Source organism: Malania oleifera, chromosome 3 (assembly GCF_029873635.1).
Source record: "Malania oleifera isolate guangnan ecotype guangnan chromosome 3, ASM2987363v1, whole genome shotgun sequence".
In the NCBI taxonomy this organism is placed as follows: domain Eukaryota; kingdom Viridiplantae; phylum Streptophyta; class Magnoliopsida; order Santalales; family Ximeniaceae; genus Malania; species Malania oleifera.
Window position 1 is genome coordinate 716,848 of NC_080419.1, and position 131,510 is coordinate 848,357.

The 131,510-nt window shown below is 37.2% G+C and overlaps 2 protein-coding genes and 1 non-coding gene across 17 annotated transcripts; 1 reads left to right on the forward strand and 2 right to left on the reverse strand.

Annotated features, from left to right (window-relative positions):
• Window positions 1-6,992: 6,992 nt before the first annotated feature.
• LOC131151658 (protein N-terminal asparagine amidohydrolase) lies at window positions 6,993-57,054 on the reverse strand. 5 transcript variants are annotated; one of them, XM_058102959.1, is made up of 9 exons: window positions 56,665-56,993; window positions 41,109-41,294; window positions 27,842-27,906; window positions 27,018-27,117; window positions 26,869-26,907; window positions 26,570-26,761; window positions 25,384-25,562; window positions 24,734-24,853; window positions 6,993-7,470 (listed from the first exon to the last, which is right to left on the reverse strand). In XM_058102959.1, the coding sequence occupies exons 1-9, from the start codon at window positions 56,713-56,715 to the stop codon at window positions 7,302-7,304; spliced, it is 1,101 nt and encodes a 366-aa protein (XP_057958942.1). In that variant the 5' UTR covers window positions 56,716-56,993; the 3' UTR covers window positions 6,993-7,301. The 5 variants fall into 5 exon arrangements, with proteins under 5 accessions (XP_057958942.1, XP_057958943.1, XP_057958944.1 ...); XM_058102960.1 differs by having other exon boundaries at window positions 41,109-41,229; window positions 56,665-56,991; XM_058102961.1 differs by lacking the exon at window positions 24,734-24,853 and having other exon boundaries at window positions 56,665-57,054.
• An 858-nt stretch (window positions 57,055-57,912) lies between these two features.
• On the reverse strand, window positions 57,913-85,512 carry LOC131151659 (uncharacterized). 11 transcript variants are annotated; one of them, XM_058102973.1, is made up of 8 exons: window positions 85,133-85,510; window positions 84,846-84,942; window positions 59,864-60,003; window positions 59,637-59,778; window positions 59,416-59,525; window positions 59,149-59,211; window positions 58,807-59,023; window positions 57,913-58,161 (listed from the first exon to the last, which is right to left on the reverse strand). In XM_058102973.1, coding segments are annotated over exons 1-8 (885 nt in total). In that variant the 5' UTR covers window positions 85,247-85,510; the 3' UTR covers window positions 57,913-58,159. The 11 variants fall into 11 exon arrangements, with proteins under 11 accessions (XP_057958956.1, XP_057958953.1, XP_057958952.1 ...); XM_058102970.1 differs by having other exon boundaries at window positions 58,831-59,023; window positions 59,111-59,211; window positions 85,133-85,477; XM_058102969.1 differs by having other exon boundaries at window positions 58,831-59,023; window positions 59,111-59,211; window positions 59,416-59,528; window positions 85,133-85,477.
• Window positions 74,697-74,794, forward strand: LOC131152518 (small nucleolar RNA snoR109). Its single transcript, XR_009136013.1, has one exon. It is a non-coding gene; the product is annotated as a small nucleolar RNA snoR109 (small nucleolar RNA).
• Window positions 85,513-131,510: the final 45,998 nt, after the last annotated feature.

The window sequence follows — 131,510 nt, forward strand, 5'->3', positions numbered from 1 at the left end:
GTACTACATACATATTCACAAGCCACACCATAATTAATACATAATTTTCATAAATAACTACACTGTATAATATTTAGAAATTTCCTAACATAGCATATTTCCCTTACCTTAACTTTGAAAAGCCCCTAGGGAATACAAGCCTAACACCCACAGGGCTTTTTACAAAACACCCTGAAACCAACATATGTCAGAACATAACATCAATATTTTTCCTCCTATAACATTTCCTATAACTGCCAGGAAGTCAAAAACTGGATAAAAGATCTTACCTTGAATTTGGGATGAATTCCAACTCTGTTTTTCCGACGATCCACTCTGGTAGATGCGTAGAGAACTCTGTCAGGAGCGTCTTGGTAGCTTCGAATAGTCGATCCGGCGACTGGTGGGGCTGGAAACGAAGAGAGAAGGGAGAGAGAGTCGTAGGTGAGAGAGAGAAGAGAGAAAGCGGCGAGAGAAATGTGATAAAATCCCGGGTTTCCACTATTTATAGGGTCGGGTTTGTCGACGAGACCCTGTGTTCGTCGACGAGCCTTTCACAAAATTCGTCGACGAGGCCCTGTGTTCGTCGACGAAATTCAGAGCAACCCGAACCGTCTCTCGGTATTTTCTCGTCGACGAAGCCCTATGTTCATCAACGAAATTCTGAAGACCTTCGTCGATGAAACCCTGTGTTCATCGACGAAGCTTGGCAATTTTCTGCAATTATGATTATTCCTTCTGTTTCTGTTTCTATTTTCTCTCCCTCTTTAATATTTAAAATGTTGTTATTTTTCGGGTCACTACACTTGGAATTACAATTTATTTTAAATTATGCCCAAAAAATAATGGTGGTTATTATAAGTTATAAATTCAAAGCATTTAAAGACCTAATCATAACATGGGATTGTTTCTAAGCATTAACTGTAACGACCCAAAGAATAATAGTATTTAAATAATAAAGAGGGAGAGAAATGGAAACAGTAAGAGAAGTAGGCAGTTGACTTGGTCGACGACATTGCATTTTGGAGGTAAAATTTCCAAGAAAATTTTCCAAGCCTCGTCAACGAACACAGGGATTTCGTCAACGAGGGTACTTCAGGATCTCGTCAACGAGGTCTCGTCTCGTCGACAAAAAGATACTGAGAAGGATTTTTGAGAAGTCTGAAATTCATCAACGAACTTCTTACAAGACTCGTCGACGAGGTGACGTGGCTCGTCAACAAATCCCGCAGTATAAATAGTGCTTAAACTCAGTTTTTACGCAGAATTTCAGCGCCGACTCTCTCTCTCTCTCTTCTCTCCTATGGCCTCTCCCTCTTCTCTCTTTGATTCCGGCCCCGTCGTTCATCGAATCGATGATCTGAGACTACCACGACGCTCCTAGTGAAATTCTCTTCAAGTCTACCAGAGCGGATCGTTGGTGGAACGAAGTCGGAATTCATCCCAAATCTAGGGTAAGGTCTTTTATTTTGAATTTGGGTTTCCAACAGTTGTAAGAAATGTAATAGGCGTAGAAATAGTAATGTTTTGTTCTGTGATTTATGGTTTTCAGGGTGTTGAGTGGAGAACCCTGCGGGTGTAGGACCCGTTACAATAGGAGGGTTTTAGCAGATGTCAGGTAAGGAAAATATGCTATGCTAGGTTATTCGAGTATGATTTCAGTATAAAATTATATATATTCGACTAGAGTATTATTCACAGTAGAGATTTATACAGTTTATCAAGTATGATTAATATGTTTTAAAATTACTATGTGGCTTGAGAATATAGATATAGTATAGAAACATGTTTTACAGCATTTTTCATATATGTGTTTTACAGAATATACAGATAGTGAATGTCTTTTACAGAAATACCATGATTATATAGTTTTACAGTACCATGACATATAGATTTATAGTTAATTACAAAAACACAGTTGATATAGATATAGTTTTCTACAGCGTCATGGTTTATACAATTATTACAGAATCATGGTAAATCGGATAGTTGTATATAGAGATGTATTATATAGTAGCAAACCATATTGGACCATACAGTTACAGAGCACGATACCGTAGCTACATACAGTATATAAAGTGCAACTACCTACTTTAGATAATACGTGGTATAAAGGTCGATCGCATAGAGCCCACAAGTGGACAGGCTCCCCATCAAATATGGGTAAAGGAGGGCTGATCAGACCTATGGAGTATAGTGATCTATTCTTGGTTGGCCAGCCAGGGTGGATCGCGCCTACGAGCCGCACAACCCTATCATGAGGGGTTAAATCATGACACACACTTATCCACAAGGAAGATTTCAGTTATTACTATGTTTATACAGATTTACAGAGACAGAAAATATATATATATATATATATATATATTTATTAAAAGTATTTTGAGTAGAAGCCTAAAGTATAGAAATGTTAAGTAACAGATAAAAGATGATGAATTATATTACTGGTATTATACTTTACATATTCAGTGATACATGATTATATAGTAATAGATTTTCACAGTATTATAACTCATTTGTCACACACTAGTAATAGCATATTTCGTCTTACTGAACGTTGGGTTACCCCAATTAATTTAACATTTTTCAAGTGATCCAGGTAGGCGAGCAGATCAAGCTCGCAGGTAGAGGGGCTTCAGTACTGTCTTATCAGTAGAGAGGGAGTAATTGTTTTGGAGTATTTTCGTATAGCCGTAGCCAGTCATGGGTATTTTGGGGAACAATCATATATGTATATATTGGGAAACATTTTAGCACTCTAGTATTGTATATAATTACATATGGTTATGTTTATTTGATTTCTGCTTCTCACTGCTTACGTTGATGATTGGGTTTAATCTAGTGTGGTATCAGAGCATTTTAAATGTTATAGTATATATATAAATAAATAAAAACTCAGTTAAATAGCAGGTCGTGACATTAACAGTCCAATATTATAGTTGACTCTCAAGCGTAATGATTGCTTACCCTGTTGTTGATAACTAGGCAACCTCCCTCGTCTGAGTTGAAAATCAAGCATTCACCTCGCATATGGTGAGTGGACAACTTCTAAACAAATAGGTGATCTTCCTTATAATTCATTAGATGCTTTGGCAATGAATGGTTCTCTTGATCACGCGGGCGATTGCGATATGTCCAAACAACATTTGTCATATGCATTTCCTAGGTGACCTATCATTGTAATTCTTATAGCAATGTTAAGGTAACTAATTTTCCTTTGTTTACCACATGCATAGGTGGTTGTCATAACTTGGTGACCATTACCATATCCAAGAAGGTGCACAAATATGGCACAAACATGCCCCTACAGATGCTCCATTTTGTTACTTATAACGCTTATAAATGAACTATTGTAAATCACAACCTCAGCTTTCAATCACAAATTGTTATTATATATCCTTCTTTTCTTTGGGAATCCTTACTTAGAATATTCTTGGTCTTTTCCCTATGTCATCTATCGTGAGGAAAGTGTCATGTGTTCAAGAGGTACATTAATTGCATCAATAGCCTAAAAAGGTTATATTTGTGCCTTACTTTGGGTGACCTTCTGCTTAGTTGCTTGAACAACTACGCAATTTATCAAGGTAGTCTTTGTCACCAATCGCTAACCCAACCACTATCACTTGGTCTTCATTCCTTCCCTCTGTGACTACTATCTAGTCTGATCACACAATGGATTCTTTGTGATACGAATGTTAATTTCCTAGTATTTTCTATTTAGCCATACTTAATTTAAGTCTCTATCTTCTTTTATCTTGTCATAGCTTTAATCTCCCTTCTAATTCTATTCACAATCGCCTCCTACAAGCCGTAGAGTTTGTGGAAGCATTTTTTTCTTCCCTCCTCAAAGGGGAAGATGTTGCCTCTTCGCCATTAGCTAATTTTTCGAAGGTGACACTAGTGTAGGCAATCTAGAGATTACCCTCATCACTCTCCAATGGGGTTTTGATTTTGTTTGATGAAGTTAAAATAGACTACATCCTCACCAAGGCTCTAGCGGTTGAAGCGATGCCCACCAAATTTTCTTTGATTAGTAAGTGGATTGCAAAACTAAAAGTGTTCCTCCAAGAGGTTACTAAGCATAATGCTTGTCATGAGATCTTGATTAGAGAAGAGAGATATCTCATCGAAAATACATCTCTAAGATGCAATATGGAATACCTTAAATACTAAAACTGTTAGGATGATGATCAAAAAATCAGGGATGTTCAAGAGTTCACAAGGCTAAGGTTAATGTCATTCGCACTAAGTTTCAAAGTTCATTTGTACTCATCGCCAATACAAAGGTCAAGACAATGAAGCAATTGGTTGTCTAAAATCACATTGACGATGCGCATTGAAATACTTTTGGGGCAAAGATGATTTTTTTTTTTTTTTTTGGTAAAAGAGGACGGCACCTGCTATCTTTATTAGAAAACCTCTCACTTATGGCGGAGGAATACCGTGATTCCAACTGACTTAAACAATTTATTCAAAACCAATAAATCAATTACCAACAACCAAACAAATAAATAAGAATTAGACAACTACAAGTGGAAAACTAAAAAAACTCCAGAAGGTCTCGAGAAATAAACCATCCACTACAACCTTCACAAACACCAGCACAAAGCATCATGAACGCAAAGAAGGAAATCCCAACAAATCCAATCGAATCATTCCCCTGACTTGCTATGGAAGATCATCCTGGAAACTATATGATCGAGATATACCAGATTCACCCTACTTGGCAAAGAAATCCACACTTTGATTCACCTCCCTGTACACATGTTCCACTTTGTAATGTATGTCTCTCAATGTTAACACAAGCTCTTCCCACAATTTCCATAAGTTCTAAGCCAAACACTTCCCAGAATTAATCCACTAAACCAACAAAGCAGAGTCACAGGCGATCTCCACTTGATCAAACCCGAGATCTTTGCATAGATTAATCCCTATAATAATCACTTTCAATTCAGCCATACTATTGGTTTCATAATCCTGAGGGAAAAGCTACTATAAATAATCCTTTTTCATCTCTTATCACGCCTCCACCACCATAATTACTTGGGTTACCTCTACAGCTTCAATCCACATTCAACTTAACCCAACCTATCTCAGGTTTACACCATCTAACTACATAAGGAATATGAACCCTCACATTTTTTACTTGAATTAATATCCAAAGCACGAAGGACTGCAATATTCATGCAAGAAGTAGGTGTACATTTAGATAATTTGTCCGAAATGGATCTCATCCAATATTTCATATCAAGCCACACAATTCTCATTGAATCATGAATTGATTCCATCTTGGCTCTACATCGACGAGTCCAAAGTCTCCAAATGATGAGACTAGGTATGAGACCTACCAAAATGCCTAACTGTGAGGCTCGTTTTGCACTAGACTAGAAATTGGACATTGGACAATCATGAGGACGCTGTTCCATGGCTATAGAATCTACTTACCTTTGCCAAGCTACTAGGAGAATTATATTAGGATTCTTTTTCTTTTATGTTGTAATGCTCTAGCTTAGTCCCAATCTGAATTCGAATAGACCTTAGTAAAACTGAGTCTTATTATAATTACCTCCATAACCTTTTTCTGGCTAACTAAGTCCATCACCATTGTTAAACGATTACTAGCCTCGAATTGTTCTCCATCTTATCGTAGGTGATGTTGTCAAGCCCTTAGCTTTGGCGACCTTTTTACAAATAATTCGCCTTACCTTAAAATAATATCTCATGCTGGATGAGATTAGCTTAGATGATGCTCGTCATGCTCTTTGCTCGTCATTGTCATGCAAGCCTCCAAGCAAATACTCTATACTTGTATGGATTCGAGCTTCCTAATCTCCTACAATTATTATTTCCTTGCTTTTTAAATCCTAATGATGCCTTATATTGTTTACTAACCATAGCTAATTTTTTTAATTAAAAATACGAGTTTCCTACTCTCCTATAGTGTTATTATTTCCTTACTTTTTAAATCCTAATGATGCATTATCTTGTTTATTAACTGCAGTGAATTTTTTTTTTCATTTATTTTTAATTAAAAGTAAAACTTGTAGGAAAAATCTATTTGTTTTTATTTATTAAAATAATTAAATGTGTGTTATAATTTGTTGGATCACAATAGGCATGCCATGATTTGAATTAGGACTATGTACATTATAAGAAAAATCTTCTTCATTGAAGGAAACTTTATAAGATTTTTCAAAGAACTTTATGAGTCTTACTCAGTCCAATTTTGCGAAGTATATTAATCACTTAGCTCTAATACCAAAAAATTATGGCATCATTTTTTTTAGTATGTAAAGAAACTAAATATATATATATATACCTAAAATAAATATAAAAAACATAACAAAATAATAATAAAAAGATGGAAAGACGAAGAACAGATGTATATTTTCATATTCGGGCGTGTATCGCGTCAAGCCCTTACCCCCGAGTGCCTTCTTTCGCATACCGCACGGCAATGGCTCGAAGTACAAACCAATACCTTCAACAGTCATCACTCTCCCATGCTGGTACATACAAATCGCTTTATTTTTTTCTTTTTAAATCTCTCATTCTCCCAATCTTCCATCATTCTTTTTAATCTCTCATTCTCCCAATCTCCCAATCTTCCAACCATCGACATATTTAACGGTTTATTTGATTTCAAATTTATTTTATTCGCGCCACTTACCCCCCACTCTTCGAACACTCTAAGCCGCCCCATCTCTTAACTACTCTCGTATCTAATTAAATCTTGTATCACTTCCAGTTCAACACACATCCTCTTCATCAAGAACTCAAAAGGAGTCGCTGGTTTCGAAGCACTGTAACGCAAGCTTGTCATAATTTTGGTATTTCTAGATAGGAGCACTACCAAGGGAATAGACTCAATCCCCCTTCAGCCTACTCCAAAATAAATATACCAACATCAAGTTTCACTACAAAGAGATTCTCCTACTCCCTCTTTAGTTGATTAATTTTCTCATTTAAGACGGGATGGAGGAGGAAAATAAAGCACACAAGGGGGGCAATCATTCATTAATTTCCTATGCTTCTTAAATCAAAGCTGAGAAGATAGCCGATATTATATCAATTACTCCATCTGAAGAATCATTAACTCCGATTGTATATCAATCATTCCATTTCAAGAATCATCAGCCCATATTTTATTTTGTACTGGTGGTACAACGAAGAGGAGAGAGGCAAAGGTGTACAGATTCAACACCATCATCATCATTCAAGTAGATCAAGTGGTAGAGGGGGCGGTTTCACTGTAGAAATTGAATTTAATTCAACTAGCTAGGTGAGCGCGGAGGAACATTCCATTGCTTTGCCAATCAATATTAGTCTGCGGCACCTTCAGTTTTTGTCCTGCTCCAAGTCCAGCCTCTGCCTCTGCCTCTGCCTCTACCTCCCCCAGCAGCAGCAATTCTCCTCCTCTTAAATACACGAGCCTCCCTCCCTGGAAAGCTCTCCAACCATGCCGGGTGTTTAATCACGTACTCAATCTGCCTGCAATAGTGCCAAATAAATAAATAAATAAAAATTGGGGATCAATCACTGGAATTTAAACATCTACAGCTGTTCTTTCACAAAGAACCCCATCTTGGGGAAAAAAAACACTCCTGCAAGTTTTCAGCATCATAGGCAAAATGACTTCTAACACATTCAATTCGAAGTTGGATACCAGTTTATTAAATCTTCTAGCAGAGTCCCAACTCAATCATTAGTCATTACCCATGCAACTTGATAGTAAATCACTGCATCACCATGATAAATTAATTATCCTATCATTCAATAGGTTAAAAGACAGTATTAAACTTTTTTATTCTGTTGACATTCCTCTTTATGAGGTGATGCTTGGCCCAATAGTAAAAGAATATATTACACCGTCAATAGGTTCAGGCTGTGGAAACCTCCTCTTGAGATGAAGGTTAGACTATGGTCGTGCCTTCCTCAGACTCCCAATGTGGTACAAGGTCTTCTCTACACTCGGTGGTCTGTTTATGCATAAAATAACAACCGCACTAGGGTTGAAACGCACTGACCCGCCACGTGGGGCCCGGAGTGCTACTTTAGTGACGTCTGTGTACCTAATACCATATTCATTATATAAATGCAGCGGAAATAAATTATAAATTCTCCAAAATACATTACCAGAGTTCTAAACAACCTTTATAACCAAATGTCTCCAAATATCCATATTACAGACCATAATACAATACAAAAACCAACTCAGTCCATACAACCATCATACACATCCAGGAACTTCAAACATAACTTAATTACATTAGAATTCTTACAGACACTCACAAAAACTGACACTAGCTATCACCCTACCCCGGAGCTTGCTAAGCTCTATCTCGAGATGGTCTTGAAAAATGATTTGTATATTGGGGTGAGACATTTCTCAGTAAGACGGATTAAATTAATATCAGTGTGTGGCCACCATGAATTTTATTGTATACAAAATATCATCAGTTGTTAATTAACCACAGTTATAAAATCATTCCCCAAACCATACTCTCACACACACAATTATTTATAGGCGAAAATTCCCGAAAATAAAGAAGATTACGCGTCCATACATGTAACTCCCCCCTGCTCTAACACGTTATGTAACTTGGTATGACTACAACCGATTCTTATCAGGGTACTCGTCTTTCTCAGCAAGCCCTCGGGCGGAGAGTTTACTTTGTCATAAATGTTTTTACAATTGAAAATTATGTATTTGCTTCCTCAGTATAAATCAGTTCAATAAATAATAACACCATTTACATAAATTAACAGATATGCGTAAAAGACACTCCCTATGACTAACACACCATTTACTTCCCCCATGGTACGGGTTGTGCGGCCCGAAGACTGGACTTATGCCCTAGGGGATCAATCCAAACACAGTCATAGTAACCATCTAGTGTGTCTGCAAGCATCCACAACTTAGTTACAGGTCCGCTAGCCTTACCACTTACTGGTCCAGTCCCCAGGAAAGGTACTTCATCCTTACAGAGACTAAACGGCGGAGATCACCCTACACCTCTCAGTACAATGTAGGCGCACACGGTCTAATATAATTCCCTAACAACGGTACCGTGCTCACAATACAACTGGTCCTCAAGGTTTTTAAACCATATCATGCAATTTAAATAGTAAACACTGTAGTATAAATCTCATTTCATATAGAACCTATCATTTAATAAAACCCGCCCCTCGGCCATTAAATAAAACCCAGCCCCGAGCCGTCATATCAAATCCCAATATTTTGCAAAGGTAGTTCCAGTATGTTTCACAAACAGTTCAGTATTTTCACAACCATACCCCAAATCCGGTTACACAATAACTATACCAATTATTCACCTGCCATTTAATTAAACCCGGCCCCTAGCCATTAAATAAAACTCGACCCCTGGCCATTAAATAAAACCTAGCCCCCGACCGTCATATCAAATCCCAATATTTTGCAAAGGCAGTTCCAGTATGTTTCACAAACAGTTCAGTATTTTCACAACCATACCCCAAATCCGGTTACACAATAACTATACCAATTATTCACCTGCCACACGGTTTTAGTATTTAAACATAATTCATAAATAACCAACCAGTACCTCATAGTATATTTAGTTTATAAGCAAGTTTTCCATCGTTCATTTTATTCAAAATACTGTATCATATATCCTATATTTGAAAAATTCATTTTTGAACGGTTGGTTTTCAAAACAACCTCTAAAATCATAGTATACTTATTTAGAAAGCAGTTTAATCGATTCAAACTTATTAAAAACCTGACCTAACTTAATCCCCTTACATGTTCCTAAAAAAGAAACTGATTCCATTCAAAAAACAGAAAACTCTAGCTTTTCAATCCGCCACCGAAAACGAACCGGCAAGCCGAGAAAGAGGAGAGTGATAGGAGACCGAGCACAGGCTCCAATTGAGCTAACAAAAGAGAAAGAGCCACGAGAGTGTGAGTAGAGAGAGAGAGAGAGTCCAAAAACCCTGAGAGAGAGAGAGAGAGAGAGAATTTTTAAGTTATGAAAAATAATGTGTTGCTTAGCCCTTAAGTAAGCCAACTTGCAGGAAAACCGTTGACGGTTTTTCCTCCCCTCAAAAAATCGGCGACAATTTGGCAGTTGACTCTCTCAGTTGACTAAAACCGGCAACAGTTTTCCCAAGCTCAAAGAAAACCGTCGATGGTTTGGGTCCTGCCAAACCAATTTCCTTCTTTTCCTTTTGTTTTTCTTTATTTCTCTCTTTTATATTTATTTCCTTTTATTTTAGGGGTTTGGGTTTCTACAATCTCCCCTCCTTACAAAAATTTCGTCCTCGAAATTTGCTAACTGTTACCGATCACATCCTCTAGAGTTTTTCTTAAATATCGATCTGTCTCCACAGAAGAGTCGGTAGCTACCCACATAGCGGCCTCGTCCCAAGTTTATTAATTACCCTCACTTATGGCAGAAGAATACCATAATTACACACAATGTCTCGGGAGATTACAATATCATACAAAACTCTCCCAAAGACCATATACGAAAATCGTAAACAACTAATAATACTAAACAAACCTACCTTACAAAACCTACACACAAAACCAAACACCTGCATGCTTAGTACTAAACCTCTCTGAAAAGCTGAGGGTACTTCTGACGTATTTCCATTTCTAATTTTCAAGAAGTCTCCTCAACTGCATGATTACGCCACAACACCTTCACTAACGGTATGTCCTTAGTACGCAGTTCCTATATTTTCCAATCCAAAATTTGAACTGGTACCTCCTCGTATGCCAAAGCATCCCCGATCTCCAAAAGCTCATAACTTATCACGTGCAAAGGATCTAGCACGTACTTCCTCGGCACTGATACGTGGAAAACATTATGAACTCTAGACAACACTGAGGGTAACGCCACTCGATAGGCAACTGGACCAATCCTTTCAAAGATCTCGAATGGCCCAATGTACCTAAAACTCAACTTCCCTTTCTTCCCAATCCTGATCACTCCTTTCATCGGAGCAATCCTCAAAAATATCATATCACCCATCTTAAACTCCAGCTCCCATCGGTGAGTATCCACGTAACTCTTCTGCCGACTCTGTGCTGCTTTAATCTTTTCCCTAATGAGCTCGACCTTTGCAGAGGTCTACTAAACTAGTTCCGGCTGCAAAATATGTCACTCGCCTACCTCATCCTAGTACAACAGAGATCAACATTGGCGACCATACAAAGCCTCATATGGTGTCATCTCGATACTGGCCTGATAACTATTATTATATGCAAACTCAACGAGCAATAGATAGCGAATCCAACTATCCCCAAAATCCAGCACACACGCCTGCAGCATATCCTTTAGAATTTGAATGGTCCTCTCGGACTGCCCATCTGTTTGCGGGTGAAACGCGGTACTAAAAGTGAGTTGAGATCCCAAAGCGTCCTACAAACCCTTCCAGAACTGAGAGGAGAACCATGGATCTCGATCTGAAACAATGGAAACCGGAACGCCATGAAGTCGTACAATCTCCTACACATAAAGCTCTGCCAATCTATTCATAGAATAACTGACTCTGATTGGAACGAAGTGCGCAGTCTTTATCAGCCGATCCACTATTACTCAAATGGCATTCTTTCTATGCACCACTAAAGGCAACCTTGACACAAAGTCCATCGAGATATGCTCCCACATCCACTTAGGGATATCAAGTGGCTGAAGTGGTCCCGCTGGTCTGTGGTACTCTGCTTTTACCTGTTGACATGTCGAACACTGTTTCACGAATCTGGAAATCTCCCTCTTCATGTTACTCCACCAGAACGATTCTCGCAGATCTCTATACATCTTCGTGCTTCCCGGATGAACAGTATGAAGAGAACGACGAGCCTCCTCCAGAATCGTCTTTTTAATCCCCGCGTCGTTAGGCACACACAACTTGGTATGAAATCTGAGAACTCCATCCTCAAGAGACATTGAAGTCCATCAGTTGCTCACTCCGTGCTTTCTCCATAATTTCCATCAACTCTGCATCTTTCGTCTGAGCGACTTTAATTTTCTCCTGCAAGGTTGGTTAAATTATCAAACTAGCCACGATCACCTGTGAATTCCCTTTCACTAACTCTACACCCAACCTTTCCAAGTCAACCTGGTCTAATGTTGTACAACAACCACTGAAACTGACGCACCCACTAGCTTGCAACTCAAAGCATCAACTACCACATTAGCCTTTCATAGGTGGTAACTAATAGTACAGTCGTAGTCCTTTATCAATTCAAGTCATTTTCGCTGCCTCATGTTCAACTCCTTCTGGGTGAAAAAGTATTTAAGATTTTTATGATCAGTAAAGATCTCGCACTTTTCACCGTATAGGTAGTGCCTCCAGATCTTTAATGCAAAAACTACAGCTGTCAGCTCCAAGTCGTGTGTAGGATAGTTCTTCTCATACTTCTTGAGTTGGCGAGAAGCGTACGCAATAATCTTTCCTTACTGCATCAAGACACACCCGAGTCCTTTCTGAGATGCGTCACTGTAGACCACAAATCCACTCTCTCCTAACGGAACGGTCAACACTAAGGCAGTGACTAGTCGTTGCTTCAACTCCTGGAAACTCTGCTCGCATTCACTAGTCCACTCAAATTTCCTGTTCTTCCTCGTAAGCTGCGTTAGAGGATCTGATAGCCTCAAAAACCCCTCAACGAACCGGCGATAGTATCCTACCAAACCCAAGAAACTTCTAACCTCGTGCACGTTCTTTGGTCTAGCCCAATCCACTACTGCCTCTACTTTTCCTAGGTTCACTAAAATTCCCTCCCTAAACACTATATGTCCCAGAAATGCAACTTGTTTCAGCCAGAACTCGCATTTCTTAAATTTAGCATACAGTTTTCTTTCTCTCAGCACCAGAAGCACTATCCTCAAATGTTCCTCGCGTTCCTCTGGGCTCTTTGAATACACCAATATATCGTCAATAAATACTACCACGATCTGGTGCAAATACCGGTGGAAACCCTGTTCATCAGATCCATAAACACTATAGGAGCATTTGTCAATCCAAACACCATAACTAGGATTTCATAATGGCCATACCGAGTCTTGAATCCTGGCCTCAACTGCCATAACCTTATCCACCAGCTCAGAAAAACTCTAAGTCAACAACGCCACCACCTGTGCGCGTATTCCCTGCCTCAAACCCTTCTCAAACCTTCAAACCTTCTTCTGCTCGTCCAGGATCATGTATAGAGCGAAGCAGGATAGCTCCTTAAACTTGGTCGCGTACTGCTATACGGTAAAGTGCCCCTAAGTCAGATTCAAGAACTCCTCTGCCTTAGCCTCCCTAGTAGCAGTAAGGAAGTACCTGTCGAAGAACACCTCCTTGAAATGGCTCCAAGTTATAACCACAGGTCCTGACCGCAATTCCTCCACCAATTTTGCCGATCTCCACCACCTCTTCACTTCCCCCACTAATTTAAAAGTGGCATACCGCACCTTCTGCTCCTCCGTGCACTCCAGCACACCAAACAGTTAATCAATCTCCTGAACCTAATCTTCAGCTGCGATCAGGTTCGCTCCTCCTGCAAATGCCAGTGGATTTGCCCGGGTAAACTGCTGAAAAGTGCAGCCCCGACCAACCGGTGGCTGATCCTACTCTCTAGAGTCTCTTCGGTTCTCCTTCCTCGCTTGTCCCACCATACTTCGCAGCATTGCCGAAGCATCCATATCATCCTCACTAGAAGTATCCACATGATTATCCCCTCCAGCTACGATGTCCTTTCCCCTGAAATATATCCAGAAAATAAGATAGAAACTGACTTAGAAATTCCACATTTATCATGGTTGATGCAAGTATGGAATGAAGAAATAATATAACATATGAATTCATAGCTAAAAATAATGATTTAGACACTTCTATCACAAAATCGTCGACGGATTTTCTAGGAGGTCCCAAAACCGTCGGCGAAAAACTTGTTTTACAGAGAGCTCTTTTGAAGAAAACCGGCGATGGTTTTATATTCCTCTGGTAAAACCGTCGACGGTTTGCCTCTTGCAAACCATAATACTCTCTGTTGCTCGTATAAACTTAGTCAAACTAACGTATCGGTCTCTAATCACAACTCCGAGGCAAACACATACTCACCCGACCTAACTTTCCAACTTAAGTTCCCAAGTTTTAATCTCTCAACCCAAAAACGAAACCATCGATGGATTTACCATGGTTTTCCTAAAATCATCATTTCAGGAAAAACACAGAAGACCGTCAAAGGATCACCGTCTCTAAGTTTCCAGAAAAAGACTCGTCTAATCTACCCATTCCTATCCTTATCTTATCTCAACCTATACTCTGGTAATTATTAACCATCGAAGTCTGAAAAATCTAGCAAACCTAGGCTCTGATACCACCTATAACGCCCCGACCCACCACATGGGGCCCGGAGCGCTACTTTAGTGACGTTTGTGTACCTGATACTATATTCATTATATAAATGCAGCGAAAATAAATGATACATTCTCCAAAATACATTACCAGAGTTCTAAACTACCTTTGTAACAAAATGTCTCCAAATATCCATATTACAGACCATAATACAATGCAAAAACCAACTCAGTCCATACAACCATCATACACGTCCAGGAACTTCCAACATAACTTAATTACATTAGAGTTCTTACAGACACTCACAAAAACTGAAACTAGCTACCACCCTACCCCAGAGCTTGCTAAGCTCTACCTCGAAATGGCCCTGAAAAATAATTTGTATATGGGGCTAAGACACTTCTCAGTAAGGCAAATTAAGTTAATATCAGTGTGTGGCCACCATGAATTTTAGTGTATACAAAATATCATTAGTTGTTAATTAACCACAGTTATAAAATCATTCCCCAAGCCATACTCACACACACACAATTACTATAGGCGAAAGTTCCCGAGGATAGGGGAGATTACACGCCCATACATGTAACTCCTCTCTGCTCTAAAACGTTATGTAACCTGATATGACTACAACCGATACTTATCAGGGTACTCGCCTTTCTCAGCAAGCGCTCGGGCGGAGAGTTTACTTTGCCATAAACGTTTTTAAAGTTGAAAATTATGCATTTGCTTTCTCGATATAAACTAGTTTAATAAATAATAACACCATTTACATAAATTAACAGATATGCATCAAAGACACTCCCTGGAACTAACAGACCATTTACTTCCCCCATGGTACGGGTTGTGCGGCCCAAAGGCTAGACTTATGCCCTGGGGGATCAACCCAGACACGACCAAAGTAATCATCTGCAAGTGCGTCTGCAAGCATCCACAACTCAGTTGCAGGTCCGCTAGCCTTACCACTTCCTGGTTCGATCCTCAGGAAAAGTACTTCATCCTTACGCATGCTAAACAGCGGAGACCACCCTACACCTCTCAGTACAATGGCACACACGATCTCATAATAATTCCCTAGCAACGGTACCGTGCTCACAATACAACTGGTCCTCAGGGTTTTTAAACCATATCATGCAATTTAAATAGTAAACACTGTAGCATAAATCTCAGTTCATATAGAACGTGCCATTTAATAAAACTCGGCCCCCGGCCATCATATGATTCATATCAAATCCCAATATTTTGCAAAGGCAGTTCCAGTATATTTCACAAACAGTTCAATATTTTCACAACCATACCCCAAATCCAGTTACACAATAACTATATCAATTATTCACTTGCCACACGGTTTCAGTATTTAAACATAATCCATAAATAACCAACCAGTGCCTCATAGTATATTTAGTTTATAAGCAAGCTTTCCACCGTTCATTTTATTCAAAATACCGTATCATATATCCTATATTTGAAAAATCTATTTTTGAACGGTCGGTTTTCAAAACAACCTTTGAAATCATAGTATACTTATTTAGAAAGCAGTTTAATCAGTTAAAACTTATTAAAAACCTGACTTAACTTAATCCCCTTACATGTTCCTAAAAAAGAAGCCGATTCCGTTTAAAAAACGAAAAACCCTAGCTTTTTGATCTGTCGCCAAAAACGAACCGGCAAGCCGATAAAGAAGAGGAGAGTGATCGAAAACTAAGCACGGGCTCCGAGTGAGCTTACGGGAGAGAGAGAGAGAGAGCCACGAGAGTGTGAGAGTAGAGAGAGAAAGAGTCTAAAAACCCTAAGAGAGAGAGGGAGAGAGAATTTTTAAGCTATGAAAAAAAATGTGTTGCTTAGCCCTTAAGTAAGCCAACTCGTAGGAAAACCATCGACGGTTTTCCCTGCCCTCAGAAAACCGGCAACGGTTTGGCAGTTGACTCTCCCAGTTGACTAAAATCGGTGACAGTTTTCCCATGCTCTAAGAAAATGTCGACGGTTTGGGTCTTGCCTAACCAATTTCCTTCTTTTCCTTTTGTTTTCCTTTATTTCTCTCTTTTATATTTATTTCCTTTTATTTTCCGGGTTCGGGTTTCTACAAGGGTACTTCATAACACTCTCCTTCATGAATTTCACCAAAAATTTTTATTTCTCTCATAAGCTACATGTTAGAAACGTGGAGATCTCAAAGGCTAAAAGGAATCACCCTTGTCATGATCAGCCCAAAGTGTCAATAAATCAAGCCTGTGTGGCGACAAGACTACACTATGTCTAGCCTAGCCATACTATCCAAAAAAACACACTCAAGTGTCTAACTAAGTGGTCAAGTCTCATAGTACGAGCACCCTTGCACCAACTAAGGTCATTACTGTGAAATACACACGAATAGTAAGGGAGATACTCACATTCCACCCATACTGATGGTAACTCTCATCCCCATAGCAAAACCTCGTGTTAGTGTGTACCTATCACTTCCATCCACTAGTCGAGACTAGGGGAGGTAACATCATGCATAACTCAAGTTGGACTATTGAAGGGTGTTAACTAGGTCTATAATGACTCCACCTAATAGAATAGCCCACAACCAAGGAGGGGCGGACATCAAACCTCTAGGTAAAAAGTACCATGCAATCTCATTCCCAAATGGATCGTCCATGGAACTTCAAATCCCACACCAAAAACCCAAGACACCCGTTAAAAGATGCCAAGAGCCCACCCCTGAGCGCTCTTCAGGATGCTCACTTAGTACCCAATAGGATACAGGGGGAGGTCGGCCCCTTACCTAGTATTCTCCAAAATGTCAAGTATCTGAAGTATTCCCATTTATGTATGAGTAACCACCAGGGATCTAATGATCATACATCTTAGATTTGAAAACATCACCATCAATACTATCCAGACTAGCCACAATGTCACAATGACATACCAAAATTATCCTCGTGACAATCGCATAGCCGCACCGGATTAACCAAACTTCCTTTCAAGGTAGAATCATATACCAAAACCATTTGTCAGGGTCACATAACTCTGAAGACCCTAACACTAGGCAATACATTATTTGATCAAAAAACATCCAAAAATCATAATCACTTCATAACTATAGTAAATAACATTCTCCAACAAATATTCTATATTATTGAAGATTTTCTATAACTGATTCCATTTGACAGCAGAACTTACAGCCTGATTGTCGTTGTTTTATTGTATTACATATATCTATACTGCACTCTAAAAGCTTCCCCCAAGGATTTTGATATATTTTGTTATGCTTACGATAACTCTATTTAAACAAAGCAGGTGATGTCACAAAGATATAAGAATCATAATGGCAAGAGGCCCATGTAGATTTAAAAGGATACTAGATGAAATGTTCACAATAAAAATTCCTACTCCCTTCCCGCCCTTTTCCCCCACTAAAAAATAAAACAATACACGATTAAATCTTCCGATTTTCTTAGGGTGGGCGCTAGAAGGAGAGTTGCCCAGTTATTTTGCCAAAAGGATACAATATAGGGCAAGTCTTTTCTTCCTTTTTTTTTCCAATCAACAAATAACTCTTAAAAAAAGTAAACCTAGGGAAAAATAAAATCATAATTCACTAAAGATTTAAATGCAAGTAGTTGCTAAGTCTCATATGTTATTAATCATTCCAATAGTCGATGGACACCATATTTAGCAGTATGTTGGCATCAACCCTACAAATTCAACAATCCAATAATTCTTGGAACCCATCAATATTAGCAATTAAGGTTTTTAAAGTATTAGATAAAATGAAAGGTCTAATCAGAAAAGTTGGTCTCTTCCTCTATTATACTATACATCCTTACTAATTCATGCTTACTAACATAACACTAGCAACAACAAACAACAACAACAAAAAAACCAAGCCTTAAGTCCCACTAGGTGGCATCGGCTATATGAATCCTTTTTTGCCAATTTATGCGATCATGGATCATTACTTTTGAAAATTTCAGGACTATTAATCCTTACTCACTATTTCATTCTAAGTTATTTTAAGTTTACTCCTACCCCTTCTACTGTTCTTCACAGTAACTAACTCACTCTTCCTCACTAACGCATTATGTGAATTGTGACCTACATTGCAACTGCCCAAAATAACACTAGCACATACTTATAATGCTAAATGACCAAAATAACTATCAACACTCTCCCTCAAGCTAGAGCATAAATATCATATGCTCCTAGCTTGTTACAATTTAACCTCAGCACTCCCCCAAGGCTTTAGTGAATATATCAGCAAACAACAAATCAAACTTCATATAAGTGGTTGTTATGAGCTTCTACACAAGTTTCTCCCAAATAAAGTGACAATCAACTTCAATGTATTTTGTCCGCTAGTGGAGAACAGGGTTGGAGGCAACAAGAATAGCAACTTGATTATCACAAGAAGTTATAGACCAAGATGTGAAAATCCAATTCTTCCAACATTTTCTTGAACCAAACAAGTTCACAAGTAGTGTGAATTGGGACTACATACTCTGACTTAACACTTGACCTCGCAACCACATTTTGTTTCTTACTCTTTAAGGAAACCAAATTACTTCCAAACAAACATATAGCAGCCAGTTAAGGATCCTATGTCAAAAGGTGACTCGCCCCAATCTACATCCATATATCTCTACAATATAAGTGTGACCCCAATCTTGATATAAGAGACCTCTCCTAAGTGCACCTTTTAGATATCTTAAATTAGAATTACCACATCTAGTGACTAGTTCTCGAAAATCAAAAAACTGAATTACAATGTTCTCGAAAATTAAAAAACTGAATTACAACTCTACTTGCGAAAAATATATACGATCGAGTGACTATCAATTTATCAGATAATTCAACTTTCCAACAAGTTCCCGATACCATCATGAGTTGGGCAAAAAAACACCTACATCGGGATCCATAGGCGTATCAACAAGTTTGAATCCCAAAAACATAGTATCGTCTAAACGATCAAGAACAAACTTCCTCGAAAGGATCACACACAAGGTCAAGATACTTCCATCCCTAGAAGTACTTCAATGGTTCCAAATATTTGCTTTGGAAGTTAGTCTATAAAAAATGTTTTAGGCCCTAGATAACTTGATCACCATCATCGATAATCACAATATCATCCACACACACAACAAGCAAAATCCTGCATGACGGAGTATGACACGTAAAATACAATCTCATCTGCTACACACCATTTAAGGTCAAACTTACTACAACATTTATTCAACCAAACCATGCTTGGGAGACTATTTTAAACCATATAATGAGCTCTAGAGCCAACACACTAAGCCTCACTCCCCTTGAGCAACAAACCTAGGTGGTTACTCTAGGGATTGAAAAGGGGTTTTCTCGGTTAATTGTACTATTCTTTTTTTTTTTTTTTTTTTTTTTTTTTTTTTGGCGGACTTCTTGTCCTCTTAGGTTGTAACTTCTCTTTCTCAATCTAATATACCTTTTTTTTATAATAAAAAAAAATAAGTAGAACAAAAGGCACAAAAAATATAAAATAACTCATAAAAATATTTACTAAATCAAGCCAAGTCATCCTTGAATAACTATCAACAAAAGTTATAAAACATAGGAAACTTAACTTGGACACAACCTGACTAAGACCCCAAACATCAAATATGAACTAACATGAAAGGGTTTGCTTCCCATTTACTGATTTGAGAAGTAAATAGAACACAACGATGCTTTCCCCCAAGATTCACACTTAAGATGTAATAACCTGGAAAAAAAAAATTTAATTAATTAAAAAAAATTAAATTAAGAGTAATTATTGATTAGTTAATTAATTGAACATTATTAAATTAATTAATTAATTAAATAAACAAATAAAAAAATAGTATGAAAAAAAAATTAATTAAGAGTAATTAGTAATTAATTAATTAAATATTATTAAATGAATTAATTAAGTTAAGTAAAATGGTGATTATATATATATATATATATATGAATATATAAGGATAAGATATATATATATATATAAAATATTATATTTATTATATGATAAGTAAGTAAGTAAAAAAATAATAATAATAAGTTGATAACAAGAAGAAGTTTCCTAAAACCTGAATCTCTGTACGCCTCTCTCCTTCTTTCAGTCTGTCTCCCAGCTTCTCTCAGTCGCTCGCCGTCTCCGTCTCCACTCATTTCTCGACGAATATTCAACCGATCGGGAAATGGAAGATGTTGTTGGATTCCTAACTCCGCCACCGATATTTCCACTAGAGCGGATTTGTCGTGGGAGTGGCGTAGGCACCATTCCTGGGGTAAGGTAACTTTCCCCTAATTTCTCAATTTCTCGTTAAATCTGATGTCAAATCGACGATCAGGTACCACCACAGGATCCTAGTCATCGTCGTCGTCATTTTGACTTAGGTAATTTTTTAATTGGGATTTTCTAAGCCCCACTCCGAAGCGAGAGTGGGATTTGAAAATTTTGGTAATTTAGCTATATTTAAGGGTATAATTATTTATTGGGTATTTAAGGGCCTAGGAAGTATTAAAATAATATTTTATTTAAGATTAATTTAATGCAATTAGGATTTTTGATTTAGGATCGGGGTGAGCGCCGCAGGTATTTTTCGAGATCCCTGTTGACGTAGTTCAAGAAACCAGGTAAGAGGAAAATATATATTAAACCATAATTTTTATGAATTTAATGAAAAAATAAATTGTGTTATATATACGTGTATATGTTTCGGTATGGGTAAAATGTCAACTGTTTAAATTATATTTTTTTGAGTTTAGAGTTGCTTAATAGATATGTATATACGAAAATGAACTGATGAAAGTGAAAAAATATTTTCAGGATAATTAAGTAAGAAATGAAAGGTATTTTTAGTATATAAACGTTAAATGTTGGTTGACTTATTTTACAGGTAATGTATGAATTTTATTACAAAACTGTGTGGCATGAGATTTTGTGCAAATATATGTTAAATATATGAGATGTAGGTTAAGTAAGTAATGCATTGTGAATAAAACATGATATGAACTATGCTGCTTGTGTGTGTTAATGCAACCATGTAAACAGCTGAAAAATGTGGAGTAAACAACTGAAAAATGTTGGGTAAAACAGCTGAAATATGCTGACTAAAACAGCTGAAAGATGCTAGGTATGAAATGAAATGAAATGAAAATGGAAATGAATGAAATAGAAATGAAATGTGAAATGTGAACAATGTAAAATGGGAAAGAGCTACGTAAAGTGAAATGAAATGAAAAGTAAAAAATGAAAACATAAAATAGTTGAGAGAAGCAGAATAATGGCAAACAAAATGATGTATTATGATATTAGAAGTACTTATGTACATAAAATGTGCTACGATTTTGGCGGGGCGTACTCTTCGCCTGAGGGCATGCTAAGAAAGGCGAGTGCACTAGTAGTTTCAAATGTGGCAGTAGCTACATAACGTACTAGGGCATGGGGAACCTACTTGTATGGGCGGATAGATTTCCCTATCCTTAGGGCCTTTGCCGGTAAGCTAGTACTGAACGGTGTGAGTACGAGACCAATCTAACACTTGAGGGCTTACTGAGTAAGGTGAGTGCCCTGGTATGCTTTATTAGTAACCTTAGGGTTGCCTAAATATCATAGCAGAAGGGTGCTACTTGTATGGACGGGTAATCACCCCTATCCTCGGGTAATCTCGTGGGTTAAATATTTTGCCAGTGTTTGATTAGGATCAGAGAATGATTTCAGAAATTGTGTTAACAATTTTCAAATGTTAAATATTATGTTGTTATATAAACTCATGTTTCCTTTTTTAATATATCGTTTATTCCCTTACTGAGATGTGTCTCACCCGAATATAAATGCATTTTTTTTCAAGACCTCCTTGAGATTGAGCTTAGAGAGCTCGAGGTTTTATAGCATTATTGAGAAATAGAAAAATGGAAAGGGTATATTTCTATGTTAATTATGGGGAATGTAAATATTTATGTTTTATGTCTTTATGTTTTAAGGCTATTGAGTAAGGAATGATTGTGAAAATACTGAAATATTTTGGGAGTTATGTAGATTTATGGAAATGCAGGTGATGGGTGATTTATTATGGATTATAGTTAGAATTAGTAAACTCTGGTATTATGTTATATGGAGATTATGTTTATATTTTCCGCTACGTATATATTGACTTATGGATTATCAAGGATTTTATTAGGTATAACGCACCGGACCCGGGATTAAGGGTTCGGGGCGTTACATAAGACTAGACAAAGAACTCAAACGAAGGACTGGTTGTTTTAACTTTTTCAATAAAGAATCGCCAAGGTGACAATGGTTATGGAGTAGTGCAGCAACAATGCAGGCAATAGAAGGAGATAGCAACTCAAAGCGGTAAAATTCACTAGCTTCACATCCTCCACCAATCGTCTTCCTTGTCTTCAAATCCTAAATAACCATGGAATAGGGAACAATATTATTGAACAATTCATGGATTTTCTAATTTTTCTAACATAAATAGAAAGGAAACTTGGGAATATACAAAATAGAAGAAAAGAAACAAAGGAAGTGGGATTTATTGTCTCAAGGGTAACACAAGTTCAACTTTCAAAATATTGGAGAGTTGTAAAAGATTAGATATCTGTCATATGAACAGTAATGATTAAATCTATAACCCAACGACTAGGGCAAGAAATATTGAACAATAGGCAAGTTGTAGAGTTACTTTTCTAAAGGATGCTTGATACTATTGAAATTTGGAATAATCTTCACTAATATAGATACAGTATGATGCTCCCCTTCAACCCAAAAGTGTGGAATCCATGACGGTAGCATTGGCAAGGCGAGACAATTTACCGTGAAGATGCCAACATTGCTCAATCATATGACTTCCTTATCCAATAATGAATGCACTTACGAGGATGGCTTCTAGCCCGCCATCTCTTCCACCATAAACACTTGAACCGCCCTGAAAACTTTTGTGATTGCTCAGCTGAAAGCTAGAATCATCTTGTATAACAAAAGCAATCCTCTCAAAGCCAAGGGTTAAAACTCTGGATGTGGGGGCAATGGAATGCGTGCTAGAGGAAGCACAAAGACAAAGAGAACAAACATAAGCAAAGGATGGAAACTCCATACTACCTCAAACTTGGGTTTCAAACTTGCTAAAACATAAAGAACTGTCTTCTGATCCCTCTACTTTTTGCATCTCAAGAACATCAACATTCATGGTTGCACGATGTTAAGTTCTTCATAAATACGTTCATCTGTGCAAAACTCAGTGACACTCCAATCTTCTAACTGAAAGTACTCCAAAGATAGTTTGTACATATGTGTAATGTTACAAGAATACATGAGCTTGACATAATCTCAAATCTCCTTGCATCCATCTAGATGCATGCTTATCCATACAATCTAGGTTCCATCAAGTTCCACAAAAAGGGAGGCACATCCACACTTGTTTACATCTACATTAGATGGCCCGAAGTGGAAAAAGTGTTCAGATTTACTGAAGCACACCAAATAGATCTTGGCAACCTTAGACCACTAAACATCATTCTTTCCGTCCAACAATTGTTATCTATTGCAATAATGAGAGGAACATACTTTTGGGATTCATGGCCTCCACCACAATACTAATAAAACCAATGACAAACAAGGTGAACAATTGAAACAACCACAAACAAGTCACCAACAAACTGGCATAACACCATCACAGCCCCAAAAAAACTAACACACAAACACAATCACTAGGCCAACTACCGTAAGGGACCGATTGATGACCTTTATAGTGTTGAACCATCAAAAAACATTAGATCTTTTAACAAAATACATGACCAATGACTTGATATTATGGTCTATAAAAGTATTTAAGTCATTGGAAATCGGAGCAAATATAGGCTAGGAGGATGTCACACGCATCAGCACATGGGATTGAAGTAGTTGGCTGGCACACAGAGTCTCCTCCATCAATGAGATTCACACAGATTAGAGGGTTTTTAACTGTATGGGTTGGTTTTGCAAAAATATGGAAGGTTTCTTGAGATTATGAAAAGAGCAGCGACATCTAGGAAGTTTCCAACGGCTAATGTGTTGCTAACCACTACATGTGCATTTGATCCTCTTATAATGGAAGATTTGCATAGAGCCATCTAGCTTAGGGTTTGGTTTGGCAATAGAGTTTAGGTTGAATCTTACTCTAATCCATGTTGAAGCATTGCAAAAAACAGAAGACCTAATCAAAATTAAATCTCTCCCTCTATTCTAATATATGTCAAGTACACCAATGACCATAATAGCATTACCCTCACTAATTCACTCTTACTAACAAAACGCAAATGCTAATAACAATAAATGACCAAAATAACCATTAGCAAAGGCATTGATTATTCAATACCTTATTAAGTTGCATCTTAGCATGCATATAAATAAATAGCATTTTTAATAGCTGCAAACTTAGGCAATCTTCTCAAATGTGTGTACCTTCTTAAATTATCCACAAAATCTGGTCCCTCAGCTGAGGGAGAAGTAGAGCACATATTGAGGATTTCTAAATCAGAAAGATCTTGCAATCTTAAAGCAATGTAAAATTGGCGCGAGGACCTGAACAATAGTTTTTTTAAAAAAAAAGGAACATATAAGTGTACAAATTATTGGAAACTAAAAGAAATAGAGCAAATGACACTGACCTCTTGTGAGGTTTGGAAAAAAGACAATGACCTCCCCTAAGTTTTCAAAAACTTCAAGGGTCTCCCCTGAGGTTTCAAGAATTCCAGGGATCTCCCCTGAGGCTTGCCAAAAAGACACAAACCTCCCCTTTTATTTTGCAAAAAGACAAATTTTTTTAGGGGAGGTCCGTGTCTTTTTGGCAAACTTCATGGGAGGTTTGCGGCATTTTTGAAACCTCAAGAGAGGTATGTGGCATTTTTAAAACCTCAAAGGAAGTCACTATCTTTTTATCAAACCTTAAGGAAGATAAGTGTTGGCCCAAAGAAACATGCTAAAACAGTTCCTTTAAGAACAAAGGGACAAATAATTTGTGCAAGGCTTGCATGCTTAGAGCTGGGCTTTGTTTATTTTACTTTTTCACATGTACACCAATAAAAAGTAAATGCATGGACCAACACTTTTACCAAGAGCATGGGGCAATTTTAAATTGATCATTCTGGGTGTCATATGTCTCCAGTAACCTCCCTTCCCAGCTGGGGTCCTCAAAAGATGCTGACACTCTAATCCTCCTGACAATCTCATCTGGACATCTTGAAGTTTTGTCAAAGCAAGCCGGGATAACTGATCCTGTGGAGGTTTCCACCTGAAGGTATGCAAAAAGAAAAAGGATCTGCATTAAAAACAGAACAAAAAATTAAAAAAAAAAATTTGAAGCATTTTATCTGCAAATAATAAAAATCAGATATTCGTATTTATATTGACAGACTAATTGGTAAGTGAGTATCGTCCATTAAGGAGAATTTTCGGCTGATTGAAGCAGATCCATTCTTACGGAATTTATGTTGCCAATCCAATGCTCATAGAAAAGCAAGGATTGTAATGAAACACATACTATTCTGGCTTTGACAGCTCCACAATAAGCTGAATCTGTTTTGTTTGTAAAACCTGTTGAGTGTTGACTACCAACACTCAAATATATGTACTTGACAGTGGGAAATTATTTTATTGATCTTTGTCTCTATAATGACACAGTTCTTTTCTTGCTGAGACATCACAATGAGTGAAAAAACCATTATTGCTAGAGACTAGCTAACAGTCCACAAATAGCTGATGAGTGCTTTAATGCAAAAGTCACCTAGCTGGGAGCCTCATACATCACCATGTTCAAATTTTCAATTTAAATCTTGGAAGCTTCACTTCTGGAATTGATTGTAAAGGCACCTTGACCCAATGGTAACAGTGGTACACCCAAACTTGAACTCAGCATTTCGAGTCACAGAAACAGCCCCTCAGCATGTGGAGGCAAGCAAGCTTACCTCATGCCCTCTCAAAACCCACAAAAATAGTAGGGGTGGCCTTCTACAGTGGTTGTTGAATTCACCCCCAGGAACTGAGAATAAAATTAAACTAAAGCAGTAAATTATGGAAATAACATACCAAAGACAGGTTGTTCAGAATTCTGTATAGCAGGTCATCTAGAGCATGATATTAACATTTGTTGATTTGAGGTTCCATGTTTTTCAAATTGGAGGAAGGGTTCTTTACCTTCAATTGGATGACAATGAAAAGAAAAATTCTTATAAACTAAATAAACACATCACATGATCACATAGATTAATAAGGAAAAGGAATTCTGAAGTTGAAACAGACCACGAATCCACTAAATATGGGACATGCATTTCCCTTGGAATCTCTTCTGGTGTTATGTCGAAGAACAAAGAGAGTTTGAATGTGGAACTTCAACTGACTCCTTTCCAAGGTTTCAACTATTTTCGTACACAAAGGAAAGGAATAACCATCCAATTTTGTGTGGCTTCCTGCTATAGTACCATTATTTTCATGCTGCATACAAAGTTCAATATGTTGAATTATTATTATCATCCAATTATGTTAATAGGTAACTACATCTTAACAAAATCAAAGCCAAATTACAGGAACCCGAGCCATACATTGGGTGAGGCATCCTCAAATCCACCAATTAAATGCACCTGCATTTCAAATTCTTGCAGAGGTTTAAATCCACATTTAAATGTTTTAAAGGTAATCAAAAGATATAAAAATTAGGGGAACAAAATTTTAACAAAATGAAGAATAATACATCCAGCTCAACATCAGAATTATTATTAACGATTAGTGGTAACATCTGTTCAAGGCCAGTATTGACAACATTTGGAGAATCCATGTGGGCAACAGAGGTCCTGCAAGCAACATACTCAGTTATAGAATCAGAATGTAGGCATGTGATATAACTTTATAATTAATACTCCAATTTCCAATGTTTTAAAAGGCGAAGGCGTAAGGTGAGGCTTTTTAACCCTCAAAAGGAGAGGCATAAGCCTTAAGGCATTGCAGCATAAGCCTTTTGAGAATTTATTTTTTAAAATAAAAATTTGTTAAATAAATGAAATATATTTAAAATAAAATAAAAATTAAGAAAATCACAAATTTAATATAAAAAATAAAAATTAGATGCACTTCACAAAATACCGTTGGCCATTCAAAAATTGCTAACTTAAATACATGACATAAATCATGACGAGATAGTTGTACCATTACAAAGGTCAAACTATTTTCATGATGCAAGAGACAACTCTCGGTTATTTTGGAAAGGTTGAGGTTTAAGAGTTTTAGAAATAAACTTATATTATGACATTTCTTTTATACAAACATGTAGTTAAAATTTTCTTACCAATTCTAACTTGAGAATCACACACCCAAAATGCGTTAGCCTCAACTAAAAAGGCGCAAAAAACGAGCTTTTTTGTAAAAATGCGTAAGCCTCAACATGTAATGCATTAGGCTTTTTGGTATTTGGTATTTTAGATTGAGCCTGAAGGCGTTTTGCCTTGAGGCGAGCCTCGATTGAGCCTTTTAAAACACTGCTAATTTCTGATAATTTTGTATCTCCAAGGCAACTCTTACATTCCATTTTCGCGGTTTCGAATGACAAGTCCCACACAAGTTGTCGCTTCATCTGTTCCAACTAGCTTTTCAAAGAGAGTGAGAAAACACATGCATGGATATTCAGTAAAAGAAGTAGATAAATTAACAAGATCATACTTAATTCATAGCTGAGAAAGTCATTTGGCACCACTTAAAGCAATTCATCGCAAAAGAAGAATATTCCACATTAATAATGTTAGGTTAGCAGGTTAGTAAGGCCATAAAAGTCATTGATAGTACACACTACACAGAATTTATTATAAATAGAAAAAAGACCTACCATTCAGTAGGTCTCCAGCTATTGCAATATTTCAAAATGGTATCTAAGTAAAGACCTAAGACCCTAAACCCTACATGGCCATCAACACCACTGCCACCACCTGTGTTGCGAGCAAGGTCTTAAATTTCAATTTCAACTAAAATTTGGAAGCTCCAAAAGCATAAAATTTCAACAGAAAATTTGATTTCAAATGTCAATTTCAATTCCAATTTGAAAATATGACGGAATTTAGTATTGAAGCATGGAATTCTTTGATAAAACTTAGAAATGGTTAATATACATAATAATGTTAGTTTTAGGATGAATATATTACAAATTGAATAAATCTATGTTGGGTATGAGGTGCAATAGTTGTAATACAATATCTAATAAGCATACTCTAATATAATGTGTATTAAACATATTCGGCCAACATAAATGAAAATCATAAAACAATTAAATGTTATTTGTTAATTATTACATAAGTAAAGAAAATTTAGACATGAATGCTTAATAAAATGTTGTAGTATGTTTAATTTTTCATTTAATTTAATAACCTTTTCATTTCAATATACAACAACAAAACCAAGCCTTAGTCCCACTAAGTGGGGTCGGCTATATGAATCATTTTCCGCCAATTTATGCGATCATGGACCATTTCTTTTGATAGATTCAAAGATATTAAATCCTTACTCACTATCTCCTCCCAAGTTATTTTAGGTCTACCCCTACCCCTTCTACTGCCCCCCCACAGTAACTAAGTCACTCTTCCTCACAGGTGCACTATAAGGCCTACGTTGCAAGTGTCCATACCATCTGAGTCATCCTTCCCTTATCTTATCTTCTATAGGAGCTACACCTAACTTACCACGAATATGTTCATTCCTTAATTTATCTTTCAATGTTATACCACTCATCCATCTAAGATAAATTAAGAGAGAAATTTCACTTCGCACCTAAATCTCATATTTGAATTTTTGAGGAAATTTCATTTTCTAGTCAAAATTTCGACAAATTTCACTAAAATTTTGAGATTTCGATAAATTTTGTTGATTCATTGAAATTTCGACAAAAATTATACAATAAAAAACAAGCCTTAAGTACCACTAGGTGGGGTCGGCTACATGAATCCTTTTCCGCCAATTCACCTGATCGAGAGTATTTTTCTATATCAAATTAAGAGCTATTATATCCTTCCTCACTACCTCATTTCAAGTTATTTTAGACCTACCCCTACAAACCGATTTCATGCTAGAAACAATAACTCACTCCTCACAAGTGCTCTACAAGGCATGCATTTCAAATGCTCAAACCATCAAAGCCATTTTGATTATGCAAGATGGAAATCAATTTTAATTCAACTTCGAGGGTGATGGAAAGCAGAAATTCTGACAATTTCATGAATATTTGATACCATGGTTGCGAGCTCTCACCTTTGTGCCTTACCATAAGCCCTGAACATTGTTTTGAAATAGGCAGCATCACTGGAGAGCGTGTTGACTTCATTGGACACCACTGCAGGTTTCATGCAGCCACATCCATGTCCCTCTTGCAAAACCAACAGCATAACCCACAGATACTGCCAATCTGACCTGAAACCTGGTCACCGGTGAGCCACTCAAGCACCCACACAAACGGTTCACAGGCATGTAGCTCTGAAGCCTCTGATGCATGTACCAGGGGAGAGGCTACGTTGGAGCTCAGTTTTGCAGTTTTGCTCATACTTGCTTCCCAATACTGCAATTCACTTCATAAACCATTCCAACAGGTTGTTTTGCAAGTCTTTGTGCCTGATTTATGATGATCAAGTTGAACCTTAATGGTTTTGTCATGACATTCTGCCAAGCGCACAACTAGTGCACTTTGCTGTATAACTGTTCTTGGCACATGTTCACGTAGGTTGTTGATGCATGTCATAGGTTCTTTCACTTCTTTGTTTATGATGGAGGAGCAGTTGGTATGTTGTTAGTTTTTCCATTGCTGTTTGTTTGGTCTCTCTCCTTGGGTGGAGTTCATGAATCCTCAGACTCTAGTTCTCACATCATTGCCATAAATCATCACAGATAAGTTAAATGAAAGTAGTTACACATAGTGTTGCAATACCATCAAATTTAATTGACAATCTTAGGCAAGTTCAATCATCTCTTCCATTCTGCCCCTGATGATGACAAAAGGAAGGGGGTATGATTCAGGAAGATGTGCCGATTGTCTCGATATTGTGGAATTCGATGGAATCTCAAACTGCACAGATGTGTATGAACTTTGATATGTATAAGGAGATCTGGTAACTCACATGTAGGATATCTCCTTACAGCATGGTTTTTTGGGTTACCGATACCATTACACACTGCGAAATCAGTGGGAATAAAAATCACGGTCGTAGCGGCCGTTACAGACCGCGACCGTTACGTAAAGGCCGCTACAGCTGTTACGTAACCGCTACAGGAATGCTACACCAAAAAATTATTTTATTTTTTACTTTTTCTTCTCACTTTTTCCCTCTCTTTCATATATCATTCTCAATATACCAAGTGGCAAAAGGGGGAAAAGATTATAAAGAGGATGACAATGATATAAAATTTACTATTTCTTTAAATACTCACAATAGATGCATTAATTAACAATTTGAAAATACTAACTTGTTAGGAAAAATTTTATTTTGATAATATTAGTAATGTGATATTTATGTTCTATATTTTTCAACTTCAACCTTCTTTCTTTTCTAACTATTTTATATTTGTATTATTCGTATGTCTTATGTGTCTAATAGATTAATGGAGTGTATAATGTATTTTGTTTTATTAATCAATTTAGCACTCATAAGAATTTATCACAGATAAGAATAATGAGAAGTATAAATACACGCACACAGGTAATTTTTCTATCAATGGTGGTTTAAACCAAATGTAAACTTATTGCCCTTACTAAATAACTTAGTTGCTCGAACTAAACAATCCAAAATACACTAAAACTCTTTCTAAGAAGGGCTAAAAGCTTAAAACATGCAAGTACGCTAATATGCACAAGGTTGTGCGTGCTTCAAAAAAGTTCACAGCCGTTACACCCACTTCCCGTTATGTAACATCCACTACTCCCGCTTCCCATTACACCCGTTATCGTTACATTACGCTACGCAATTTAAAACCATGCCTTACAGTACTTTCAACTACAACAGGAGGACTGGAGTGGTTACTGAGTAATTTGCAGAGATGGAACACATTCATGAGGAATTCAAATAGTGCAACACCTCACAGCTAATGTTTGTAAGATATAAAGAGAATTTTTTCACTTCCTAGCAGTTTGAAACCCAAGAGTAAGCCAATCCAGTCCCAGCAGAGCAAAGTTACCTTCCCTTGCTAACCCCTATTCCCATGTGCTTCGTTCCTCATTCCTCCCAATTTGGACACAAAACTCTGGTAGTGAGATATCTGCCTTCGCCATTCAAGAGTGTTTCAGATAATCAGCTTGGTGATAATAGGGTCTCTGGTGTGGTTAAGGAAGAGATGGACGCAATAGAGTTATACCATGTCAGTACACTAATTGTGGACATGGTGATCATACAAATGACTAATGTTGGGATCTGCATGGCCAGCCTCCTCCCATTGCCACATTTTCTACACTGGCTTGTTCAGCTAAGTGCAGCACAAAGTGACTATGTCAGAAGAAGAGTATTCCAAGTTCCTTCCACATCAAGCATTAAGTGAGCATATCTTCCTTTTGCATCTCTTGCCCATTACCTGCTTGTCATCTAGTATTTCTTCTTCTAGACCTTCGATCATGATCAGTATACCTAGTCAGCTAGTCTTGTATCAAAACTCCACCATTCTGACAAACATACCCCATGTTACCCTTGCAAAGTGCTGTAATACCAAAGTCAATGGGGTGGGGGCCGTGAATCCTACTAATTTTGGTTTGCTCTGATCTATTTTGTACATTGCTAAATTTCCTTTTAACCTTGCAAAATCTTAAAACTATTCAATCAACTTGTCCCCTAATTCTATTGTTTTTGAGGATTTGAAGAGGAGGAGGACGATTGGCATAGGACTTGAAGCTGAGGGACCTTAGTACTTGATTTGCTATCCTCATTTACTACCTGCAGTGCTGAAGTCACACCTCTCCATATTCATTATCACCTAGTTCAACCCTCACTGATTCCTAGTTTGATTCCTCTATCTAGGTTTTTTTTTTAGATAGCAAAACAATACCATTAAAGATTTTAAAAGTCCAAGACATGGAGGACAAGGCAACCTCTGAAAAGAACAAAAATAATTACAACAACACAGCCTTCCAATCCCTTTGAAGATCGGAGCAACAGCTCCCCCCAAAAAACCAAAGGAATGTACCTTAAAAAAAAAGGCAAAAAAATTAACTTTCTCCTAAAGCAAAATTGGGGAAGTCTTCTGATTTTTGAAAATTTTTGCTCTTCTCTTGAGCCATAGAATCCAAATAATGGCACACACTGCACAAGTCAGTGAAGTCCTCCATCTACTCTTCCCAAAACCTCACCAACAAAAAATACACATTTGCAGGGCCACCCAATCCTCACCATAACAAGAAAGCAAAGTGTTGATGCGATACCTCGCCACCCAGAAATGAAGAAAAAGATGAACATTAGTCTCATTTGCTCACAGCACAGCAAACAAGCATCCGGGCTAAGAGCCTCATAGGATCACCTTATCCATAGCAAGTCATTCATATTAATCAAAACAAGAGTCCAACAAAGGCCTAAATTTTGAAACGAACTTCTGCTTGCCAAACAGCTTAATTCAAATGGAAAAGACTAGGATTTGAAGATTTTACAAGACGAGTAAAGAACAACTTTGAGAAAAGCCCCCGAAGAATCCCCAATCCAAGACCTAGCATCCCTACTCGAAATAGGAATAAAAGAATCCAGCACACCCGATGATGAAATAAGCTCATCAACCTCTTCTTCATTGAGACTCTTGAAAATATAGAAATCCATGAAAGACAGCCTCTCTGAAAAGGAAAAAAAAAATGACATTGGTGCATTATTCTAAACAAATGTGGCACCAACAGTCAATAACCACTTTCCAATTAGGGATTTTTTTTTTTTTAAATTGTATAAAAGAAGACAACATTAGTGAAACTGACAAACAGAGTAAATGATTTAGAGGACAGGAATTCCTCCCCAGAAAACTAGAAATGCAGAAAAGCCAAAACACACCAATGAAAAAAAAAAGAAAAAAACAATACAAGTAACCAACACATAAGCACTACTCTCCAGTCTCTTATGAGATTGGACAGCGATAATCCCCAAAAATATCCAAAGTGTGCACCCATATGGATGCAAGGAAAGTAGCTCTATCCCATAAAAGCCATGACCGGGTTGAGCAACCTTTAAAAATCCCCTCATTCCTCTCAATCCACAACATTGGTTCGAGCTCTTCTTTGGTGTTAAGGTAATAGCTATGAGTAGTCAACAACTCCCGTGGAGTACCCACAAGGGTTAAAGCAGAAAATGTAGAAGCCCCCTCTAATGGAAAAATCAAATTCAATGAGGATTTGGTTCATCCTACACATACACATCACAGATACCCTGCTTTTCTATGTTATACTTGTATATAACTATGGCGAAAACACCCACATCCCAAAGAGCTCCACCATTTTTATTCTTTCCAAAAACCCCTGAAATTTTCCAATAGCAACTCTCCCACCTTAACTGATTAGGGAGATGTTTTTAGAAACCACATTGCCAAGCACCAGTCAACCGACAGATTTGGTTCTCCTAACCACATTCCAACTTGTGGGGATCCCTCTAATCCTCCCCAAAGCAGGTCCAAAGCAATCTCTCATACTTTTCTTCAAGGTCCCAGCCACCTCCGGAATTCTAAAACGGGATAAAAAAGAAAAAATAAGTGGCAAGATTAGAAAGGAAAGCACTTACAGTGATCTTATATTCCTAGCTCCCCCCACCCCACCCAAAGAAGGCCTAAATGTGACAAGGACCAAGCCAAATAGTTGTAGCTAGAGACCCAAACCCTTTAATTCACTACTATTCAAATTAATACCCAACATCTCACTCTTTAGAAAATTCAACCCAAAATCTTCTCAAAAATTCTGAACAAAATAAGGAACTAGCAGAGTTTCTTAACATTATTCTCCATGAATAAAAGAGTAACATCCGCAGATTGAAGATGAGACCCCTCCACCTCCTCCCTCCCAATCAAAAGGCCCCTAATCACCCCAAGATCCTGAGAATGTAAAATCATCCTACTCAAACTATTAAACACCAAAGTAAACAAGCAAGAAGACAACAGATCCCTTTGTCCTTCATGTTTAGGATGTGAGTTTCGTCCACTGGTAAAGTATCAACATGTCACTCTTTTCGCAAGACAATACTTGGGCAATTAGTCCTTCTGTGTTTGTCACAGATGTGTCCTTTATAAATTGGGATTCAAATATTTCGTTACTTCTCTTGATGGTCATTCGAATAACTTTACTTCATTTAACAAAGGATCATAAGACTAAAACTCAATTTAATATGTGTATTCAATATATTGACAATGTAAAAGAGTACTTTAGCACCCATTTTACCAAGTATATGAATACCTCAAGAACAGTTCACCAATCCTCTCTTGCTCATGCCCCACAACAAAATGGGTTACAGAAAAAATAAAATATATTCTAAGTCAAACATACCCTGCTATTCCAAATGAATGTGCCCAAAATGTTTTGGAGCTATGCAATTCTTATAGAAAGCTCTCTCATTAATCGAATGCCATAATTTGTCTTCAAGGCAAGACACCATACTCTCTTCTATTTCCTAAATATACTTCGTGTCCTATAATTCTTTGTCACCTTCCTGTTACTATTTTGCTACCTCTTTGCCACCTAACTCTATTCCCAAGTATGCATTTGAAGCTTCATTCAACCAAGGGGTGGAGTGCAGCATGGATGAAGAGATTCACGCCTTAGGGCCAATGATACTTGGGAATTTGTGTCATTTCGGCTCGTAAGCCTATGGTTGGTTGCCTTTCGGTGTTTATTGTGAAATTCAATCCTAATGGTTGAGTTACTCATTCGAAGGCTAAACCAGTGACAGAAAAACCACTCACATGTACAGATAGGATTACTCAGACATGTTCTCCATAATCAAACTCTCTTTATCTCTTCAACCATAATGATACACTGGCCTATAAACCAATTGGTTGTCAAGAATGCCTCTCTATGAAAAGGTTGACATGGAACAACCTCCTTGGTTTGTTGCTCAATCAACTAAAGAAGCAGTTCAACTTTTTTCTTCCGAACAACTCCTTTTTTCTAGTTTTTCATTAATTTTGTACACCCCTAGTAAATATGTTCATTTTATTTTATTTTATTTTTACTAATCAGTATATCATTAAAAATTTTCTTTCTATCATTTTCAATTTTTTTTTTCAACATTCAAGATCAACTTTTTCTTTCTAAAAGCTCCTCTTTTTCATGGGGAGCCAAATAATATTTATAACCACATGAATAGACTCCTCTCCGTAGTTCCTTTCTAAAAGTTTCTTTCCATTAGTTCCTTTTCAACATCCACATGGAGGCCAAACAAAACCAAAATGGGCAACTCTCCTTTTCTACTTATAACAAATGCGATGTACATGCTAGCCTGTAAGCTCCCCCCCCCCCCCCCCAAGTTGAGCATATATATCATATGCTTCTAGCTTGTTAGTTGTTACATATATTATATTGCTATACTAATCTGTACAATTGATATTTAGAATTCACATATGCAGTTGTAATGATCTCTTACCAGCTTTTCCAGAACAAAATGACAATCAACCTTTATGATTTGTCCTCCCATCAAAACCAAATTGGAAGCAATATAAGCAACCACTGAGTATCACACATCAACTACATAGGCTGTGAAGGTTGGAACCCAAGTTCATCCAACCTATTCTTAATACAAATCAACACACAGGCAGTATGTACCATAGCTTTATACTAAGACTCTGCACTTGACCTTGCAACTACCATTTACTTATTACTTTTCCAAGATACCAAGCGCAACAGTTTCCAATAGTGGACATGCAATCAAAGGGTGACTAGCCCATTTTGCATCTATGTATCCCTAAACACGCTCAGTCAACTAAAGAACTGGTTCAACTTTTTCTTTCTGACAACTCACTTTATCAACATGAGTTTGTTGATCTATGCTGCATGGGAAGGCATTCTCAGATTTGTTTTTGGAAACATCTTAGGTTGGGAAATCTTGTTTTATCCACCACTTTTCCTCGTCTCTCCCTTTTGAGCTTAGGACAGAATAGTGTTCTTCCTTATTTTGTTGTTGATTTGGTAGTCCTTTTGGCTTCTTGGGATTTTCATTTTAGGAGATCTCTTAACGATAGGGAGTTGGATGAGTTATCCTCCTTGTTGATTTTGTTGAATAATTGTCATATTTCTTTCGATATGGATTCTCATTCTTGGTCCTTGGATCCTTTGAAAAATTAGAGGTGTATTCATGTAAATCATTTTGTGAGTCCTTGACCCGTTCTAATTCTTTTTTTCCGCTTTATCTATTATTTCAAAGGCTAAACTCCCTCCAAAAATTAATCCTTTTATCCGGTTGATCGTGCTTAACAGAATCAATGCGAATAACTTGTTGTAGATTAGGAGACCATTGAAGGCACTCCCTCCAGATGTTTGTGTGCCTTGCTATAATAATTCAGAAATAGCATCTAATCTCATATTGCATTGTGAGTGTGGAACAAGTTATTTGGTGTTTTGAGAGAGATGGTTTCTCAAAAATTGGTGAACCTTTTGGCTATTTTGTATGTGATTTTTGGAAGGAGAAAGGATAGGGATGTGTTATGGAGGAATGTGGTTTTTTTTTGCAGTATTTTCGGGGCTACGGTTGGAACTTTATACACGTATCTTTTCAGGGAATAAGTTGAATTGTCTGCTGGTCTGAGAAAAGATTACACAGCATGGTTGTGATGTGTTGGTTTTGGAAGTGAGCTTTTTTGGAGTTCAACAAGATTCACATAATATGAAGGCTTGATTATGGGAGACATAGTTTTTGTTTGTTTCATTTTTCTTTCTTTTGCTGTTTTTTTTTTCGGTATTTTCATTATGGTTTGTCCAGATTTTCTATAGGTGGATGTATTATCATCCTTTCGGTATATTTGTAATCTATTAATGAAATTTCTTCTTTTTCTATCCAAAAAAAAAAAAATCAAGAAGCATAATTAATCTGTAGATATTTTAGTAATACTTGCAACAACTGATGATATCCATGGAATATAATAATTTTTTAGAAGAAAAAAAAAAAAGGCTAGTTTGTAGCTTCTGAAAGCTGCAAATCTGTATTTCTGGAAGTTCCCTAGAAAGATAAAAAAATGGCTCCTTAAAATATAAAAATTTGTTTAACGAATGCAGTATCCATGTTTTACATTTTAAAAAGATGAAGCTCCTCCAAGAAAGGGGGGCCAAACTCACCCTTAGTGGTCATCCAGTTATTGCAGTATTCAAAAAATAAGAAAAGTGGATTAGAAAACATAAAATATATCATATATGGCATATTTGAATCCTGAAGCTAGTATTTGAATAATGAAGATGTTCATAACTATAGTCTCTCATATATTTGACATACAAGAAAGTTTACTTATGCTTTTGAGAAATTAAAATAAAAACAAGAATAAGGTTTTGCAATGTATAATGATGATGAAGCATATAAAAATATCTTCCATCTTAAGGCAACAAATTTCCCAGCCTAAATACCCTTGTGGTGAACCACAGCTGCTAATCTAGGCATATCAGTACACAAATCCTGGGGTAGCAACTGACGCTTAGGTTGAGTTCAGGAGAATGGACTTTGGTTGAATTTGAACTTGTATGAATTTGGACAATACCAAATACAACTTTAACTTGTGTTTTATCCAAATACACACAAATCAAAATTGTATTAAAATTAGTCCAAATCCATATAGTTCCAAATCTAAGGTCCGAAAAATCCATGCTCCTAAACAAAAGGTTAGGTTTTGTGTCTGCACTTAATTGCCTCTTAATAGCTGGGTTCCTTAATCTTGAAACAATTCAAGGGAACCAAAGCCATTTTGTTGTAAATCTTAATTAGGACCTGTTCAGTTGTAGAGAAAAGTTTTCATTATCCATTTTCAATTTTCCAAATAGTGGCAAAACTTTCACCTTCTTCTCCTATTTTCCAATCTTTGTATTTGAAAATTTGGGAAAAATTTTATTTTCCGACTTTCATATACAAATGTTGATAAACTAGAAATCATGGTGGCATTTTCATAATTATTTTTTAAAAAAAAATCTAGAAAAATCAAAATGAAAACAGTTTTCTACAACTGAACAGGCCCTTAAACTCTCTGAAAAGTTAAGACATCACGCTTTTACTTTATGTAACTAACTTGAAGAAATTTGAGAATCATCTAGTAAAATCACAAAGAATAATTCTTAGGAGAGATTAAAAAGGTGGTTTAAGTATAATGGAGGAGCCAATTGATGAAAAGGCTAGTACCAGCAAGTATGGTAAGAGATGGGGGGATGTTTCAGACGATGATAGTGCAGGCAGTAGAGACTTTGATTGTGATGTTTCAGGATCAGCATGGTTATTCTTCTGATTCTTCTACTAATGATGTCAGGGATTTTTATTTTATGTGTCACCTCCTCCTTTAGAAGGCTTAGATGGAATTAATATTTTTGAAGATGATGTTCCTAAAGAAGAACATCAGGTAAAGGATGGATTTCTGCCTACTCTGGGAAGGACCTTGAAACTCGAGTTTGTTGGATGACTTGGACCTCATGTTGCCTGATCAGGGAGGAAATTATATTAGACTTGATGGAGGCAAATATAAGGTGAAGAATGGTCAGAAGGAATTAGCTTATTGGGATATCCACTTTCATAGATCGTTAAACAATAGGGAGATGGTAGAGCTATCCTCTTTGCTAGTCTTGTTTAATAATTGTTCATTCTTTAGTGGACGATAGGCAATCTTGGTCTCTGGATCCTTCAGAGTTTACTTTTGTGATTTTTGAATAGGTCTAATTTATCTTTTCCTCTCTATAGTTCAATTTGGAAGGCCAAAGTCCCCCTAAAAAGTAAGGCTTTAATCTGGTTTGTTGCACTTCACATAACTAATACCAATAACTCGCTGCAGGTTAGGAGACTTTTGAAGGCTATATCGCCAGACATTTGTGTTCTCTGTTTAGTTGCTCAGAATCATTATTGCATTTGTTCATTCATTATGACTACACTTGGAGGGTTTGGAATAAGTTATTTGGTATTGTAGGCGAATGGTGGGTGGGTTCCAACACTGGAGAATTTTTTGGCAGTGTCTTTTGTTGGCTTTGGCAGGAAAAAGGAAAGGGCAGCGCTTTGGAAATGTGCTTTTTTTGCAATCTTTTGGGGGTTGTGGATGGAGCGTAATGTGCACACTTTTCTTCTAGGGAAGAAGTTGTTTCAGTTGCTAGCTTCGGAAAAGATACATTATTTGGCTTCTCTTTGGTGTGTGGGACAAGGGAATTTTAAGGGGGTGAGCTTTTCAGATATTCAGTGCGATTGGCATCATGCGATGGAGTGTTAGTTCGTGCTCGTTTTTCTCTCTTTTGTTTTAAAGTCTTTAGGTTGTTTCTTTGTGTTTTTTATCTCGATTTTCCAGATTTTGTTAAGGAGACATCTTATTCTCCAACCTGTATATTCTTATTCTATTAATGAAATTCTTCTTTTATTATAAAATATATATATATATGGTGTGCTCCAAGATTTTTTTTTTTTGGGTTGGATTAGTAAGATTTTGGTGTCATTAAACTATATGAGTAATCCATCCAACTAATGATAATTAGTTTGACTGGTTAGCACAATGGAATGAATAGATAAAAAAAAAAAAAGTAGAAGTGGCAGCAAATTCACAAAGGATGTACAAAAATTTCCAAAAAACCAAAAACCAGATCAAGACCAAATCATTAACATTTCAGTTTGATTTTTTTTTTTTTGATTCTCGATTTTAGTTTAAGTATTATTTTTAAAAACATTTTTAAGTTTCAGTTAGTTTTGGTTTTACATAAAAAACTAACCAGAAAACCAATTTACAAAAATATATATTTATATTTTCCATTTTTTAGATACTATTTATATGTTATTTTAATTTTCTAAATGACTACTGCAATTTTATAGTTTTTTATAGCTTTTAAGACTAAGGTTTCTGTGAGAGGACAGGTGAGGGTTTTATAGAGGAGAAGCTCCCCCCACCTTGTTGATTTTCGACGTGGGACAAGGGATGAAAACAAGGCTGTAGCTACTCGTCCTAGTGGGAACTGTCAAGTATTTGTCCCATATCTCCCATGAAGAAGAAGGATGAACCTTCAGACACTTGTAAAATCAAACTCCAACCCCTCACTTTCTCACCTGCAATAGGCTCCAGCCAAAAGTCCCTTGCATGGGTAAATCTCACATGTACTCCACTGGAGTATGCACTAAAATCTGCTTTTGCCTTAGGCCCAATCAAAAATGGGTTGGGCCTTCGATTGATTTTGACGTTTGGCCCAAATTGAAAATCTTAAGACATTAAATAAACCCAAAAAAAAAAAAAAACCAAACTGAACCAAACCAATTAAACCATTGACCAATTTGGATTAAATGGACAGTTTTCAGTTCAGTTTCAGTCTTAAGAACTATTATTTCAGTTCAATCATCGGTTTTGGGCAAAACCAAACTGAACCAAACCGATTACTGCCCTAATATTTACTGGGCCTCGACATAACATTAAATAAACTCAAAAAAAAAAAAAAACAAACAAACTGAACCCACTATCCAATTTTGATTAAGTGGACATTTTTCAGTTCAGTTTCAGTCTAAACTCTTAAGAGCTGATTATTTGAGTTCAGTCATCGGTTTTGGGCAAAACCAAACTAAATCAAACCAATTACAGCCCTAATATTTACTGTGCCTCGACATAGAATTAAATTCAATGATAGGGAATTTATAAAACTTTCACTGAAGGAATGAAGAAATAAGCATACATCCACAAGAGCAGGGTCAACAGTAGCATATTCTCTTTGAAACACATAAACATATCTAGTCTGCATCGATGACTCTGAACCAGACTCTTCAAGAGATGAAAATTTCTTCACTGGGATAGCTCTGAATGAACACGATGTAGTTACCAAAGTGAGATTTTTCATAAGCGCATCCACAATATCACTTCCCTGTTAAGCACCAATTTTTGAGTTTGCTAACAATTCGCCACACATATAAGCATACAGAATAATCCAAAAAACAGCTTATCAATGGAAAGAAATCCATGGAAGATGTTTTGTAAACAAGAATTATGCATCTGGAGTGATGAAGTTTGTTTAGAATAATAAATTTGCTTCATAATAAATCCAAAATCACCCACTCTCTTCTTGTTCTCTAAATCTCCATTTGGATATTGGCAAACATGAAGGAACAGAAATAAAAAATACAACTGAATCTACTTTTCTTCATTATGTTATTGAGGAAATTACGGAAGAAAACAATAACAAATAATTTTTTTTTTTTTTTACATGCCACTAACCTTTCATCTTTTATAATGTTCAATTATGTTTGGATAAATTCTCATTTTTTCGATTGTTCATGAACGAGAGAAAATGCAAGGGAAAGGGTGAAGATTTCGTTGGCAATGGGAATTCCATCAAGTTTTGGGAGGATATTTGGTGAGATTTCGTTGGAATTGTTGGTCCCTCCATTATATTGATTGTTAATGCTTCAGTAAATTCTTTTTATTTCTTTTGAGGGGGAGCTCACTTTCTTAGAATATTCATTTTTCTTGGAATCTCAACGAAAGATAAGGTGATGAATTCACTATTGCGATGAGAGAGTTGGAGAAATTTGTTCCTCATAGGAGGAATGATGCAACATTTTTCGGATTAGGGATTCTTCCAAATTCTGGATTAGGGATTCTTCTGCATTCTTTTACTACAAGATCCTTCCTTTCTCATTTGGGGAATCCTTCTGGATATCTTTCTTTTCTTTTGAAGAACGCTATCAGGAAAGCCAAGGTTCCCTTCAAAATTTGGGCTTTTATGTGGACTTCAGTTCTAAAACGGATTAATCTTAATTGCTTGCTACGGGTAAGCAGGCCTTATAACGCACTGTCCAAGTGGGGTGCAGGGGCTGGAATCAAGGGTAAATCAGTGACCTCAGCCTGGTGTAAGAAGGCCCTGATTCCGTCTCCATCTCAGCTTCTCAAGGTGTCACAAGCTGATGGGTGTTCCAGAAATTAGCTGCCAACCCCACAGCCTTGGCTGGACCTTCGTGGGAAATGAAGGACCTGAAAGCATTGGTATGGGCTGTGAAGAAGGTGAAAAGGCTGGGAGACCAAAGAGAAGATCCCCCTTGAACAAAATGCCAATACTGACCTTAAAGTCTCTCAAATTTGACAAAGGATGAAAAAAGCCGATGGCATGCACCCAGGAGGACCTCATAGACACCTTTATTGGAGAGAGCTCCAGAAAATTAAAAGCCGACAGGATGCACCTTGGGTTATCCAAGGAGAATTCAATATAGTGTTGTTTCCTCATGAAAGAAGCGGAGGCAGAGCAGAGAATAGTTGCATGAGAGATTTTTAGGACTTCATCAATGTAAATGACCTCATTGATCTTCCACTCATGGGGGGAACTTTCACTTGGTCCAACACTAGAAAGCCATCTTCTTTCTCAAGGGTTGACAGATTCCTTATTTTAGTGGATTGGAACATTAACTTCCCCAAAGCCACTTAAAGACTCCTTCCCAAGCCCACTTCAGATCACTCCCCCTATCTCATTGACGAGGAAGAAGTCAAATGGGAGCCAACCCCTCTATGCTAGAGGTGTTCATGGATCAGGTTGGACCTAAATTCTAGCCGATCCGACCCTGTTGGTTTGGCAAAAAGCCAATCCTAAGTTGAACCGTTGAGAATGCGGTTCAGGTCGGTTTGCGTTGGCTTGCATATTGGGTGGTTTGGTTCGGGTTGGCGGTTTAACTTAAAACAAGGTGAAGTAGGAAAAAAAACACACACACATGCACACACAAAGGAATACGTGTGAAAATTTTTGCCAAATATAACAATATACGCTACATTTAAAACAATACATAAACTAGTATCATTCAAGTTAAACATATTAAATTAATAGACTTCTTATTAAAAAAATAAAAAAACAATGGTATCAATGTAATAGGATGAGTAACACACTAAGGGGGCTTTTGTTTGCACTTAATAACCTCATTTAGAGGCTAACCCTTAATTGATTCACTAATAAGTGAATCACTGTTGTTTGTTTGGACTCTAAATGGGTTCTTAATGTCCACTGACCGAACCAGCACCTGCTTCATTGCTGATTCAGTCAGCACCAACCATTTAACACTCATTTTCCGCATCTACCCTTAATTCTACTGTTTCTTATCCCCTTCTCTCCACGATAAACGGTTCTTTGCGGCGCAAGGAGGCAAGCAGCAGTAATTTTACTGTTGATATACCAGAATTGCAGAGAGAAATACGGGGAATTGATTTTAAAGGAAGGGATGATGCCAGTGCTGCTTTTATTGAGCCATATCCTTCAGCTTCTGGGGCCTGTAGGCGACTTTGACCTTGTGAATAGCATGTTGAGGACGATCGAAGGAGGTGACACGAGAGTTGCTGTGCGGCTTCTAAGAAATTACTCAAAATATACAAAGAACGCGGCATTGAAGGGGAAGGTGAAATTCTTGGAACATGGAAGAAATTAATAGAACAGAGCTGAAGAAAGGAACGACCCTAATGATGGGGGAGGAGATGATTACAAAAACCTAACCTTGCAACTGAGGACTTGGTGTTTAAAATGTGAAAATTTTGTTACTTGTCATGGTCCTAATAAATCCCAATCAACATTGCAAAAAGAGAAGGAAATGGAGTTACTATTGGGGTTGGGGTTGGGGTTGTGTTTGTGTGGACGAGAAACTAAAATATAAAATATATATTTAATATTAACTAGGAGCTGGCATTGCAAAAAGAATAAAATGAGGTTAAAATATATATTTTTATAACAGTCATTAGTGGCTGATATTGCAAAAAAGAAAGGAAATGGAGTTAATGAGTTATAGGGGGAAAATATATATATATATATATATATATTTATAATATTGATTAGCAGCTTTTGTTATTCTATAATTGCTTATTCACAATTAAATAATATTTTAAATTTATATAATATTTTTAATAAAAGAAAATATTGTTATGTATTAAATTTGAGAGACATAGTTTTTGTATAATAAAAAAATTATTTTTTGAATTTTTAAAAAATATTTCTTATTTTTAGTAGGCGGTCTTTCTTTTGGTGCTTTATAGGGTTCAAATAATAAAAATACTATATTCAGACGATAGTTCCCAAACAAATAAAATAGTTCAGCATTCAGATTTAAAGACAAGTTCTAGTTATATTAAGAACCCAACTCACATATTCAGAATTGTATCTAGTACTTAGTACTTAATGCTTAATTTTATCAACCGCAACCTAAGTACTTTATAATTTTCAATTTTAAATTGATAACACAATATAAGAAGGTTCGAAACAAATCAAAAAAAATATTTTGTCTATTTTCTAACTCGCATACCATTAACAACATAAAACAAAATATGCAAAATATGTCTATTGTCATCCAATCCAATAGGGGCTAAAACATCATATCCATAAACATTACAACAGAAATAAAATTAAAAACATAAAAATTAAACATTCCAAAATGCATGTGTCCATTGATTGTCCATCCTATGCATTTTTGCCTAAGTCTTGAATAATAGTAGGCATATATATGTGCAAAGAAGCAGTTCAGATTGGGTCACGTAGATTTGACACTAAACCCATAAACCAAACCATATGATCGGGTTAAAAAACATGGGAAACCGATAACCGGCCCATAAACCATTCCAAACGGTTTTTTGGGTCAGTTCGATTGGGCTGGTCAGGTTGGGCAGATTGGTCGGGTCGGGCACTACTTTCCGCTTTGAGAACATGTTGTTAATGCATAATGGCTTTGGAGACCTCGTTAAGCACGGATGGCCCACGGTTTAGACAAAGGGGAAAGCTAGCTTTCTTCTCGCATCAAAACTAAAGGAGTTGAAAACTAAAGCGCTCAAGGTGTGGAAACAAAAACACTTTCAGAAATATTGAAACAAAAAAAGACCACTATTATAAATCGCATCAAGGATCTTGACCAGCATGAGATGGGACAAGGGCTCAGTATCAATGGAAGGGCAAAAAGGGTCTTTCTGAAGAAGGAATTGATTGAGATCATCAGCCTTGAAGAGATCACCTAGAGGCAGCAATCTAGAGCCTTTTGGCTCAAAAAAGGGGGATGGAAACACAAAATTTTTCCGTAGGACTGCAAACGTTCACCACAAACTGAACACCATTCCTAGCATTGAAAATTTGAAATCAGGGAGAACACCTTGGTAGAGGAAGAGGAAATCAAAAGGGTATCTATGAGTTCTACAAAGTCCTCTTCTCTAAAACTGAAAATTGGAGATCTGAAGTGGATGGTATCAATTTTAAATCTCCTAAAGCCCCTCTACTGCAAAGTGGCTAGATAGCCCTTTGAAGAAGCTGAAATCCTCCAAGCTATTAGAGATTGCAATGGAGACAAAGAACACAGCCTAGATGGTTTCTGCTTATCTTTTTTTCAGTCTAATTGGGACACTCTCAAGCAAGACATCATCAGCACATTTGATGATTTCTTTAGATAGGTAGATTTGAGTGCAGCATCAATGCCACTTCTCTTACTTTAATTCCTAAGAATTATGGGGCCATTAATTAAGGACTTTCCTTCAATCAGCCTAGTGGGAAGTATTTATAAGATCCTTGCTAAAGTTCCTTGCTAAGAAGATCCCAAAAGAACCATTCCAGAAGTTATCAGGCAACATCAACATGCCTTCGGGGTCAGAAGACAGATCATGAACAGCCCCCATCACTAACGAGATGGTGGATACCTACCACAGAGGAAGGCATAGTGATGTGGTACGTAAGCTTGAAATGGAGAAAGCTTTTGGTCTTGTCACCTAGTACTTTCTTCTTTATCTTACTAAAAAGATGGGTTTTGGAGAGCAATGGCACAATTGGAACGCCTATTGCATTGATACACCAAATTTCTCAGTGCTCATAAATGGGTTCCCAGCTGATTTCTTTAGAGCTCCTCCAAAGGACAAAGACAAGGGGATCATTTGTCCCCCTTCTTGTTCATTGTGGTGATGAAGGTGTTGAGCCACATGTTGAAAAAACATACCAAAATAAGACTCTTAAAGGCCTCAGAGTTGATAGAAATGGAAGGTCTTTGCTCACATCTCTTGTTCGCAAATGACACCATCATTTTTTGTGAGGATGACCCTCTCCACATCTGAATCTATGATGCATTTTGGCAGCGTTTGAGGCTGTCTGAAGCTTGAAAATAAATCTTGGAAAAAGTTAAATTATTCCGACTGGTGACAGTTTAGGAGGACCTTTTCTTGCAGGTCCTTTGGGATGCAATTAGGATCTTTCCCAATTTCCCCTATCAACCACCTTGGGTTACCTCTCGAAGCCAAATTCATAGATAAAGGAGCATGGGCCCCAATTATCGAGAAGTTCAAAAAAAGGTTAACAAGATGGAAAAGAAATTTTTCGTTAAAAGGATGTAGGCTCACTCTTATTATCTTGAAAAATCTTCTGATTTATTTCATGTCACTCCTCTCACTCCCAACTTCTATTGCCAAGAGACCGGAAGGAATTCAAAGGAGGATCCTAATGGGGAACTTGGGGGCAGAATTCAAGTTCCACCTGCTCAAATGGAGCATGGTGAAACAACCTATTTGTTCAGGACACTTGGGTTTAAAGTCCGTCCACATCTTCAATAAAGCCCTTATCGGGAAATGGTTATGGAGACTCATAAGTGAGATATGGGCTTGAGCATAATGAGTGGATCTCTCAGGTTGGCAGAGGACCACATGGTGTAGGGGTGTGGAAATACATCAATCGAATGACTTTGTTCCTTTATTAGATTCCAAGAGGGGAATGGGGACAACATTTATTTTCGGCATGATGTGTGATCAGGAGGCTTTTAGTGTCTTATTTCCAGCCATCTAAAACTTGGCCCGCGATATCTAAAAGGGTTCTATTCGACTCAAGTTGAGTCAAAACAATAAATACTCAAAACTTGAATTTGACTCAAAAATGTTAAGTTCAAAACTCGAATTGGAGTAGACCAATCTCAAAATTTTTACAGTTGAACTCGACTTGATTTAAATTAACATTTAAATGGAGGAAGAACCAATGGACCATCCTTCGCGACCCCACCACCCTTCACAACAACGAGAATGGCGAACAACTTTGAACATCCTTCTCCCTTATCTTCTGGCCAGAATCCCAGTTTCTCAACTAACCTTAACCTTGAATCAAACCAAATCGTAGACTCAACACCTTCAGAGGGTTCAAACCTTATATCCATCAGTGGGACCTGTCGTCTTCTCGTACAATCCCTGCGATGCATATGACACATCATCCTTGGCTTTAGGGTTTGCATAGTTCCATCAGCAATAGAGAGTGATCGTTCGATTTTATCATAGTCGATCAATTCTCTAGCTAGCTCATTTTCCTTCTACAAAGACCTATTGAGCCCCCATTTTCCTTTCTTTTTTCCATCCATTTTTCAGAAAACCCTTCTAACTCCCTTCAGAACATCCTAGCAAATCTTTGACTCCCTTTAAGGCAAATTATCCTTGGCTTTCAAAGAACATTCAACTTTCATTTTACGGCTCTCAAAGATTACCCAGTCGCGAGTCTTAGTCTCAGGTTCGGTGAGGGTGGTTTTCGGCTTCTTCACGACTCAGGTTGATTAGAGGTGGTATTGTAGAATGGGTGAGACCAGCTGCTTATCAAGTAAAAAGTTGTTTAGGTAGGGAGGACATTCCTCAGTCCGGGTCAATTGCAAAATATTATGTGCTAATCGTCTCAAGCCTTCAAACTTCAGAATTTAAGAGTTTGTAGGGAGAAAGTTCTGTCACATTTTACTAAGGAACTTCTTTGGATCACTAAGTTACTAGGGGTGATTTACAAAGGAAATCAAGGCATTGACAAGCTCTCTCGAGGAGGCTTATACTAACAAGGCGAAGGATCCTATGTCTCGATCAATTTGCAATCCAATGTTAAAGGAAGATTCCTACAAGTTGAAAAGGGAATTGCAGGAGTAAAAAAAAGCATTATTTGTGCTCCTAAGAGTAAGAACAGTGAAGGTTGGAGGGATTTCTTTGAAGCTCTTTTGCTGCTCTCATCTGAACAAGGCAAGGAGATTGTGTTTAGATGTTCAGACTGTGGTGTCTTGAACATAATTAACCACAAGATGTTACGAAGGAGCAGAGTGGGGGTTTGAGGCAGCTAGAGAGACGATCCCTCACAGAAGTCGCCAGCAATGTGCCAGCGAGGGGAAGGATTTGGAAAGAAAAGATGGAGAATCTCGTGATTTCAAGAAAAATTTTCCAACTTTCCTACACAAATAACAACAACAGCAAAACCAAGCCTTAAGTCTCACTAGGTGGTGTAACTTTCCTACCCAGACGCAATTTTAAATTTGCTTCCAAACATAATTCTGGGCTTGGAAGAAGAAAGTTTAGGCCTGTTAGTAAGGGGCCTCTTCTAGACACTAAATGGGTAATTAAAGGAAAAGAGAACTGCGGACCAAGTTTTATCCAAAAGGGTGTTGGGTCTATCTTAGAAGATAAGAGATCAGACGTTAGTACCCAACTTTGAAATAATTATGGAAAAACCAGCAAGGAAAATACTGAGACCGGAACTATGGAAGAATATACAGAAAATCTGCCCAGAGATGAAGGTTTCCAGTGAACATACTCAGGTTAAGTTATCCTTAAAGGATATGACTGATCTTCCCGAAGACCTGGATATGGAATCATGGGTGGAGAAGGCTGAATTGGCTGAAGAGAAAGTAGAGATCTCTGACAATGTAACTAGGCATCAGGCCTGTATAGAGGACCTCGTACAACAATCAAAGCAGCAGAAAGAGGGCAGGTTCCCTTACGAAACTGACCCAAGTTGCAGCAAATGGACGCATTCAGTTGTATATGAAGATACTAAAATTGACAACTTCAATGAAGATGAGAGGTGCTTAGAAGCAGATGATGACCTAAGTAGCTTTTGTGATTTTGAGTCCAACCTTTTAGTCAATCAGTGAGTTAGATAAGGGAGAAGAAGATAATTGGTAGAAACTTGTTGGAGATTTGGGTTTTGACGAAAAATCAAAAGAATTATTACGAAGTAAAAAGCAATCTAATATACCTCAACTTGCACAAGAAGGGAGTTATTTAATATTGGGCAAGGATTAGATAGTTCTATCAAGCACAAGTTCGATCAAAAGACAACTTTGATTGATGAATGATGAGGGGTATTTGTCCTCTGATTTTGAGCTTACTCCTATTAAGGTGGACGTTGATGCTAGTCCTTCAAATGTCAGGAGGGGCAATGATGAGGAGATAGCTGCTCCAATGGGCAATCCGAATTCTAATGATGAGGAATATTTGTCCTCTAATTCTGAGCTTACTCCTATTAAGGTGGACGTTGGTGTTAGTCCTTCAAATGTCAGGAGGGGCAATGATGAGGAGATAGCGGCTCCAATGGGCAATTTGAATTCTTCGGAACCTGGAAAAGGTATTCTTCCTACTCCTATTCAGTCCTTCTGCCATCAATTATGGCGGAGGGGAGGAGATAGGCAAAGGGGGTAAGCACGTTAGACTATGAAGATTATTAGTTGAAATGTTAGGGGTCTTACGGATATTAGGAAGAGAAGTCTGATTAGGGAGTTTCATAAGGAATTCCCACGATATTGCCTTAATCCAGGAGACTAAGCTTGAGTCAATAGATGGGGAGGTATTTAGAGGGATTTGGGAAGAGCGGTGCAAGGATTGGGTTTTTGTACCTTCTCGGGGTGCAGCGGGCAGCATTCTAGTGTTGTGTGACACTAGGTCTATTACTAGAGTGGACAGTTTAGTGGGTTTTTTCTCTCTTTCTGTCTTGCTTGATGTTAGAGATAGGGGTCAATGCCTGCTCTTAGGGGAAATTTTTGGGATGAGCTATATTTTGCTTCTGGCTTATGTAGGGGTGTACTCAGTTTTTTATGATTCGGCTATTGCCAAGATCGAAAACCAAACAAACTCCTCGGTTTTTAAAACTACTGAACTGAAACCGAACCGTACACCCTCGGTTTATAAAAGAACCAAACCACCGGTTTTCTGGTTCGGTTCAGTTATTTTCAGTTTTATCAAACTTTGAACTATTAAACAATTAAAAAAAATCTTCAAAGCCCAAGACTTTGGGCTAGGCTGCAACCACAGCCCATCTTATAATTTTGAAAAGGTAGATTATCCCCTTGTAACGAGTAAGCTTGAAAGTCTCTTAAAGGTAAGTTCATCAGATGCATTCTTTCTTGATCTTAAATTTACTTGAGAGCAAGATTTCCTTTCCTGTATTTTTGTTTTGAAAGGCTCTTTGATATTTCTTTGCATTTGTTTTGACAATAGCTTGGGCAGCAGTCGTGCCTGGTGGGTCTATTCCCATATAGTCAGACACAGCAAAGCTATATTCTGTGGACAAAGAAAGCAAATTGGGGTTCTGATACTGTGGAGTTATTTTGTAATTGTTTGTTTAATTGTAACATTTAGTGTAAATAATGTATTGTGCAATGTAATAATCTGTTATAAGTTTGAATTTATAACTGCAGCTTTGGTCCTTTCTTCTTCTTCCCCTTCCCCTTCAGTTTCTCTCTGTTCTGCTTCTAATTCTGCTCTGTTTCTGATCTGTCTATTCTGTCTTTTTAACTCCCTATTATGTCCAGCAATTACACTATTGTTCTTCCCCCTTCTTCTCCTTCTTATTTCTATCTCTCCCCCAACTCTCTCTCTGTCTATGTTTCTGATTTTCTATTCCTGTCCTACATCAGGGGGGTGTTGGAATAGCCTTATTCCAGTTTTTTCCCATTATCAATCTCATAACATATTGCTACACTAACATTATTACTCTGAAAATTCAAAAACAATAGTTGTCAATTTGGGATATTGTAAATTGAAATCTTAATTTTGTGAACCAATAAACCAAATTGAATCGTAAGGTTCAACATGAATTTTTTAAAAAAATCAGCTGTAATTCCCACGTAGACATTTTGAAGGTGAATTATTTTTATTTTAAAAAAAAAAAGTAAAAAATAACCCAAAGTCAAAACATTTAAACTTCAATCTTATACCCAAACACTTCTAGGTTCCAAAATAGACTATCCTTGAGGTTACTCAAACAAATGAAATTTTGATGGGATTTTTATACAATCAATTTCTTTAAGACAGTTTACAAAGCCCAAAAATGTTAGAATAATAATAATTTTAAAGAGAGATAAAAGGAGATGAATTTTGTTTATTTAATCTGGAGACTTTTGCTGAAGTTTTTAAAGCATTTTGCACTATACTGCTAATTATTGTGTTAATTTGAAGTGATAGGAAGAGGAATTTCCCTAGAAACATCTTAGTTGGGACTTTATATTGAAAGCCGCAAAGGATGAATGAATGTGTTCTGGTGAGTGGTGAATGTATGCCATATATTTTTATTTAAAACAGCTTTTAGCCTTTTACATACATTGCTATTTTTGAGGAAACAAATTGAAATAAGGAGTTGTCACGTAATTTAGCTAAAGTATAATGATGATTAATTATGTGGGTTGTTAAATAATTATTGCATTAATTTAGAAGAGATAAGAGGAGGAATTTCTCCTAGAAACATCTTAGTTGGGACTTTATGTTGAAAGCTTCAAGTTCGATGTTTTAGAAGGGATGGTAGAAAATGGATTATGTTCAAGATCAGAGGTATGGGACCATTTTACTAGATTGTGGGTTGATGATGCTCAAGAGGTAAAAGCTAAATGTAAATGTTGTCCAAAAGCATTTTGTGCTGATTCAAGAAGAAATGGAACAAGGGTTTTGCGGAATCACTTGAACATATGTGCCAACTACCAAGTATCCCTATAGGAGACCCTGTGATTGTAATCAATCACAAATTAACTTCAAACCAGAAACAAAAATGGGGGAAAAACAATTAACATTGCAAAAATATGATGCTGATGTTCTTAGAAAGGCCATGGCATATATGGTCATAGTGAATGAACTACCTCTTAGATTTGTGAAGGGACAAGGTTGTAAAAATTTTTGGAACTTCATGGAAACTAGATTTAAGGTTCCATCACAAGTGATAGTGACTAGAGATTGTCTTCTTTTATATGGGAACAAGAAAAAAAATTAAGAAAATTTTTGAGACATAATTGTTAACGAGTTTGCCCCACAACAAACACCTAGACTTCTTTACAGAATGTTAGTTACATGTGTTTGACTATGCATTTTGTTGACATTGAATGGAGGTTACAAAAAAGAATTTTGAGTTTTGGTCTAGTTCCTAATCACCAAGGGGAAGTGCTAGGTTTTTCTATTGAGAAAGCTTTGTTAGACTGGGGAATAGATAAAGTTTTTACCATTACTGTGGACAATGCTAGCTTTAACGGTACAGCCATTACTTACATAAAAATGAGGGTGAACAATTGGAAGCGAAGTGTGCTCTATTGTCAATTCTTGCACATGAGGTGTGTTGCACATATCATCAATTTAGTTGTGCAAGATGCATTGAAACTTGTAGGAGATTCGGTACCTTGAATTAGACAAGCAGTGAAATATATTAGGCAATCACCAAGTAAAACTGCAAAATTTAAAGAGTGTGTAGATGAGGAGGAGGTGTAAAAAGTTGTTGTGTTTGGATGTTCCTACTAGATGGAATTCCACATACATGATGTTGGACACTGCTCAAAAATTTCAAAATGTTTTTGATAGATTTGATAAAAAAGATCAGGACTTTGCACTTGATCTTTCGAGAGATGGTGGAAAAGGAAAGCCAATGAAAGATGATTGGAATAATGAGAGGAGGATGATGCAATTCCTAGAATATTTTTATGAATTCATTTTGCGTGTTTTTGGTTCTAATCATGTGACTTCTAATACTTTTTTCAATGAAATTTGCATGGTTAATGCTGTTTTGGAAGATTGGTGCAATAGTGATGATTATGAATCAAGTGAAATGGAATTCAAAATGAAACATAAATATGATGATTATTGGGCGAATCTAGAAAAACTGAACATGATGATGTTTGTTGCCACCATTCTTGATCCTCGATATAAGTTGGAGTGTGTGGAGTGGGGCCTTTATCAATTGTTTTGTCCTCCTCCATCTTCAATTTCGAGAAAAAAGGTGAAGTATGTTATTTCTGCTAGGTTTGATGAGTACAAAAATGGGGGTAAGCAGTGCAGTGGACCTGATGGTAAAGCTTTTAAAAATTGGCTCTAGTTCTTCTAGTGGTGTGATGGATGTTGAGCAACCATCAATGAAAATAAGGATGCTTATGGTGGATAAATTCAAGAGGCATAGGTCAAAAAAAGAAGGTGGGGAAGGCAAGAATGATCTTGATAGGTATCTTTCTGAGGACCTTGAAGAGCCTAGTCATAAATTTGATATGTTAAGATGGTGGAAGATAAATAATCCGAGATTTTCTATCCTTTCACAAGTAGCACATGATGTTTTGGCTTTCCTTATATCTATTGTTGCCTCAGAGTCTACATTTAGCACAAGAGGTCGTGTTCTTGACTCTTTCAGGACATCATTGACCCCCAAGATTGTGGAGGCTCTTATATGTTCTCAAGATTGATTTCGGAATTCATCACTAGCAATTAACTATGAAAAAAGCCTACAGGAAATTGATAAACTTGAAAAAGGTAAACGATAATCTTACAGTTTGTCTTTTTTACATTTCCTAATTGTTTTATTTTAATTACTGTTTTGCATTTATTTTGTCTAATTTATTAACTTTTTTCTTTTTAATTCATTTCAGACTTTGATAAATTTGGCCTAAATTTTTCTACCGTTGACATTGTTGATGATTTGTTGGTAAGATTATATATTCATTCCTATTATGAACATTGTTATCAATTGAAGAATGCGGATGACTTCAATTATTCAGAGTTGTAAATATTGATTTTCTTTTTGGGTGAACAATTTTAATGTCTGTTGTTTGGTTTGTAATTTAGGTTATTTCATATTTTCTTGTTTACTTTTAATGTTTGTTTATTTTGGGCAATTAGGAATAGGAAGACTTAACTACTAAAGTTCCCAAGAATTTTCTTGGTTAATTGATATGTAATTTGCACTATAATGATTTGCAGAAAGTGCTTGGCAGAGAAGCGAATATGAACTAGGAACAAAAAGAAAAGAATATATGTTTCCATATTTTCATATCAATTATTATTTAAAAAGTTTTAATATGACTAGCAGGTTGCATGTTCTCAATAATTTTTTCATAATTTGTATGTTCTTAAATTGTCCAATAGTAGAAGGTTCAATTCTATTAAGATTATGAGACACGAAAATCAAAAGGTCCACTAGGTTCTCAATCTCAACAACCTTTGCAAAAAATTATATTACATATTAAAAAAATCGGTTAAAAATCGAAAAAAAACGTACCCAAATGGCCGAAATTCAGTTCTCTGTGAAGTAGCCAATTCGGTTTCGATTTTGGTTTCGGTTCGCCAAAAAAGAAAACTGCAATTTTCGGTTTGGTTTTTAGTTTTCCTCAAAATCGAATCGAACATAACTGAGGGATAAAGCTCCTAGGCTAGACGGTTTTAATTTAGCTCTTTATCAAGATCGTTGGGCAGTGGTGAAGAATGACCTGATGAAGGTAGAGAAGAATCAAAGGGGGAATGAAGGAAGAGAAACAAAGAGAGAAGAAGCAGAAGTGCCCTCACTGGCACATTATTTTTAATTAGATCATGGTATGACATGAAGAAGAAGAAGAAGAAGAAGAAGAAGAGGAAAAATTCTTATTCCCTCTCCATTGACAGCAAGAAATATAAGTTGATGGCATCACGAATTCTTCCACTCACCAAGTTGAAGTATATCATTGATTCATTTCTTATGAAATGAGATGATTTGATTTATGGGGATGGGCTCCTTGGTACTGCTCAATAGAGTCTGAGTTGAGTTCTTTTCGAAAGGACAGAATTGATGTAGGAAGATAACGGGTATTTGGATGGATCAGTTCGACCCAAGTTTGAGGCCTATGTCCAAGAATAGGGTCGATGGTTTATTGGATCCTAAACCCAAATGTGCTCAGTTAGTTTAGTGTTTAATTATATGTGTTTAATTTGCTTATGTTAGGATTATGCACGTTGGGGGCTTGTTTGTAGTATTTGTGTGTTCTAGGGGTATGTTTGTAATGTAATGTAGTTTTAAGGGTTTATATGTAATTTCAGTGTGAAGAGGCTTTCTTATAAATACCGTTTGAATTTGAATTGAAGTGAACATGAGTTTCCCCCTTGTATCTCCTCTCTTCACCTTCCTTCCACTCTCCAATTTCTTTTTATTTCATTCATGGCTACAGACCATTGATGATGCTCCTGCATCAAAATGGCTTCAAATTTGCTTTGGGGTAGGATTAATTTGGGTTTTTCATGCAGGCTGATTTGATTGTATATGTGTAGAGGATGTCTGGCAGAATTGACTTTATTGTTTTGATTCTACTTTATTTTCTCACTCTAAGGATTTATTATCCTCCTCTTTGTATTTTCATCTTCTCTATGTCATAAATTTATTTTTCTATCCCATAAATAAAAAAATAAAAAAATAAAGCTTGAAAAACAATGACATCCACAAAGCCCAAGTGAGGCATCCAATTCAAAATGCTAATTTCACTGACTAGTTGAAAACAAAAATAAAATAAAATAAAATGCCATAAAAAGAATTCTTGCCACTTTTATACATGGGAGAGTAAATGTCAAAATGCAAACCTAAGTAAGACATATTTTCCATTCAAGGTCTACAACAGCACACATGTAGTTCAAGAGATCTTACTTTCCCTGGATTATTACTGTAGTTCCAACTCCACAAACATTTTCACTTGAGTTATCTATAACTTCAGGTAATAGGCAGATTGCTGCAGAATTTAATTTGTTAAAAGGAAATATCATAAAACGCAGGTGTAGCTGCTCAGGCTGTCTCTGCTAGCGTAAAAGTGTAAAGCCGTAAAACCGGTTTATCTATGGCCTTGCGGTAATGTTGAATTTGAAAGATCTTGCTTTTATCACAGAATTGTTATTTGTGAAGCCGCTTTCTATTTTGATTGATCCAAACAAAAACTAATTTATTTAAACAACTGTGGGTGGAAATACTAGAATTCACGAGTGAAGTCAAGCTCTTTTGATCAAGCATAGCATGTCATCAATATTCCAACAGCAGTTCCAGTGTAATAATTAAGAAAATATGGACGCAAATTGAATGAATTGTTCTAATATTGAGCAAGTATCTGATGGCGGGATGAGTTTCCAGAATGTGAGCCCCAAAAGTCGATTTCAGGAATAGGTTTTCTTAAACAAGCAAAATCAGAAGCCCGATAATATATTTGAACAAAGAAATCGACACGTGAAATTGAACGAAGAAGGAAGCCAGATGTAAAGAGAGTACACGATACCTGAGAGGAAGATGAATCGGTAGAAATGTGAACGCCATTGACGAATATCATTTCTTAGAGAGTACGCGATATCTGTGCTGCCGCAGTAGAAATCGAATCCAAGAATGGCGCTGCCACCCGCCAGTGGATGATTAATATGGATGCGTAGTCCATTGCAGCTGAAGTGTTTTCTCTTTTTCTTTTTATTTTTTTTGTTCGGTTCCTATCGTCTACTCATTTTCCGTCCTCAGTGACTGTTTTTTTTTCCCCCAATTAGAATCGGAGCTTAGGTCGTCAATATTCCTTCTCACTTTTCCCAAAATTTTAACACTGTTTCAAACTTTAACCACTGAACTGTTTGGAGACTCATTCCTTAACAACTTCATTTAAATAAATTTAAAAACGATATATTTCCTGTAGTTACTTTTTTTTTTCCTATTTTTTATATAGTAAAAAAATAAATTATGAAAATTACGTTCGGTTAAGTTGTCAAATTTTACTCTTATTGTCAGCCCTCAATTATTTATGAAAAATTGAATATTAAATTTTATAATTTTCAAATTTTTTGAGAATCTATTGTCAAAATATTTTATATTCAGAATTAAATTTCAAAATTAAACATTAATTCTATGTATATTTTTTAATTAAAATTACAATAATGTCCATAAATTTTGAAAAGAAAAAAATAATAATAAGAGCTATTTACAAAATTATTTTACTATTTTTTAATTGTCATGTACGAGAAAAAAAATATAATAATTTAGTAAAATAATTATAATTGCTATAACCCATTATACTATTTGAAATTTTTATTATGTTATAATTTTATTCTTTTAATCATATTTATTTTAATTATTATTTGATTTCAGAAAAAAATAATTATTTATTTAATCAAGTTTTTAAATTATTTTAATTTTAGAAATACTAACCAGACAAGTTAATTTTAAATTTTCAGTTTATATTTTTTATTTTTTATTTTTATTCTGATTCTTAATTTCAGGTCTATGAAAATTTTAAAACCTCTGGGAGAATTTACACGTTTATATCAAATCTCAAAAGAAACCAGTATCTTTTACCCTTTGTTCAAACAAAATCATAAATTCGAAGTACACTTTGAACCATCTCCAACCATCAAACTCAATTGATGACCCACAGGTAAACAAACAGCAACCGTCACCTCACTTGGAGCACCTGCTTTTATTGTAGATTGTTATTTGTTGGTTCAAAAGGTGTCTAATTTTTTGAAAAAAAAAAAAAAAATGCAAGAGATATTCAACTCTTTCTTGATTCTTGGATACAACCCTCCATTTGTTGAAAACATTATCTCTGTCACATTAATTGAGAAGAAAAAATTCATGTAATCGACTCCACATAATGAGACTAGAAAACTTAGCCTTGTTGTCATGTGTCAAACGTCACTTTTACAAATGGTCTTTTGCAACTTCAGAAATGTTTCTTGAGCCCCCAGCAACATTTGAGGATTCCTGATGCCAACACTTTTTGTTTATTCCAATAATCCTACATAACAAGCACCGAAAATTCATTGGGAGTTCATTACATCTGCAAAATATTTACAGATTATATAATTTAGATTTTCATAGGAAAGTCATCCTATTCACAAAATTCCCAAGCATGTGATTTGCCAAACAAAACGCCTAGCTACAAGCATGAATTAAAATCAAACCCGAAAAAGTTTCAATTTCTTCCATCCAACCACTTTATTCAAAAACAAAGAAAAAAAGAACAAGTCATCCTCTAAAAAACTTAATTCTTTTTTCCTTCCATCCACCAGCACCACCGCCATCATCATTACTCAAGAGTCTGGAGAAAATTACTGTTCTTTCATTTCATTATGGAGCCAAATCCATAACAATTGCAGTTCAATGATAAGTCGATGCTGAGATTGGAAAATTGCAAGAGCCAAATCCATGACCCTTGCAGTTCATCCTCACTAATTTGTTTGTCATCAAAAATTTTCCAGATACAAAATGAGAATTAAATTAATATATTGGAAACTGAAGGCAGCTTTTGCCAAATTTCAATAATCAAACAAAAACTTGAGAGTTCAGAAGTTCACATAAAGCTTTGATTTTCAATGACCACAGTTCACTTTCAGCTCTGGCCGTTGAAACAATCATGAATCCCAATAGAATGGAAGCTTACATTTGCTTATGCTATGATGCCTACCAAAACTGGTTGTAGGGCAACCTGTGGGAAGCTGTAAGTGCTCTTCTCTATACTTGACAGCTGTAAGACAGAGTCCTTGAGGTGGAACAGACAAAGCATATTTAGCAAGTTCTTTCCGGTCTCGAGTTGCAAGGATCTTGGGGACGATGTCAGGAGGGATTGCTTCCCTTCCAATTTGAAGCAACAAAGCAACCTAAAAGGTGAAATAGGATGGGTGGAACTAAAATCACTTGATTGAGGTAAAAATGACAGAAGTATAATTTGATAAAATGCATAATACCTCAACAATTCTTGAGGGAAAGAGAGGAGATTGTTTACCATGTTCCGTACTTGTCTATATAGGAAACCCGAGCCTTCAACTTCAAGCTGCAGAAGAGCTCCCTGGACAATAATACAAACATCAGTTCCAAGAACTATGCTTCCTGGTAAACTTTTGAATAAATAAAGTAGGATCCGAGCATAGATGAGGTTGAATAGGATTTTCATCCAAAAGCATCATCCAGCCAAATGCAAAGTACACATAACTACCATTTACATAGTGCTTCTAGCTTTCGAACAGAAACTGTTGTGAAGATTGGCAATTACCAATTCAATGACCTCAAAATGGAAAATATTCTTCACTGGGTCTCGCAATCGGTCATTGCGTGTTGTGTTGACAAAGGCAGAGAAGTCATGCTTCCCTACAAAATGCTTTGCTGCTTCCCTCATAACAATAGTATTGAGTTTGTAAAGATTATGATATGCATGGTGACGCTGAAAAGGGTCCATAATGGTGTCATTATATACCTTGTAGCAGTAAACCTTACTTTTTGCTGAATAACGAGCATGGAATTCAGGGATTGCTGGGCTAATCTCTCTAACTCGGATGTCAGAAGGTAGAAGACCATTTAGTGCTGCATGAATGCTGTTTAAGCTGTCATAGTTGAAAGGTGTAACAAAGTGCGCCACCTGAAAGCTTCACTGATCATAAGTTCCTTTATCTGCTGAATGATGCCGTTTCAATCCTTAATGAAACAAGAAAAGGAAATCAGACCTGACCCCAGGCATGAACTCCTGCGTCTGTTCTACTCGCACCAACTAAACTGAGATCCTTCCGACCAAGCTTTGTTGCTCGAGTTAAAGCACTTTCCACAATGCACTGTATGGTTGGTGGTGACTGCTGATATTGCCATCCTAGAATAAAACATAACAGCATTGAATATGACAGGACAAAAAAAAATTGCTTAAAATCCAGAGAGGTGCATTAATTTCAGAATGACTTCACCATTCAAAGCCAGGAGGATTGAAAGAATGGCTTGGCATAGGCCAGGTATGTGAAGGCAATCACTATATTTAATAATCTAAACTAGCACTAGGCCCATGCCATATGGCGGGGTTAGCAAGATCTTAAATTAAGTCTAAACATGTTTAAAATAAAGCATACATTTTTTTGCATACTTGGAAATTTATTGAATGAATAACAGTAAAAGGTCTACATAGCAATAACAAAGCTGGGGGAAAGTAATGGCTTTAAAAAATAAAAAAACAACTGCGTGATTATAAGCCTTTCATTAAGCCTGATAGCTACAGACATGAGTGTGGAAACAGGGAGAAAATAAATAAATGCATTCATAGTTAAACAGCTGTTCATTGTTTGGGTAGAAATGCAAATATTGAACTGAAAAGAAGAAAAAACACTCCTACGAAAACTTAAGGTAAGCTTTAATTATATCTGAGAAAGTAACAAATCAATGAAAGAAATATTAACTTTCACTGCTAAATTAAGGAAACTAAATTGGTAAGTTTTCAAAGCATATGTGCATGCATGACTGTATTTGTTTCAATAGTAGCATTTGCTTAACGAATTTCGGCATCAAATGATAGTCTTGACATATATTAATACCTGCATTTGTAGTGATTTTGAGGTTAATATTAGCTGCGAAATCATCCTTTATTTCCATCGCAGAAATAAAACAAAAGGGGGAAAACCAAAAGCTTAATGATGTAGGGGGGCGCATCAAGGACCTGAAGCCATGTGAGAGATTAGAAGAAATTGAAGAGAGCAAGGAAAGGAAAGAGAAGATAGGGGAGAAACTCATGTTCTCTTCAACTCAAATTCAACAATAACTGCCTACAACATGCCTTTTACACGTCATTTATAAGAAAGCCTCTAAACACATCAAATCACACAACAAAACAACAACAAAAAAAAAACTAAGCCTTAATTCCTACTAGGTGGGGTCGGCTATATGAATCCTTTTCCAACAATTTATGCGATCATGGACCATTTATTTTGACAGATTTAGGGATATTAAATCCCTACTCACTATCTTCTTCCAAGTTATTTTAAGTCTACCCCTACCCATTCTATTGCCCCCCACAGTAAATAACTCACTCTTCCTCACTGGTGAACTATGTGGCCTACATTGCAAGTGTCCATACCATCTGAGTCGTCCCCCCCTTATCTTATCTTCTATAAGAGTTACAGCTAAGTTACTACGAATATGTTCATTCCTTAATTTATCTTTCAATGTTATACCACTCATCCATCTAAACATTCTCATCTCGGCAACTTTTACTTTTTGGATATTATGTTTCTTCTTCACCCAACATTCCGATCCATATAACATAGCTGGTCTTATAATTTTCCTATAAAACTTCCCTTTTAATTTTAAGGGTATCCTGCGATCATAGAGCAAACTTGAAACACTTCTCCATTTTACCCAACCTGCTTTAACTTTATGCATTACATCATCTTCAATTTCTCCTTCAGCTAATAGATCCAAGGTATCGAAATCTACAAATGCAATTTATTTCTTCATCATCAAGTTTAGCTTTGTCTCCAATATTCCTCCTATCATTACTAAAAATACATTTCATATATTCTGCCTTTGGAATATCACTGAGTTTGAAAGATGTTGGTCCGCCTTCCTTTTCTTCAACCTCATGGGAAGAGAGCATATGTTGAAGCACTAAACAGGTTTTCACATTGCCATCATTGTCTAAGTTACTTGGGATTTCTATTTCAGCTTCAAATATGTTGTGAAACTTGAATGCCATAATCATCATTTTCCACAACAGCCATGACTTGGTTACGACATTATGCAGCTCGATGCCCAAAACCTTGACATTAAAAGCATGGTTGGCTCCTAGAAGTTGTTCTAGAATGCTCAAGAATCTTCCAAGGGGTATTAGTATGAATTATTTTACCCAATTGATCAACTATTTCTCTAATACAACAACACTAGTATTCTTCTCAAATCGAAGGCCTGATGTAGCTCTAGGAGGATTACGTTGCATATCCTCCTCAATCTTAGTGGCAACCTGTACTGCATCCCTAACTGTAATGAGATGATATGCAAAAAGTTTGGAGGCAATAGTTGGCTTCAATCCTTTTCTGTATAAAGCTATCACCACATCCTCTTTCCATTCTATGACAGCACAAGCAGCCAAATGATAGAATCTACTAGTGTACTCCATCATTGTATTTCTTTTTGCTTATAGTAGGATTATGTATTTTGAGGGCTTGTTTGTAATATTTCTGTATTTTAGGGGCATGCTTGTGATTTCATCTAGTTTTAGGGGTATATGTGTAATTCATGTGCTAGAGGCTTTCTTATAAATACTCCGTGAAAGCCACGTAGCAGGTGATTGATGAATTTGAATTTCAAAGGGAACATGTGATTCCCCCTTGTAAGTTGTATCTCCTCACTCCTCTCCTTCTCTTCCTTCTTCCTTCTTCCTTCCTCCTTCTTCCTTCTTCTGCCCTTTTCCTCCCTCTATTTCTCCTACATTTTTTCATGGATGCAAATATTTGATGTTGCCTTGCAATAATAGGTGTGTCAATACTATAATTACATACATATACATAATTGCGTAGGCACCTATAATTATGTAAATGCATAATTGCATATTAATTGGTGTTAAACCAATTACCTAAATATATAATTACATAATTGCGTACATATTCAAACCGAACTATCCATATTTATGTAATTGCATACATATATCATAAGTGCAATAAGTACCAAAATTACATATCATAATTACGTACCATAATTATGTACGTACATAATTACATAGAGTGGACAAACAATTTAAAAAATTACACATATATATAAATTGGTTCAAATAACCTAAAAAACCAATTATGTCCATATTAGTTGTGTAATTACACACATATTCAAAATGAAATGTTCATAAAATATAAAATTAGAAAAAAAAAAAAAGCAGCCCAGCGCACAAAATGAATTATGTAGTTTAGTTCCAAAAGAGAGGTGCAATACCATAATTACGTACATATTCAAATCGCCCTATCAACAATTACATAATTACATAATAATGTAAATAGATATATTAATTATAGTATTAATTACGTAATTACATAATTTAATTTCAAGTGAAAGTGCAATTGATATCATTATTACGTACATACATAATTATGTACATATCTAAATTGAACCAATTATGCCATTAACTAATTAAGTATATAACACAAAAATTGTTTCAGACAACCAACCAAATCAAATACGTGCATAAATAATTATGTATATGAGTAAATATTGAATCGAACTTTCCATTAATTATAACAAAATTTGAAAAATATTATCTATAAGATATTGCCTATATGTGGATTTATGGCACTTTATTGCAATGTGTGGCACTAATCATGGGATTTTTGCCAAAGACATGCAACTTCTAGAGAGGAGAGACTAGGATACATGATAGCACTAACAAGCATTCCCCACAAATGTGTATCCATACGGAGTGCGTTACTCAATGACCTTTTTGCAGTAAGTGCTAGTCTCCTTGCAATCAATTTGACAAAACCTTAATTCAAATATTCTTGTAGAACAAAGCCTTGAACATTAGGAAGCAACTAAGGCTTTTCAGTGAAGATTGGGTCGCGATCCTCTCCATCTGGCATCTCCTCCCTATAAGAGCACATGCATGGCAACTTCCTTCGCTCCCCCTATCCTAAATCTCTTTCTGCAGGAACCTAGCGTTCACAATTCCCAAACATTCTACTTCGCTTTTTCTATAATTGACTTAGCCGCCCCTCTCTTTATCACTATCACTACTATAGGTAATACGAAGCAAGTATGGGAGGGCATTTGACCTTTAAAGTCAAGAGGAAGGTGAACAATGTTAATCATTTGAATATTTCAACTTTCTGCATCTCAGAATTTGCAAGAAGGCATGTGTCTTTTGTTGTGTTGAATGAGGAAAAGCTCATATGGACACAGGTTGATGGGCATGTTGGGCGAAGGCTATGGAGGATTCCTTTTGGGTTTGAGGAGGTCTCAATTTCAGGAAAAAGGGAAGTCTAGCTAATCTAAAGATCCTTTCGAACAGCAGAGGAAGATTCATGCTTTTGAAGAAGGTTAAAGCAGGAGGGAGTAGTCAAGACGTGTACATCCTTGAGGGAATTCAGACCAACGAGTGCAGGCTTCCCTTGCTGCTCTGTTGGAAATGTCATTGGCCGTGAACGATTTGATAAACACCCATTTCTGCAGTTGGCAGTGCCACAGGTGTAGTTCCTCAAAAATCCAAAGATTAATGGAGAGTGGCAAGAGGATTAATGTGTTTTAGAGGCTCTCAACATGCCCCTCCTTCACCAACATGATCATAGGTGCTCTGGTGACAAGGACAAAACAATCAGAGAAGGGTGACTCCTGAAATCACAAGGATCAGGTGAGATTCTTTGCTAAACTGCTTCTTGGGTCCTTGTGATATGCAGGCAATGATGGGGGGTTTCAAATTTAAAATTTTCTGGGGTTTTGATTGGCATGGGTGCTGGTGAGCCAGCTGTCCCAGGGCCCAACTTGCAAGGGCTAAAGAAATCCAAGGTGATTTGGGTCAAAAAAAAAGGTGGATATCAAGTCTAAATGGGCTAGAGACTCAAACCCAGCTAAAGGGAAGGTGCAACACAGGAATGAAGAAGGGGACTTGGGCCTACCAGAACACACAAAGTTGACCGTTGTGGATAAGCAGAATTCATAATTCAGAATGGTTGGAGACAGATCAGAGGAAAAACGTATAATAAATGCCGCTTCTACGAACAGGAGGGAGGAAATTAATCAATCAGGTTGTGATTCTCAGTTTGTTCTGAAAGATAACAATATAACCTTATGCAATCAATTTTCTCCTTTGCACTCAGTTTTAAGGGAGAAGCAAAAAGGCTTTATCAGAAGGGAATTTAGAAGATGATTCGTCTTTCAATTTGGAGGGCAAATTGACCAACTGAGAGCTTACCTTGAATTTGCAAAAGAGGATCGATTGTTACAGGAGGGTTAGGATCAAAGTAAACCCGGTAAAGAACTGGCAACAGCTAGAGAAAGAGTCTCAACATTTGGACTTTGAGTATGCAAGCAAGTGAAAAATTTTGCTAATCACGGCATTGACCAGATGAAAGCCTCGGGTCTTTTCCTTCCGACCGTGAGCTCAATATCATACAAACTAACAATTTGGTTGTACCTTCTTTTGGTGTCGGCAGGGGTGGGTTGGGGTGGGGTGGGAGTGGGATGGGAACCGTGAGGGTAACTCTGAGAAGGTAGATTCTTCTATGGAGGTTCCTTGTTCCTCTAAAAATAGTAAAGGTATTCTTCCCCTTCCTACTCAATCCTTTCTTCTAAAACTCTATGCCCAAGGGAGGACTATTTTCGGAGGAAGGGCTGTGGATTTAGCTCTGAGGGAGGTGAGAGACTGTGAAGACCTGCAAAAACTCCTTGGGGATCCTGAAATTAATAAATCCTATAGGAAATGAGGTGAGGGTGGGCCTAAGCCATAGAACTTATGAAAGGAAAGAGAAGAAAGTTCAAAAGGAGTAAAAAAAAAAATCTGGCCTCATTGATTAATTAAACGGGCAGTAAGGAGATTGGAAGGTGGTAAGTGTGTTAAGTTAAGAATATCACGAGCTAGAAAGTTAGAGGATTAGGAGGTCATTAGGAGGAGGAGCTTGATTAAGGAAGTTTTGGATAGAAACTCCCATAAAATCTCTATTATTCAAGAAACCAGATTAGAAATGATTTACAGGAGGTAGTTAGGAGTATTTGGGGTGGTTGATGTAGGGATTGGGACTTCCTATCCTCTCGGGGAGCCTCAGGGGTTATCCTTGTCATGTGGGATTCTTGGTCTACTTATAGAAGGGGATAATTGGATGGGGTATTTTTCCTTTTCTGTGTTGGTTGAAGCAAGAGGGAGGGGCCAGCAATGGTTTCTTCCATTTATGGTCCCTTTAGACCAACACTCAAGAATTCTTTCTGGGATGAGCTCTATTAGGTTTTCAGTCTTTGCTCACCTAGGGGGATCATGACCGCGATTTTAGCGTGGTAAGGTTTCTAGGGGAGAAAAAGGGGGGGAAGAGTTACTGCTAGCATGCAGAATTGTGATTTGATTATTAGCAAGTGTGGTTTGAGAGATCTTTCCATGGTGTATGTTGTTTGCAGATGATATTGTATTGATTGATGAAACTTGGGGCGGGGAAATGTAATTTTAGTAATGGTCGGAGGAATATCGGAGACAAAGTTAAACTTGATGATGAAAGAATAAATAGCACTTGTCGATTTCGATACCTTGGATCTATTATGCAAGTTGAAGGAGAAATTGAAGATGATGTGATGCATAGAGTTAAAGCAGGTTGGGTAAAATGGGGAAGTGTTTCAAATGTGCTCTGTGACCATAAAATACCCTTAAAATCAAAAGGGAAGTTTTATAGGACTGCTATAAGATCAGCTATGCTATATGGATCAGAATGTTGGGCGACGAAGAAACAGAATATCCAAAATGTAAAAGTTGTCGAAATGAGAATGCTTAGATGGATGAGTGGTATAACACTGAAAGATAAATTAAGGAATGAACATATTCGCGATAAGTTAGGTGTAACTCCTATAAAAGATAAAATAAGGGAGGGACGACTCAGATGGTTTGGGCACTTGCAACGTAGGTCACATAGTGCGCCAGTGAGGAAGAGTGAGTTAGTTACTGTGGGGGGGGTAGTAGAAGGGGTAGGGGCAGACCTAAAATAATTTGAAATGAGATAGTGAATAAGGATTTAATAGCCCTAAATTTGTCAAAAGAAATGGTATATGATCGCATAAATTGGCGGAAAATGATTCATATAACTAATCCCACCTAATGGGACTTAAAGCTTGGTTTTGTTGTTTTTATTGTTGTGGTTTGAGAGATCTCCCCTTAGGAACGCTTCTTTTACTTGATCTATAGAAGGTGGGGGCCGATGGCTTGCAGGCTGGATAAATTCTTCTTTTGTAGTGAGTGGGAGGGTGAATTGTCTAAGCTCTCCCAGATTATTCTCCCAAGGACTACTACTGATCATTTTCCTACTTTGCTAGAATCTAGTAGGGCGTCCTAGGGCCTACCCTTTTAGTTTTGAGATGTAATTGGATCACACAACTTTCAAGCAATTGATGAGGAATTCTTGGGAGAGGATATGGAGAGGGACAGAAGAGGGCTTAGATTTATAAGGGAAATTGAAACATCTAAAGGAGAAAGTAAAAGTTTGGAATGAGGAGGTGTTTGGTGATGTTAGAATCAGAAAGTCTAGCCTATTTGGTGAGTTGGCCTCCTTGAGTAGGAAGAAAAAGATAAACCTCTCAAGAAGTGAGGAGGCAAAAAGAGTTCCTTTAAAGAATGAGCTCGAAGAGGTGATTTTAAAGAAATGAGGGGCGAAAGGCAAAGACCAAATATAAATGGGTCAAAGATGGTGTTTGTAGCTCTATCTTATTTCACAAGATAGTTTACGGGAAAATGAGAATTAATTTGATTAGGGCGCTACATGTCAAGGGTGGGAGAGTTACCACTAACTCCTTTGGGGTCTTGGTCCATTGTAATAGATATGAGTCGGATCACCTCTATGATTACTAATTCCTATAAGAACTTGTACTCTAAGGAGGACGCTTGTAGCCAGATGATTGGAGGTCAAAGTGGGATCCCATTTCCGAAGATTAGATGTGATGGTTAGAGAGACCTTTTGATGAGAAGGAAGTGAGGGAGGTAGTTTTTAGGATAGAAAAGGATAAGGCTCTAGGTCCGAATGGCTTTAATATTGCCTTTTTCCAGGAATACTACGACATAAGTAAGGATGATTTGTTTTAATTCTATATAGAATTTTATGGGAATGAGATTTTAAGCAAGGGTATAATTCCTCCTTCATGGCTTTGGTGCCTAAGAAGTCTAGAATTAAGGTAGAGGATTTGTGTAATGACCCCAAAAATTGTAAGCATGGAAATAATAATAATAATAATAATAATAATAATAATAATAACTAATTGATTTTAATTAATTAATTAATTAAATTAAAATTTAAAATTAAATTAATTAATATTTAATTTTAAATAATCATTATTATTAATTAAATAATATAATATAATAATATAATAATATATATTATATATATAAGGAAAGGAAGATTCAATCTTCAATCTCAGGATTGAGATGCAGGAAGCTGCCGCCCCCTCCCCCTGCTGCGTATATCTCCATCGTCTCCTCTCTCTCACTCTCCTCAATCTCTTCTCCAATATTCGGCCGATCGGAAATCCAAAGATACCGTTGGGTTCCTATCTCCGCCACCGACAATCCTACTAGAATGGATTTGTCATGAGAGCGACATAAGCATATCTCCTGGGGTAAGGTAAATCATTACTTTTACCTCAATTTTTCTTAAATCTTAAGCCCAATTGACGAATGGAAACTGCCAAGAGATTCGTGGGGAGATTCTCAACAATCTAGTCGGAGCAGGTTTTTGAGTTTGAGCTCCAAGACACCAACCCTAAATCAAGGTAAGTTTAATAATTTAGGTTTTTATAGGCTATTTAGGGCATTCAAAACCTAAGGGAATTTTAGTGAAAATTACTCTAGGGATTGTGATGAATAATATGGTAAAATTTGAATTTCAGGATTTCATGGGTTTTGAACGTCATGGGGCGTGGGGCGTAGGTCGGGGTTTTATCGGACTTTTCAGGAATCAGGTAAGGAGATTAAGTTAAGTCGGTAATTTTATGGAATTTGAATCATTTTAATTGTTATGTTTATATATATAATTTGATTTGAGAATTTGGAAGTTATTTTTGAAAACCCCCGTTCGGATTAATTCATATTACAAAATTAGGATATATGATATGTAATTTTGTATAAAATGAACGGTGGATAGTCTTTCCCTTATTGAGCTGTGCCTCACCCCTACTTTACAAACTGTCTCTTCAAGAAATCCTAGAGATCGGGTCTAGCAGGCTAGAGGAGTCGAGCTAGTGGTGTAAATTTATGTAGGTGGCGTGTATGGAAAGAGATTTTATTTTTGTATAGTTTATGGGATGTAATTATGTGAAAATGGAGATATTTGTGTATAAAGATAGTTAGAACTCTGGTAATGTAATTGGAGGATTTTGTATTTTATTTCCTCTGCATATATGTGTTTCATATATGATGAATAAGGTATCAGGTACACAGACGTCACTAAAGTAGCACCCCGGGCCCACGTGGCAGGTTAGGGTCATTACAATTTCAAACCAAATTAGTCTTCCTCTCTAGCGTTTATAAGATTATCACTAAAGTATTAGCTAAAAGGCTGAGTGCAGTGCTTGATAAGACTATCTCTAGTGCTCAAAGTGTGTTTGTGGGAAGAGGAGGCAAATAGTGGATGCTATTTTGGTTGCTAATGAGCTAGTGGAGGATGTTCATAAGAATAAGAAGAGGGGGTTCATTTTCAAATTGGATTTTGAGAAAGCACATGATAAAATCTTTGCGAGAAAGGGATTTGGTGAGCAATAGCGTTGGTGAATGAGGGATTGTTTGTTTAATGTGTGGTTTTCAATAATTGTGAATGGTGGACCCCAAGTCCTGATTTAGTGCCGAGAGAGAGTATTAGACAAAAAGACCCTCAATGCCCCTTTTTGTTTGTCCTAGTAGCTGACATTTTAAGTGGAATGGTGGATCGGGCAGTGGAGAGGGGGTTGGTGAAAGGGCAACCAATGGGGAGAGAGGGAGTGGTGATTTCTCTTCTTCAATGTGCTAGTCAGACCGTTTCTATTTTAGATTATCATAGCCCTTCTTTCAGGAGAACTTTAAGTATTCTTCAAATTTCTAAGAGCGTGTCTTGCTTAAAATTAATATAAGGGAAGTGGTTTAGCAGCTATCAATGTGCCCATTGAGCATGCTTGTGAGTGCACCTCTACTATGAGTGCAGTTTAGGGTCTCTTCGGGGGTAAGCCTAGATTTTTTAATTTTTGAAATTCGGTAGTGGAATGGTGAAGAAGCAATTAGATGGTTGGGACAGGGCTTTTTTCTCTCTTTGGGTAAAATCACTCTTTGTCATACTTTTCTGTCTAGTATCTTGTCGTATTACTCGTTTCTTCTTTAAGATTTTAGTGGGGATTGCTAGCAATCGTGAGAGAATAATATCAGATTTCTCGTGGTTTGGGGTAGGGGGTCATAGGGATCATTTAATGATCTACGAGAGGTTTGTAGGTCTAAAAAGGAGTGGGGGCTGAGTCATGGTAAGTTGGTATCTAGAAACACCACTCCTTTAGCTAAATTGTTGTGGCATTTTCCCATAGAAAAGAAGTAAGTTTGGGCTGAGTGATAGTGGCTAGTTTAAGATGTTCTTGGAGAGTCCACGAAAGTTTATCTCTCAAATTTATCCCTTATTCATTCCTCACACTAAATTTGAGTAGGGGGAGGGGTTCTCGGACTCGATTCTAGAGAGACCCATGGTTGGGGAAGATGTTCTATCCACATCTTTTCCTCGTATCTTCCAATTAAGCTTAAAGCATAACAGTATTATTCCTTTCTATTGAATAATTAGGTAAAATGGAATACCCAATACAATGATAGGTCTTTCCCTCTACTTATAATTTATGACAAGTACATGCCAATGACAATGTTACCCTCACTAACTCTCACTCGTTAACATAACACGAACACATTAACAATGTTAGATAACTAAAATAACCATTAACACTCCACCACAAGCTAGAGCATAGATATCATATGTTCCTAGCTTGTTACAAATGAATTTAACACAAGCACCTCACCCCCCCCCCCCCCCAAAGCTTTAATAAACTAGTCAGCAAGTTGCATATCTGACTTCACATAAGTGGTTGTAATGAGCTTCTACACAAGCTTCTCCTAAACAAAGTGGCAATCAACTTCAACGAGTTTTGTCTGCTCATGGAAGATCAGGTTGGTGGCAATATGAATAACAGCTTGATTATCACACATCAACTCCATGTGAATGTGGAAAACCTAGTTCTTCCAACATGTTTTTCACCCAACCAAGCTCACGAGTAGCGTGAGCCATGGCCCTATACTCTAACTAAGCACTTGACCTAGCCACTACAATTTGTTTCTTACTCTTGCAGGAAACCAAATTACCACCAACAAAAGTACAATATTCAGTTGTGGATCTTTGTTGAAAGGTGATTTAGCCTAATTTGCAACTTTATATCCCTGCATATAAGTGTTACCCAAATTATGATATACAAGACTCTCCCAAGTGCACCTTTGAGATATCTCAAGATGCAAATAACTACATCCTAGTGACTTGTTCTCAAAGAATTGAGAAATTGACAACACTTGCTGCAAAAGATATGCCTACTCAAGTGACTGTTAGACAATTCAACTTTCCAACAAGTCTCCGGTACTGCTCTGGGTTAGGCAACAAATCACTCATATCCAGCACCAACTTACTGTTGGGATCCATAAGTGTATCAATAGGTTTGGATCCCAATAGCCCATTCTCATCTAAAGCTCAAGAAAATACTTCCTCAATGCGAAGACATTTCCCATACGAGATCTAAATACTTCTATACCCAAGAAGTACTTCAATGGTCCCAAGATTTTGGTCTAAAACTTACTATGTAGGAAAAGCTTTAGGTTGTAGATGCCTTGATCACCGGCACTAGTAATCACAATGTCATCCACATACACAATAAGAAAAATCCTTCCAGATGGAGTATGATGATAAAATAAAAAGTTATCCACTGCAAACTGTTTGAAGGCAAACTCGAGTACCACAGCACTAAATCGGCCAAACCACGCTCTGGGAGACTATTTTAATCCACATAATGATTTCTTAAATCGACACATTGAACCCGAATTCCCCTAAGCAACAAACCCAAGCGGTATAGACCTCCTCCTGGAGATCACCATGTAAGAAAGCATTCTTCACATTTAACTAATGTGGAGGCCAATGAGTAGCTAAGGACGTGAACTGTAGACATCCCAATTTCAACCAGGCCTTTCTGAGGAGACCCTGTGTAAATGAAAATTGACTTTATTCTCGGGAATGGGAGGATCCGATCGAGCCCTAGTTATTTTCAAAATAAGTTTCGGTTATTTTCAAAAATGAGTCCCGATTATTTTCAAAAATGAGTCTCGGTTATTTTTAAATTGAGTCCCAATTATTTTCAAAATTGAGTCCTTTTCAAAGTTGAATTCTTTTAATTGAGTCCTGGATTTCTCCTAAATCGAGTCCCATTATTTTTAATTGAGGCCTTTAATTTTCAAAATTGAGTCTTTTATTTGAGTCTCGGGTAACTTTAAATCGAGTCTTTTAATTTTAAATTGAGTCTTTTAATTGAGTCTTTTATTTTTTTATCTTTTTAAAAAAAAAAAATTGATTTATTTAAATTTTAAAATTGAGACCTTTTATTTAAATTAAGTATTTTATTTTTTTAAAAAAAATTGAGTCCCATTTATCTTTGAATCATTTTTATTTTTTGAGTTCGGGTACTTCTATTTTCGGGAATCAAGTTTATTTTTTTTAAACCGAGACTCCCTTTTTAAAGGATAAAATTGGACAAGGGCATGAATGCAAGAGGAACTAGGGCAGCAGCTAAAAAAGGCCTATAAAAAAAACATAAAGAAAAAAAAGAAGGGGGTGTCGTGGTCTCATTGCTAGGGGCCTCCACTGTTCATGCTCTCTCCCCCTCTCTCTCTCTGCAGATCCCACCTCGCTGCTCTCACTCTCACCTTCCTTCTCTGGCCACGCCCACCAATCCCGGCGATAAGGCAGGCAGCCATAACAGCCCTGCCACCATCTCCGCATTCCCCTTCTGCTTCCAGCCGTTCTAGGCAATGCCACCAGCACAGCGCACCCGCGACACGTCGCCGTCTCCTAATGAGTCAAGCCTTGTCATCGCCAACGTCATCTTCTTAGCACCTCAACCATCTTCGGCATCCCCATCTCTGACGAATCTCCACCGTAGCTGAAAACAAAAAAACTCCCGACAAGCACAAATCCGATTATGTACATGAACAACCGCAACTCTCTGTTCAACATCACCTCCGCCACCGACTTCTACTTCACCGGCGAAGTTCCCGACCACTATTCCAAGTCTCAGAAGCTCCACACTACCGTGCTCTCCGCAAATGGGTCTGCTTCAACCCCACCTCTATTTTGCCCGCAACTCCATCTCTCTCACCCTCATGCAACTCTATCTCTCCCACGCCTCACTGCTCCTCTCTCTCTCTCCCCACACTCTCCAAGTCTCGTCTTTCACTGTTCAGTGCACAGCACTCGGTTGCATAACAAACACACAGTCTCGCTCTCCTATCTCTTTCTCTCTCGGGTTCTGTATTTGCTTCTTTTCTTCTCCGAATACGATACAGAAAACAAGTACGATTTTAAAAAGGTTTCTTTTGGGCTTATGCATTTCGTGTCCGATCATACCTTTCTTTGCTTCTGATCCTACCTTTCTTTGCTTATAATCTAATCAACGCTTGTCCTTTGGTTACAGACTCGCCTCACGCACCAAATCTTCATCGAGATTGTCAAGTCTTGTGATGCTGCATTTTCTAGGTTCTTGGAGGTCTCATCCGCGGCTTCGAATGCAAGTAGGGTTGAAGGCTTCGGCTCAGTTTTTGAGATTGGAATTGGGAAACAGATTTGGTGTAGGCCATGGCCGTGGTTAAAAAGGAGGAGTTCAAGGCGGATGAATCCCAAGAAGCTAGACTCTATTTGTGCTACATTCTCCAACAGTTGTTCTGATATGCCTACTCCGAGATCTGTCTTTATTCAACGCAGCAGCCCCATCAGTTTCAGAATCACCATTACCAGCAACAGATGAACTCTAGTTTGATGCATTACAGATCTGCTCTGAGTTCCTCCTTCGCAAATTTCGTCGACAATGAACATCTCCACGTTTGGCCTTCGAATCCTGAGACTAAGAGATTCATTGCACGATTCATGGCCGGAGATTCGTCTTCACTGCATGAGATTCAGAAGACAACTCTGGCAACCACCGCATGCTGCACACACACCACTAACTCACGCATTGCACTAACTCACCACTAATTCACTCACTAACTCATATACTAACTCACTCACTAACTCACATACTAACTCACTGACTCACATGTTAACTCACTCACTAACTCACTCACTAACTCACATGTTAACTCACTCACTAACTCACATACTAACTCACTCACTAACTCACATGTTAACTCACTCACTAACTCATATGCTAACTCACTCACTAACTCATATACTAACTCACATACTAACTCACTCACTAGCTCATGCACCTTAGACACATTCGTACACACATTTACACACACTATTAACATGTATCTACACACATTTGCACACACATTCACACACACTGTTAACATGTATTTACACACATTTATGCACACTCATTTACACACATTGTTAACACACACTTTAACACCCACTTTTACACACACTCATGCACACTCTTTCACACACTGCTACACACACATTAACACACACTCATGCACACACTTTAACATGCATTCATAGACACACTAAACACACACAGCAACACACACTTGAACACACACCACCATATACGGCTACATGTACCGAGATTAGGGCGATCGATGCCCTTGATCTTGGCTCACCGAAACGGCCGTAGCTAAATTGACACTGAGAGGTTAATTAGCTATTCGTCATGAGATCTTACAATCTCTGTTGGCGAATCCGCCTCCATAGCCTCTCACACTTTTATTTATCATTTTCTTCTTTCTTATATTTGCGTTTATGGATGTTTCGATGCCGGTTAAACGTTTCATTGGCCCCTGACATGATTGTAAGCTATATTAACAGTGGCTATTTTCCCGGCAACATCACAGCAGGCACAGCCGCGAACACTCTCACAATACACCTATCACACACCCACATGCATCATTTTTGTGTTTTAAAAATCTTTTTGTTTCAAACCTTTTATTAATATTATTGTTATATAGGACTTTTATGTTACTATTATTGTCATTATATTATTCATTTTTGTTGTGTATTATTGTTAAAGTTTTTATCATTGTCGCGTATTTATGTTGTTGTATTATTTAAATCATTGTTGTTATATTATTTAATTTAAATCCTTGATGTATCATCATTTTTAGGGTTCACGTACCTTTAATTATTTAGTTTTAACCTTATTGTTGTATTGTTGTTTTCATATTATTATTGTTATACTATTGTATTTATAGCTTTTGTATATTTATTTAGGGTTTTTATTATTGTTTTTATTATTGTATTGTCCTCATATTACCATTGTTTACATTATTTCTTAAGGTTTTACATTTTTCATATCATTATCGTTTATATTGTATATTATTCTTAAAGTTTTATTGGTTTCCATGTTATTGCATATAAACTTTTAAGATTTATTTTATTTCCATATCATTGTATACTAGTTTTTACGATTGTATTTGTTTCCATGTTTGTCCATATTATACTTAATTTTTGGGTTTTGATTCATTGTCATGTTTGCTTACTTAATTGTATATATTTTAGGCAATTTGTTTATTTTAAAGAAAGAAAAAGAAAGTAAAAGTCTAGTGATTTTTAATTTGGGATAATTTTCTAATTAATTAGGTACCGTTCACAGAACGGGTGTATAGGGATTGCTCGTACCTTCCCCTTACATAACTGAACTCCCAATCCCTGTTTTGGTAACAAAGACCAATTTTACCCTTAATTGGGTAATGATCAAGTGTTATAACCACACTCCAAAAGGTTAGTGACGACTCTACCCTCCATTCTTCACGAAAATTAAAACCACTTTTTATTTCTCCCACCCCGGGGCACCCTCGCTCCGCGGGTATGTCGCGATAGCTTGGCCACTCCGTTGTGGGACTCTAGCGAGTCGAGTCAGTAATTAATTAATAATTATCCCAAAGTCCAAAAGCCGGCGATCCAGTTGCAGCCACTTTACATCCCAGAATGGAAGTGGGATCATGTATCTATGGACTTTGTGACGAGTTTGCCACCGGCACCGCATGGTCAGAATGTCATTTGGGTGGTCGTTGATAAATTGACGAAGACCGCTCACTTTATTCCTATTAAAGTCAACTACTCCGTGGACAGACTGGCAGAGGTATATGTTCAAGAGATAGTCCGTTCTCATGGTGTGTCGGTGTCTATAGTGTCAGACCGAGACCCATGTTTCATGTCACGATTTTGGAGGAGCTTTCAGGAGGCTCTGGGGTCTCAATTATCCTTCAACACGGCGTTTCATCCTCAGACGGACGGTCAGACTGAGAGGGTGATTCAAATATTAGAAGATATGATGCGGGCGTGCGTGCTAGATTTTGGGGGTAGTTGGACTCAATATATGCCACTAGTAAAGTTTGCATATGATAACAGCTATCAGGCCAGCATTGGAATAGCACCTTATGAAGCGCTTTATGGTAGGAGGTGTCGCTCTCCTCTATACTAGGATGAGTTAGGTGAGCGGCAAGTTGTGGGGCCAGAGCTAGTGCAGCAAGCATATGATAAAGTTCGGCTCATCAAAGACAGAATCAGTGCAACTCAAAGTCGGCAGAAGAATTATGCTAATACTCGCTACAGGAAACTGGAGTTTGATGTTGGAGATCACGTGTTTTTGAAAATAGCTCCATTAAAGGGAATTATGAGATTTGGAAGCAACGGTAAACTTAGCCCTAGGTTTATTGGCCCGTTTGAGATCCTTGAGAGAGTGGGGTCAGTTGCCTACAGGCTAACCTTACCACCGTTTTTTCTAGAATACACAACGTATTTCATGTCTCCATGTTAAGAAAATACGTCCCAGACCCCTCCCATGTGAATAGTTATGGTGAGATAGAGCTCAAAGATACTCTGACATATGTGGAGGTACCAGTGCAGATTCTAGACAGGAAAGAATAGGAATTATGCAATAAGAAGATTTCTTTAGTAAAAGTCTTGTGGAGAAATCATACGATAGAGGAAGCCTCATAAGAGCTCGAGGAGCAGATACGACAGAAATACCCGCAATTATTCAATGGAGATCAGCACTAGATATACGAGTAAACTAAATGTAGTATGGTTTAATTTTATGAAAAGCAAGATGATATATGTACGAGTAGTATTGTAGGTTATATAGAATACGTAGTATTTTGATTGTGGGAGAATTTTATATTATGTGCATATGTAATCTCCCAGAACCTTGAATGTAACCACGGTATTCTTCCGCCACAAGTGAGGGCGAGTAATAAAATAAGTAGCCCATTTTTCTTTCAAATGATGGTGTCAATACAAATAGTGAACTTCGAGGACGAAATTTTTATAAGGAGGGGAGAATGTAGGGACCTGAAGAATTATAGTAATTTAATGATAAAAGAAAGGAGAGAAATGGGAATTTTTAAGGGGGTCACAGCAGGGCCTCGTCGACGAACAAGCTTCTTGGGATCTTCGACGTGGACACATGTCTCGCCAACTAGAAATTACTGAGAGGACTGTTTTCAGGGCCTGAATTTCGTCGACAAACTCTCTTCTTAGCCTCGTCAATGAAGTGATATATCTCGTCGACGAAGGTTGATGTATAAATAGGCTCAAATCCGATTTCTACGAGGAAAATTCATGCAAAACCTTTTCTCTCTCTCTGAACTTCAGCTCCCTCACCTTCTCTCTAGAAATTCGGCCTTGTTTCACGCCGGTTCGATGATCCGAAGCCGCCACACTACTCCTGGAAAGTTTCTCTTCACATCTGCTGGAGTAGATAGTTGGTTGGGCCAACTTGGGAACCATCCCAAAATTTGGGTAAGTTAGTTAATTTCAGTTTTATTAGGTTTTTGGTATTTCTGGACTGAGGAGAATATGTTAGGGAAGATAATACTGAAGTTTTGTTGGGAAAATATCAATTTCAGGGCGTTGAACTGGGGAACACACGGGTGTGATTTTGGGTGTTTTGTGGGCTTCCTAGAAAGCCAAGTAAGGGGATAAACTAAGTCAGCCTTCCTATGAAAATAAATTTATTATTTTACAGCATTTAATTTTAGGTAAATATGTATATTGTACAATTATGTTAGGAATAATGTTGTTGATCAGAAATATGATTTTCATGTATAATATCAGAAGTATGATTTTAGAACAGATTTTATGTTTTCAATATTACCCTTTCTGTGTGGCATGAGTAGCATTTACCATAGAAATTATGATAATGAAATATTATGTTTTCCCGGAATATTCATGTATTACCAGTTTTCAGGAAAAACCCTAAAACGGTACAGGAACTATATTCTAAATATTATGTTAAACAGTACAGAGATTTCATGATTCAGTATGTTATGATATGCCGGCATAAGGGCCGAGGTTTTATATGATATACCGGTATAAGGGCCGAGGGTTTTATATGACATGCTATGCCGACGTAAGGACCGTGATTTATAAGATACAAAATGTCGGCGTAAGGGCCGTGAATTTATATGATATGTTATGTAAAATTTTATGAAAATATTATCATAACAGATACCATTATGAAATAGTCATGTATCATTATTTGGAAATATACTATATGTTATCAGGACCCGTATGGCTCGATTTAGGCTTTCACGAAGCACAGTATCGTAGCTATATGATCACGATCATGTATATGTTAGTGCTACCACTTGTTGTAAGGGGCAGTGGGAGATCAACAATTGATGTGATTTTATGGTCGTGCAGGCGTCCCTCTGGCATCCAGACCAGGAGGGGCAGACCCATCGTACTTACGGACTTATGTTGATCTAGCGTGGTCAGCCAGCCATTACTAGATCCCGCCTTCGAGCCGCACAACCTAATCATGTGGGGGTAAGACATGACACCAACCAGCTATCCATCCAGGGTGTTATTTCATTTATAGTTATATGAGATGATTTTTATGTATAGAAATTCAATATGTTATACCATGTTATGATAAATTAGGATTTCCCCAGATATGCTACAGACAATTTTATCAACTATAATTTATGTATTGTTATATGTATAACACGAAAATACTCATTTCACCACACACTGATATTAGTTTATTTTCCTTACTGAGAGGTGTCTCACCCCAGCTATATAAACATTTCAAGAGCCCCGGATAGAAGAACAGATAAAGCTCCGCAGCATTAGTGGTTGACTGTTCTACCCTAGGGTCTGATGGATTTCTGGGTTGTGATCCTAGGGCACTTTTTGATTATTTTGGGTTATGTGTATGTATATAACAGTTGTAGTAAAACTCTGGTATTGTGGTTGGTTGTATGATATGTTGTAATTTACGTTTTCAGCTGCTTAGGTATTTAAGTGGTATTTTGGGTATATCCCTGGTACCCATGAGTCCAGGTTGATTATGTTATTCAGTTGTATAGGATTATTATATTGAATATTATTAAAAAAAAAATTAAATTGGTAAATTAGGCAGGTCGTTACATATACGCCATTTTCAAGCATTCACAGCTAGTTCAAAGATTGAAATGGGCATTGTGAAAGGTCAACCGTTGGTCAAGGTTATCAGAATCAGGATCCTAAGTGGAATAGTTGGGGAGGTCTAAAAGATCAGATTGTAGAATTGGGTCAAGAATTGTAAGATTTTACTTTCAATGTAAAATAAATATTAAAAAATTATATTTATGGAACTTTATGACAAGTCTTAAAACTACAAGCTTGGTTGATAACCTAGTAAGTATAAAAAGTTTAAAAAAACAATAAAAAGTTCAAACAATAAAAAGAAGAAAAAGAAGAAGAGCAAGAAAAGAATGAAAAGGAGAAAAATAATGCTCAGTATTGAGTCTTTCTTGAAGTTTTTCAAGAAGCAGATCTGTTTCGAAGCATTTTCAAGAAGCAAATCTGTTTCAAAGCATACATCTGCAGCTCTTCTGGGTCTGCAGGCTTTGCTCTTTTCTTGGCTGCTGCTGATCAAACAACAAGAACTCTGTGTTGAAGAGGACTGAGGTGTTCTTGTCGAATACCAAAAAAAGAAAAGGAGTGAAGACTGAATTCTAGTCGAACACCAATAGCTCTAGTTGTCGAAAACCAATCACCAAATGGAGGGCTCTCTAGTCATTGAATAGGCGCGAAATTCAAGTACTGGGCTATTGAACTTCAAAAAGAAGTAAAGGACTGAGTAGTCAAACTCCAAGGAAGTCAGGTGTAGATTCTACTGAATCTATTGACCAATTGAAGGTTGGAGCTATTTTGCCCCTGTTTTTGAAAACTTTGGGCCAACATAAACCTTTTGGGGTCTTTGGGCCAATAAAAACATGTATGGGACCACATTATCAAAGCCCAAAAAAAGAAGAAGAAAAACCGATCCAAGTAACAAAATAGGACCAGTACGATTCTATGATTCTACCAATTCTTTTATGATTCTACCACAATTCTACTTGATTCCAATTTTTGTTGCGACTTGGATCATTTGGGTGAGTTTGGATCATAGAATCGTACAATTCTACAATCCAAATCGTGATTTTAATAACCATGCCGGTTTTGCAACCAACACCTACCTACAGGAAAAAACGTACTCCTTTGACCACAAAAGCTACAAATAAGCCCTCTAAGACCAAACAAACATAACAATGTAGAAGCGGGTATTTGGATAGATCATTTCAACCCAATTTGGAGGCCTATGCCAAATAATAGGGTCAATGGATTATTGGTTCCTAAAACCAAATGTGCTTAGTTATTAGTTGTCTGTTATGTGTGTTTAGTTTGCTTATAGTAGGATTATGTATTTTGGGAGCTTGTTTGTAATATTTGTGTATTCTAGGAGTATGTAATTTCATCTAGTTTTAGGGGGTATACGTGTAATTTCATGTGTTAGAGGCTTTCTTATAAATAGTGTATGAAAGTCATGTAGAAGGTGGTTGTTGAATTTGAAAGTGAATATGTGATTCCCCATTTTATTTTCTCTCTCCTCTCCTTCTCTTGTCTCTTCCTTCTTCTTCCCCTTTCCTCCTCTCCATCTCTCCTACATACTTTCATGGCAGCAAATCATTGATGCTGTCCCTGCATTACCTAGAGTATTAATGACTATTTTTCCAAGCATTTTACTCTTAATTTCTCCATAATCTCTTCACTTGCTCATCTTCTTCAAAAGAGAGATATTTTCAAAACTCTTACCCTATGTTTGGTTCACAGAGTGTCTAGTTCTAATTTTCTATGAATAGATTAGTTATAATAGGTTAGTCACAATTAATTACACCAAAAAAATGTTGATACCATAAAGCAAATAACACTATGAACTTTTTGTGAGTCCATAACAAGTAATGGACAAGGAATAACTATTCCCAAATTTCACCATGGGAACGTCTATTTCTTTCTTATTACATGTTCATACACTATAAGGAACAAACAAGGAATAGCTATTACCTGTATACAAAAAATTTCACTATATTCCATCTTATTTCAAGGAATAGCTATTTTGCAAACCAAACAAGCCAAGACCTATGCTTTCACTTGTAAATTCATCCATCGCAAGGATATTCTACTCTTGTAATCTCCCACATTGTAAAATCTCGATTGCCTCCGATTGAAAGCAAAGGGGTGTATAAACATTGGGTGATAATAGAACCTCACGTGGTTAAAACATTGAGAGAGTGGACATAAGCTTGGGATACCTAAAACACTACAAAAGAGTGTGTATTTCTTCTCCCTTAATCTTTTTCATTGCTTACATTTGTGTGTGTTTATTTGAGTATGTTAGCTTATACAATACATTGATTAACTTTCAAAGTAGTAATAATTTAATAACAACTCAATTCATCCACCCTCTTTGGTTGCCTTCTAGCATAACATATTTGACACCGTTTTCGCCTCCAAGTTTAATTGACAGTGAAATGCCCTTCCAGAACTTCAAAACCTTCCAAATATTATCATGGCCCATGAAGGGCAGTAGAAGGATCATTTGCAACCAACAGAGCAATATCTCTCTCACTTGCACTATTAAAGTATTTGCCATGGATTTCACCAACAACCAATTTTTTCGCTACTATCACATTCAAAAAAGATGCATAATTGATTTTGGGCCCAAAAACATGCCCATGAAGTCTCTTGTTACCAAAATTGTCTTTCCCATCAAGAAAACATCCCATCCAACCTTGGTCAACAAAAAACCCTATTACTACTCAAAGCACGTGCCTTGCTTCAAAATGCCAATGTTTGTATAGTGTTCAATCTCTCAAATACTAACCGCCTCCTTGCATCCACTATTTCCCAATCATTTGGTACCTCTAGCAGCACAACCCACAATGCTTGGATCTTAGGGCAGCACAATTTGGTACACCAGCTCTACAAACTTCACCTTCTAAATTCCCTTCAAATTTAGAATGCATCAGTCAATATGGTTAATTTTGTTAATTAACCAAATTAACATATTTCTCTTTTTTTGTTGTGGGGGGGAGGGAACCTCTGTTTAATCAAACTGAATTCTTTCAAACGCTAAATTGCTAACTAACCAAATAAGTTGGTTAATCAGTTAATCAAATTTAACCAAATATAATTCACTTTAAATTGAATTATTAGAAATATACTAATGGTTATTGGGTATTTGGGCATCCCTACTTCCAAATGGGTTAACAAAAATTAATATTTTATATGTGTGTTTATATATTGATATGGATATATAAATTAGCATTCCTATTTACATTTATGTGATGTATATATATTGAATGGTTAATTTTGTTAATTAACCAAATTAACATATTTCTCTTTTTTTGTTGTGGGGGGGAGGGACCCTCTGTTTAATCAAACTGAATTCTTTCAAACGCTAAATTGCTAACTAACCAAATAAGTTGGTTAATTAGTTAATCAAATTTAACCAAATATAATTCACTTTAAATTGAATTATGAGAAATATACTAATGGTTATTGGGTATTTGGGTATCCCTACTTCCAAATGGGTTAACAAAAATTAATATTTTATATGTGTGTTTATATATTGATATGGATATATAAATTAGCATTCCTATTTACATTTATGTGATGTATATATATTGAATGTTAATTTTTTTTAATTATATATGTTAATTTAGTTAACGAAATACAATAAGGCCTATACTAAATCAAGAACCGAATAACTAAAAATCCACAAAATTCATACCAAACTAACTGAAATGAAAAAATTAACTGAAGCGATTTAACCAAATTTGGTTGGTTCGGTCAGCTAATTCAATTTTAAACAAATAGTCTCCACCCTAGTTAGGGTTTCAAAAGATTGAAACAACAGTTACCGTCATGTTGCTTCATTTCTATCTAAATTTTTTATTGATTGAACATCCATAATAGCAATAATTTCTCTATAGATAAGAGACGGCCCATGTTTTCACATATGCCTCACAAGTAGTAAGTATCCGAAGGCTCTAAGTGTTTTGACCCATAAGTTCTTGAAATTGGATGTCCAAACTCATCCAGCGTCATGCATGATGTTCTCATGCCAGCAAACTACACACACACACACACACACATATATATATGTAGGACCATTAAATCCCCACTAAATCAAAAAAAAATTCAAGCTTACTTGTCAACCTTAAACAAACAATGCAAACCCCATCCTGATTAAATGAGCTCTTCTTTCTGATCAAACAAGGAGTCATTGGGTTCTCCCTTTTGATCATTCCATTCGTAAATGGTGCTTTATTGCTTTTTGCGCGAAGGTAGTGGAGAAAATCCTAAAGGTGGCTACTTCATTGCAATCGAACAAGAGAAATAGGGAGTCTAATATGGTAGTGGTTTTGGGGAAAGACCTATAAGCAACTTTGGTCATGCCCTACAATACCTGCTCAATTGATGGAAGATAAATGGGTTTTGGGCAAGGCGCTAGGAAGTCATGGTAGCATGGGATTTTAGTTCCTCCATTTTGTTTTGATGCATTTTAGAAGGAGCTAAAGGGAGCAAAAGCAACCAGGAAGCATTCATGTTATCCTAAATCAATAAAGCTAAAAAAGGATTGGGTATAAAATTGTTAGCGAAGGGGGAGACAATTTTGGAATGGCTTCATCTAGATGGCTAGGTACGAACTTGACCGAAAAGCTTATGTTGCTAAGTCTTAGGCCAATCCTTGCATATATTATGAGCCTCTCTCCTCACTCTTAGCCAATGTGGAACAATAGATAAATGCAATTCCCAACAATCTCTTCCTCACTTGTAGGTTTCTAAAACTCCACCATATTAGAAGCCATCTCCCTCTTTAGAGCAAGCTCAATTCTCTACCAGTTGATCAAGTGGACCTTAGCACCGTACCTTACATACCTCCACTTGCATTCTATACGGTTATTTGACCAATCCTACATTCCACTCTTGACTCCATTTGAATCCATCTAATCAGCCTAAATGATCCTCATTCATTTTGAGCACACTTGGTCCTTGAACAATAGAATGTATGGAGAATTAGCTCTTATATCTCCATTTCTTATGCCATTCATCTAGTCATGAAAAATTGGATTTGCTACCACTTGTTAGTACTAGTAGGGTCTTCACGTGTGCTTTACACACACATACACATTAGCTAAAGTCATTAAGTCTTATGTGCATCCATGTATATGGTTCCCCTCCTCCCCACGCATATGTTTCCCCTTCTCAGTCCTCACTGTATGGCATTGAGACAACTCACAGGTGGAATTTTCCAACAAAAATAAACTAAAATCAGGAGAGAAAAAAGAGGGGAGCGTCCTACAACCTATCACTCTAGCTGGTTCTGTACGGGTGTCTAGGGTTCAAAATCATGTTTGGGAAAGTGGGTGAGCATTTCCTCAAGAATCATGAAAATGAAAAATAAAAAAAGTAACAGAAATCAACAAAATCATCAAGAGACGACCTGAATACTGGGTACCGTCATAAGCTATGAGCAAGCGCCACTTATAACGCGGAAGAGTCAGCTTAGCCTCTTCTGGGTCACCGCCACCGCCGGGGTTCTGCTACAATTGCTATTTAATAAATACCCCATAACTTTTTTTGAAAAAACAAAACTAAAAAATAGTCTGGATGTATGCGTGTAGGCAATGAATGGTACCCGGAAGTTAAGGGGAGAGAGACAGGAGTGTGAGTGTGTGTGCGTGTGCGTGTGCAGACAATGAATGGAAGTTAACGAGAGAAAGAGAGTACCGATGGGTGGTGTGAAGAAAGAGAAGCACTGGAAATTTGAGGTTGAGGTAAATGAGGAACACGACTGAATGAGACCGAGACTGTGACTGGGGCTGCTGCTCCACAGTTAAGCATTTGGATTTTGTTATCAGAAACTCTCTATCTCTGCCCCTATCAATGCCTCTGCCTCTGCAGCTCTGCCTCTGCAAAAAAAAAAATGGGGCTGTTTCGATGAAATGATATCCCCAACCTCAACCCATCAAAACCAAAAAACAGATTCACGCTGGCTCAGCCGCGGCGGAGAGCCCTCGGAGAGTTGAAGAAACAAAAAGCAAAAACTTTTTGGTGCGGAAGGAAGACGGCCAAAACCCAAATCTTTTGTTTTGGTTTCTCTGTCCTATATTGAAAAGAGAAAAAATAATTCTATATTTGGTTTTGTTGAAATAAGATAAAAATATCATTTAAATTTTAAAAATTAAGCAAATCACAAATCATACCTAACTTTAGAGTTATCAAATTATTATTTTAAAAATTTTTAAAAATTTAATACAAAAATAGAAAATCAAAAAAAAAAGTGTATTTGCTAAATTTATTCTATAGATGTTAACATTTTTCAAAAAAATGTATAAATTTAAATATATATATATATATATATAATTCAACTTGCCTTTTAAAAAAAAAAAATTTGCATTATAGATTTTAGCAAATAGATTGTCGAGAATTGTAACAAAATCTTTTAATCAATTTATCTTTTTAAAAAAATTAATTTTAATATTAAAATGCGTGTTTGGTATCAAATTTTAAAATTTTTAAAAAGTTAAATTGAGGAGTGCCAAATTGTATAAGCAATATTTATGTTTGCTAAACAAATTTGTTTAAAATTTGTGAGAAAGCAAAATCAATAACAAAGTTAAGATTTTGTTTGGAATACAAAAAATATTAAAGGACGAAAAGAAAATGTGAAAGAATTTTTTTATATTTGATTAGCCAAAAAAAAGTGAAAAATATAAATAAATCAACAAATCAAATTTTAATTCTTTATACGGTATTAACTTTTAATTTTTCTTATTCTTTTAAATAGTATTTGACATAGAGATAAAATACAATGAAAAAAGGAAAAATTCTTTCTTTGATTTCTTTTTTCTTTTCTCCTATCCCTTTTCCAAACAAAATCTTCTATCCAAATTGGTCCTCAAAGTCATAACTTGGAAGATTGACAAAGAACATAGAAAGGAAAATAAGGGGGGGAAATGATATTCAAATAGCTTATGGGAAAGAGAAGAAGAAAAAAAAAAAAAAATAGGTGACTAAATAGAAACAAATGTCTTGAAGACATCTAAGTGATTCGCTTTACATTGAAGATTTAGCTTAAACTAATTAGTGACCGCCAGGCACATGTTAATTCCAAAATTATTGTCAAGTGCAACCATAATTCAGCAAGTCACGTTAAGGAATACTAAGTGCATGGAACTATGTCATGATATTTTTTGTTTGTTATTTTTCTATAAATATATGAAAATTTTATTTATTGAGAAATTGAAACAGAATAAATCAAATATTACTACAAAGCAACAAAGTATAAATTTTACAACGAACAACAAACTAATCGGTCTTGCATTAAACAAAGGTATATACATCCATAATTGTTGATCGTTATTGTTTAAAACTAATGAAAATGAGTTGCTTTAAAAAAATTGCATAAATTTTGAGTACAGGAAAAAATATTGACATGCATAATGAATTCAACAAATCTTTATGAGGGAGGGAAACAAACATGATCGGCAATTTTGAAGGATTGGAGGATGAAATCCTAAATTTCTAAAATATTTTTTATTATATCTACTTTTGTACCGTTGGGGTTTGAGTATTTTCGTTCTATAGTATTATATTGTGAAATCTTAAGAATTATATTATGAAATCTTAAGTATTGTGCTCTAAAGCTAAGTCAACGAATGATCATGTTTCGCAAATACCATTTTATTTCGTGGAGCATGGATAGTTCAACTTGCTAATGAAAATTGTCACTCCTTATCACTTGATGGCATTGCTAATTATGACAACAACATATACTACGTATGATATTAAAAAGAATAATGTAAAATCACAATTGAAAGATGTCAATGGATCAATGTGCATAGTGTAACACCTCAACCCTGAGGGGCCTGCGATATTAACTTTTTACTACTAATTTATAACGGAAGCAAAATAAACTCAATTTTTATTAAACCAGAGCGCTATTTATCCATATTACAATCGTTTATTTCAAAAGAAGAAAAATTACACAAACATAAATATCTGAAACCATACTAATATTTCTAAACAAATCTTTATTTTTCTATCCCCCACCCGCATGCTTGCTAAGCCTGATTTCCAACATGCTCTTCAGAGTTATCTGAAATAAAAATATGATTTGAGTGAGACGACGCTCAGTAAGTAAATAAGATTATTATTAGTATGTGGACAAAATGAGCTTTTTAAAAAATTTCGTAAAACAATATTTAATACTATAATTTCAAATTTTCTTTTAGAATAAATATAAATTTAAAAAATTTATGTATAAAACTTTTGTCATCAATTACAACAGTAAAATTTTATAATTATATACTATAACTGTTAAATTAAACTTTTAACTTTAAAACTGTAAAAATATTTAATGATAAACATACATATACTTTTCCTTATACGTTTTCCTTAGATCGTCATTTAAACACCAAAATGATCATTTTCACGTAAACTTACATTTTTCCTTCAAATCATCAGTAACTTTATGCACGTAATTAAATATGCATAAACATATATTATAAAAACCACTCTTAGGCCTGTTTGCCGTAAGTCATGTTTACCCCCATGACTGGGTTGTGCGGTCCGAAGACTGGACTTAGCTGGCTGACCGACCAAACTAAATCAACGTACGTAAACTTTAAGTGAGATTTTCCTTATTAAGTCCTGGTCCGGAACCAGGTGTGCACTTAGGAGAAATCCACTAACATAAATAACCACTTTATAAACAGTGTGGGTGCACTTTGATCCGTATAAACTTTGAGTTGCGGTACCGAGCATCTGTAACTTTGAACTTTCGTTACCATAAGAGGTTTTAAAATCATCTTATTATAATTTATGCAATTTAAAATAATATCGTGAAAATCTCATCTTTACTCATATTTTCATAAAAAAATGAAACGTAAAAATAAACTCATGCCACACAATTTTTGTGTTAAAAATATATATAATTTTATTTTTGAATAGAAAGAAATGCTGAAAATTTACCCGATAGGATTAGAACATTTCTTAACCCAAAAATAGATGCAAGTATATTAAAAATAGAACTGGTATAATTAAATACACGTAAAAATAAACTCATGAAAATTTTGTGGAACTAATTAACATAATTGAAATTTACTTATAAAATAAACTCGGGTATGAATTTTAAATAAAAAAAAACTAACATAATCAAAATTTACTTACCTTCTTCTTTTACCGTATGCTACGAATACAATAACTATCTTTAAGAAATGAGATCGGAAAGAGTGGGTGAGTGAGAACTTACTCAAAATTCTCTCTTTACCACAAATTCTTTCACTCACTAATCCTTCTCTTCCTTTGAAAAATTGTTGTGAAAAATGAAGGTTGAGAGCTTCCTATTTATAGGAAAATTTTGGGGAAGAAATGAAATTTATAAAAGTGTGGGGAGATGGGTGAAATTATAATTTTTTTAAAATTAAAGAATGGGCAAGAGATGGGCAAGATATGGGTTGAGTATGGGATGGAGATGGAGGCCATGTGAGAGTGCTTGCCACCATTCCCATTAAATAAATTTTTAATTAACTACTTACCTAATTAATTAATCAATTAGTTAATTTATTATTTTATTATTTTATTATTTTTCTTAATCATTATTATCATTATTATTATCATTGTTATTACTTTTAAACTATTTTTAGTTTTTATTTATTTTATTATTTATTTTTGAACAATAATTAAATTTAAATTTTGAAAACTCATGTAGGCCCCACCTGTCTTGTGGGCCCCATTCAACTTCGAGACCCAAATGGATCCTACATAACTCCAATAATCCTCATACGATTTTATGAGCCCTATAGAGCTTTGAGACTCGTGTAAACCTCCACACGGCTTCGAGACTCATGTGGGCCCCACACAGTCTTGTGGGCCCCGCATAGGATACTTATATTATTATTTTATTATATATTTATGCAAATTATGTTAGTCAAAACATTATTTTATGTACTTATTTACGTATATAAATAGTGTCTTGTGGCTTCGGGACTCATGTGGACCCCACATAGTCTTGTGGGCCCCACATATGATACCTATATTATTATCATCTTATTATGTATTTTTACAAATTATGTTTGTCAAAACACTATTTTATGTATATATACTTATTTACGTGTACAAACAGTGTCTATCTTGTTTATCCTATGAAATTCCATTTTGACCAGACCGACCTCCAAGAAGCGACTAAGCCGCAATGGTCTCTAAGCACTCACTTAGACAAGATCTTTCTTAGGCATCAAACATGGAATCAAGGATCCTACAGAAAAACACATCTGTATTGATATTAACTCAATGACCATTTTTATTATTTTATTATTATTGTACTTTAATCATATATATATTTTTGGGTCATCACACATAGTGACAAAACATAAAATCATTACCTAAAGAAAGTAAACTATTAATCTTCTACTTTGTGGGTTCTTATTGAAATCTACTAAGGTGATTAAAGTTTCAAATCGTTCCACCTCTATGTGCATGGAATGGTGCGTATGCTACTATGTACAAGATTGAAAGGAAAATGTGTAACATTATCATAAAAAAAAAATGCATCTTACAATGATGTCGTTGTAAGGGTATCGAGGGACTACTTTGTTTTATCAAAACAAGTTTCTTATTGATAGTAAGTTGTTTCACGAGTGTTCTTGCAATTACATTCTTAGTGTTGTGGTATATAATGACCTTTATGAGTTTGACCATATAATATTTAATATACGCGGAAGTGTAAAGCATGTTGTAAACTCATAGTAACACGTTTTCATGTTTATTGTGATTGCCTAAGCAATTGTAGTTTTGTTTGAAGAAGTAAAGCTAGCCGAGCTGAGTTGTGGCCAACTTAAGCTCGATTCGTTTATTTGAAAGTGAGCTCAAGTTTAAAGTTTTTATTTGATATCAGCTCGTTTAGCATATTTAACTTGACCTTGGCTTAAGCTCGACTAAACTAAAACTTGTTTTGTATTTATAAATGAGCCAAGCTCAAATGTAACTTGAAAGCTCAAGTTCTATTGGATTTAAGCTCATTTCAAACTAATAAATGAACCAAGCCACTAAATTAATTGATAATTAATAAAATAATTAAAGAAATATATATTTTAAAGTTAAATAAAATATTTAATAAAATTAATACCGAGTAAGTTCATTAACTTAATATCAAGTTAATTCACAAACTAGTGATACACTAGTAAATGTTTACTCATGAGTTGGCTCAACAAGCTATTAAATGAGCTAATTCATGGGCCCAATAAGTTGAATATGACTTAGTTAGAGTTCGACTCATTTAACTGTATAGACGAGTTCGAGCAAGCCTGTAGAGACTCAGGAAATTTAAACAATAAGAAAATAAGGAAAAGCAGAATTTTTGGTTTGGTGAAAGGCGCAGAAAACTGTCGATGGTTTTGTATTTACCACTGGTCGATTACAGGTAAAACGGTAAAAAAGGCAGGTTAAGAGCCCAAACCGTCGATGATTTTGTAAGGAGTGTAGAAAATTGTCAACAGTTTTGTCAACTATAGAGACTCGGGTAATTTTCATAATTTAATAATGAGAAAAAGAGAGAAAATGAATTAAAATTAGGAAATTAAATAGGGTCTCGTCGATGAACACAAGGGATTTATCGACGAGCATATATGAGGTGTTCGTCGATGGGGACGTGTCTCGTCGATGAGAAGATACCGAGAGGCTAATTGCCCATCTCTGAATTTCGTCAACGAGAACAAACGTTAGTAAACGAACGACCTTCGTGACCTCGTCGACGAGGTGATGTCATTCATCAACGAAGGCCGGTGTATAAATATGCCCAAACTTCATTTTTGGCCGAAAACTCATGCATAACTTTATTTTTCTCTCTCCTCTTCGGTTTCCCATCCTTCTCTCTAGCTTTCTGGGTCTGTTTTTCGCCAGATCAACAATCCAAAGCCGCCACGACACTCATGGGGAAATTCTCTACAAGTCTGCTAGAGTGGATTGTTGGTGGGGCAAGTTTGGAATACATCCAAAATTTAGGGTAAGGCTTTTATTCAGTATTTAATCTTTCCTATAGTTGTAGAAAACGTAGTACGCGTAGAAATACTGAATTTCTGTTCTGGGAAATGTTGCTTTCAGGGTGTTGAGGGAAATCCTGCGGGTGCAGGACTGATTGTTGTACGGACTTTTTAGGAATCAGGTAAGGGGATAAACTAAGTTAATTATTTTTATGGAAATGTATGTATAATTTTACAACATCTAATTTCAGAAAAATAAATATATATTAGCATTATGTTGGGAAAATACTGATGTAAATGAGAATTTGTTTAAAATATGTGTAATACCCATTTTGTGTGGCATGAGTGGAATTCATTATGATTTATTGATTTATGGGAATATGATAAATGATACAAAGTTTATTATGATAAATCGGCGTACGGGCCGAAAATTTTATTATGATATACTGGCGTACGGGCCAAGAATTTTGATATGATATACCGGCGTACGGGCCGAGGGTTTATATGATATGCCGTTGTACGGGCCAAGCTTTGAATATGATATGCCGGCGTACGGGCCGAGGTTTGAATATGATATGGCAGCGTACGAGTCGTAAATGATAAAATATGAAATGCTGGCGTACGAGCCGATGATTTTCACGTTATATATGCAAAATGATATGATTATGTTGAATTGACAATTATTATTATGGAATAACAATGTATCACAATTTGAAAATATGTTATATGTTATCAGAACCTAGTTGGCTTGGTTTAGGCTTACACGTGCACGGTACCGTAGTTATGTGTTCATGTTCATCATGATATTATGTAATCGCTATCGTACGGTGTAGCATGAGGATGGATAGTCGATGTGGTTTATTGAAGTGTTGGCGCCCCTGGTGTACAGACCAAGTCTGGCAGACCCATCGTACTTACAGACATTTACTTTGACTTAGCAGTGGTCGGCCAGCCATTATCAGGTCCCGCCTTCGAGCCACACAACTCAGTTATGTGGGGGTAAGACATGACACCAGCCAGCTAACCTTCTAGGGTTGTTTTTGTATTATTATTATATGAGATGAATTATGTTTATGGAAATCCAGTACGTTCTATCATGATATGATACAGACAGTTTCACTAAATATGTTTATGTATGGTTCAATGTATAACACGAAAAAACTCATGTTATCATACATTGGTATTAGTTTATTTTCCCTTACTGAAAGGTGTCTCACCCCGAATTATATGAACATTTCAGGAGCTCTAGATAGGAGAGCAGCAGAGGTAGTTACAACTGATCTACCCTTTCTAAAGGGTAAGTATTTTGATAGGGTCTGATGGATTTTGTGGGAGGTGACCCTAGGACTCTTTTGGGTAATATATATATATATTACAATGGATGTAGTAACTCTGGTATTGTGATGAATGGTATTTTGATTTATTTATGATATCACATTTCTTGTTACTTAGGTATTGGTATGGATGACAGGTTACACCAGGTACCCTTGGGTCCAAGTGGATTATGAATACCCAGAATTAGTATATTAAAAAAAATGGTAAATAAGCAGGTCGTTACATCTACAGTGTTGAATATAAGGAAGTTCTATGAGCTTTGTTTTGTTAAACAAACAAAATCTTCTCTCTCTCTCTCTCTCCCCCCCTCTCTCTCTCTAAACCCTACAACCCTAACTCCTTCTCTCTTTGATTTCAGCTTCATTCTAGCCCGAATCAATAATCCAGAACCACCACGAGATTCGTGGGATGACTCTCTACAACTTAACCGGAGTGGATCATTGAGTTGAGGTTCTGGGGCACCACTTCAAAGTCAGGGTAAGTAAGGTATCTTGGGGTTTAATTGTTAATTTTGAGTATATGAGGCCTATGAAATGCTAAATGAGAAATATTCTGGGAGTTAAGTTGGTTAACTTGGGGAAAATGTAATTTCAAGGTTTTGAGTTTGAACACCACAGACGTGGATTTAAGGTTGTTAGCAGGCCTCTCTATAAGTCAGGTAAGAGGAATAAATTATAACAGTTATTTTTGAAAATTATTGGTTGAGTAAATATGTGAACATGAAAATATGATTTTTCCTGTGGTTATTATGTTACAGAAGATAAAAATTGTGTGGCATGAGAAATATGATATAATATGTTTATATTGGGAACAAAATTGAAATTGGGATATATGATTTGCACTAAGGAAAATGAGATTATGAAATATATATATATATATATATATATATACGTAGTAACGACCTGCCTATTTACTATATTCTTATATTCGTATTTATTTATTTATTACATAACAACATTCATAACAACTCTGATATTCTGCTAAATTGATATAGTCATGATCAACCTGGACCCATGGGTACCGGGGATATACCCGTCCCATATCTTTGATACCTCAGCAGCGGAAAACATAAATTACATACATGTCATACAACAACGGGCACAATACCAGAATTCTACTGAACTTGTCATATATATGCAAACATCCACAAAAGGACCAAAAAGTATCCTAGGGTCATAACCCCAAAAATCAATCTGACCCTAACTCAACTACTTACCCTTCTGATATGGTAGTTTGGTCAACCTCTACTGCTGTAAAGCTCTATATGCCATTCTATCTGGATTTCCTAAAATGTTTGTAGTGCTGTTGTGAGACACCTCTTAGTAAGGGAGATAAACTAATATCAGTGTGTGGTAACATGAGTATTATCGTGTTTGAACATGAACTATATATAATACGTATATAACTGATAAAGCTGACTATATAAATTATGAGTAAATGTGATTCGTTATATCATAATAAATAACGTACTAATTATTTAATCATGTAAACATCTTCTGTAACTGTACAATACTGAAATAATACTTGGGATGGATAACTAACTGATGTCATGTCTTACCCCCCACATGATAGGGTTGTTCTGCCCGTAAGCAGGACCTAGCAATGACTGGTTAACCACGTTAAGTCAAACATATGTCTGTAAGTACGATGGGCTTGTCCCACATGGTCCGGGCTGCCATGGGGACACCTACACTACACTGAAGCCACATCGCCTGTCATCTCCCACACTTTATCAGAGATGTGTGGTAGCACTAACATAAACTTATACTTGAACTTGATCTTATCATATAACTACGGTACCGTGCTCTGAAATCTAGACTAAGTCATCTGGGTTCTGATAACATATAGTACATTTCATATTACTGATACATAGTTGTTTCATATTTTAAAATAATATTTGGTATGACAATATTTTCCTAATTTTTGACATAACATACATAATTACGGCATCTGCGCTGACTTGTAAATCATAACATAGAAATCATGGCATCTGCACCGGCCATATCATAACATATAAATCGCGGCTTCTGCGCCAACCATATCATAATATATTGAACATAAAATTTCTGCACTATTTAACATAATATTTTCAACCATAGTTCATATACTGTTTTTATGGTTTTTCTGAAAACTGTTGTAACACGCTTATTTTGGAAAAATCATATTATTATGATATAACATAATTTTCATGGAAATCAATATTCATGCCACACAAATGTGAGTAATATCCTAAACATAAAATTTGATCTAGAATCATATTTTATGATAAAATGTATTAAGTATATTTTCATGTTCAACAACAGTATTCTCAAACACTATACTATAACATACGAAATTTTCTGAAAATAAATGTTCTATATAAATAAATAATTTCATGAAAAATGCTTATTTAATTTATCCGCTTACATGGCTTACTGAGAAGCCTACAAATCTAACTAAACCTACTCTTGTGTGTTCCTAGCTCAACATCCTGAAATTTACATTTCCTAACAAATCAACAATCACGAGTATAATACCTTTCTACACCTTCCCTTTAGTCCATAAATACCCAATTCAACAATCACGAGTATAATACCTTTCTACACCTTCCCTTTAGTCCATAAATACCCAATAACTTATAAAATTTAAAATACCCAACTTACCCATATTTCGAGATGGTGCCCAAATGCCCCAAATCAAAATTCTGATCCGGCAATATTGTAAAGAATCTTCCTAGGAGTAACGTGGAGGCTTCTGATCGTCAAACTGGCGAGAATCAAAGTTGAAATTAAAGAGAGAAGTTAGAGAGACGAATTTTAGAGAGAGAAAGAGGGTTTGTATGCAGTTTCTCGCTGAAAACCCAATTTTGGCTAGAGTGTTGTCCACGTGGCCTCATCGACGAGTCACGTCACCTCATCGACGAATCCATGGAGGGAGTTTGTCAACGAAGACTATGGGTTCATCGATGAGCCCGCATACCCTTAATCCTGTTCTCGATTTCTCTTCGTTAAGGAGACACGTGTCCTCGTTGACGTTCCCAAGAAGGCCACTCGTCGACGAATATTCTGCGTTCGTTGACGTAATTGAAATGTTTTATACACAAATGAAGTTATGGGAAATGATAGAAAGTTATTGATAAAGAGCACGGTACCGTTACTAGTGAGGTGTTAGTGCAACCACATGGTCTCTTGGAGAATGCGGCGTGATAGTCCATTAGGCCTTCGGAGAGATGTTGACTGCCCTTGGGTCCAGACCAGGCTGCAGTGGGTCAATCGTACTACAGACCGACAAGTAGAGTTCTTATTTTGATATAACCGAGTAGGCCAACCACAGTTTAGATCCAGCCTTCGAGCCACACAACCTTGACCATAGGGGGAAGCATGGTGTGGAGAATATCCTCAGGGAAGCCATGAGTTACAGATGACACATGGATTGGTTACCGAGGACACTCATGAGTTAGATGAGAAATGGAAATGAGAAATGAAAGAGCGTGAGTTTAATAACATAAATAATTAGGGATAAGTAAAACTCTCCACTTGAGAGCTTACTGAGTAAGGTGAGTGCCCTGATAAGTATCAGTTGCAGCCTGACCTGAATTATTCGGGCAAGGTTACAAACTATATCAAAGATGTAGAGACCCAGAAAATTAAATTAATGAAAGTAATAAAAGAAGAGAAATGAAAGAGAAGGGAAAAGGAAAAAGGGGGATCAGTAGGGCCTCGTCGACGAATCTAAAGTCTTTGTCGACAATTGTCCCTATAGAACTTGTTGATGAAGTACACGTGTCTTATCGACGAGAAAATACCAAGAGTCTGGTAATTTCAAGAAAATTTCAGGTTCGTCGACAAACCAATCTCCTTGTTGACAAAGCGCCTTCAAGGGTTCATCGACGAATCACTTGAACTCGTCGACGAACGCCAGCCTATAAATATGAAAACCCTCATTTTTCAGCGTATTTTATCCCTCTTATCATTCTCTCTCTCTCTCTAAACCTACGATTTTCCCTCTCTCTCTCTTTGATTCCAGCTTTGTTATAGGTAGAATTAACGATCGGGAACCGCCACGAGGTTTGTAGGGAGATTCTTGACAACTTAGCCGGAGCAGATTGTTGATTTGGAGACCTTGGGCACCATCCCAAAATTAGGGTATGTAAGGTATTTTAGGGTTCAAGTATTTATTTGAAGTATATAGGGTATAGGAAGTGTTAAATGAGAAATATTATGAGAAATGGGTTGATTGATTTGGGAAAAGTGTGAATGTTAGAGTTTTGAGTTTTGAACACTGTAGGCATGGGATTGGGTTGTTAACAGGCCTCTCGGTAAGCCAAATAAGGGGAATAAATTATAGCAGCTATTTTTGGGAAAGGAATTGCTTATTTAAGGTATGTAAAAAAAATAAAATATGGTATTTTACCTATAATTAATATGTTATAAATATTAGACGAAAATTGTGTGGCATGAGAAATATGATATAACAGGTTTATACTGGGAATGTAAATGAAACTGGGATATATGATTTGAGTTTAGGAAAATGAGATTATGAAATATATATATATACTGAACTGTTTTATACAAAAATAAAGTTATAGAAGTTTAATTATGTTTTATATACATAATTGTGATGAAATGAGATTGTTATATGGAAATGATGAAAAGTGGTATATAGAATGATTTTATGGGAAAACGAAGAAGTGTGTGTGTGTGTGTGTGCAATTTACTGGGAAATAAAGAAATGTGGTATTGATATGCTTTTACTGAGAAATGTTGATATACGAGAAATGAGATATTTATTATGAGAATGGAATGTGTATAGAAAATGATGAGAATACCACTGATGTGATGAAATGAATGTGAATACTGAATTGTGAATACTAAAATGTGATTACTGAATTGTGAATACTGAATTGAAAATAACGAAATGTGAATTCGAAATGTGGAAATGAGTACCCTGATGGGCTATTGTTGTTAAAGAGCACGATACTGTTGCTAGCGAGGTGTTAGTGCAACTACACGGTCTCATGGAGAGTGTGGCATAGCAGTCGATTGGGCCAGTGAGAAGGGTAGTTTTGCCACCTGGCGTCCGAACCAGGAGTAGGCAAGCCAATCGTACTACAGACATGTGGTTACATTGTTTTGATCTAACTGGGTAGGCCAATTGCGGTTTAGATCCAACCTTCGGGCCGAACAACCCTAACCATGGGGGGAAGCATGGCGTGGAGAATATCCTCAGGGCAGTCATGAGTTATAGACACGTTGTGGTTTTTGTTACTGGCAGATACTCATGTGTTGGATTATGACTACTCATTACAGACATGATAATGAACAACCATGGGTTATAGACACATTGACATATTTATATAAGGATACCCATATGCTAGAATGTGAAAATGAGAATGAGAAAGAAAAGCTTATGAAAGCTTATATACTAGGTTGTATAAAACTCTTATCAAGCAAACATTGCAGCTGATCTTTTAGTTCTGCCAACTCTGTTGGCGCCATTCGGTAAGGTGCTTTAAAAATTGGCGTTGTACCTGGAAGCAGATCAATAGGAAAATCTTCCTCACGATCAGGTGGCAAACCTAGTAGCTCATATAGAAAAACATATGTAAACTCTTTTATGACTAGCGTACTAGTGAGCTTCATTTCATTCCCTGACATTTCCTTCACAAAGGCCACGAATCCCTGACAATCACTCAGAAGCAGTCTCTTCGCCTGAATAGCTGAAACCAACTGAGGTAAAGATTGCACTCGCGACCCTATAAATCTGAATTCTGGTCTTCTTGGAGGTCTGAATATCATTTCTCTCGAATGACAATCTATACTGGCAAAGTTAGCTGCTAGCAAATCCATGTCGAATATGACATCAAACCCATACATGTCCAGCACTATCAAATCAACAGATAAGATTCTCACCTGAATATCAACTGGACAGCCTCAGAGCACCCTATTACACCTCACTCCTTACCCGGTCGGTGTAGTTACTAACAACTCAATGTCTAATAACTGTGTTTCTGTCCCACACAATTTAATACAACCTATAGACACGAACGAATGCGTGGCTCCTAAATCAAATAATGTAATAAATTTAAATGAAAACATGTTAACCATACTTGTCACCACATCACCGACTGTCTTAGTATCACCTGACGTTAAAGCAAAAACTCTGGTTGGAGCCATATTCCTCTGTTGGCCTCCACGTGGCACCTGATAGCCTTCCCGAGCAGGTCTAGGAGCGGGAGCAATACCAATCTGAGCCTGAAAATCTCTCATCATATGCCTCAGCTCCCCACATCGGTAGCAAATACCTCGCCCGGCATGGTACTCACCCGGGTGTCTCTTCCCACAAGTCGGACAAACTAGAAAAGGCTACATACCTTGAAAACCATGATTCCCTCTTTCCTGCCTCCGTTCCCTATAGTAGCCACCTCTCTTCCACGAACCATGACTAGACCCCTGCTGGGAACCAGACGGCGTGGATCTCTTCCTCTGTCTCTGCTCCTCAGCCTCCAATCGCTCTCCAACTTCTGCTATAGTTGCTCTGCCTACTAACTCGGAAAAATCTTGCAATTTCAGTATCGACACCTGCTTATATATTTCTCTCTTCAGACCTCTTTCAAACTAGCTTACTTTCTTCTTCTTATCTGGCATAATGTACGGGGTGAAGCGAGATAGTTCAATGAACCTCGTCGTGTACTGCTGCACTGTCTGCTGTCTCTGCTTCAGATTCAGGAACTCCTATATTTTAGCTTCTCTAGATGAGGCTGGAAAATACCTATCGAAGAATATCTCCTTAAATCGCTCTCATGACATCTCTATAGGCACTATCCTCTATTGCTCTAGGAGTTTCATTGTCGTCCACCATCTCTCGGCTTCTCCAGTCAGTTTATACATAGCGAACAACACCCTCTGCTCCTCAGTACACTGTAGCACTGCAAATACTTTTTCAATCTCCTACACCCAGTATTTAGCGATTGCAGGATTAGTTCCTCTTGAGAAAGTCGGAGGATTCATCTTAATAAACTTCTCAATCGAGCTGTTGTGGCCTGCAGATGAACCACCTAGCTCTCTGGAGTCCCTGGCAATTTTAGCCATGACTTACTATGCCACGCTGTGCAGTACTGCATTTGAATCACCACCCGTAGCGCCCGAGGGCCCAGCACCCTCATTACCACTAGCATGTGACTACAACCTCCAGGGTCCATCCTGAAAAGACAATAAACTTAGCTTAGGACCCTATCATTATAACATATCATCTAACTAGTATATTATATCCTTAACTAATTCATCACCTCTAATCTTAATTAAGGGCTCAATCCTGTAACCTAGATACCCAATCCGACAATAATTTACAATGACTTTCTTGAAATTGTCACCCCAGGAAAGACACACAAACCATCACGGAAGTCCTACATCTAGACTACAAAACCAGACCTCAAAGTCCCTTATCCTATACTCTGGTATTATTACTACTGCATTCTAGAGTCTACAGAACCTAACATCCTAGGCTCTGATACCAAACTGTAACGACCTGTTTAATTTGCTATATAATTAATCACCCTGATACCACTAATTAGTCATATAATAAAATCAACCTGAACCCGTGGGTAGCGGGGATACATCTGTCATACACAGCGGAAACCTAAGCAGCAGTAAAAATAAATTACATTACAATCTCCAAACCATAAAGTGCATAATACTAGAGTTATTTACAAACCACCATAAAATTGTATGTATACACATATACAATCCCCTAAATCATCAAAAGATATATCTAGATCTAATACAAAAAACCTACTTATCCTAGCTCAAAGAACTCACCCTCCTATCGGGGTGGCAAACACTGTCTTAATGGCAGCCTCAATCCGCTGGTCTTTTTGGGTTCCCTAAAATGATTTAAGTTATGGTGAGACATCTCTCAGTAAGGGAAATAAACTAAATACAGTTGTATGTCACATGAATATTTAGGTGCTATTATAAACATACATTACATTTCACATATTTGGAAACTGATAATATCATAACTGATTAAACATATCATTTCATACATATACTAATTCATACTGCATATCACAGTTCATAAAATCATATGATATAACTAGTAATTTTGAAATTTACCCATAGCTAGCTGATGTCATGTATTACCTCCCACGATGGGTTGTGCAGCCAGAAGGTAGGACCCGACAATGGCTGGCCGACCACTACTAAGTCAAAAATGTCTGTACGTATGAAGGGCCCACCACGCCCTTGTCCGGACTGCCAGGTGGACGTCTACAACTCTACACTGAAAGCCACATCGACTATCCATCTCCCACCCCCTCTACTAGCAGGGGCGGTTAGCACAAGTCTGAACTGAACTGATCTGTTTAGCTACGGTACCGTGCTTCTGAAATTGAACTAAACTACCATCCGGGTTCTGATAACATATAATGCATGATAATATACATTTTGCACATAAATAGATTGATAGCGTTTTTTGATTTCTGTAATAACATGAATAAATACAGCCTTGCGCCGATTACATTCATAACTACGGCCTTGCGCCGAATACATACATAATCCACGGCCTTGCGCTGGCTATCAATCATGGCCTTATGCCGAACATAACATACATACTTATCTGAATAAATATATTGTTTATCATGTTTAATGAAATCATAGTGTACTTCATTATTTTGTTATTCCTGAAAATCACTAAAACATGCTTCTTCTAGAAAAATTTACTTAACATAATACAATTTACGTAAAATAATATTCATGCCACGCTATGCTGAATAACACCATAATTCCATTCTAAAATCATATTTCTTGACATTTTATACTGAAAATATATATTCCTATATAACATCAGTATTTTCCCAAATATACATTTTTACCTATATGCTCATATATAATACATGCTTTCTGAAAATTAATTAGCTAATAAGCAATAATAATTTTTATGGAAAAGAAATGCTTTAGTTTACTCCCTTACCTGACAACTGAAAAACCCCTATAAAATTTAGTCTTACACTCGTAGGGTTTCCCGTTTAACACCCTGAAACAACATCTCGCAGAACAATCAGTATTTCTCCATGTACTGCATTCCTTATAACTATGGAAAAGCCAAATATTGAATAAAAAGTCTTACCTTGAATTTAGAATGAAATCCAAGTTAACCCCACCAGCGATCATGTAAGAACCCAAACAATGATATATGGAATAATAAATAAAAGAAGGGTAAAATGGTAAATTGGGCAAGCTTCATCGACGAAGCCAAAACTCATTGACGAGGGCCCTTCTACTGTTCGGTGATGAAATGCAGGTGCTCGTCGATGAGAAGCCGAGAGGTTTCAGGAAATTCGAAAATCTTAGGCTTGTCGATGAGGCCACCGCTTTGTTGACGAACTCCCTTCATTGACTCGTCGACGAAGATGCCACCTTGTCGACGAGGTTGGCTGAGTTAAAGGTGCTATAAATATCCATTTGGGTTGCTTCTTAGCTAAGAAATCAAAATCTTCTCTTTCTCTCTAAAAACTCGAATTCCACTCTCTCTCTCTAGATTTCTTCGCCATACATTGCTAGAATCGACGATCCGACATTACTATGAGGATCAGGGAAGGATTCTCTTCGAGATTGTAGAATGGATCTTCGTTTCGAGCATTTTTGGGATTTGACCCAAAATCGAGGTACGGCTCGGTTTTCATTTACGTTTTGGTAGTTCTGTAGGGAATGGAATTGTGAGTATGTTTTGTACTATAATTTATAGGTTTTGGGAACTTGGTTAACTGTTTAGGAGTCGTAGAGTTCGGGTTTGGCTAGTTGGGGAAAGGTAAGGAGATTCTGTTTATATCGGTTATTTTTGAAATTGGACTTGGTAGAACTATGGTTCACTATCCTGTGTATGTTTTGGTTACTCATTAGGGAAATCTAACAGGTGAAAATTACGGGATTTTCATATTATAGTTTTGGAAAAAATGGGCATTGGGTTGCATCTCTAGTTTCGTTGGAAAACCGTAGATATATTGTGATATATATTGTGTTATGGAGATGACCGTGCTTTGACTTGTTTAAACTGTATTTTGGAAAATCATGATTTTAGATTACCAAATGGGTGTTGAATGTTTTGTTATATGAACATGCAAGAGCTATGATTTTTCTGAAATGAGATATAGGAACGGGGTTCCGAATTGTTCCAGGTTGTGAAAGAGTGTCTAGCTCTATATCCGAGGGTGTGAAATATCACCTGCTAGTGACTGACAAGAGTGTCAGGCTCTATATCCAAGGGCGTGCAATACCACCTTTCTGGCTTATCACCAAAGGGTGTGGATCCACCAGTTGTACCGGTACGATGCCATGGGAGCCTGGGGTTACGCCATGTGCCGAGGACGCCGTGTAATGCTGTCCGGCTTCAGGCTAAAGAGTGTGACGACACCGGGTTACTTGATCATGTGTGTGTGTGTGTGATGAGCACTATACTGGAACTGTTTTGTGAAAATATTGGAATTGTATTGAACTGTGTATGTTTTATGTCACGATAACACTCATATGTCACACACCGATATAACTTGATTCTTCTTTACTAAGAGGTGTCTCACCCCTATCGTACGTACATGTTTTTCAAGTCCTTCAAAAAACTAGAACTAGCGTCCTTGTGTTGGGAGTGTAGTGGTTAGTGTACTGTGGAAAGTACTTGTATAAGTACTAGGACTTTAGCGGGTTGTCATTTTGGGTTTTGGTTGACACCTGGGTTTATATTTTGTATTATGTAGCTTAGACTTCTTTTGTATAGACTCTGTTATGGTATAATGTATGTATGGAAGGAATAATTTCCGCTGTGTATATGTCTTGTATGTGAATGTGTATAAGGTGTTCGAGAACCCCACGGGGTCGAACCCTCATTCATTATTGTATCATTGGTATTTTGTATGATACAGGGACATGTTAGGTTACTAATTCACCCCTAGGTCCCATTACCGGGTTCGGGGTGTGACAGATCCACTCCAACAGATTTGAAGAGAACTCTCCCAGGAGTGTCGTGATGACCTCAGATCGTCAAACCAACAAGAATTTGGCCCGAAATCTTAGAGAGAAAGGGAAGGGGATGAACAAAAGAGAGAGAGAGAGAGAGAGAGAGAGAGAGAGAGAGAAGGAGGAGGGTTTGCACGTGAATATTCTACAGAAAATTCGAGTTTAGGCTATTTATACACTGGCCTTCATTGACGAGACATGTCACTTCGTCGACGAGGTCATGCATGAAATTTGTCGACGAACACTTATTCCTCGTCGACGAAATTCAACACTACAATCTAACCTCTCGGTATCTTCTCGTTGACGAGACACATGTCCCCGTCGACGAACCCCTCAAGTGTGCTCGTCGATGAACTCCCTGCGTTCGTCAACGAGACCCTGTTTAAATTCCTTCTTTCCTTTCCTCCTCCTATTATTAAATTACGATAATTATTTGGGTCTCTACAGAGTATATATATGATATGAAAATAATAAGAGAGCTTTGAAAATATGTTTTACATCCATATATGATTATGAGTACCTATATATACATATATATATATATATATATATATATTCTCCCAACTGTTATATTTATTAAAATGAAATGTGTTATAGTGTAATTAAACTCATATTGTCACATACCGTGAATGATTTATTTCGTCTCACTAAGAATTGTCTCACCTAAGTATTTAAATATTTCAGGGAATCGTAACAGGCCAGAAGATAGAACTTTGAGAAAGAGGGGAGCTAGTACCTTGATAGATAGGGTAAGTATTTTGTGTTGGGGGAATGTGTTTGTGTAATTCCCTGGGTTATGTTATGGATTTTTGGAGATGTTTATGGATGTTTAGTACTTTGGTTATTTGTATTCCAAAAGGTATGTAAATATGGACTTCTTCTGTTAGGTATGTATTTTATTTGATGGACTAAATACCCGGTATCCCACTTTGGGTTGGGCTGTGTTGATATGGTATCAGAGTTGTGACGTGACAGATACTAGTCTATTATTGTTTATTGTAAAGAAAAAAATGGTATGAAAAATGAAATTAAAGCTGGGAGAGCTACATGTATGGGCGTGTAATCTCCCCTATCTTCGGGTACTTTCGCTAATAAATATGGGTTGCATGTGAATAATTGGTATATTTTTCTCAGATTGTATTATCACTGAAATGAGTATATTATGAAATAATGAAACTCATACTGCTACACACTATAAATAATTTATTTCATCTTACTGAGATGTGTCTCGCTCAAATATCTAAATATTTCAAGGAACCGTGATAGACCAGGACATAGAGCTCCGAGATAGAGGGGAGTTGATACCCTAATATACACGGTGAGTGTTTTGAGTTAAGGATGTATGATTCCCCTATAATTTTTGGTTGATTTTTGGGGATGTGTTGGATATGTGTATATATGGATGGTTAGAACTCTGGTTATTTGTATGTTGAATGGTTTTTAAATATTGACTTCTGTAGTTAGGGCTGTTTGTATGACTGTTTACCCTGTACCCACTTCGGGTCGGGTTATGTTTAAGGGGCATTAGAGTATTGGACGTGGCCGATGTTTGATTAATAGTTATTATTTATTTGAGAAAAAAAAAGTATGAAAATCGGGATGTCATAGTTTTGGTATTAGAGCCTAGGTTGTTAGGTTTTGTAGACTTTAGTAAACAGCGGAATACAATATCGGAGTATAGGAATGAATTTTGATGAGAGTAAAGGATGGGTAGGTTGAGATATGAGTTAGTTACTGTTATAGGATAAAATTGGAATTTAGGGTTCTATCTTGCGACCTGAAGGCAGGAGTTCCATGATTGTTTCTGTAGTTTTTCTGGGGTGACGATCTCAGGAAAACCATAGTAAACTATCGCTGATTCATGTTTCTGAGTGGTAGGACTGAATCTTAAATTGGGACTTAGGATATTGGAGATGGATGATTGTAAAGGAATATTTTAAGAGTTTAGTTTGTTGAGTGTATTAGTGATGTTGAGATCATAGAGTTCTAAGACTATTTTATATTATTTTTAGGATGGATTCAGGGAGTAGTAGTGCACATACTAGGGGTGATGATGCAGGGCCTTCCCGTATAGGTGGCGAAGACCCTGATGCAATGTTACGTTGTGTCACCCAGCAGGTGATGGCAGAGATGGCTAAGGGTTCAGAGGAGCGGAGCTGCACGATTGAGCAGTTCACACGCATGAGACCTTCGTTGTTCTTCGAAGGGGCTGACCCACTAGTAGTTCATAATTAGGTCAAGGATATAGAGGATATGTTGACAGTTCTTTCGTGTACAAATGGAGCAAAAGGTACTGTTTGCAACATTTAAGTTGACTAGGGAAGCTAAACGCTGGTGGAGATTAGCGAGACTGTTAGAGGAGCAGAGACCTAAGCCTGTAGAGGTGACCTGGAGTCGCTTTAGGGAATTATTTTTCAAGTGGTACTTTCCCGCTACTATAAGAAGTGTGAATGCAGCGAAGTTTTTGCACTTGACACAAGGATCGATGATGATACAACAGTATACATCTAGATTTATCGAGTTGTCCCGATTTGCCCTGTACTTGGTGCCTATTGAAGAAAAGAAGGTAAGGAAATTTGAGGAGGGCCTGAGTTAGAGTTTGTTCGAGTAGGTTGTAGGCTTCCGGGCCCAAACTTTTTCAGAGATAGTGGATAGAGTTGCAGTGATTGAGAGTGGCCAACAGAGAAGCGTTGTGGCACAAATTCAGAGAAAGAGGCTCACGCCTCCAAATATTCAGGCAGGATCTAGCCGGGGGCCGCGGAGAAGGTAGGATAACAGAGGAGGACGGAGACAAAGGATGGGATATCGAGCGGTACAAGACAGACCGATGCCGTTTCTCTTTCATATATGCTACAAAAGACAACTGGGAGAGTGTCGGGTTAGAGAGGTGGTATGCTACCGATGCTATTAGACTGGCCATATGGCGAGGGATTGCCAAGCACCACCAGTGAATGCGCCTGCTCCTAGACCATACTGAGTAGGTCACCAGGCACCCCGAGGTGAACAGTAGAGGAATGCTGCCCCAGCACGAGTCTATGCGCTGACACCGGGAGATGCTGAGGTGGCAGGAGATGTCGTGACAAGTATTGTTTCAATACTGCCATATAAACTTACTGCCTTGTTTGATTCAGGGGTGACTCATTCTTTTATCGCCCAAGAATTTGTTAAATTTTGTGCAATAGAAACTCAGCAATTAGACATTAGTTTGTTCATTTCTACACTGACTGGGGCAGTAGTGTTGTGTAGGAACGTACTCAGGAACTGTCTAGTTTATATTCAGGAGAGGTCTTTACCAATTAATTTGGTGGTCTTAGAGATGTATAGGTTTGAGGTGATTCCGGGGATGGATTGGCTAGCTGCCCACTATGCCAGGAGTATTGACTGTCATTAGAGAGAGGTAGTGTTCAGACCTCTAGGAAGACAGGAGTACAGATTTGTGGGGTCATGTGTGTGCGCCCCACCACAGTTGCTATTCGCCATTCAAGCAAGGAGATTGTTGTTGGAAGACTGTCAGGGATATTTGGCTTATGTGAAGAAAGTATCAGAAGGGAAGTTGAGGTTATAGAATATCCCGATAGTGAGGTATTTTCCTGATGTTTTTCCGAAGGATTTGTCGGGACTACCTCCTGATCGTGAGGTAGAGTTTACTATTGATCTAGTTTTGAGGACAACACCGATTTCTATAGCGTTGTACAGAATGGCACCGACAGAATTGAAAGAATTGAATGAACAGTTGCAGGAACTATTAGATAAGGGGTTTATTCGGCCTAGTGTGTCACCCTGGGGAGTGTCAGTATTGTTTATGAAGAAGAAAGATGTGTCAATGAGAATGTGCATCGACTACAGAGAAATTAATAAAGTAACCATTAAGAATAAGTACTCGCTTCCTCGCATCAATGATTTGTTTGATCAATTACAGGGGACACAGATTTTCTCGAAGATTGATTTGCGGTCTGGGTACCATCAAGCGAAGGTCAGGGCAGAAAATGTTCCGAAGACAGCATTCAAGACTCGGTATGCCCATTATGAATTTATGGTTATGCCGTTTGGATTGGAAAATGCTCCTGGATTGTTTATGGATCTGATGAACAGGGTATTTCACTAGTATCTGGACCAGTTTGTGGTGGTATTCATTGACTACATACTAGTGTATTCAAAAAGCCTAGAGGAGCATGAAGAACCTCTAAGGATAGTGCCTCAGGTTTTGAGGGAAAGAAGACTGTATGCGAAATTCAAGAAGTGCAAATTCTGGCTGAGGCAAGTTACCTTCCTTGGATATATGGTCTCTAGGGGTGGTATTTCGGTGGATCCAAGTAAGACCGAGGTGGTGATAGACTGGGTGCAACCTAAGAATGGCAGGAAATCGGAAGTTTCCTGGGATTGGCTGGGTACTAGAGTAGATTTGCTGAGGGTTTCTCCAAATTATGAGGTCCTTTGATGAGATTGACCAAGAAAGGTGTGAAGTTTGAGTGGTCTGAGTAATGTGAACAAAGTTTTAAAGAGTTGAATCCACAACTCATCACTGCACCGGTGTTGACGATTCCTTTAGGAGAAGAAGGTTTCATAATTTACAGTGATGCGTCATATAAAGGGCTCGGATGTGTGCTGATGCAGTAAGGGAGAGTGGTAGCATATGTCTCCCAACCATTGAAAGAATATGAGAAAAATTACCCTACTCATGATCTCGAGTTAGCAATGGTGGTTTACGCACTGAAAATTTGGAGACAATATCTCTATGGGGGTAGGCATGAGATTTTCACTGATCATGAGAGTTTAAAATGCTTCTTCACACAAAAAGAATTAAACATGAGGCAAAGGAGATGGATAGACTGATAAAAGATTACGACTACACCATCAATTGTCACCTGAAAAAGGCTAATGTGGTAGCTAATGCTCTGAACTGGAAATCAGTGGGAGCAGCAGTGTCACTTAAGATGATGCAGCATCTGATCCAGATGGATTTAGAAAGGCTTGGTGTGGAACTTGTAGAAGGCAATCATCAGACATTTATTGCCAATCTAGTATTACAGCCGACCCTACAGGAAAGAATTAAAACGGCTCAGAGGAGTGATACAGAGTTAGTAGAGTTTATAGATAAAGAACAGAATGGTCAGGAGGTAGATTTTAGTATGTCAGATGATGGAGCCTTGAGGTTCCGTATTAGGTTATGTGTACCTGCCGTCCCTGAGATTAAGAAAGTTATTTTGAAGGAAGCACATTGATCCATGTATACTGTACACCCTGGTAGCACTAAAATGTATAGGGATCTTCGGAAGTCTTTTTGGTGGGGCAATATGAAAAGAGAGATCGCTAATTTTGTAGAGTAGTGTTTGACATGCCAGCAAGTGAAATTTGAGCATCGGAGATCGGCAGAATCATTACAGCCACTCTACATCCCTGAGTGGAAATGGGAACATATAGTGATGGATTTTGTCACTAGATTACCACCGACATTACATGAACGGGACGCCATTTGGGTAGTCGTTGATCGACTTACGAAGATTGCCCATTTTCTTCATATCAGAGTTAACTACTCCTTGAGTAGACTAGTGGATTTGTATATTCAAAAGATAGTTAGACTGCATGACGTACCAGTGTCCATAGTATCGGACTGAGACCCACGATTTACATCTCAGTTTTGGAGGAGTTTGCAGAATGCCGTGGGTTCTCAGTTGATGTTCAGCACAAAATTTCATCCTCAGTTAGATGGATAGACAAAGAGGATGATACAAATATTAAAGGATATGCTACGAGCTTGTGTGCTAGATTTCGTGGGTAGTTGGATACAGTTCATGCCACTGGTCAAGTTTGCTTATAATAACAGCTACCAAGCCAGCATTGGGATGACACCATATGAAGCATTGTATGGTAGGAGGTTTCGATCCCCATTGTATTGGGAAAAAGATTGGGGAAAGATAGATTTTGCGGCTAGAGCTAATACAGCAGACTCAAGATAAAGTCAAACTCATCCGAGACAGGATCATAACAACATAGAGTCAGCAGAAGAGTTATGCAGATTCTCGCAGGTGAGAGTTGAAGTTTGGCGCAGGAGATCATGTATTCCTGAAAGTGGCACCAATGAAAGGAGTTATGAGATTTGGGAGGAAGGGTAAGCCGCACCCTACGTATATTGGACCATTCGATATATTTGAAATAGTGGGTCCAGTTGCTTATAGGTTGGCGTTACCACCGGTTTTGTCTAGAATCCACGACGTATTTCACGTTTCCTTGTTAATAAAATTCGTTTCAGACCCCTCCCATGTGCTTAGTTATGAGGCACTAGAACTTGATGATGTCTTATCTTATGAAGAGACGCCAGTGCAGATTTTAGACTAGAAGGAACAAAAGTTGCTTACAAAGAGGATTCCATTGGTAAAAGTGTTATGGCGTAATCATGTAGTAAAGGATGCGCCAGAGATACCCATACTTGTTCAATGAGACACAAGGTTGAAGTGGGAAAAAGAAAGTGAATAACAAGGTATGTATTTTGATTTGTATAGTATGAGATAGTTAGTGTTTTTGGTTTTAGAATAAGAATGATTTTGGGGGAGTTTTCTTTTGATGTACATGATTGTAATCTCCCAGAACCAATTTTAAGTAACCATGGTATTCGTCCGCCATAAGTGAGGGTACTTAAAAAATTGGGATGTTTTTTGTAAGAATGAAAAAGGTGATGAATAGCAATTTCAAGGACGAAATTTTATTAGGAGGGGAGAATGTGGAGACCCGAAAAAATTTATTCATGAAAAATAATAATAATAATAAAGGAAAGATAAAGGAAAATAAATTTAAAAAGGGGCATCAATAGGGGTTCGTCGACGAACCTAGAGTCTTCGTCGATGAATGTCCCTCTAGGTCTCGTCAACGAAGTACACATGTCTTGTCGATGAGAAGATACTGAGAATCTGGGAAATTCAAAAAATTTAAGATTCGTTGACGAACTAGCCTCCTCGTCGACGAAGTGCCTTTATGGGTTCGTCGATGAATACAGTTTAATACAAATATGGGTATGGACATCTCAATACTACAATTTTAATACAACATATGGTTTCTCCAACAAAATAGAGAGGATACCCAAAAACCCCAAATTTTCCCAAAAGCTGTAACCCGAAAATCCCGCATTCACCTGATAGATTTTCCCAAATAAGTAATCAAAACATACATATGATCATAAACTATAGGTTTATTGATCCCAATTTAAAAAATAAACTAATATAAACAGAATTCCCTTACCTTTTCCCGAATACCAAAATACGAACTCTACGAATCCAAAACTACGAATTGAGACACCAAAACCTATACATCCAAAAACTATACTTCACTATAATTCTTACTGCTACATATAAACCAAAAAGAAACTGAAATCGAATCGTTACCTCGGTTTTAAGGTCAAAATCCGAAAATCCCCGAAACGAAGATCTGGTACACTGTTCTCAAAGAGATTCCTCCCCTGGTCCATGCAGTAATGTCGGATTGTCGAATCAAGTGACGAACAACAAAGAATCGAAGAGAGAGAGAGAGAGAGATCCCGCTGGTTATATATATATATATACATATATATAGAGAGAGAGAGAGAGAGAGAGAAAGAGAGAGAATTTGAGGTTTCTTAGCACCTAAGCAATGAAGTAGGATATTTATAGCCCCTTTGACCCGGCCAACCTCGTCAACGAGATGGCGCCCTCGTCAACGAATCATCCATACATTTCGTCGACGAAACGACTCCTTCGGTAACACGTTCGGTATTTCTTCATCGACGAGACTCTAAATTTCGGCGACAAAGAGTACAATGGCCTTTGTCGATGAGAACAATGGCTTCGTCAACGAAGCCTGTAAAATTTACCTTTTTACCCTTTCATTATTTAGTCGATCTACATATCTTGGGTCAGGTTCTTACATCCTCCCCTCCTTACAAAAGTTTCATCCTCGAAATTTGTAATTTCTCTCTTACTAACTCATTACATGCCCAAGGCATACCTGCCCCTAGAAAGAGCCAGTAACCACCCACATAGCAGCCCCATCCCAAATACATACATACCCTCATTTATGGCAGAGGAATACCGTGGTTACATACATACATTGTCTCGGGAGCTCACAATATCACATACTCTCCCAGAGACTAACCACACAATACTACTACGATAACAGAGTATTACATACTTACATACATACATACATACCCATACCGACCCTGCTATCAAAACTACTACTCAGAACAGTTGTGGATATTTCTGGTGTATTTTTGTCTCTAACTCCCAAGAAGCCTCCTCAACCGCGTGATTCCGCCATAATACCTTTACTAACGGTATCTCCTTGGTATGCAACTTCTGAACTTTATGGTCCAGAATCTGAACGAGTATCTCCTCGTACGCCAAAGCATCTCCAATCTCTAAGGACTCGCAACTAATCACATGTGACGGATCCGACACGTACCTCCTCAACATGGATATGTGAAACACATCATGGATCCTCGAGAGCGTTGAGGGTACTGCAATCCTGTAGGCCACCGGACCCACTCGTTCCAGTACCTCGAATGGTCCAATATACCTCGTGCTTAGCTTGCCCTTCTTCTAGAATCTCATCATCCCTTTCATCGAAGCGATTCTTTAAAATATCTTACCCCCAACCTCGAATTCCAACTCATGACGGTGAACATCCGTGTAACTCTTCTGCTGACTCTAAGCTAATTTAATCCTATCCCTAATCAACCTGACCTTCTCAGAAGCTTGTTGTACGAGTTCAGGCCCCAATACCTGCTATTCATCGACCTCATCCCAATACAGAGGAGACCAACACCTTCAACCATACAATGCCTCGAACGGTGCCATCCTGATACTAGCCTCGAAGCTGTTGTTGTAGGAGAATTCCACCAATGGTAGAAACTGAATCCAACTACATCGAAGTCTAATACATAAGCCTGTAACATATCCTCCAAGATATGTATCGTCCTCTCTGACTGTCCATCGGTCTGAGGTTGGAACGCTATAATGAAAGTAAGCTTCGTTCCCAGTGCTTCCTGCAAATTCTTCCAAAATCGAGAAGTGAATCTCGGGTCTCAATCTGAAACAATGGATATCAGTACCCCGTGCATTTTGACTATCTCCTGCACGTACAAATCTACTGACCTACTCAAAGTAGCTAACCTTCATCGGTATAAAGTGAGTAAATTTAGTCAACTTGTCCACGATTACCTAGATGGCATTCTGCCCATGTAGTGCTAATGGTAATCCGGTGACAAAGTCCATGGAAATATGCTCTTATTTCCACTCCGAAAGACTCAATGGCTGCAACGGCCCTATCGGCCTCTGATGTTCAGCCTTTACCTACTGACATGTCAGATATTGTTCCACAAACCGAGCAATCACCCTCTTCATGCCACTCCACTAGAAAGATTCGCGCAAATCCCTATACATCTTCGTATTACCCAGATGTACCATATACAAAGAACAATGCGCCTCCTCCAGGTTCATCCTCCTTATCCCCTCGTCGTTTGGAACATACAGCCTAATCCCAAACCTTAGCACACCTCCCTCAGAGATGTTAAAATCTGCAGCCAACCCTTGCTACACCTTTTCTACAACCTCGACTAACTCTGTATCATTAGCTTGCGCAGCTTTAATCCTCTCGAATAATGTCGGCTAGATCACCAAGCTAGCAATGAAAGCCTGATGATTAACATCCACCAATTCCACACCAAGATTCTCCAGATCCTGTCTGATATGATGCTAACCTACCACTATACTTACTGACACGTGCTCTGACTTCCAACTCAACGAATCAGCTACCACATTAGCTTTCCTCGAGTGATAGCTTAATCGTGCAATCGTAGTGCTTGATCAGTTCTAACCATCTTATCTGCCTCATGTTCAACTCCTTCTATGTGAAAAATTATTTGAGACTCTTGTGGTCCGTGAAGATCTCACACTGTTCACCGTACAAGTAGTGTCTCCGGGTATTCAACGCATATACTACTACCTCCAACTCCAGATCATGTGTAAGGTAATTCTTCTCGTACTCCTTGAGTTGCTGAGAAGCATAAGCAATTAACTTCCTCTATTGCTTCAGCACACATCCCAACCCCTTCAGTGATGCGTTGCTGTAAATCACAAAACCACCATCACCAAATGGGGTGGTTAAAACCGGAGCAGTGACCAGTCAGTGTTTCAACTCCTGAAAACTCTGTTCACACTTTTCGGTCCAAACAAACCTCACACCCTTCCTCATTAACCGGGTTAGAGGGCTAGATAACTTAGAGAATCCCCCCACGAACCGCCGGTAATATCCAGCGAGCCTTAGAAAACTCCAAACATCCTGCATTCTCTTCAGTTTTGCCCAATCAACCACTGCTTCTATCTTGCCAGGATCAACTGAGATACCACCCTTCGACACAACATGGCCTAGAAATGCAACCAGACTCAGCCAGAACTTGCATTTCTTTAGCTTAGCATACAACTTCTTCTTCCGTAGTACCTGAAGTACCAACCTCAGATGGTTTTTATGCTCTTTCGAACTCCTAGAGTATATTAGAATGTCGTCAATAAACACCACCACGAACTGATCTAGATATTCATGGAAAACTCTATTCATTAGGTTTATAAATACTGCTGGGGCATTAGTCAATCCAAAAGGCATGACCAAAAACTCGTAGTGACCATATCTGGTATGGAAAGCAGTCTTCGCAACATACTCATTCCTAACCCTCACCCGATGATACCCTGACTGTAGGTCGATTTTCGAAAAGACCTGTGTTCCCTGCAGCTGGTCAAATAGATCATCTATACGAGGCAACAGGTATCGATTCTTCACTGTTACCTTGTTGATCTCATAGTAATCAATGCACATCCGCATCAACTCGTCCTTTTTTTTCACGAACAATACTGGAGCTCTCTAGGGCAAAACACTAGGTCTGATAAAGCCCTTTGTCCAGTAGTTCATGCAACTGCTCCTTTAACTCTCTAAGTTCATCTGGAACCATCCAGTATGGAGCTTTAGAAATCGGAACCTTTGTTGGTAGCAGATCAATAGCGAACTCCACCTCACGATCAGAAGGTAAATCGGGTAAGTCTTCCGAGATTACATCCAGAAATTCGTGAACCACTTGGATATCTTCAAGTCTCAAATCATCCTGAGGTGGTCCCTTCACACAAGCTAGGTACCCTTGACAACCCTCTAAGAGTAACCTTCTCGCTTGTATAGCTGATAGAATCTGTGGCGTCGAATGCACACACAATCCCATAAACTCATACTCCTGGTCCCCACGATGTCAAAACACTGCTACCTTCCTACAACAATTAATAACCGCATAACTAGAGAATAACCAATCCATCCCCAGTATGACCTCAAATCCACACATGTCGTACACTACTAGGTTCCTCGGTAGCAGTCTTCCCTGAATAACCACTGGGCAGTTTCCCAACATTTTACTACAGATCGTTACACTCCAAGTCGGTGTAGCTACGGAAAACCACTCATCCATCACTTGGGTTTCAACCCCACCCAATTTCACAAAACTAGCAGATATAAATAAATGGGTTTCTCCCGAATTAAATTAAAAAACAGTTTTATCCGAAAGCAATAACATGATACCTCTCACCATGTTCCCAATGTGTTCCGCATCTACTGGAGTAAGAGAGTACACTCTCACTGTAGCCAAGTTTTCCTGATTGTTTCCCTGAGGCATCTGATTACTCCCACGATTCTGGCTCTATGTGGGCATGTTGCTCCTCGATGCCTGAAAGTTTCGGGATATATGGCCTGATTTGCCACAATTGTAGTAGTTACCCCAAAATGGCTTGCATTCGCCATCGTGCCATTTACGACACTTGGCGCATGGTGCGAAGGATTGATCCCCTTAAGAACTCTACCACTCGGTATTCTCGTGATAACCCAAACTATAGTTCTTCTTCTTCTTCCACTGTCCTTGTCAAGGTTCAGTATAAGAACCAGAAGATACCGACCTCTTATTCTGTTCCTACACTACCTCGTCCTCTTGGAGGTTAGTCTCAACTATGGTGGATTTATCCACTAGAACAAAAAACTCTCAAATCTGTAGCATCCCCACAAGCCTACGGATGTCCTTTCTCAGACCCTTCTCGAACCTCTGGGCCTTCTTATACTCATTTGAGACGAAACATGGTGCAAAACGAGATAGCTTGATATATCTGGCAGCATAACTCTACACTGTCAGGGTTCCCTAAGTTAGGCTTGAGAACTCATCGGCCTTCGCATCATGAGTGGATGTCGGGAAGTATCTCTCGAATAATACCTCCTTGAAGTGGCTTATTGGGCGCATCAACGGGGGTGCGCTTTGTCGATGAGAAAATACCGAGAGGCTATTTCTCAGCCTTGAATTTCATTAATGAGGAATAAGCATTCGTCGACAAACTTCCTTCATGACCTCATCGATGAGGTGACGTGTCTCGTCAATGAAGATCAGTGCATAAATAGCCCTAAATCTAAATTTTGGTGCAGATTATTCAAAAAAATCATACTTTCTCTCTCCTTTTCAGTTTTCACTTCTTCTCTCTAAGATTATGGGCCCATTCTTCGCCGGATCGATGATCCAAAGTTGCCGGGAATTAGAATTTGAAGTGGGTGTGTAAGAACCTAAACCGTGATATATGGGTTTAAATAAATAAGAGAGGGGCAAATTGAGAATTTAGTAGATTTCGTCAACGAAGCCAGAGTTTGTTGATGAAGTCCATGTAAGTCTCGTCGACGAAGTTCAGAGGCTCATCGACGAGGAGAAGCTGAGAGATTTCAAGAAACCAATGATATCAGGATTCGTCGACGAATCCACTATCTCGTCGATAAGCTGTCTATACAACCTCGTAGACGAGGACACCATTTTGTCGACGAAGACGCCAAATCAAAGGGCTATAAATATAATTTCTCTTTACTTCCAAGCTAAGAAATCTAAAAATCTTTTCTCTCTCTCTCTCTAGAATTCTCCCTACACTTCCTCTCTCTAGATTTCTTTGTCGTTCGTAGAGATAATTGTTAATCTAAAGTTACCATGAGGATTGTGGAAGGATTCTCTACAAAACCTACAGATCAGAATACTGTTTCAGTGATCTTTGGGTTTCGGTTTAAAATCGAGGTAAAGCTCGGTTTTCTTTTCTGATCTTGTAGTTTGGTAGAGGATGGGGTTGTGAGTATCTTCTGTACTGTTGATTGTAGGTTTTGGAACTCAGTTTGCTGTTTAGGGGCCTTAGAGTTTGGGATTTGCTATTTGGGGAGAGGTAAGATGAATTGTGTTTATATTGATTATTTTTTAAATCAGACTCGGTAGAACTGTGGTTCACGGTCCTGTGTGTGTTTTGGCTACTCATTTGGGGGAATCTAATGGGGAAAACTATTGGTTTATCATGATTACAGTTTTGGGAAAAAGGGGGCGACGGGCTGCATCCCTGGTTTTGTTGAAAAAGGAACGTATATGTTGATTTATACTGTGTTATAGGGATGGTCGTGCCTTGACTTGTTTAAACTGTATGTGTTTGGAAAACCATGATTTTAGATTACCAAATGGGTGTGGTTTGTTTGGTTATATGAGCATGCATGTGTGTGTGATTGGTTGAAATGCTGGTAGGAACACGGTTCCGAATTGTTCTAGGTACTGAGAGTGTCCGGCTCTATATCCGAGGGCGTATGAAATCGCTGTCCATAGATTGGCAAAGTGTTCGGCTCTATATCTGAGGGCATGAGCCTATTTCGGTAGATCAGGACGACGGGTGTGGATCCACCAGTTTAGCGCTGGTACGATGCCATGGGAGTCAGGACTAGCCATGTGCTGGTGGCGCCATGTTACGCGAGTTGACTACGGGCTAACGCTGTATGTCGAGGGCTGGCTTCGAGCCAATGGGTGTGACAACACCGGGATTGCTAATCATGTGTGTGTGTGCATGTATGCACGGTTATGAAATATGTACTGGAACTGCATTTAACTACGTGTATGTTGCATCATGATAGCACTAAAATGCCACACATCGATATAACATGTATTCTTCCTTACTAAGAGGTGTCTCACCCCTGCTGTACGTACATATTTTTCAGGTCCTTCGAGTAACCGGAACTAGCGTCCTTGGGTCGAGAGCATAGTGGCCGGTGTACTGCGGGTAGCGCTGGGGTAAGTGCTAGGACTTGTGTTTGTGTGGGTTGCCATTTTTTAGATATGTGGGGCACCCGTTTGTACGTTATTTGATGGAACCTTGATTTTGTCCTTTTATAGACTCTAGTATGGTACTGTATGTATATAGTATGACCTTTTTTCTGCTGCGTATATTCTGTTATGTTTGGATGTGTATAGGGTGCTTGGGAACCTCACGGGATTGGACCCTCAACTATTGTCCTGTATCTTTGGATGTTTTGTATGATACAGGGACTGGTTGGTTTACATTTTCACCCATGGGTCCAATTTTCAGGTTCGGGGCGTGATAGGGTGACCATGTGTTTTTGAAAATAGCACCATTGAAAGGAGTTATGAGATTTGGGAAGAAAGGTAAGTTGGGCACTAGGTTTATTAGCCCATTTGAGATACTTGAGAAGATTAGGTCAGTTGTCTATCGGCTAGCTTTACCCTCAGCTTTGTATAGAATACATGATGTATTTCATATTTCTATGTTAAGGAAATATGTCTCAACTCCTTCCCATGGCATCAGTTATGCAAAATTAGAATTCAGTGATGCTCTAGCATGTGAGGAAGCTCTAGTACAAATTTTAGATAGGAAGGAACAAAAATTGCACAGTAAGAAAATACCACTAGTAAAAGTCCTGTGGAGAAATCACGCGGTAGAAGAAGCTTTTTGGGAGCTTGAAGATGAAATCAGACAGAAATACCCACACCTGGGATACAGCAGTGACTTGTAAATTAAAGTAATGATAATTTTATTTAGTTTAGTATAGTGTAATAAAGGTGTAATTGAAATATAGAGTATAGGATAGGTAAAGTTTTTAGTTTTGGGAGAATTTTCTTTTATGAGTATATTTGTAATCTCCCAAAACTCGAAATGTAACCACGATATTCCTTCGTCACAAGTGAGGGTTAATAATAAAATAAGTATACCACGTTTCTTTAAGGAATGGTGAATCATAAAGGTAGTAAATTTCGAGGACGAAATTTTTATAAGGAAGGGAGAATGTAATGACCCAAAGGATTATGGTATTTAAATAATAGAGGGAGGAGGGAAAAGAAATTGTAAATGAAATTCAACAAGGGCTTCATCGACGAACATAGCGCCTTTGTCGACAAAGTGGCTTATTGGGCTCATCAACGGTGGTGCGTTTTGTCGACGAGAAAATATTGAGAGGCTATTTCTCAGCCTTGAATTTCATCGATGAGGAATAAGCATTCGTCGACGAACTTCCTTCGTGACCTCGTCGATGAGGTGATGTGTCTCGTCGAGGAAGGTCTGTGTATAAATAGCCCTAAATCCGGATTTCAACACAAATTATTTAGAAAAATCACACTCTCTCTCCTCTTCAGTTTTCACTTCTTCTCTCTAAGATTCTAGGCCCATTCTTCACCAGATCGACAATCCAAAGCTGCCACGACACTCCTAAGGAAGTTCTCTTCAAGTCTACTGGAGTGGATTGTTGGTGGGGCTATATTGAATTTCATCCCAAATTCAAGGTAAGACTTTTTATTCAGAATATGGCTTGCTCACAGTTAAAGAAAGTGTAGTGGTCAAAGAAATACTGAAGTTTTGTTTTGGGAGATGTTGTTTTCAGGGTGTGGGTCAGGGAATCCTGCGGGTGTAAGACTAGACATTGTAGAGGCTTTATAGAAATCAGGTAAGGGAAATATGCTATGCCAGTAAATAAAGATTTTTACCAGTAAAATATAGTATATGCTTATGGGTTTTCAAGGCAGGAAATTATATAGTTTTATAAATTATATTTAATGAATTTTAATTATTGTGTGGCATGAGAATATTGATATAGTATAGAATTTTACCTAGCTTTCCACAGAATTACGATTATATTGTTTATACAAAATCATGATATACATATTATACGGGTTTTATTACACAGCTATGGCTATATAGTACACATACAGATGAATGTTTTTACAATATTTTCAGGATCATGATTTGCAGTATATACAGACAAGAATATGTTTTTATAGTTTTCATAGTACCATGATTATACAATTTTACAGAACCATGACATACAGAAATACAGTTGATATAGAAATACAGTTTATTATAGTGTCATGGATAATACAGTTGATACAAAATCATGGTAAAATAGATAAATTTTATGTAAAAATGTATTATATAGTATCAAACCCTGATGGACCATTACAGATAAGTTTACAGAGCATGGTACCGTAGCTATTTACAGTATAGAGTGCAACCACATAACTCAGATAGTATGTGGATTTATAGTAGTCGATCATGCTTATATTGTGGACAGGCTCCCCATCAGTTAGGTTTGAGGAGGTCGATCTGACTTTCGAAGTATAATGACTTATCCTGGTAGGCCAGCCAGTGACAGGTCTCGCCTATGGGCCGCACAACCCTGTCATGAGGGGTTAAATCATGACAAACAATTATCCATCTAGGGAAATTTTCTTAGTTATTATATGTATACAATAGATGTACCTATGAATATTAGAAGTATTATGAATAGAACATTCATAAAAACAGCTATGTTAAGTAACATAGGTATGGGCTATATAGTACGTTATTTATAAGTAACATAGATATGAGCTATACAGTATGTTATTTATACAGGTTTTCTCTGATTCGGTTATCTACAGTATTTTTAAATATGATTTTACTAATATGTAACTCATTTGCCACAAACTAGCAATAGCATATTTCGTCTTACTAAATGTTGTCTCATCCTAATGATTTAACATTTTTCAGGTGACCTAACTAGGCGAGCAGATCAGGCTTGTAGATAGAGGGCGCTAAAGTACTGCCCTATCTGAAGTGTAAGTACTATTGGGAGGTTATTTTTGTATAACCCTAGTTTCAGTTGAGGGTATTTTTGGAAATAGTTGTGTATGTATATTTTGGGAAATATTCTGACACTCTGGTATTGTATATACATGGTTATGGTTTTATGAATTCAGCTTCTCGCTGCTTAGGTTGTTTGTTGTGTCTCAGATTCCATGGGTCCTATCTAGACCATGATAATAGTATGATTTATATTAAAATGTAACAGAGTAGTGAAATTTCACAGTATATATATTTATAGGAAAAGAAAGAAAAAATTTATAGCAGTAAAATCAGGTCATTACAAAAGAACCTTCTGCTGGTTAGTGTAGTGCAGAACTTTCAATATCTTCTCGGTCTTTTGCACCCAGTTCTTTGCCACTATTGGATTAGGTCCTCCCATAAACGTCGGAGGGTGCATGCAGGTGAACCTCTCTATGGTACAACCTGTAACAGTAGGAGAGTGCTCACATCTCCTAACACTCCGCTCGATCTCCCGTATAACCTGCCTCGTCAAATCTTGAGGCACAAAAGGAGACCCATCACTCGCAGTCCCCTCGGAACTACTTTCCAAGTTGTTATCCTTAGGCTCCATTATGAAAGTAAGATAGGAATCGATTAGAATTCCTATATCGTACACAGTTTACACAATCATTGAAAGCTAATTATGTCAACTATTACTTTCTCGGGTCCAGGTCTGTCCTACCACACCGATATGAAGCCATCAATGGTTTACCGTGGTTTTACTGAAATTGTCATTCTAGGAAAAACACGGAACACCACCAATGAGTCCCCGTCTAGAAAAAAAACAACCTTCGACCTACTCTACTCATTTCCTACATCCTATACTCTAGTATGCACACAAAGCTACACCTAACCAAGTCTACAAGACCTAACAACCTGGTTTTGCTCTAATACTAAGTTATCATGCCCCAAACCCACAAATGGGTCCCAGGTGTGATTTTAGTAACCTAACCTGCCTCTGTATCATTTGAAACATACATGATACTATACTGAATAAGGGTCTGATCCCGTGGGGTACACGTAAACCCTATACACATTCACATACATGTCCATACTCATCAAATACGAAGCGAAAATGTTCTTTCTATACATACATCATACCATACCAGAGTCTATACATAACTGGAAATATACATCCCAAAATACAATACATACTCCGGGTGTCTACAAAAACCCAACACTAACAACCTGGTTACAAAACTCGTAACTACATGGGTACTAAACGTAGCTAAACGACACCCTCGCTTCCGGATGCTAGGATGTTAGTTTCAGCTACCTGAAGGACCTGAAAAACATTTGTATATTTGGGGTGAGACACCTCTCAGTAAGAAAGAAAGAAAGTTATATCAGTGTGTGGCATACGAGTGTTATTTTGGCGTAAAACATAACACAATACAATGCAGTTCCAGTATTTTTCACAAATTTGTTCTAGTACATACGATACCAAACATATGGTCAGTGTCATCATACTCATGCACCCGATACCTTGCAATAACCGAAGCCTCACAGCGATATCGTTGCCAGTACGGTGTAGCTCACACCCATCGGTGACCAGCAGGAAAGAACAGGCAATATTTCACACCCTCGGATATAGAGTCAGACACTTTCGCCCACGATAATTAGTCGAGACATGGCGTCAGTGTATGGTAATTAGCTGCCCCTAGCTGATTTACAAAACTTGGAATAATTTTGGAACTCATGTCCCCATACTCATCAGTGTACGGTAATTAGCCGCCCCTAGCTATTTTTACAAAACCTGGAACACTTACATACGACATTTTATTCCACATTTATTTGAGTATACAACAAATCATATCATTTTCAGTTAAAGAATACTTTTAATACAAATATGGGTATGATCATCTCAATACTACAGTTTTAATACAATATACAATTTCTCCAACAAAAAAAGATGATATCCGCATTTTCACTCTATAGATTTTCCCAAATAAGTAATCAAAGTATACATACGATCATAAACTACAGGTTTACCGATCCTGATTTTAAAAAATAAACAGAATCCCTTTACTTTTTCTCGAATACCAAATACGAACTCTATGGCTCCAAAATTATGAACCGAGACACCAAAACCTAAACATCTAAGAACTATACTTCACTATAATTCTTACTACTACATATAAACTGAAATGAAACTGAAATCGGACCCTTACCTCGATTTTGGGGTCAAAACCCGGAAATCCCCAAAATGAAGATCTGGTCCACTATTCTCGAAGAGATTCCTCCCCTAATCCACGTAGTAACGTCGGATCGTCGAATCATGTGACGAACAGCAAAGAATCGAAAAGAGAGAGAGAGATCCCGCTAGTTCTAGAGAGAGAGAGAGAGAATTCGAGGTTTCTTAGCAGCTAAGCAATGAAATAGGATATTTATAGCCCCTTTGACCCGGCCAACCTCGTCAACGATACGACGCCTTCATCGACGAATCGTCCATACATTTCGTCGACGAACCGGCACCTTCAGTGATGAACCTTATTTTGATATTTTACAACACGTTCGGTATTTCTTTGTCGATGAGATTCTAAATTTCGGTGACAAAGAGTATGATGACCTTCGTCGACGAGAACAATGGCTTCGTCGATGAAGCCTGCAAAATTTGCCTTTTTACCCTTTCATTATTTAGTCGATCTACATATCTTGGGTCGAGTTCTTACATACCACTCTTCCATTCCTTTCTCTTTTTTTTCTATTAGGGTTACCATTGGAGTCATTTTGAGTAGTACAAGACATGCAGCTTGGACGTGTTATTCAACATACTCACCATAAGATTGCTACATGCTACATAAGTAGCTAGGATGTTGTATTATTACTGATTTCACTAAAAATAACTCAAAGAAAAAGTGTCATATATCTTAAAGTTTTTTGCCAATCCCCATCATAACTAGAATATCATAGATCGTATCAAAAAATACATCACTAAACTTCCAAACTAGCACTGATATTGAATTATTTTATTTTATTGAACACTTACTTCCAGAATGAACCTTTTGTAGGGCTATAAATGAGCAGAGCTACTCGTGTGATTCTCGGTACTTAATAAGATAATGGCTTTGTGACGCCCTAGTTTTTCCTACAAATTTTTTTTATACATATACAATAATCAATAAATCAATCAACTGCCATGTCACAACTTTGATACCATGTTAACATAACCTGACCCGAAATAGGGTACCCGATAATCAGAACATGATATACACACATTCCTAACGGCAGAAGTAAATATTTACATACTATCCATAATACAAATAACTAGAGTTCTATACATCCATACACATCCCAAAACTCCATAACTGTAATGCCCCAAACCCGAAACAAGGGTTAGAAGTGTTATTTGAAATATAATTTTGATACCACCTTGTGACACCCCAAACTCGCCAAGTGGGGCCTAGGTACCACATGTTCTATTACCTGTACCTGACTCATATAAGTTACGCAACGGAAATAATAACAACTCCTCAATAATATTATAGAGTTTCTATATCTATATAATCTCAAAAGTATACACCAACATCTAGTATTCACAACATTTACAACTCTGAAAATATAAATATATCACAACCCCGAAAATTATAACCAAAGTTTATACCCTCTCTCTATAAAAAATGCTCACTAAGCTCGATCACGCGAAGGTCCTGTAAAGATTGAATTTATATCGAGTGAGACACATCTTAGTAAGGATGGAATACATTAAATCAGTGTGTGACTAACATGAGATTTGTGTACAACATATATATTTGTCCTTTTTAAAGAAGATCACAATTATGAAATCATTTTCTGTTCCTACTCAAGCACGTGTAAGGTATTTTACCAATGAGAGTTCCCAAAGATTGGGGTGATTACCCGCCCATACAAATAGCACCCCTCTGCTCTAATACCTTAAGCAACCTACGGTTACAATTGAAGCACATCAAGACACTTACCTTACTCAGTAAGCCCTAGGGTGGTTAGTTTATCTCATACTCACGCATTCACACAAAGGTTTACTAGAAAAATTTCCCAAGAATAGGGAAGAATACCCGCTCACACAAGTGGCTTCCCTATGCCCTAATACGTTATGCAGTCCACAGCTACATCTGATACTTATCAGGGCACTAGCCTTTCTCAGCAAGCTTTCGGGCAAAGAGTATACCTCGTCCCAAATACATATAATACTACTATATTTAATACTAATAATACTTTACTACATTGCTCTTTATGCTGTTTTTTATGTGTTAATCATTACATTCACATTCCTATTCTACATTTCTCATTTCTGTATTCATGTATGCTTTCACAAATCCTATTATTTACATATCTGCTGTTCTCATATTATCAATGGTTAAATTAACAATTATGTGTTTAGAACTCTCTATACCAGTGAATAAATCACTGTCATGCTTCCGCCCTAGGACCGATTGTGCAGCCTGAAGGCTGGACTTAACCCTAGTTGGCCCTCCAAAGTTAAATCAACCACATTCTACAATTTGTAGGTCCAATTGGCTATTCCCATATTGGTCTAGACTCCAAGGGGACCCTACTCTTCCCAACACAATCGACCATCCCGTCTTCACACTCTCTCAAAGACGTGTGGGTGCACTAGCGCTTCCATAAATACTCGCAACAGTATTGAGCCTATTCTGGTCCATTGGAGTTCTCAAACCATACGTTGTAATCTAACATTATCAAACACATGTAAAATAAATCATATCACGTTTTAAATCTCAATGCATTTCCAGTATTTCTTGCATCTCATACTTATATCATAGTTTAACACAAAAACTTCATTTTACTTATACCACAAAATTTAACAACATATGTTATACGTTTACTGTAAAATAAGTCAACCCACATTCATCATTAATATACTGAAAATATACATTTAATTTCTTACACAATTAACCATAAAATTTGTCATTTTAACTTTCCATTTTCACGAATAATATCTAGTAGCACAACCCTAGGCTCAGAAATTTATAATTCAAACGGTTGGCTTTTCAGAACTCTCGTGGAAATCATATACATATACACATAAAATTTCCATTTTTCACTGATTATTTCCTCAAAAATCCTGATTTAATATATTCCCCTTACCTGATTTCCTGAACTACGCCAGTAGGGACCCCAAAATGATGTCTGTTGTAACGACCTACTTGTCTTATCATATAATAAAATGTAATAAATAAAATAGTCAACCCGAAACCCGTGGGTAACGGGGACACCTGTCATACACAGCGGAACCTAAACAGCAGTAAATGTAAATCATCATTCTCATAACCACAAAATATATAGTACCAAAGTTAATTATATTCCAAAACACTGTATTTATATACAATTTGTAATGATTCGAAGTATAATGGTATTTAAATAATAATTAAGAGAGAGGAAAATGGGAATAGAAAAGAGGGTGCAGTAGACTTCGCGTTCGTCGATGACGCGACAATTGGGCTCGTTAACGAGGGTGTATCTCGTCGATGAGAAAATATCGAGGAGGGTTTTGGCAATACTGAATTTCATCGACGAGGGGTGAAGGTTCATCGATGAAACTCTTCAGGGACTCGTCGATGAGGTGACGTGTCTCGTCGATGAATCCGGCTTTATAAATAGTATAAACTTAGATTTTTAACGTAGAAAATCAGAAACTCTCTCTCTCTCTCTCTCTCTCTCTCTCTTCGATTTCGGCTCCGTCGTTCACTGGATCGACAATTTGAGGCCACCACGATGCTCCTGGGGAAGTTCTCTCAAAATCTGCCGGAGCGGATAGTTGGTGGAAGTGAGTTGAAATTCATCCCTGAGTTGAGGTAAGATTTTTTATGCCAAAATTGGTATTTTCATAGTTATAGGAAATGATATTCACGTGAAAATACTGAAGTTTAGTTCTGGGGATTGTTGAATTCAAGGTGTTGAATGGGGAACCCTACGGGTGTAGGACAAGTGGAAATTTTAGGGGGTTTTCTTTAGTACCAGGTAAGGGAATAAACTAAAGCAGTTATTTTTCCATGAAAATTAGTATTATTTATCAGCAAATTAATTTTCAGGAAAGCATGTGTTATATTTGAATATTATTGAGAAAATGCATATTTGGGAAAATACTGTTGTTATACGGGAAATGAAATTTTAGAATGAAATGTATGATTTTACTCAGCATTGTGTGGTATGAATATTATTTTACATGATAATTATTATGTTATGACAAATTTTATGAGTAAAGTATGTTTTCAGGAATTATGAAGTAATATAGTACATTATGATTTTGAAAATACATGATAATTGATTTATTATTCAGAATGATATATATGAGATATTCGGCGTGCAAGGCCGTGATTGATAGCCGGCGCGAGACCGTGTTTTACGTATGATTTTGGCGTGAGGCCGTATTTATGAAATTATACAAAATGCTATCAATTCATTTATGTTAAACGCTATATTATCATGTATTATATGTTATCAGAACCCGGATGTTAGTTTAGTTCAGTTTTATGAGCATGGTACCGTAGCTATATAGATCAGATATCTATGTTCAGATTGGTGCTAACCACCCCACGAGGGGGTGGGAGATGGATAGTCGATATGGCTTTTAGTGTAGAGTTGTAGAAACCCACCTAGCAGTTCGGACCAGGGTGTGGCGGACCCATCATACTTACAGACATTTTTGACTCTGTAGTGGTCGGCTAGCCATTGTCAAGTCCCGCCTTCGGGCTGCACAACCCGTCATGGGGGGTAATACATGACATCAACTAGCTATATGTCCGGGGTATGTTTTCAGTATTATTAACTATACCAGACAATTATGATTAGTATGATTTAATAAAATATGAAGGTATATGTTTATGTAGTTATTAAATGATTAATGTTTTCTAGTATAAAGAATGTACAGTATATCTATATTATCATTAAATATTCTTGTTGTCATACAGCTGTATTTAGTTTATTTTCCCTTACTGAGAAGTGTCTCACCCCCGAATATTAAATGATTTTCAGGAAACCCAAAAAGACCGGCGAAACGTGACCGTTGTTGAGTCGGTTGTACTACCCTGCTAGGAGGGTAAGTTTGGGCTAGGGTCAGGAAATTTTTGTTGTGGGATCCTAGCTGTATTTTTGATATTTTGAGGTTGCATGAGTACAGTATTACTGTGGATTGTAGTTAGCTTTGGTATTTTATATTTTATGGTTATGAGAATGTGATTTACAATTACTGCTGCTTAGGTTTCCGCTGTATATGACAGGTGTGTCCTCAGTACCCACGGGGTCGGGTTGACCTTATTATTAAGTAAGTATGTTTTATTATATGAATATTCAAGTAGGACGCCAAAAATCCAAAAATATCACTAGGATCCCACACCAAAATCTCTTGATCCTAGTTCAAACTTACCCTCCTAACGGGGTAGCACAACAGACTCAATGGCGGTCTCGATCTGCCGGTCTTTCTGGGTTTTCTAAAAATAATTTAAGTTCGGGGGTGTGACACTTCTCAGTAAGGGAAAATAAACTAAATACAGCTGTGTGGTAACATGAATATTTAGTGCTATAATATATATACAGTACATTTCATAAGCTGAGAAACATTCATCATAACATATTGAATAATCGTATACTTTCATAGTTTCTAATAATTCATACTGACCATGAAATATCTGATATAACTGTAATACTGAAAATCTACCTAAGATGAATAGTTAGCTGATGTCATGTATTACCCCCCATGACGGGTTGTGCAGCCTGAAGGTGGGACCCGACAATGGCTGGCCAACCACTGTCGAGTAAAAAATTTCTGGAAGTATAATGGGCCTGCCACACCCTAGTCCGGACTGCCAGGTAGACATCTACAACTTTACACTAAAAGCCACATCGACTATCCATCTCCCACCCCTTTATAGGGTAGTTAACACAAGTTTGAACATAATATCTGATCTGTATAGCAATGGTATCATGCTCCTGTAACTGAACTGAACTATCATCTGGGTTCTGATAATACATAATATATGATAATATACAATTTAACATAAATAGATTGATAGCATGTTCTGTAATAACGTAAAAACTTACAGCCTTGCACTGTTTACTTTCATATTTGTGGCCTTCTACCAAAATCATACATACGACCTTGCGCTGAAATCATATATCATACACGGCCTTGCACCGACTATCAATCACAACCTTGCACCGAACATTTCATAATATCATTTTGAATAAATAATTCATTTATCATGTATTTTGAAACCATAATGTACTGCATTATCTCAAAACCTGTAAAAACATGTTTTATTCGTAAAATTTCCATCACATAATACTTTTTAGGTAAAAAATAATATTCATGCCACACAAAGCTGAATAAACCATACATTCCATTCTAAAAATCATATTTCTTGGCATATCATATTAGTATATATACATTTCCACATAATAACAGTATTTTCCCAAACATGCATTATTACCAATCTCTTCATATCTATTATACATGCTTCCTGAAAATAAATTTGTCGATAAATAATAATAATATAATTTGCATGGAAAATAATTGCTTTAGTTTATTCTCTTACCTGACATTGAGAAGAAACCCCTTAAAAATCTACTCGTCCTGCACCCGCAAGGTTCCCTGTTCAACACCCTAAATTCAACAACTCCCAAAACTAAACTTCAGTATTTTTTCATGAATATCATTTCCTATAACTACGGTAAGACCAAAATTTGCATAAAAAGTCTTACTTCAAACCAGGGATGAATTTCAACTCAATCCCACCAATGATCCGCTTCGGCAAATTTAGAGAGAACTTCTCTAGGAGCGTTGTGGTGGCCTCAGATCGTCGATCCAATGAACGTCGAAGCTGAAATCGAAGAGAAAGGAGAGAGAAACTGTGGGGAGGAGAGAGAGAGGGAGATCTTTGCGGATTTTTTATGCGTAAAATCTGAGATTTGCACTATTTATACCATGGCCTTTGTCGATGAGCCACGTTACCTTGTCAACGAGGTCAAGAAGGTTACTCGTTGATGAACTCTCCCCCTTGTAGATGATCAGAATCACCTAAATATCCTCTCGGTATCTTCTCATCGACGAAGCGTACCCTCGTCGATGAGCCCACAATGTAACATCGCGTTTGCCGATGAAGGCTGCTACCTCCTTCTGTTGCTGTTTCCATTTTTCTCTCTCTTTATTATTTAAATATCATTATTTTTTGGGTTATTACACTTGTGGCACTCATCCGAACCCTGAATAAAAAACCCTAATTTAATCAAATAAACCACAATAACCTACTATTTCAACATTTTCTCAACCCATAAACCTCAAATAAATGTTTTAAACCCCAAAAACTAAGAATCCTAACCCTTACCTCAACTTTGGAGCGATGCATGGAAAGCCCAGTTTATAAATCTGCTCTGCTAGATGTGTAGAGAATCTCCCCTAAAACATCGTAACAATTCTCGTTTGTTGATTCGGGCTGAATCCGGGCTTACAATACGCGATATAAGATATGTTGGTGTATAAATATTGAATTGAGCTATATATTGATATGAGATGAAATGTGAATTGGAATGATGAAATGAAGCAAAAAATGATGAGAATATTACTAATGTGATGAAATGTACCAACCTACTGAAATGTGAACACTAAAATGTGAATATTGCAATAAGAATTCTGCAATGTGTATACTGAAATGTGAATATTGAAATGTGAATATTGCAATGTAAATATTGCAATGTGAATACGGAAATATGAATATGGAAATGTGGAAATGAGAACCTTGATGGACTGAAGTATTTTTGAAAGCACGGTAACGTTGCAAATGGGATGATAAATGCAACCGCACGGTTTCATGGAGAGTGTGGTGTGACAGTTAATTGAGCCAATGAGAATGGTAGTTTTATCCCCTGGAGTCCAGACCATTGTTAGGCAGGCCAATCGTACTACAAACGGATAGATGAATTTCTTATTTTGATTTAATTGGGTAGGTCAACAGCGGTTTAGATCCAGCCTTCAGGGTGCACAACCCTAATCATGGGGGAAAGCATGACGTCATAAATATCCTCAGGGCAATCATGAGTTACAAATAGAATATGAATTGGTTACCGAGGACACTCATGAGTTAGATGGTAAAATGAATATGAAAAATGAAAGAGTGTGAGTTTAATTACATAAATAATTAGGGCAAAATAAAACTTACTGAGTAAGGTAAGTGCCCTGATAAGTATTAGTTGCAGCCTCACCCGAGTTAATCGGGTAAGGTTACAAACGATATCAGAGTAGAGGGGTGCTACATGTATGAGCGTGTAATCTCCCCTATTCTCGGGATCTTTCGCTGATAAATATTTGTTGCATGTGTATGAGTCGAGAAATGGAATTAAAATTTATGAAATATTATATTTTTTATCTATATGATTATGAGTACATATCGGTATATTTTGTCAGATGATATAATTACTTAAATGAGTAAATATGATATAACTAAACTCATGCGCCACACACTATAAATAATTTATTCCGTCTCATCGAAAGGTGTCTCACTCGAATAATTAAATATTTCAAGGAACCACGACAAACTAGGAGATAGAGCTCCGAGGTAGAGGGGAGTTGGTACCCTGATAGTTAGGGTAAGTGTTTTGTATTAGGGATGTATGATTTCCCCTAGAGTGTTTAGTTGATTTTGGAAATGTGTTTAGTCATGTATATATATATGTGTGTGTGTGTAGATGGTTAGAACTCTGGTTATGTGTATTTTGGATGATTTGTAAATATTGACTTTTGTTGTTAGGCATGTTTATAAGAGATTGACTATTTATTCGGTACCCACTTCGGGTCGGGTGGTGTTGAAATGGTATCAGAATTTTTGATGTGGCCTTTATAATGATCGCA

Coding starts and splice junctions, on each gene's coding strand:
- LOC131151659 (XM_058102964.1), bottom strand. CDS start 85,246: ATGCTTAACTGTGGAGCAGCAGCCCCAGTCACAGTCTCGGTCTCATTC. Junction 59,024..59,110: donor TTCCCTCAAGAATTGTTGAG/GTATTATGCATT, acceptor TTCACCTTTTAG/GTTGCTTTGTTGCTTCAAAT. Junction 58,162..58,830: donor TTGCCCTACAACCAGTTTTG/GTAGGCATCATA, acceptor CTTGTTATGTAG/GATTATTGGAATAAACAAAA.
- LOC131151658 (XM_058102959.1), bottom strand. CDS start 56,715: ATGATATTCGTCAATGGCGTTCACATTTCTACCGATTCATCTTCCTCT. Junction 41,295..56,664: donor CCGATTCATCTTCCTCTCAG/GTATCGTGTACT, acceptor GGTGCTTAACAG/GGAAGTGATATTGTGGATGC. Junction 7,471..24,733: donor TTTGTGGATAATTTAAGAAG/GTACACACATTT, acceptor GCACTATTGCAG/GCAGATTGAGTACGTGATTA.